This window comes from Thrips palmi, unplaced genomic scaffold (genome assembly GCF_012932325.1).
Source record: "Thrips palmi isolate BJ-2018 unplaced genomic scaffold, TpBJ-2018v1 HiC_scaffold_17, whole genome shotgun sequence".
NCBI lineage: Eukaryota > Metazoa > Arthropoda > Insecta > Thysanoptera > Thripidae > Thrips > Thrips palmi.
The window spans coordinates 7,442,853-7,557,096 of NW_023144626.1; the positions used below are offsets into that span (position 1 = coordinate 7,442,853).

At 58.2% G+C, this 114,244-nt stretch overlaps 15 protein-coding genes across 24 annotated transcripts; 10 read left to right on the forward strand and 5 right to left on the reverse strand.

Moving 5' to 3' along the window:
- The first annotated feature begins 17,561 nt into the window (after positions 1-17,561).
- LOC117643595 (thymidylate kinase) lies at positions 17,562-19,304 on the forward strand. 4 transcript variants are annotated; one of them, XM_034382565.1, is made up of 6 exons: positions 17,562-17,722; positions 17,962-18,099; positions 18,168-18,276; positions 18,395-18,485; positions 18,581-18,772; positions 18,848-19,304. In XM_034382565.1, the coding sequence occupies exons 1-6, from the start codon at positions 17,716-17,718 to the stop codon at positions 19,073-19,075; spliced, it is 765 nt and encodes a 254-aa protein (XP_034238456.1). In that variant the 5' UTR covers positions 17,562-17,715; the 3' UTR covers positions 19,076-19,304. The 4 variants fall into 4 exon arrangements, with proteins under 4 accessions (XP_034238456.1, XP_034238458.1, XP_034238457.1 ...); XM_034382567.1 differs by having other exon boundaries at positions 17,597-17,777; XM_034382566.1 differs by lacking the exon at positions 17,562-17,722 and adding an exon at positions 17,742-17,848.
- A 44-nt stretch (positions 19,305-19,348) lies between these two features.
- Positions 19,349-32,040, reverse strand: LOC117643596 (protein transport protein sec31-like). The gene is made up of 8 exons (XM_034382569.1): positions 31,810-32,040; positions 22,608-23,036; positions 22,343-22,525; positions 21,840-21,992; positions 21,333-21,578; positions 20,950-21,246; positions 20,653-20,822; positions 19,349-20,576 (listed from the first exon to the last, which is right to left on the reverse strand). The coding sequence occupies exons 1-8, from the start codon at positions 31,894-31,896 to the stop codon at positions 20,459-20,461; spliced, it is 1,683 nt and encodes a 560-aa protein (XP_034238460.1). The 5' UTR covers positions 31,897-32,040; the 3' UTR covers positions 19,349-20,458.
- A 5,518-nt stretch (positions 32,041-37,558) lies between these two features.
- On the forward strand, positions 37,559-39,157 carry LOC117643566 (rhomboid-related protein 4-like). The gene is made up of 4 exons (XM_034382518.1): positions 37,559-37,936; positions 38,044-38,371; positions 38,461-38,697; positions 38,784-39,157. The coding sequence occupies exons 1-4, from the start codon at positions 37,817-37,819 to the stop codon at positions 38,825-38,827; spliced, it is 729 nt and encodes a 242-aa protein (XP_034238409.1). The 5' UTR covers positions 37,559-37,816; the 3' UTR covers positions 38,828-39,157.
- A 147-nt stretch (positions 39,158-39,304) lies between these two features.
- Positions 39,305-42,810, forward strand: LOC117643564 (transcription initiation factor TFIID subunit 6). The gene is made up of 12 exons (XM_034382516.1): positions 39,305-39,687; positions 39,963-40,049; positions 40,172-40,325; positions 40,421-40,565; positions 40,647-40,782; positions 40,860-41,039; positions 41,136-41,370; positions 41,484-41,632; positions 41,728-41,965; positions 42,053-42,195; positions 42,281-42,355; positions 42,441-42,810. The coding sequence occupies exons 1-12, from the start codon at positions 39,541-39,543 to the stop codon at positions 42,615-42,617; spliced, it is 1,866 nt and encodes a 621-aa protein (XP_034238407.1). The 5' UTR covers positions 39,305-39,540; the 3' UTR covers positions 42,618-42,810.
- Positions 42,811-42,812: 2 nt separating this feature from the next.
- On the reverse strand, positions 42,813-44,712 carry LOC117643565 (electron transfer flavoprotein subunit beta). The gene is made up of 6 exons (XM_034382517.1): positions 44,533-44,712; positions 43,968-44,126; positions 43,722-43,880; positions 43,556-43,636; positions 43,328-43,468; positions 42,813-43,235 (listed from the first exon to the last, which is right to left on the reverse strand). The coding sequence occupies exons 1-6, from the start codon at positions 44,581-44,583 to the stop codon at positions 43,065-43,067; spliced, it is 762 nt and encodes a 253-aa protein (XP_034238408.1). The 5' UTR covers positions 44,584-44,712; the 3' UTR covers positions 42,813-43,064.
- Positions 44,713-45,497: 785 nt separating this feature from the next.
- Positions 45,498-46,890, forward strand: LOC117643585 (general odorant-binding protein 72-like). The gene is made up of 7 exons (XM_034382546.1): positions 45,498-45,639; positions 45,838-45,916; positions 46,007-46,059; positions 46,217-46,252; positions 46,417-46,528; positions 46,668-46,732; positions 46,821-46,890. The coding sequence occupies exons 1-7, from the start codon at positions 45,541-45,543 to the stop codon at positions 46,839-46,841; spliced, it is 465 nt and encodes a 154-aa protein (XP_034238437.1). The 5' UTR covers positions 45,498-45,540; the 3' UTR covers positions 46,842-46,890.
- Positions 46,891-47,494: 604 nt separating this feature from the next.
- Positions 47,495-48,949, forward strand: LOC117643478. 2 transcript variants are annotated; one of them, XM_034382405.1, is made up of 6 exons: positions 47,495-47,837; positions 48,132-48,184; positions 48,261-48,296; positions 48,397-48,517; positions 48,627-48,691; positions 48,761-48,899. In XM_034382405.1, the coding sequence occupies exons 1-6, from the start codon at positions 47,633-47,635 to the stop codon at positions 48,809-48,811; spliced, it is 531 nt and encodes a 176-aa protein (XP_034238296.1). In that variant the 5' UTR covers positions 47,495-47,632; the 3' UTR covers positions 48,812-48,899. The 2 variants fall into 2 exon arrangements, with proteins under 2 accessions (XP_034238296.1, XP_034238295.1); XM_034382404.1 differs by having other exon boundaries at positions 47,500-47,837; positions 48,818-48,949.
- Positions 48,950-50,310: 1,361 nt separating this feature from the next.
- Positions 50,311-53,319, forward strand: LOC117643463 (general odorant-binding protein 19d). 3 transcript variants are annotated; one of them, XM_034382383.1, is made up of 8 exons: positions 50,311-50,433; positions 50,796-50,868; positions 50,987-51,039; positions 51,130-51,165; positions 51,629-51,755; positions 52,016-52,089; positions 52,779-52,820; positions 53,191-53,318. In XM_034382383.1, exons 1-7 carry the CDS (start codon positions 50,380-50,382, stop codon positions 52,809-52,811), a joined length of 450 nt encoding a protein of 149 aa, XP_034238274.1. In that variant the 5' UTR covers positions 50,311-50,379; the 3' UTR covers positions 52,812-52,820; positions 53,191-53,318. The 3 variants fall into 3 exon arrangements, with proteins under 3 accessions (XP_034238274.1, XP_034238275.1, XP_034238273.1); XM_034382384.1 differs by lacking the exon at positions 52,779-52,820 and having other exon boundaries at positions 53,191-53,319; XM_034382382.1 differs by lacking the exons at positions 52,779-52,820; positions 53,191-53,318 and adding an exon at positions 52,404-52,698.
- Positions 53,320-54,347: 1,028 nt separating this feature from the next.
- Positions 54,348-57,661, forward strand: LOC117643767. The gene is made up of 8 exons (XM_034382841.1): positions 54,348-54,459; positions 54,994-55,066; positions 55,140-55,189; positions 55,277-55,312; positions 55,563-55,686; positions 55,975-56,054; positions 56,339-56,464; positions 57,252-57,661. Exons 1-7 carry the CDS (start codon positions 54,412-54,414, stop codon positions 56,393-56,395), a joined length of 468 nt encoding a protein of 155 aa, XP_034238732.1. The 5' UTR covers positions 54,348-54,411; the 3' UTR covers positions 56,396-56,464; positions 57,252-57,661.
- On the reverse strand, positions 56,060-57,959 carry LOC117643766. Its single transcript, XM_034382840.1, has 7 exons — positions 57,703-57,959; positions 57,534-57,600; positions 57,271-57,305; positions 57,059-57,091; positions 56,860-56,980; positions 56,665-56,732; positions 56,060-56,568 (listed from the first exon to the last, which is right to left on the reverse strand). Exons 1-7 carry the CDS (start codon positions 57,826-57,828, stop codon positions 56,524-56,526), a joined length of 495 nt encoding a protein of 164 aa, XP_034238731.1. The 5' UTR covers positions 57,829-57,959; the 3' UTR covers positions 56,060-56,523.
- A 1,072-nt stretch (positions 57,960-59,031) lies between these two features.
- LOC117643760 lies at positions 59,032-80,911 on the forward strand. The gene is made up of 17 exons (XM_034382834.1): positions 59,032-59,319; positions 70,542-70,670; positions 72,301-72,519; positions 73,507-73,656; positions 73,971-74,479; positions 74,553-74,943; positions 75,111-75,515; positions 75,610-75,794; positions 75,877-76,075; positions 76,180-76,358; positions 76,563-76,737; positions 77,085-77,249; positions 77,585-77,875; positions 78,502-78,718; positions 78,791-78,909; positions 78,983-79,242; positions 79,375-80,911. Exons 2-17 carry the CDS (start codon positions 70,562-70,564, stop codon positions 79,843-79,845), a joined length of 4,044 nt encoding a protein of 1,347 aa, XP_034238725.1. The 5' UTR covers positions 59,032-59,319; positions 70,542-70,561; the 3' UTR covers positions 79,846-80,911.
- A 3,711-nt stretch (positions 80,912-84,622) lies between these two features.
- Positions 84,623-99,928, reverse strand: LOC117643984. Its single transcript, XM_034383171.1, has 5 exons — positions 99,491-99,928; positions 93,354-93,446; positions 88,071-88,119; positions 85,030-85,333; positions 84,623-84,833 (listed from the first exon to the last, which is right to left on the reverse strand). Exons 1-5 carry the CDS (start codon positions 99,782-99,784, stop codon positions 84,623-84,625), a joined length of 951 nt encoding a protein of 316 aa, XP_034239062.1. The 5' UTR covers positions 99,785-99,928.
- Positions 99,929-100,074: 146 nt separating this feature from the next.
- On the forward strand, positions 100,075-104,164 carry LOC117644075 (kelch-like protein 12). 4 transcript variants are annotated; one of them, XM_034383262.1, is made up of 10 exons: positions 100,075-100,561; positions 101,067-101,235; positions 101,331-101,600; positions 101,695-101,816; positions 101,900-102,113; positions 102,203-102,701; positions 102,797-102,905; positions 102,983-103,104; positions 103,210-103,416; positions 103,504-104,164. In XM_034383262.1, the coding sequence occupies exons 1-10, from the start codon at positions 100,551-100,553 to the stop codon at positions 103,788-103,790; spliced, it is 2,010 nt and encodes a 669-aa protein (XP_034239153.1). In that variant the 5' UTR covers positions 100,075-100,550; the 3' UTR covers positions 103,791-104,164. The 4 variants fall into 4 exon arrangements, with proteins under 4 accessions (XP_034239153.1, XP_034239154.1, XP_034239152.1 ...); XM_034383263.1 differs by lacking the exon at positions 100,075-100,561 and adding an exon at positions 100,675-100,813; XM_034383261.1 differs by lacking the exon at positions 100,075-100,561 and adding an exon at positions 100,797-100,896.
- Positions 104,148-105,461, reverse strand: LOC117644076 (spindle and kinetochore-associated protein 1-like). The gene is made up of 5 exons (XM_034383265.1): positions 105,074-105,461; positions 104,888-104,995; positions 104,672-104,805; positions 104,428-104,597; positions 104,148-104,352 (listed from the first exon to the last, which is right to left on the reverse strand). The coding sequence occupies exons 1-5, from the start codon at positions 105,320-105,322 to the stop codon at positions 104,201-104,203; spliced, it is 813 nt and encodes a 270-aa protein (XP_034239156.1). The 5' UTR covers positions 105,323-105,461; the 3' UTR covers positions 104,148-104,200.
- A 155-nt stretch (positions 105,462-105,616) lies between these two features.
- LOC117644077 (serine palmitoyltransferase small subunit A) lies at positions 105,617-107,217 on the forward strand. The gene is made up of 2 exons (XM_034383266.1): positions 105,617-105,972; positions 106,105-107,217. Exons 1-2 carry the CDS (start codon positions 105,873-105,875, stop codon positions 106,248-106,250), a joined length of 246 nt encoding a protein of 81 aa, XP_034239157.1. The 5' UTR covers positions 105,617-105,872; the 3' UTR covers positions 106,251-107,217.
- Positions 107,218-114,244: the final 7,027 nt, after the last annotated feature.

The following is a 114,244-nucleotide window of genomic DNA, read 5'->3' on the forward strand; positions in this document are numbered from 1 at the left end:
CCATAGTTCCGCCGCTGAAGTGCGAGAGGAGGGCCCAGGCCGGCGAGGCCCACGCCTGGCCCTGGGATGGCCTTGGAATATCTGCGCCCTGGGCCCTCGAAGAGGTGCGGCGGGGCGGGGCGGGGCGTGCACACTAGAGCTTCCAACACGCCCCGCCGCCCCATCCCATCCTCCGAGCACCCCACGGAGCCCCCGGGGCCGCTCACCGCACCTCCCCGCCCCCTCCCCGCCACGCCCCCTCCCCTCCCCGCCCTCTCCCCGCCCCCTCCCCGCCCCCTCCTTCGGGGCACGCCGAGCTGCCGAGGCTGCCGAGGCCTCTGCTGCCACCGAATCGATATGAAAGAGGGTTGGGGTCCATGGTGGATCGGGAGGGTGGGGGAAGGGTTGGCCCTGCATTGGCTGTCGCTGTGGGCGGAGAGGGGCGTGGAGAGGGCCGGGGCTGGGGGCAGGGCAGAGGGAAGGAGAGGGGCGGGCAGGGCCGTGTCGCAGCCCCATAAGGTCGAGCGGCCTTCTCTGCTAGCGCGAGCAGTGCGAGCGTTCGTCACCCCAAGATGACAGAAAATGATCACACATCTCTCTTTCTTCTTCTTTTCTCCTCCTTCCTCTAATTCCAGGCAGTCGGCTACAAACCACGGTGTGTCCTCGTTGTCTGGAAAGTCCCTTGGTCCCCTTTGCGTGACTTGCCGGTAGAGGCCGCAGGAGCTGGAACTTCCGCAAACCCCGTTTGAAAACTGTCGAAGTGAGCAGAACACCCTTTCAACTTTCTCCTTATTTCTTCCACACGGCAGCGCAGGGCACCGCAGGGCACCGCCAGCCCGTTCCCGTTCGCTCCGCACCTTCCGGCTGGCCGTGCAACTTTCCACACAGTTCATACTGATTTCTGGCGCGCGCCCCGCCCCGCCCCGCCCCGCCCTGCTTCTAACGTCTCTCCAAAGTTTGGTGAGGAATGAGCGCGGCCAGTATGGCGCCTCGCTGTGCCGCTGTGCCCGCTGCAGTGCACGGCCGTCCCCGCGCCGCCCCGCGCCCCGGCGCCCTCGACCACCGCGTCTCCGTCGTGGACCAGCGCCCTGCGCTCGGAATCGCTCGGAAATCGCTCGGGCCCCACGCTCGGCCGCGCTGGATGCCAGACACGTCCCTTCATTCCAGGCCGTCACCAAGCCTGGGCTATGCCGGGGCGGGCCGGGGCGGGGTAGGGCGGGGCGTGCACCTCCGGATGCATCTCCAGGACGGGCTGGGGGCTGGGCACACACATACACTGCGACGTCGAACGTCGGTATGACACACTTTGTTGGACTTGTTGGACTACGAAAGATTGATCAGACTCCGCAGCAGCCGGGTATCGTGCGATGGGGGTCCACACCCCCACCCTACACCCTCGCCGGCCTCCCCCGACCGCAGGTCAAACCGCATTGCTGCTCCAGGTGCGCGAGAGTTCGAGAATCCCCCCACCCCCTCTGGAATCAGAAACACGCCGTGCAAAAGAAATGAAGTCGTGGTTGGCGATGAAGAAGGAGAACGTGCTTCTTCGAAGCTCTGTCGTCAAATGGATCGCTTTTCGCGCTGAAGGCAGCAAGTTCTTCTCGATGCAGTCAAGTGCGGGATGATTGAATGCGATGAAAACCCCAACGGCTCCGCAGCGCCGCGCCGCGCCAGCCTGGATCTTTTTACGGTGGCTGGAACTTATGTTACCTCCACCGCCCCATCCGCGGCCGCGGCCGCCTAGGCTCCACCTCGTCTCCGGCAATCCGAGGACTCCACCTCCACGCCGCTCCGCGCCCCGGCCGACTGATTCCGAAACGGTGCTTCCGTCGCTCCATCTCTCTCGCACTAACGGTGCGTGCCGTAGGGGTGCGAGCGAGAGACAGCGAAGGAAGCACCGTTCAGAATCAGACGCGCCTGCTCGGCGCGCCGCCGCTGTGCCCGCAGACGCCGCATCAGTTTTATTGCTCTATCTTGAGCAGTGAGGAAGCGAGGAAGGGAGGAAGCGAGGAAGCGAGGAAGCGAGGAAGCGAGGAAGCGAGGAAGCGAGGAAGAGCGAGGAAGCGAGGAAGCGAGGAAGGAGGAAGCGAGGAAGGGAGGAAGCGAGGAAGGGAGGAAGCGAGGAAGGGAGGAAGCGAGGAAGGGAGGAAGCGAGGAAGCGAGGAAGCGAGGAAGCGAGGAAGGGAGGAAGCGAGGAAGCGAGGAAGCGAGGAAGCGAGAAGCGAGGAAGGGAGGAAGCGAGGAAGCGAGGAAGCGAGGAAGCGAGGAAGCGAGGAAGCGAGGAGGCGAGGAAGCGAGGAAGCGAGGTTTGCTCTTGCTCGTTCCGCCGGCCGGCCCAAGGACGGTTCCGGCCAGGGTTCCGGCCGCTGTCCACTAAATTAAAAACCTCGGTGCTCGCTCCGTGACCATGTCGTGACCTTGCTCACGGGCGTGGCGTGGCTTGGCGGGCAGGCAGCGGACGGGGGGTGGGGGTGCTTACTTAGTACCCCACCGTGGCAGGGAAGCAATTGCGGCTCGTGTTCTCCAAACTTCTCTCCCTTCCTCGCCTTCAGCGAGACGGGGCTTGTACAACCCCAGCAGCTGCTCTGCCCCGCCCCACGGCCCCACGCTGCCCCACAGCCCTCGCACTGCCTCGCACTGCCTCGCACCCATGGTACCCGCGGCCGCCTCGAGCTGCTCGAGCAGCGCGGAGACACCCTACCCCTTCCTCCACCCGGTCCCGGTCCGGGTCCGCCCGGTCGGCGCGGTCCTGGTGGGCCGGTTCGTCCTTCACCCCTCCAAGGGGGAGGTCTCTGGGTCGATGCGTGGCGCGCGGTGGGCTGACTCCGAGCGGCGCTCCGTCGCTCTTTCTCTCTCGCGCCGCCACGGGGCGCCGCGTGAGCGCAAGCGAGACGGGGCGCAGGACGGAAGCAGCCTGGCTGGGGTGGCGGCGGCGAGGAGGCAGGGCTGGCAGGGCAGGCAGGGTGCCGTCCCGACCACCCCGACCACCCCGACCAAGCGGCAAAGGCCAGTGGCGCCGCCTGGAGGCGAGAACGCCAAGCTGGCCAAGCTGCGTGGCGCTGTCGCCATGGCAACCGGCCGGATCACCGAGCAGGCCCAGCAGGCCCGGCAGGCCCTCAATCGCACTGGATCGCACGCAGCTGCAATTCGTCCGGGAAACGAATCGGAAAAGTTCAGTCCAGAAAATCCACTGCAAAACTCGAAAATGGAATCGCGCCGGGAGCGCGCAGGAGCGCCTGCGAAGCTGCGGGTAGGCAACCCGCTCGCCAGGGATGCCTGGCTTTGCGCGCGAGGCCTACCTTCCAGGCGCTCGCCGCGGCCGGGGAACTTGAAGCCCCCCGCCACCGCCATCGCGCCGCCATGCCGCGGCACCCCAAAGACCATCGAAAACTTTTGCCGGCGGCGTGCAGCGAGCAAACATGCGCTGCGCTTCTGCCTTGGTGCCCGCTGCCCTGCAGGGGAGGGGAATTGGATTAGAAGTGGCGGGCTGCTCCAGAAAGGGCGGTACGTGCAGGCAGGCAGACAGACAGGCAGGCAGGCAGACGGGCAAACAGACAGGCAGGCAGACAGGCAGACTGGCAGGCAGACAGCGCTACCACGGCGGCCGTCTTCGACGTAGCGAAAACTTTTGAAAGGCGGGCGTGGAAAAAAAAGAAAGAAAGAATGAATTTGTTTGGGATTCGAACACCGGTCCCCCGGGTTTCAACGCGACGTAGCAACGCCTTCCCAACAGCGTCCCCCTGTCCGTCCCGGACGGGCGTTGCCGGCGTGAAGCTCTTTATAGACAAGGAGGCCGGACGGAGGGCGGGTGGGCGTCTCTCGTCGCAATATGACTAAACTTGTTTCGAATTGAGACCGTATAAATTGTGCGGAAACTTTTCCATCTTCTCATCGCTGGCGGGTGCTGGCAGGGCTGCCTGTTCGGCTGCCCATTTCCAGGCAGGGGAGGGGGCTGCCTTGCCGGCCTTGCCGGCCTTGCACAGTGGGCCAGAGGACCGGTGGAGGCGGCCAAAACTATAGACGCGTTTTGAGCTCCAGAGTCGCTAAAAGGCATGCGTACCGAAAGTGTGACCCCATCAATGGATTGCTCCTCGAACGAGGAATCCACACTTTCGGTACGCGTGCCTTTTAGCGACTCTGGAGCTCAAAACGCGTCAAGAGTTTTGGCCGCCTGCACCGTTCTTCTGGCCCACCGTGCCTTGCCTAGGCCCCCGAGCGGCCCTGAAAGACTCGGAAGGGAGGCCGCGGCGGCCCGGCCGAGAGTTTCGGCTTTCATCCGGGGCCGTCCGGGACCGTCCGGGGTGGCCCCGGGGCGAGGGCCACTGCCGTGCATCCATCGCACGCCTAGGCACACGCCAACAGACGTTTATTATTGGCACGCTTACAGTGGCGTGATTCGCTGCAGTGTTGCCAGATTGCCGTCCAGGCAGGCAGGCAGGCCGCACCGTGCGCGGGCTGGCACGCTGGCAGACACGTCCTTCTCTCCCCCTGCTTGCTGCTTGCGTGTCAACGGGCCAGGTCTTATCATCCTCCTACACGGGGCGCGGGGAAGTCCTCGGAGATAGGAAGGTGAAATACCTGCGAGTCTCGCTGCCGGTCCCGGGGCAATCTCGGCTTGTAGGGCGGTACTAATCAGCCCACATAGCACGGCGCGGTACCCATCTGAAAATCGAGCTCTCCGTGAGGCAAGGTCGTCGGTTGGGTTCGAGTTTGTCTCGGCCTAACGGCGCCAGGCGGACGTCGTGCTTCGCGCTTCGCCATCGCCGCGGTAAGCATCCCCAGCTAAATCCAGCCCCTCGTCCAGCCCTGCGCCGACCTTCGACCTTTGTGAAGGAGGAAGGACATGAGGCCCCTCGGGGGGCACGGCCAGGCGGCGGCTCTGGGGGTGGGGGCCCACAGCCCACAGGCCCCCCGGCCCCGACTGCAGCCGGAGCCTGAGTTGTGGCTTCTCCCTTTCACCTTCTCTGTCGTTACAGGCAGGAAGCAATCTCATCCCAAGAACCGAAGCGAGGGTAGGGGGAAGTGGTCCGGAACAACATCAAAGTTGGTGGTGTGACGCCGCGCCGTGTAGTTCTACTGAGCCTTGAACGTCTCGGGGGAAGGTACTGCTCCCTGCTCTGCTTCTGCTGGGCTAAATTTTCCGATTTCCTGCTGAATTGTTCGCCGTTTGGAAGGAACTTCTGATACGCGTGGGAGGGAATTGAAACTAGAATAGTTGGTTATGAGACACTCACTAAACTCAAGAGTCTTTCGCTCTATCCGGGGTGGGCTGTAAGCCGAGGGGAAAAATGCCACCGCCCGGCACGCGCAATGCAATGCTTTTACCCTGATGCGAGTGAGATGGGAGGGGCGTGGCGGGGTGGGGCGGGGCGTCAGTGCTGGAGTGGCCGGGCACTTCCTTCGACAACCCAACTCATATTTCGATTAAGTTTTTGGTGCAGGAGAAGTATCAAGAATCCTATGTCTATTCCATTTTTGGGGTATGCTGGACCGAATGACCACGACCATGTCCATAATCTCTGCCTAGGCTCAGCACCATTAAACTAACGCCTCACAAAAACTCCAGGAGGCCAGCCACTGGTCTCCGCAGAGTCCTTCAAACTGCACCAAATATCGGCCACTCGCCCGTTTTTTCCCGATTCCTGCCTTGGGCAGCATCCCCCTTCCCATGTATATGCAAAACCCGGCGTGCTCGCTGTGCTCGTCCCAGCGCCACACCTCTCCCGGCCACGCCCCGCCGCGCTGCGGGGCTGCGGGGGCCCCGGTGCTGCCAGGGGGGCGACAGCGAATTTAAGTGGGGGCAGCGGGGGAGGGGGCGCAGGGGCGCAGGGGCGGTCAGGGGTGGGGGGTACCCCTCCGACTGCACGGGCCCCCCGGTCGATAGCCGGTCCGGGCAGGCCAAGGTTGCAGCATCCCCTCCCCCGCTGCCGGCACCGCCTCCCATCTTCGGCCATCCCCGCCCCGCCCCGCCCGCCCCGCCCCGCCCCCTACCGACTCCAGCGCCCGGTCTGCATCTGTGCACGCCATGGCGGCCGTGGCGCTACCGCAATGCGAACCCGGCCGCTAGTGGTGCGCTGCTCCATCCATCCGAGCTGTAATTGGCGAGAGAGAGAGAGGCACTGAGGCACCGATGGGCACGGCTGCGGCGATTGGACGCACTGCTGGTCTCGTTTTGTCCAGTTCACTAGTTTTCCGTCTTTCTCTGAACACAACACGTTTCCCGTGCCGCGTGGTACGTAGCACAGTGGGCCAGAGGACCGGTTGACCCAGCCAAAACGCTGAACGCATTTCGAACTCCAGAGTCGCTAAAAGGGACTCGAACCGAACGTGTGACCCCACCAATGGATTCCTCGTTCGGAGAGCAATCCATTGCTGGGGTCACATGTTCGGTTCGAGTCCTATTTAGCGACTCTGGAGCTCAAAACACGTCGGGGATTTTGACCGCATCCACCGGTGTTCTGGTCCACTGTGACGTGGTCGCCGCGCACGTGCACCAAACTTTTCCGCTTCGCCGCGGACTAAGAATGTCGCGCCTGCTTCATGGACTGTGGCATGCGGCCACTGTGGGTTGGACCACGATCGAAATTCTTGTTCGGGTTTCTTTGTCTTGCTGCCTCGCTTTTAGTCTCGCAAATAAATCTTTCCGCCGACAGCGCAAAACCTCTAGAATGTTAAACTCGTTTTGGGCTGACCCTGGCGGCGCCTGGCCGCGCCTGGCGGTCCTCAGCAACAATGTATGGCCCCGCGTATAGCGCTGCCGCCGCGTAGCCGCGCCTCCCGAACTTTCCTTCGGTTCCAGGCAGGACGGCGTGGCTCTGATTCCGAACGGCGCTTTCGTCGCTCTGTCTCTCTCGCACCCATAGGGACGCCGTAGGAGACCGAGAGAGACAGAGCGACGAAGGCGCCGTTCGGCCTGCAAGCGCGGCCACACCACAACGACGTTCGGAAGGCGTTAAATTTCCCCTCCCCGTGTGGACGAGTTGCTAAGCCTCCACGCCGGAAGGAAAATTGCTATATTTCACGAGTGCCAACCGAGGTCGTAACGCTTTGTGGATGGAGCGGGGAGGGGGTGGGGGTGGTGGGGCGCCTCCCTGCGGGTTGGGGGGCATCCACGTGTAGCCAACTTTTCACCCCCTCCCCCTCTACTCTGACTCCAGCCTGCCCCTGCCCAGCCTGCTCCAGGCACAGTCGGCGGCAGGTCCGCGGGGGGTGGCCCTCTCCGATGGCGTTTGGTCGTTTTGCTGAACGCGTTATGATGCGAGTGAATTCCGCGACGACGTCGGTGAGGGAGATGATGGTGATGACGGTGGTGATCGTGGTGATGGTGGCGGTTTCCCCAGACACCTGCAGCGTTACCAAGTCGGCCCACGTGGAGCGCAGCAAACATTCGAGCTGAAATTCTTTCCATCGCACCGACTTCGCGACAGCCACATTGAGAACGCCTCAGTCCTGAGCCCGCCCTTCAGCACCAGGACCACGACGGCGCCGACGGCACCCCTCCACTGGCTGCGTTCGCTGATGTGACAGCCGGATGTAATGCCTGCCCGCGTCTGTCACTCAGCTCCACACTCCTCGGCGCGCAGTCGAGGCCAAACTCCCGGACGTACTCCCCGCTGTACTCCCCGCGGTGCTCCCCGCTGTACTCCCCGCGGTGCTCCCCGCTGTACTCCCCGCGGTGCTCCCCGCTGTACTCCTCGCTGTACACCCGCTGTACTGTACTCCCCGCGGTGCTCCCCGCTGTACTCCTCGCTGTACACCCGCTGTACTGTACTCCCCGCGGTGCTCCCCGCTGTACTCCTCGCTGTACACCCGCTGTACTGTACTCCCCGCGGTGCTCCCCGCTGTACTCCCCGCTGTCCTCCACGCTGTACTCCCCACTGAACTCCTCGCCGCAGTCCCTGCTGTGCTCCCCGCTGTACTCCCCGCCACAGTCCCCGCGGTACTCCCCGCTGTATTACTCCACGCCCCACACCCTCGACGTGCATGGTGGCCCGAATAAGCCGATTACCCTGGGGTTGCGGCCCACAGCCTGCTTGCGGTTGCGGAGCGGAGGGGGTGAGGGGGCACGGGGGGCACGCTGGCAGGTGGGGAGGGGAGGAGGGGAGGGGAAGGGTCGTGCTCGCAATCGCGGAACAAGAAAACCTGCACTCCGTGGCCTCACTGTGAAAATTTGTTGTCACTTTATGACAAAAACGTGAATGCCATTTTCATCACTTTGAAATGATGACAATCTCGTCACAAATTGATGACATTTTCATCAAAGCTCCTATACTTATTGCATGGGCGTGACAACAATGTCATAAATTGACTTGATGACATCCTTGTAAGGAAAATTAGCCTTGAAATTGTCATCAAGTGACGACTCAAATTTTTACAGTGCTCCCTTCCTCTCCTTCCTTCTCGCTCTAAAGGCAAAGCGGCTGTGATTGCGACCCGTTGTGACCGGCCTCTTCTCGGTGAAGCAGCAGACTGATTTCGAGAGTCGTTTTCGTCGCTCTGTCTCTCTCGCACTGCTGGGACGTCCCCTATAGGCGCGAGAGAGACAGAGCGACGAAAACGACTCACGGATTCAGTCTGCAACCGACGGCAGGCCGAGGCTAACACCGTGTCGCCGTCGCCGACGTCGCCCCGCCGCCCGGCGCTCAAAGGGCGCGCGCTTTCCTGGCTTGCCATGCCCCCTCCCCCTTCACCCCCGCGGGGCCGGCACCGGCGGGATTGGATGATTTGGCGCGAGGCTGCGGGCTGGCTCCGAACAGCGCCTGTCTCTCTCGCGGCCCCTGCGGCCCTGCCGGACGACACAGACACGCAGTGACGAAAGCGCCGTTCGGCCCGTCGCACTGCGCGATTGCGGCGCGATGTGACCGGGCCGTGCCGAGCCGCGCCGAGCCGTGTCAGTGATTCGGTTCAAAGCCGAATGGAGCAGGGCCCGGCCCGACCCGGCAGGCTGGAAGGACGAAGGCCACACCTGGCTTCCCGAGCAATCCCCCTCCCCGTCATCTAATTGTCCTTCACGCCGCGATGCCGCGCGCAAACGCGGAGGCAGAGCGTGGAGGCGGAGCGTGGGGAGTGAAGCGTCGAAGCGTGGAAGTAGTGAAACGCGAAAGGGAAGCGAGGGAAGTGAAACGTGGGAAGTGAAGCGTGGGAAGTGAAGCGTGGGAAGTGAAATGTGGGAGGTGAAACGTGGAAAGCGAAGCGTGGAAGCGTAACGTGGGAAGCGAAACGTTAAAGCGAAGCGTGGAGAGCGCTGAAATTACTTGTCAGATATTCCACCGGTGCGCTGTCGGCGGCGAACCAACCCCTGAATAAGTCAGGCTTATTAGGCGCCGGGTTTTCTTTGTTTGTTCTTTCATTCCTTTTTCTTCTCTCTCTCTCTCTCTCTCTCTCTCTCTCTCTCTCTCTCTCTCTTCTCTCTCTCTCTTTCCCTCCCTTTCTTCCTTACTCTCTCACTCACTCTCTTTCTTTCTTTCTTTCTCTGGTGCGAGGAATGCTGCTGGGGATCCCACGGCCCATGCTGAGGCCCATGCCGAGGCCCAGCGGCCCGGGCCGAGGTCGCTGGCAGGCTGCAGCTAGCGATCGATCCGCCCAGAGACACCTCTTGGCCCCTCGCCAGCCGCAGCCAGGCCAGCCCACCAGCCCACCAGCCCACCAGCCCACCAGCCCACCAGCCCACCAGCCCACCAGCCCACCAGCCCACCAGCCCACCAGCCCACCAGCCCACCAGCCCACCAGCCCCACCAGCCCACCAGCCCCACCAGCCCACCAGCCCACCAGCCCATCAGCCCACCAGCCCACCATCCCACCAGCCCACCAGCCAGCAGCTGCGGCGGGCGAGCGCCTGCGAGGTAGGCTGTCCCGTCACGCACCCATGCTCGGCCGGCCGGCGGATTGCCTACCTCGCAGGCGCCTCCAAAGCGGTGGGGAAGCCGAGGGACCGCCAGCCCGCCACGCCAGGTGCCTGCCTCCTGCCTCCCCTGCCTCCTCCATCCCCGGGGCCTTCTTGGCGCCCTGGGAGGCGTGCCCTCGATCCATCTTCCCTACAGGCCGTGCTTCGAGGAGCACCGCTTGGGAGCACCGGGCCGCCACTGTGTGTGTGTCTGTCTGTCTGTCTATCTGCCCGTCTGTGTCTGTGTGTGCACGAGGCGGAAACAGGACTGTGGAGTGCAAGGTACGCACGTCGGAAGGGAAAATGCACACACAACAAGCGCGCCTCCGCCCGCTCCGCCCGAGGGCGGAGGCAGAGAAGCGGCAGGGGGCGTTGTCAAAGGAAGTGCTGGACGTCGAGTGGAGCGGAGCGCGGCGCTCTCGCCGCCACACAGTGCGCCACACAGTGCACCAAGCCGATAGACAGACGAGGCGCGGCCCCCGTGGCTCCGCGCCATTCAAAAATATTCAAAGCTGGCGCGGAAAATTTTGGAAATAAAAAGTTGTGTTTTTTTTCCGCTGGCGTGGCGTTCTTTTCCACACTAACCTCTCGCTGCTCGGCGATTGCAGTGGCGTATTAGAGTCGGCCCGCCAACGCCTCGCCGGCTCCGTCGCGCTGTCTCTCTCGCACCCCTACGGGCCCTACGGGACGCCCCGCGAGTGCGAGAGAGACGGAGCGACGAAAGCGCCGTTCGGAGTCGGCCTGCAGCGTCCCCGGCGTCCTAATGGGAGTGAATGGGAGCGAAGGTGCGAAGACGAGGGGAGATTTCGCAGGGGACTTTCCGCACGCGCTGCACCGCAGTAAAAGAAGAGCTTTCGACGTTTGAAAGAAAAAGGATTCCACACGTGACTGGGCACCGTGCGATTGTGTTTCTAGAAATTTGTTTCACGTTTTGTCCCACGCTTTCCAGTGTATACCCGGAAAATAAAATAGTAGGTCCGAACTGTCGTGTAAGTGGATCCAAAGTTCGTCCAGTAAACTTTTAGTTGCCACAGCAGCATAAAGTTGGGGACGTGAGTGCCGAAAGAAAGGCAAAGATGATGAGGACGTCGTGGAGAGGCAAGAGCGGCGAGCGCCGCACAGTGTGCCAGAAGACTGGCGGAGGCGGCCCAGGGGTAACCAACTCAAGATTTTCATGTACACTGATTATATTTAGAGTATGATTACATGTGATTTATTTTGATTATTTTATTATTTATCACTGATTATAGGAGGTTATTATGTTGATTATTGGGAAATATTGGGGATTATTTGAGCACCGACCTCGGAAAGCTGTTAAAGTGTCGGAAATTCAATATTGGTGACTTTGGGCAGCCACTGCGTCAAATTTAGTTGCGGTCATAGGCCTTCCTCGACGCCTTTCTATTATGAAGACCCTACTCTTTCATGCCCCGCCTCGGGAAGGCTTTGACCGCTGATAGTTTGGGAGCAGTGGTCTCGCAAAAATGGTCAAAAAGTGAATGAATTTCAGAAAATTACCGTTTTGCTGACTTTGAGCGGTCACTGCATCCAATTTAGTTGCGGTCAAAGGCCTCCCTCGACGCCTTACTATTATGAAGGCCCTACTCTTTCATGCCCCGCCTCGGGAAGGCTTTGACCGCTGATAGTTTGGGAGCAGTGGTCTCGCAAAAATGGTCAAAAAATGAATGAATTTCAGAAAATTACCGTTTTTGCTGACTTTGAGCGGTCACTGCATCTAATTTATTTGCGGTCAAATGCCTCCCTCGACGCCTTACTATTATGAAGACCCTACTCTTTCATGACCCGCCTCGGGAAGGCTTTGACCGCTGATAGTTTTGGAGCAGTGGTCTCGCAAAAATGGTCAAAAAGCGAATGAGTTTCAGAAAATTACCGTTTTTGCTGACTTTGAGCGGTCACTGCATCCAATTTAGTTGCGGTCAAAGGCCTCCCTCGACGCCTTACTATTTTGAAGACCCTACTCTTTCATGCCCCACCTCGGGAAGGCTTTGACCGCTGATAGTTTGGGAGCAGAGGTCTCGCAAAAATGGTCAAAAGTGATTGAATCCCCGAAAGTATGATTGTCAGTTCATTGGATGATGTTGATTATTTCACTGATTACCAACTAGAGGTGCAATGATTATCTTGAGTTGGGTACCCCTTGGAGGCGGCCAAAACTCTAGACGCGTTTTGAGCTCCAGAGTCGCTAAATGGGACTCGAACCGAGCGTGTGACCCCACCAATGGATTCCTCGTTCGGAGAGCAATCCATTGGTGGGGTCACACGTTCGGTTCGAGTCCTGCTCAGCGACACTGGCGCTCAAAACGCGTCTCTAGAGTTTTGGCCGCCTCCACCGGTGTTCTGGCCCACTGTGCGGCGCCCGCCCTGCCCGTCCGCGCCTGTCGCGGCTTGACGCGGTTTCCTCCGACACAGAAACGGGCAGCCTGGCGCAGCCCTGCCAAGTGGAAGATTACCCTACGCCGTGGAAGCATCGGATGCGGGAGGAGGTGGGCGTGGCGGGCGTGGCCCCGCACGACGAGGCCGCCAGAGTGGGCCCTGTTTCGGGGCCAAGCCTCTCGTTTCCCTGGAAAGACGCGCGCAAAAAACGCAAACTAAGTGGTTGACTACTTACTCTGCAAACGCAAGTGTGTGCATGGCACACTGTTTTAAATGTGCGTCTGTCCCCAAGCAAACTGTTGGAAACAGTGCGCTTTGCAGGCACCGCTGAGACTCCTTGAGTTTCGTCTCCAAGTCTCAAATCGTTGAAAATCAAGAATGAAACGTGGGCGCGCCCGAAAAAAGGACCAAACCGCAGAAACACGAAGTGCCTCCCTTCTTCCCCCTCCGCTGTCCGTCTCAGATAAAACATAATATGGGAAATTGATTTAATGGTCTGAATAATTCATAACGGCGACACTGGCCCGATCGAAGCCCCCTGCTGGAGGGAGCTGCTACTGCAGCGCCGCCCCGGGGGGCCAGCGGGCTGATTCCGACAGCAGTGCGCCGTCGCTCTGTCTCTCTCGCACCCCTCCGACTCGCCCCAGGAGTGCGAGAGAGACAGAGCGACGGAAGCACCGTTCGTGCGGAATCAGTCTGCAGGAGGGCTGCCCTTTCGTTCCAAGTTTGGCCGGAACAAGACGCGGCGCGGACTTCGAGCAACGAGTGCAACCGAGTGGAGTGTCTCCGTGTGCGGATCTGTCTGGACGTTTTCGTGCACTGCAAGAAAAGCGTGGATAGTACAACAAAAGTACAATAAAAACTGTACAGTAAAAGTACAACAGGGGTTGTGGAAAGTACACCGAGAATTGTAAAAACCACAACGAGGCCTGGACTTCACAGCACTCGTCATGCCGGGTCCATTGTACTTTGTATTACGATTGCTGTACTTGAAAAGGACCGTCCTGATAAAAGATTTGCCAGAAATTTGTGTACTTTTGTTGTGGTTATTTCTTGCAGTGTGTGCCCATTAAAAGACTTTATTTTAAGAAAGTGTTGTCACGGTCCGATGGTATTCGCTCGATGCATGCGTTTGGCAGATTCGGCACGGCTTTTCTTATCCGCCTTTCGCAGCGCGACGACGGCAGCCTCCTTCAATTAGTGGCCGGCCCGCCGCATTCCGAGAGTCTCGCTCTGTCTCTCTCGCACCTGTACGAGACGCCCTGTGAGTGCGAGAGAGACAGAGCGACGACTCTCGCAATCAGTCTGCAGGCCGCAGCGAGTTTCTAAACGCGGAGCGCGGCCCGAAGGTCGGTTAACACGTCTCCGTCACACTGCCACCGCTACCACACTGCGTACGGCGAACGCTGCACAGTGGGCCAGAAGACCGGTGGAGGCAGCCAAAAGTTCGGACGCGTTTTCATGACTGCGCCCCCGGCTACGCCTCGCCACGTCTCGCTACGCCACCGGTTCGGTTCTATTCAATGGAGGGCAAGCCAAACCGAATCGGCCCCGGCCAGACTAATGGCATCGCGGATGCTCGGGGATGCTCGCGGATGCTCGGGGAGGCCCGGCCCGGCATTGATGGACGCCGACGGCGCCGCGCCAGTTCGGTTTGCGAGCGGAGCCGAAGCCGGAGCCGCGGTCCTCGGTCTCGAGAATGACCCCGGACGCCCCGGACCCGGAGGAGTTGGGCCGGCATCGTGCTCGGAGAACAGCGACCGCCACACTGCGACACTCTGTGCAAACAAAATCGCAAACGAAAACTGCAAATTTAATGTCGAAGTTGACGTTCCAGTCCGTGCGGGTTTTGTCATCCCTAGAACTCGTGCTTCATTCCAACTTATGTTGTTTTTTCCGCGCTCTGGAGGGCGACACGGCACGGCACGGCACGGAACGGCTCCGCACGGCCTTCCGCGCGTCTTTGCCAGTGCTCAATAATTCAACACGGACCCAATAATCGGATGCCACCCTGTACCCCCTTGCCCCCTTCCCCTTACCCCCGAGATTATTCCCACCCCCAAGGCGTGGACGCGCGGGGCTTTTATTCTGCAGCCGCACAGGCAGAACTAGAGCAAAAAATAACAACGCATAATACCCATAATAAGCTAGCCTTGCACAGAAGGATTTGAACCGAGTCTCTCAAAAAATAAAATATAGTTGAACGAAGGCTCTTAGTCAAGTTTCTTTTGATTAAAACATATCTTGTCAAAATTCAAGTTTGGTCAAAAGAACTACACGAATGAAATAAACGACAGCTCATTTTAAATGTCCTTTATTTTTGTGAGGGCGCAGCCGACAGAGACAAGAAGTTGTCCGGCATCCTGCTGCCGCCCGGTGCGCCCACGTGAAGCTCGCGTGATCTTAGTTGCGTCTTCGCACGACAGCGAGAGTGAGAGAGGGAGAGAGAGAGGGGGGAGGGGGGAGAGAGTCCCCTTCGCGATCTAATTAAGGTGCTTACAGGCCTGACGACTTTAAGCGGCCAGGAAAAGGAGAGGGGGTGGGGCAGTAGGGGGATCAGGGGATGGACCCTGCTGAGAAAAGGGGTACGTTCTGTTCCGCCGAAGCCGAAGCCCCCTAATAACTTCCGCCTGCTCCGCGTTCGCCCCGCCCCGCCACACCCCGCCCCGCCTTGGACCGGGAAGGGCCGCCTCGATCGCGGAAAGAGATTGGATTGGGAACAAACAGAGCTTTTATTGAATCTGGCGTAGGCTTGGCGTAGGCAACTCGCGCGGCCGGAGCGTTGGCCAAACACACGGCGTGGACCTTGCCCACCTCGCCCACCTCGCCAACTTCGCCCACTTCGCCAACCTCGCCCACCTCGCCCACGCGCTACCAGTAAGCACGGCGTCGCGGCGTCGCGGCCACGACGGCGACGTTATCGGCGTCCTCCAGGCGCGCCGCTCGCCACGCCCCGCCACCTCGCCGCCACTATACAACGCGGGCCTTCCGTCATGCGGCAGGGCCGGGCAGGACAGCGCAGCGGACTGATACACCGCGAATCGCCGTCTCTGTCGCACTGCAGGGGCGTCCCGTCCAGGTGCGAGAGAGACAGCGCGACAGAAGTGACTCTCGGAATCAGTCTGCAGCGGTGCTGGGACGCCCCCGATAGCCGGAACACACGCGAACAGCTGCACGAATTCGCCAGCTAAGCTCAATTTTTGTTTCCTTTTTCGTGCGGCGCGGGGACGGAGACAGGGACGGCGGCGTTCGATATTCTTGTCTTTGTTTCTCCGCGGCCGCGGCGCTGCGGCTGCTCTGTGGAGGCCGCCGATAACGACGTGCCTCCCGGCCGGCGCCGGCGTCGTTGTCGGCGTCGTTGTCGGCGTCGGCCGATTTTCGCGCCGCGTCTAACTTACGGTGGCGGCGGTCTCTCGAGTGTGCTCGAGTGTCGACGTCGCCGCTAACAACGCGATGCGCCATGCGCCGCGAAACCAGATCTTAATGTGGAGGGCCACGCCGCCACGCCCGACCACGCATCGGCTGCGCCGCTGCGCCCCATCCCCTGCTCCGGGGCTCGACATGAAAGCCGTGTGTAAGATAATCCCCTGCCGAGCTGCGCTAGCCGGCTGTGAAATTGAACGGAGCGAGGCCTGAAGCAGCGAGGCAGCCAAGCACAACGAGGCAGCTGCGGCTGGCTGCGGCCGTGCTGGTGGTTTCCGCGGTGCGTCCGCCAGTCCGCCGGCGCGCTGCGATGAGCCGGCCAAGTCAACACCAGCAGGCTCGCTCTGTCTCTCTCGCACCCCCGCGCCCCGTGGGCCCCGTTGGTGCGAGGGAGACAGAGGCGCACTACGCGGAATCAGCCAGCACTGCCCTATAGGTGCGAGAGAGACAGAGCGACGAAAACGACTCTCGGAATCAGTCTGCAGCCCCTGGGGTGCGCCGTGCGTCCGTAGCCTCGCCGCCGTCCAGCCGACACGCCGACACCATTGGGCTGGTAAATCGGCCACTTGGCGAGGCTGGGCGTCGCCTGGGCGTCGCCTCGACAGCCTTTCCCCCGAGAAAAATGAGAACCAATTACAATTACCATGCGGTTTTCAATTCTTGGTGCCTCCCATTTCCCCCATCCCCCATCGCCCAGCCGGTGCCACCCACCCCCTCTGGCCAGGGCCCGCGGCCGGGCTGGGACGGCGATGGCGCCTGGGGCCTGTTTGTCAGCGTGGCAGCCCCGACGCAGTAGATTACTGGGGACGGCCCGGTCTGCCTGGAGCTGCCTGGAGTCGCCGGCAGCTGCCTGGAGCTGCCTGGAGCTGCCTGGAGCTGCCTGGAGCTGCCTGGAGCTGCCTGGAGCTGCCCGGAGCTGCCTGAAGCTGCCCGCAGCTGCCCGCAGCTGCCCGGAGCTGCCTGGAGCTGCCTGGAGCGCCCAGCGCCCCCTCCCCTTTCGGATCGGGGAAGGGAAAAGGGGGCGTCCTGGTGCTCTGCAACCGGCAAGAATCGAGGAGCCAACCGGGGAGATAGCAACCGGAAGGAAGAACGGGGCGGCCAGGACGGGCATTATCGGCGGGGCGGGGCGGGGTGGGGCGAGGCGTGGTGGGGCGTGGTGGGGCGTGGTGGGGCGTGGTGGGGGCCAGCCTTGGATCGGGGCGTGGTGGGTCTCTGGATGAGACGGGATGAAGAGGGTGGGATGGTAGGCCCACCAGCGCCACCACCAGCGCTGCCAGCGCCAGCGGGACAAGGCGGCGGGGCCATGGCGGGGCGGGAGTGCAGGGCTAACAGGGACCGGGGAGTTGAAGGGCAAAGGTCCTCGGGGCCACGGCACGCCACGGCGCCGTGAGGACCGCGGGGAACGCTCTGTCTCTCTCCCTCTCGCTCTCCAGCGGAACGCCTCACGAGCGCGAGGGAGACAGAGCGACGAATGTTCGGAATGAGCCTGCAGTCCGTGGGCTCGTGCCGCTCGCGCTGTTATTTGGTCAATACGCCAACACGGACGGAGAGGGCCATTAAGGACTAAGGACCGTGGGTGGAGAGGGAAGGGAAGAACGTGCAGGGCGCAGCGGGCGCGAGGTTCGGGACCGCCCCGCCCCGCCGCAGACCAGACGACATAGCGGTAACGCGTCACGCCGTCGCGGAACAAAAGGCTCTTCGTTTAGTTTCCTTTAGATTTTTCAATCTACTAACTTCAAAAGACTGTCGGCTTGATTTTGAGCGCGCTGCAGCAGGCAGCAGCTGACTCCTTTGCCGACTCTGCCCGGCGCGTGCTCCCGCGTCCTCTAGCGGCCGGTTGGAGAACTAAGTGCAGCGTGGAGTATCGCTGGCCTGGCGGCGCCACTTGCTGTCGAGCAGCCATACACCACGCTCCCAGAGACACTATCTGGAGCTCACGGACGGAACGGAACACGACACGAACAACGCAGCGGAGGAAAAGCCAAAGCAAACAACAGAAGCCGAAAAGGCGGGAACACAACATCGCTGTTTGTTTCATGTCAGGTATCTGGTTTATTTGAGTACAGTTTCTTTTGAGTGCTGACACGTCTTCATTTCGGTGGGACCCTATTCCTCTTGTAGGCCTTTGGTGTCAACCTGTGTGACAGTATTACTTGCATGTCATATTGTGTAATGTAACCTTACCTCTCAGTATTCTACCAACCTCTGTTATTTTCTTACTTTTTGACATTTAGGTTTCAAAATTCTGGCACTCTCTTAAATTTCCTCTATCTTTGTTGCAGCTGTATTCAAAATGGTTCGTAGAGGAACTTTCATTGTGTTTGAAGGCTGTGATCGAGGCGGAAAAACCACGCAGTGCAAAAAGCTAGTCGAAGCGTTGAATAAGAAAAATATTCCTGCAGAATATATGAATTTTCCTGGTGAGTGTGTGTTTGTCAAGTACTGATCTGAGTTTTTCTCTTTTTGTGATTTCTGAATGCCTGTTTAGATCGCACGACAGCTGTTGGGAAAATCATCAACGACTATCTGAAAAAGAATATTGAACTTCCTGATCACGCTGTGCACCTATTATTCTCAGCGAATCGATGGGAACTTGAGTAAGCGGCATTAATTTATCTATTTGTCTCCATTCTATGTTTTGTACAGTTGGAAATGGGCCCCATTAATATTTGTAGTTTGCATTGTAAAATTTTGATTATATTGCTTTTTTTACAGACCTGTGATAAGGAAAAAATTGCATAGTGGTGTTTCCCTTGTGGTGGATAGATATTCCTACTCTGGTGTTGCCTTTTCTGCAGCTAAGGAGGTAAATTACTTTTTCTAAATTTTCATTTTTTTTTTGTTTTCTTTTCTTGCTTTTCATTGATGATATTTTAATTTTAGAATGTAATTTAATTTCAGAATATGGATTTACAATGGTGCTGGAATCAGGAGGAGGGCTTGCCTGCCCCAGATGCAGTCTTCATCCTAAACCTCAGTGAATCTGCTTCTTTGCAAAGGGGTGGCTTTGGGGAAGAAAGATACGAGCTAACAGACTTCCAAGCCAAAGTGCGAAGTAACTATAAACTATTGAAGGACCCTAAAATATGGAAGGTAAGATAGCTCATAACTTGCAAGTTGAGTTTTTGTGCAACAAAGGACTTTCATTATTTAAAATCTTTGTTTCAGGATATTGATGCCGATAGAGATGTTGAAAGTGTGCATAATGAAATATTGAAACTGTTTGAAGAGGTGCATTCACAGGCTGTAAGTCAACCCATAAAGACTTTAAAAAATTTGACGATAAGTCATCAAAATGGCTATTTTGCTAATGACCTTACCTCTAATGGCTCAATCCCTAATGGATCGATTTGTAATGGCTCAATTCCTAATGGCGCCATTTGTAACGGACGTTGAAATAAGATAGTTAACATGTGACCAGAGGTATGTCTTGTGTAAATGGCCCATGTCTTATTGGGCAGTTCTGTGTCAAAACGTGAGCATAATAAGATGTGATGTGGGGCACTAGTATTATAAAAAGCATAATGATGTTGTAACTTTATTTTTTTGTAATGTTTTCATGTATTTGTTTTTTCACAAGAAGATACCTGAATTAATAATGAAATATACTTTGTAGCTGAATTTATATTGTGTTGATGTGGAACAGTTTGTAATTGGTATACACGTACAAATTTTTCCGAGGCCACTTTATTTTATGAATCTTGCAAAGAATACATGCCATGGTTAATGTCTCTATCTGTCTAGGTGCTGTGTGCCTGATTCACAGCCTTTACATTTCAAGTTAATTTCTTGCATAGCATCACAGTTTTAACTTAATTTTACTCAGATTGTTTGTTCCTCATCACAGTTCCTCCAAACCATCTTATGATCGCTTCACTCATGTTTAATATTAGAGCTTAACTTTAAATCTAGTCCACTCAATAGAACACAGCACATTTAACTGCTGAAGATTTTTACAGAAATATCCTTATGCTCATAGTGCAACTCAAATTTTCTTCTTGAGGAATATTTGGAACCCATTGATGTTTGTTATACATATTTAATTATTTTTCTACAGTGTTGAAGTTCTTTTCTTTTCTTTTGTTAGCATTTGTGGTTTTGCCTTTGATGCAATAGCGCCTTTTCACCAGGAAGCATTATGTACTTAAGCTCTTTTGTTAAAGCGAGAATGAACGTCTTAAGCTACTATGTCTAGATTTTATGGTGTCAGTTGTTCTTCACTCATAATAGATTATCTTAGATACTTCTCATGTGCAAATATAATTTTACACTTAAGATATATTAGCTTAACACATTCTCTACTAAGAAATTTAACACCCGTGTTTAAACATATGGATGAACAAGGGTATGATTCTCTCTCAAGAGTGAACATGTTAAGTCCATCACATAATTCAAAATCACAATTGTCATCAGCCTGCTGCACTTTATTATTGTACAAAATTCAGTCAAATGCAAAATTTTTAGTTCAATTTGCATGCCCTTGCAGAGGTGTGTAATGCCATTACCGGTTGGCAAGAAACAATGATTGTCTTTGTACATATCAGATATAGTCTTTAATAAGTTAATTAACAGTAAAGGCATTAAAGACATGTCATTGAAATTCTTCCACTAATCATCTATTTTATTTTTGAGGAAAAGAAGTATTGTACCATGATAAAATGATATATATGAAAGTTGTTATCCATGAGTGTTTTTAATGTTTACACACTGTTTGGACCCATGTTATTTGATGCTAAAGTATCCATTGAGTTCTTCAGATGAGATCATGTCCTGAACAGTTCAGCGACGGCTTGCTGCACCTTTTCCTACAGTTGATTTAGACAGACCTGGCTTGGATTTATTGTGTAACATGGTGGCACATTTTGGTATGTGCCTATCAGCTGCTGTTTGGTTGAACCTAGTTTGAAAATAAACAATTTTAATGTGGGTATTCCATCAGAGCATTTACAAAGTTTCAATTGAGAAATACTCACTTTCTTCCACAATGAGGGCAAGGAACATAATCTGAGTAATCCGATGGAGGAGGGGGCGGCAAATCTGACAGCTTTCCTCCACTGGCAATGTGTGACTGGACTTGCTTCGCTGCACGAATAGTTTGTATGAAGTCCTCATGCTTACGCCTCCAGTTGCTATTTTTAAGTGCCTGCCAATCCGCGCCAAAAAAATTAATATGCATACTTTTTATCCTTAAAAAAATCCACTCCAAATAACAGACAAAAAATGTAACTAGAAATTGCTGAGTAGCAAGAATGCAGTTGGGCTGTCCTTACCTTGGGTTCTGGGGCGTTCTTTGCGCGGCGCACGTAGCTCTCGGCCTCCGTGCCCTTGACGCGCGCGGCCACGGGGTCGAAGACCTTCCTCTTCTTGTGCGTGGAGCGGTTGCAGATTTCCTGGTGCTTGGCTACGCGGTCGGGGAGGAAGCGGCGGCTGCACACCGGGCAGGACACCAGCCCGTCGTCCTTCTGGGGCGCCGCCACGCCGCCGCCCTGGGCCCCGCGGGGGGTGGACGCGCCCCCGGACGACGGCGCGGCGCGGGCGCCGGCCATCCTCTGGGGGGACGCGGGTACCTGCACGGGGGCACGGAAGCTTAGAGTCACAAACCGACACAAGTTTCGGCGTCGTTGACGGGGAGCTTGGTCGTCGGGGGGCTCACCCTGCTGGTCGCCGTGGTGGCTGGGGTGGCCCGCGCCACGCCGTTGCTGACGGCGTTGACGGCGGTGCTACCGTTCCGGGTGGCGGCCGCGCGGACGGGAGCGCGTGCAGGTGCGCGGGCCAGGCCGGTGGCGGGCTGCACGGCGGCGGGGGCGGCCGGCCCTGTGGGTGTGGGTGCGGACCGCTGGCCGGAGGACGGACGCAGTGGCGCCACGCGCGGGGCAGCCGCGCCTGCAACGCCACCACCCTGGGGGCGCGGTCACAACCCATCAGACATTTTCACAAGTTTTTCCATTTTTTGGTGGTTTTTGGAAGGTTTTCAGGGGGAGGGGGCAGGCAAGGATACGAGGACAATGAATGCGGCCATTGTTGGCAGGATGAAAGTGTCGAGTCCGGCCATCCGGGCACTCGGCCAGCCAGACTGAGTCGCTCTATCTCGGGGGAGACAGTGACGAAAATGACTCTCGGAATCAGTCTCGCCGGCCACGGCGTCGACCGCGCCACTCACCAGGGGTTTCCTTGCAGCGGGCCCGGGCAGTCTGGACGTGGCTCCGGGTCGCGGCGGGGGCGGCGCGTTCTCGTTAGACGCGGCGGGGCCCGGGGGGCGGCGGCCCGCGACGGTGCCGGGGGCGGAGAGCCGTCCGGGGGGCGCCATGGCAGGCTGTGGGCAGGGCACACAATGGCTGTTGTAGAACAACTCGGGCTTTGAATGGCGCCTGGCTCGGGCCGGCCAGGCCAAGTCGGAGGCTGCGCACAGTGGGCCAGAAGACCGGTGGAGGCGGTCAAAATTTAAGACGCGTTTTGCGCTCCAGAGTCGCTAGACGGGCCTAGATCCGAACGTGTGACCCCACCAATTGATTGCTCTCCGAACGAGGAATCGATTGGTGGGGTCACGCGCTTGCTTCGAGCCCTGTCTAGCGACTCTTGAGCTCAAAACGCTTCTAAAGTTTTGGCCGCCGGCGCCGATCTTCTGGCCCACTGTGCTGCGCCGCTGCGCGTTGAGCGGCGTACCTGAGACTGCGACAGGAGCGCGCCGCCTACGTTGGGCAGCCGGTTGAGGATGCGGAAGTCCTCGTGGTAGTGCGGGCCGTCTCGGCCGTCTCGGATGTCCCGGTCGTACGGGGGCGGAGACTCGCCGCCGTCGGAGGAGTCGCTGGCGTAGTCGCGCTGCCGGCCGCGCAGCGCCCAGTCGCCCTGCCGCACCAAAGCACACAGCCTAGCGAGACTAATTAAAATTGATTAATTAAAGCCCCGGACGGAATTGCGGGAACCGAACCTGTCGGTGGCGGAGGTCGCGGTCCAGGGAGTGGCCCCGCGGCGGGTAGCGGTGGTGCTGGCCGAAGTGGTAGGTCTGGCTGAGGTTGACGTTGGAGTTGCTCCTGGTGGCGAAGCCCAGGGCGGGCGCCCTGGTGCGGCCCTCTAGCGGGGCGAGGGGGGCGCCGCGGTCCCTGCCGGCGCCGTGCTGGCCGTTGCGCCGGCCCTCGAACAGCTGGCGCACCTTCCCGCAGGGCAGCGAGCTCTGCGAGGACTGGCTCGCGTTGGACGACGAGCTGCCCGCGCTGCCGTGGCTGTACGACAACGACCCGGCCGCGTTGCCGGCCTGGCTGACTCGCTGGAAGGCTCGCTCCTGCTGGGCGCGCTGCTCGGCGTACACCTGCAGCAGGCGCTTCTCCTTGTCGGCCAGCTGCTGCTGCTGGTAGCGCGCCTGCATCAGAAACCAGAGTCACACACGCACCGATGCACGCATACACAACAGGTCGCCACAAACGTCATGAAGGTCCCCGCCAACGACAGCGACCGGCGCGGCGTAGGCGTTGCGCTTCGCCCGCACTAGGTCGATACGCCGATGTGCACGCAAGCTTAATAATGTAGCGGGGGAAAGGGGAAGCGAACGGCGGTCCCCTTACGCCTCAAGCCGAACGGGGAAGTTGCCCCGACTAGCTGCCCGCAACCCCCAGCGCCTCCAGCGCGGCGCCGCCAGCCGCAAAGCGCAAAGCCGCAAGCCGTCAACAAGGCCTTCGTGTCGCCCGGAAGCCCGCAGACTGATTCCGAGACTCGTTTTCGTCGCTCAGTCTCCCTCGCACCTGCGCAGCACGCCCCACGAGTGCGAGAGAGGAGAGGCAGCGACGAAAACGACTCTCGGCAATCAGCTGCAGAGACTCCAGTCGATGGACCTGAGTGTGTAATGCGGCCGGCTGCAGTGCTCGGGGACCACGGCGGCGGCCTGGAGCAGGGCCCAGCAGGACGGTTCCGAGAGGAAGGCGTCCATCTCTCTCGCACTCACGGGGCGTCATAGTCAGAACGACATGACGTTCCGCTCGGAACCGCTCCGCTGGGCCCGGACGACTCTGCGCTGCTCGGCGCTGCTCGGCGCAGTCAGCGGGCAGGGCACGGCCCGGCGCGGCGCGGCGCGGCGTGGTGGCACCGCCATATAAGTCGACTTTACGGACTGCTTCCCCGTCCGCGCCGCGCCGCGCGCCAGGACACTGACTTTGTACTTGCGTACGTCCGGCATGCCCGTCAGCGCGCGCCCAGCACGCCCACCAAAGCATCAAGGCTGATCCTAGCAACGACGTAAACTATTTGGATAGGCGGAACTGACTTCCTGCCTGCAATGTCGCCCAGGGGCTACTCGGAACGAACCGTGAGTCGTGGTCTTTTTTAAAGGTTCAGAGAGGAACTTCGACTCGGACTGTACGAGACTTAAAATTTCACGCTGCTGCGGTGATTTAGATGATATTAGAGGCCGAGAGGTTAGCGCTGCAGCGCTAGCGCTCCAGCGTCCTGGAGACATATGCCACTATCTTGACGAACACACACACACAAACACACACTCCACGCGCACACTCACACTTACGCGTCAATTCTGCCGGAGAACTTTGCACTCAGTTTTCACTTTTCCTCCTCAAGCGTAATGTCCATCGCTGAGAGCGTACGCACCACACTGACGAGTGTATCACGACCACTTTGTTCTTTCGTCACGCGCGGCGTCACACTGGACCGGTCACGTTTGTCACAAACGCCTCTCCTGCGCGCCACGACACGAGATTCGAGAGCGGTGGGCTCGGCGCCTTCGACAAACGCACTGAGCCGGACGAGTGCAGACCAGAGGAGCCCGGCCGGCAGAGGTGGCTCCAAAGGCCCCCGTCGCGCCCCGCCGCGCCCCGCCGCGCCCCGCCGCGCCGTGCCAGCGAGGGCGTCTCGCGGTGAAGGGGGCAGGGGGGAGGGGGGGGGGTCGCGAGCTGCAGCAGACAGTGGGCGCTGCGCCGCACCGCGCTGCCTTCCCTCCCGACCCACGGGCCCCGGCCTTATAAAGGTGCCGCTGATTCAACGCCGATGTCTGCCTGTCTGTCCGCCTGTCCGCCTGTCTGGCTGCCAGCCCGGACTGACGGCCAGCCTGCCGATAAGCCGGTGCGCGCAGTGTGAATGGTCTCTCAGCGTGATCCAAAAACGGTGCCAATAATAATGCATGTTAAAAATGCGGCTCGTCCGGTGAGCATGGCCACGATGGCCATCACGGCCCTTCCCCTGCCGTGTTCGGGTATCCTCCAAACGACGGACACGGCCTGACGGCCCGCACCTAGCCACGCACAGTGGGCCAGAAGGCCGACGCCGGCGGCCGAAACTCTAGACGCGTCTTGAGCCCCTGAGTCGCTAAATAGTACTCGAGCCCAACGCGTGACCCCACCAATGGAATCCTCGTTCAGAGAGCAATCCATTGGTGGGGTCACACGTTCGGTTCGAATCCTGTTTCACGACTCTGGAGCTCAAAACGCGTCCAGGATTTTGACCACCTCTACCGGTCTTCTGGCCCACTGTGCGGCAGCGCCGCGGTGTGCTTGGAGCTGAAACGGTATCCCAATCGACAGCCACGGGCTCTGCTTGCTCTCGCGCCACGGCGATGATGCTGATGGCGATGAGGCCGATCGCCTTCAAGCCTGCCTATCGAGCCGATCTAAGTGGATTGATTTCCCACGGCGGGAGCATGATGAGCGCGATGGTCGGGCCGACGGCGCCGACGGCCCAGGGCGATGCGCAGTGGGCCAGAAGACCGGTGGAGGCGGACAAAATTCAAGGCGCGGTTTGAGCTCTAGAGTCGGTAAACAGGACTCGAATCAGTGAAAAAGTTCGAAGAAGTGCGTTGCCGCTGTGTGTTCGCTTCCAGTTGGCGCGCTGGTCTCTTGCAGCAGACTGATTCCGAGAGTCGTTTTCGTCGCTCTGTCTCTCTCGCACCTACAGGGGACGACCCGTGAGTGCGAGAGAGACAGAGGGACGAAAACGACTCTCGGAATCAGTCTGCAGGGACCAGGAAGGTAAACGACACGCTGGCGGTAACCGACTCCGCCAACAACTCGGTGTCCGCGGAAAGTGTCGGCGAAACTCTTGGCAGCGCCTGTAAGTGACGCGGCCAGGCTGACGGGGGTGTTGGCCTGCTGTGAGTCACGCTGCCAGAGGAGAGGGGGGGGGGCAGAGTGCAGGAACACGGGCTGGTGGCACACCAGCTGCCCACTCTGCGACCATAACAGGTTCCCACTCATGACCTGGCTGGCGCCCCCTGCCCCCTCCCCGCCCCGCCTGCCCGGCCACCGCGTCGTCGCCGTGCTCGCCGTGCTCGCGGCCGGGACAATGTCACATTTCGACCACGTCTCGCTGAGACGGTCCGACGGCTTGCAAAGCAGTCGATATTTCAAACTACTCGCGCTCTCTCGACATGGCACACTGGAAAACTTGTTGCGGCCGCGACGCGCAGCTCCACAGCGCGCCGTGCTCCTCCACTGAAAGCCTCTGTTTTCGGTTGGGCCGGACGAACAGGCGGCGACAGGCGGGTCGCAGGCCAAGCCGACAACGCCGAGCCGGGGATAATTAATTTAGAGGAAGTCGGGGGAATTGGAAGGGGCGAGCGTCCGCGTCGCGTCGCGTCGCTTCGGACACCGCGGCCGGCATTGACCGTGGCCGCGGTCATCTCCGTCGAGGGGACTTACCGACTGTACACTGTACGCGGCTACGCGGCTACGCGGCTGGCGGGGGAGTCTCGCGCGGAACGTGCAACGATGGATGGATGGATGGATGGAGAGACCGGGCACTGTAGCCGTAGCCAGCGAGTCGTGTCTCGTCTGGCGGCGCGCCCCGATTTGGCCGGCAGAGCGGCAGAGCGGCAGTGGGAGTGGGATGGCGTGCGGCGACGCCGTGTCTCCCATTCAATTGTGCCGAAGTGTCGCGCGAGGCACTTCGTGGCAGCTCCACCCACGCCCCGAGGCGTGAGGCGTGAGGCTCGAGGCGAGAGGTGCGAGAGAGACAGACTCACGCGCAGGCTGCCTTCCCCGGGCGCGCGCGAGCGCTCGGAGCGCCTGTGAGGCAGGCCGCTCTGTCGAGCCGGCGCGTGTTGCGGGCCGGTCTACCCCGAGAGTCGCAGGCGCTCGCCGGCCGGGCGGCCAAAACTCTACACGCGTTTTGGGCTCCTGAGTCGCTAAATGGGACTCGAACTGAACACGTAACCCCACCAATGGATTGCTCTCCAAACGAGGAATCCTTGGATGGGGTCACACGTTCGGTTCGAGTCCTCTTTGGCGACTCCAAAGCTCAAAACGCGTCTAGAGTTTTGGCCGCCGGCGCCGGTCTCCTGGCCCACAGTGCGCCGAGTCCGGCGCGTCGCATTGCGCGTACGGCGTTGCGCGTACGGTGTTGCGGATCCGTCCGAGCCGTCCGGGGACGCATAAAGCAGCATCCAGGGCGACGACGTGACGCGCCCCGACGCGGCGACGCCCAGCAGGCTGCCACTCTGTCTCTCTCGCACCCCGACGGCACGCCGGCACGCCGCGTGAGTGCGACAGAGGGACAACGACGAAGCGACCCTCGGAGTCGGCCTGCCGGCGACCACGCTGCGCGGCGCGCAGTAATGTGTGTCTGTGACTATCAGACAGGCCGCGCGCGGGCCGTCGCGACGCCGTCCAGTGCTAGGCCGTGGAGTTGCGGACTAGACGGCCGCGGAGCGAGGCGGAGCGAGGCGGAGCGACGCGGGGCAGCACCGTGGGAAGCCGAGGGGGCGAGGCGCGGCAGCGCGACAACGCGACATCCCGAACGACCTTCGGCAAATCGGAGCAACGCCCATATAGTGACGGCCGCCGCGAAATAAAAGTCAAGCGACATTTAAAACAAAATAAAAATAAACACACACAAAAAAGTTTTGTGGTTCGAAACGGCTTGCCAAATTTGTGGCGAGCAAACTTACCGCTAGCATTGCCGCGGGCTTTGCAGTGCTGGATCGCTAGCAGGCCACGTCACAGGGGATCATCGGAACATCCGTTTAACGGCACGCGCTCCGACGCACACACACACACACACTCACACACACACTCACACACTACAAACACACGGGCACTCGGGGGCACACGTGATAGGTCAGTCCGCGCGGTCGATTTTTTTCGGGTCGCGAGAGTGGCGTGCCCGTACAAAAGAACGAAATGAAGCCCGAAAAAGAAAGAGGAGGGTAGAAAGCAGCGCACGGCGCGGCACGGCACGGCACGGCACGGCACGGCACGGCACGGCACGGCACGGCACGGCACGGCACGGCCAGCACGCTGACAGCGGCGTGCCTTTTCGGCGGCGCATCCATCCCTGCCTTCCCTGCCCCAACACGGGCCGACGGCCGGCCTGCAGACCGATTCCGAAAGTCGTCTTCGTCGCTCTGTCTCTCTCGCACCTATACGGGACGCCCCATGAGTGCGAGAGAGGCAGAGCGACGAGTCCGGAATCGAGTCCACAGCCACGCGATCGTTTGCGCTGTTTATTGGCTGTGCTTTCCCAGGCGTGGGCGGCGCCACGGGCGCCTTGCCAAAACTTAACGCCACCATAAAAAAATATTTTTTAAAAAATATAACCGGAACGTTAATAAATGAATATAATCAGTGTACAGTCACATCCACAAGCTCCCGTTTGACCTCACTTTAAATGCACCTGACTGTACCTGTACCTGACTGCGACCTATAAAAAAGTAGAGGGGGTTCCATTTCCGTTATCTGTCCATCTCGCGTGGCACCCTGTCCCTAATCACTGGGAATGAGGTTGGGGGGGGGGATAGGGACTGAAGGGGTGCCAGGGGTAGCCGCGAGCCATACCGTTGCTGCCATCATTACGGACGTAGGCAGTGTCCCAGAGTGACGCACGCGCTGGAATGTGCTTATTGATCATCGTCAACTTATTTTGTTTCGTCGCAGTGGCTGCCTAAAGTCAGGCCAAACCACAATTTCTACAAATATGGAAAAAAAACTTTTTTTTTTAAGATTTTATTAGGAAATAAAATAAACAAATGCAATTATTTTTTATGGACGAAGAGAAATATTGGAGAGGGAAAAAAAGACAAGATGGGCTGTGATTTCCAGCAGAGATTGGAGGCACGGCAGACCTCCCGAGTCGGCCGTCCATACTTGATGAGGGGGGAGGGCCAGGGCGGCCATAGGGCGGCCAGGGCGGCGCCACCGGCGAGGGCGTCGGGTCGTCGCGAGGACGCCACCAAGTGCTTATTGGTCGTGCATGTCAAAGCAGGCCGCCACAGCACCCAGCGCCAGCGGCGCCATTGGCAGAATGATTTGGCTCATTAGGGGCCGAGGTCGTGCCGAGCTGTTCCACATTTCAGAAAGGGAAAGGGCGCAAAAGAATTGACCCCTACGCGCAATGCGTGACTCCAAATTCAAATATTCCGACATTTTCCCCCCTACTTGAGTTTTTCTATTCTTTTCCGTGCCATGTCACGCTGCGGCGCCGGGCTGCCGTCCGTGCTGTCGGGGCTGTCCGGCCGAAAAGCAGCAAGGCAGCAAGCAGCCGCCCTTATTCGGAAGTGGGCCGCCGGCTGCCGCTGCCTTGGCTTGGCTTGCCTTGGCTTGGCTTGCCTTGGCTTGGCCCCGGCGGCGCCTGGCCTGGCCTGGCCGCACGCACCGACGCTCAATTGTTTCCCCGGGCCTGCTGAACGGGGGCGGGGCCGCCGGGGCCGCGCAGGGCCGCGCAGGGCCGCGTAGGGCCGCGTAGGGCCGCGCAGGGCCGCGTAGGGCCGCGTAGGGCCGCGTAGGGCCGCGCAGGGCCGCGTAGGGCCGCGTAGGGCCGCGTAGGGCCGCGCAGGGCCGCGTAGGGCCGCGTAGGGCCGCGCAGGGCCGCGTAGGGCCGCGTAGGGCCGCGTAGGGCCGCGCAGGGCCGCGTAGGGCCGCGTAGGGCCGCGTAGGGCCGCGCAGGGCCGCGTAGGGCCGCGTAGGGCCGCGTAGGGCCGCGCAGGGCCGCGTAGGGCCGCGTAGGGCCGCGTAGGGCCGCGTAGGGCCGCGTAGGGCCGCGCAGGGCCGCGTAGGGCCGCGCAGGGCCGCGTAGGGCCGCGCAGGGCCGCGTAGGGCCGCGTAGGGCCGCGCAGGGCCGCGTAGGGCCGCGTAGGGCCGCGTAGGGCCGCGCAGGGCCGCGTAGGGCCGCGTAGGGCCGCGTAGGGCCGCGCAGGGCCGCGTAGGGCCGCGTAGGGCCGCGTAGGGCCGCGCAGGGCCGCGTAGGGCCGCGTAGGGCCGCGTAGGGCCGCGTAGGGCCGCGTAGGGCCGCGCAGGGCCGCGTAGGGCCGCGCAGGGCCGCGTAGGGCCGCGTAGGGCCGCGCAGGGCCGCGTAGGGCCGCGTAGGGCCGCGTAGGGCCGCGCAGGGCCGCGTAGGGCCGCGTAGGGCCGCGTAGGGCCGCGCAGGGCCGCGTAGGGCCGCGTAGGGCCGCGTAGGGCCGCGCAGGGCCGCGTAGGGCCGCGTAGGGCCGCGTAGGGCCGCGTAGGGCCGCGCAGGGCCGCGTAGGGCCGCGTAGGGCCGCGTAGGGCCGCGTAGGGCCGCGTAGGGCCGCGCAGGGCCGCGTAGGGCCGCGCAGGGCCGCGTAGGGCCGCGCAGGGCCGCGTAGGGCCGCGTAGGGCCGCGTAGGGCCGCCTAGGCGTGGCGGATCGGGGCCACTTCCCCGTTAGGCAAAGGGTTTTGCCTATATCGACCGGGCCAGCCTGGCCGAAGGGCCGAAGGCCCGAACTCTACAAACTCAAGTGTGTACATAGTACACTCCACCTGGAGTGTACATGCACGTACACTTCAACCTGGAGTGTACATGCATGTACACTTCACCCTGGAGTGTACTTGGCATGTACACTTCACCCTGCAGTGTACTTGGCGTGTACACTCCAGGTTGGCGTGCCAGGTGGCTCATACCAGCAGCAGAGAGCCAGCAACAGTGTACCTGAAGGTACACGCCAACCTGAAGTGTACATGCCAAGTACACTCCAGGTTGAAGTGTACATGCTAAGTACACTCCAGGCTGAAGTGTACATGCATGTACACTTCAGGTGGAGTGTACTATGTACACACTTGAGTTTGTAGAGAAGGGTACGTACCCGCGGCCCCTGACCCCGCGCCTCGCTCCCTCCACCCCCTCGGCGCCCGCCGCCACCGCCTTCGCCGAGGCCTCCCCACAGTGGGCCAGAATACCGGAGGAAGCGGGCAAAATTCTAGACAGGTTTTGAGCTCCAGAGTCGCTAAGCAGAACTCGAACCGAACGCGTGACCCCACCAATGGATTGCTCTCCGAACGAGGAATCCATTGGTGGGGTCACACGTTTGGTTCGAGTCCTGTTAAGCGACTCTGGAGCTCAAAACGCGTTTAGAATTTTGGCCGCCTCCACCGGTCTTCTGGCCCACCGTCGCTGTGCGCTCTCCCCAGGGGCCGAGGCCGGCCGGGGCTGCCCGTCGCGTGTGCCCTCGCTCCGACTGGACGCGAAACGGTCGGGAAAGTCCGTCGGCTGGGAAATCCGATGCGAAACCGCTAGCACTAACTGACCTCAACCCCCGCTGCCACCCCCATCTCGCACGCTTCTAGGAAAAATGATCGTTAATGAGGAAAAATCCTTGGTCATTTGGTCACTGACTGCAGATATACCTACTGACCACAGAAATTTGTTCTCTAATAGCCGAAATCCGCGATGAAACTCATACTTTTTTTTTGACACCAGAACAAAAACGGTTTCAACTTTGTGACTACGATTTTGTAGAGTTGTAAATAAATTTTTTAACAAACAAAACTCGCGCTATGCGGTGCGACGGGGTGCATCCAAGTGCAACAGTCTGCAACAGGGAGCAATAACCAACCGCCCGTCGAGTCCAGCCACTGCCTTTTCCGGGCACGACGCTCGAGTTGATGCACGGATCGAGTCTCTTCCAATCACTTGGCATTTTACAACTCAAAAAATAATTATTTTCTTTAATGTAACTTCAAAAACAAGCAAGGTCTCGGTGAATACCATCACCGTTTGTTAGGCCCCAGCAGACCCCTAGCGTTCGAAAAGCAACTACAACAAACACAGGACTCAGAATGCAAACCTCAAATGCAGTCCGTGTCTTGCTTGAGGCAGTCACCCTCTACTTGGGGTGTACGGGGCAACCTCCGTGGAAGTATCCCAGTTTGATGAAGGTGAGGTTCGTCGCCTTTTGACTCACCAGATCATCGTGTTGGTACGAGGGCACGGGCACGGCTCCCCAGCTGCGCTCCGCCCAGGACACCGTGGCCCCGGAGCCCCAGGACATGCTGGGGGCATCCGTCGAGGACGCGGACGAGGGCGGCAGAAGCGATCGGAGTGGGCCCCGCCCCGAGTCCGAAGGGCTGAGGGCGCGGCGTGGGAGCGCGGGGGAATGTCCACAACAAACGGAGCTCGCCGAGTCCGGCGGCGTGTCCAGCGGTCTGTCCGGGCAGCGCGGCGACGGCGTGACTGACCGACCGGCCCTCGCCGAGGCTAGGCCGAGGGTTGGAGGCCGCGGGGGTCGGCGTTGTGGGGCCGCAGGGCTGCCACAACACTGGCCGCAAAGCAAGCGTGCGTGTCGCGGAGCCATGCCGGCGGTGCCAACCCCGACAAACCCCAACGGCCGAACGGGCGGCAGTCACCGCCACCCTCGCCAGGCACTTGGCACTCCTCGGCCGCTAAACGTGCCGGACACGACCTACCGCCACACTGGCGGCACGCCGGCCTGCCCGAGCGATCCCGATGACTCTCGCCCGCAGGACACCCCGTGAGTGCGAGAGAGACAGAGCGACGAGACGACTCTCAGTGTGCTGGTCGATGGGTCCGAGACGGTGGACACGCGCGGAGCGGCCATGGCCTTTAATTGGGCGATCGTTCGGCTTCAGCCGCCCCCGCCTCGACGGCCTGCCGCGGCCTGCAGACTCATTCCGAGAGTTGTTTTCGTCGCCCTGTTTCTCTCGCACTCGTGGGGCGTCACGTAGAGGTGCGAGAGAGACAGGCCGACAGGGCCGGTGCTGCGGGGGCGAGTCCAGTCTATCCCCCAGCTCCCAGGGCAATTAGATATATTTACGCGTTTTTGTTTTTTTGCTTCGCCGTCGTTGTTCGGCGGGCCGCGAGCCGTCGGGCCGCGGGGTCACGGGGCACTGCGGGAAGGGGGCACCACGGCCTCGATGTGGGCGGCCAAGGCGGCCTCTCTTTATGGACGCCGTCGCCGTGGTCGTCGTGCTCGCCTCCAAATCGGCCAATCTCGCGCAGTTCGTACTGCATGACCATCGCGAGGACCGCACAGTGGGCCAGAACACCGTTGCAAGCGGCTTGAGCTCCAGAGTTGTTGAGCATAACTCGAACCAAACGTGTGACCCCACCATTGGATTCCTCGTGCGGAGAGCTATCCATTGGTGGGGTCACACGATCGTTTCGAGTCCCATTTAGCGCCTCTGCAGCTCAAAACGCGTCGAGAAGTTTAGCCGCCTCCACCGATCTTCTGGCCCACTGTGGACCGCCACGCCACACACTTACCCGCAGCTGGCACAGCCTGGAGGGCTCGCTCTGCGAGTGGGGCAGGTGCGGCAGCTGCATGTGCACCTGCGGCCCGCTCAGCGCCATCTGTGGGGAGAGCAAAATGATTAGTGCGCGAAACTCTGAACCACTCCAGCGGGGTTCGAAACTAGCTCCCTGCGGTTAAACGTTAAACCGACGGCGTGGGCGTGGGCCTCGCCGTTCGCCGGAGTCGCTGGCGAAGCTTCGGGGCGGCCCGACTGGCTGATTCCGAACAGAGCCTCGTCGTTCCGTCTCTCTCGCTCCGCAACGGAACGATCCATGAGTGCGAGAGAGACAGAGCGACGGTCCTGCAAGTCATTAGTGTCCCCGTGCGCGCCACAAATCTTGCGCTGGAGAGAACGGGGAACGGAACGGAGGCAAGGAACGGCGCCGAGGAGGACCAGGCCGAAACAGCGAACCGCGCGGGGCAACGCGGAGCTGCTGGACCGTGCTGGACGTGGACCAGCGAGTCAGAGGGTCGCATTGCTACACCGTCACGCAACACAGTGGGCCAGAAGATCGGTGGAGGCGGACAAAATTCTGGAGGCGTTTTGAGCTCCAGAGTCGCTAAAAAGGACTCGAACAGAACGTGTCACCCCACCAATGGATAGCTCTCCGACATCTCCGAACGAGGAATCCATTGGAGGGGTCACACGTTCGGTTCGAGTTCTGTTTAGCGACTCTGGAGCCGTTTGCAGCAGTCTTCGGGCCCGTTCTGGCCCATTGTGCGCAAGGAGGCGGATTTCACCGAAATCCTTGAGATCAGTCAACGCTCGACGTCAATATTTTCGAAACTCATCCAAGACTTTTGAGACGTTCCCCCTGGCCTCACTACGACGCGCACTTGATGGCAGTGCCGGGCGTGGCCCCCGGGTGTCGGCCTGTCGGCCTGTCGGCCGCGGGCGTCGCGCTGCCCGAGCTGGATGACGGGCGCCTCTTGGGCGTCGTGCCGTCGGCGGCTGGGCGCGTCACCGTGGGGCGTCGTCGCCGTCAGGCCTTCATAGGCGGGGCTTTGTTTCTCACGGCCAAAAGAAAAACGCCGCCGCCCTTGGTGGGGATTCGAACCCGCCAACTCGAAAACAGCGCGTCTTACCTGGGCCGCGGCGGCGCCCGCGGGAAAGGAGCCGGCGGCCGAGTTACCCATGGTCGGCCCGCCTGCTCGGAGCACTGCTTGTCCACAGCCAGCGAGGCGGCCGCCCTACCGCCTCTGGGCCTGGGGAACGCACACACGCCACCACGCCGCCGGGCCCACGCCGACGCACCGGCACAGGGTGGCACCAGGGCGGCCAGGCCCCGGGCCAGGCCCCACGGGGGCAGGGGCTGAGGTCGGGGGCATGCCGGCGCGTTCCTTTAGAATCCGCCAAGGAGGTCCGGGGGCGGGGGGGAGGGGGCGATGGCCCCACCCCGCCCCTCTATCGGGTGGCGGCGTCGATAGCGGGAGAATGGCCATGGCCGGAAGTACCGCCAAGAGCCCCGGAAGAGTCTGGAACGGACGAACGCGGACAAACGTCGTTGTCGCTCGAGCTTGGGGGAAGGACCGGCATGTCTGCAGACTGACACCGAGAGTCGTTTTCGTCACTGTCCTTTTCGCACGCCAGCAGCGGGACACCCCAGCGACAGACACAGCGACGAAAACCACTCTTGGAATCGGTCTACTGGTCTCGTAGGGGGAGAGAGGGAGAGGGACGGAGAGAAAGAGAGAGAGCGAGAGCACGCAACCAGGGCGTCAAGTCTGCGAGCTCGATGCAGCACAACGCATGCAACACCAGCGCGCGGCGCACGGCGCGTGGCAGGAACATGGAATGCGCAACATGCATCGCAGCCCGCGTGCCTCGGTCTCGGTGCGTCTGCCTCGCGCCCCGCGCCCGCCCAGCAGACTGATTCCGAGAGTCGTTTTCGTCGCTCCGTCTCTCTCGCACCGGTACGAAACGCCCCATGAGTGCGAGAGAGACAGAGCGACGAAAACGACGCTCGAGAAGAGTCTGCTGAGCCCAGACGGCGGGGGCGGCGGCGGCACGCCACGACGGAGCAAACATGGAAAAAGCGGATCGGCTTGTTGGGTAACTAATTAGCCGAAATCCGAAGCTCGCTCGCCGAGGGTGGTCGTTGAAGCCGAAGTGGAGGCGAACCTTGCGAGACAGTCCCCGGACGACGCGTTTGGCGCGCGCTTCGGGGGTTCGGGCGGAAGCTCCAGGCTGGTCGAGAAGTCGAGAACAACGGCGATGTGCAATTACTGGCAGCGGCACCGCCCTGGCCGCCCCGGCCGCCCCGGCCGCCACTCGACACTTACCGCGCGACGCGCCATTGGGCGCTAATCGCAGCCAATCGACGACAAGGAGTGCCTCCGCCAGCCCGACCCCTGGCGGCGAAAAAAAAGGTCTCCACCGCACAGTGGGCTGGAAGACTAGTGGAGGCGGCCGAAGCTCTAGACGTGTTTTGAGCTCCAGAGTCGCTAAACAGGACTCGAACTAAACGTGCGACCCCACCAATGGATTCCTCGTTCGGAGAGCAATCCATTGGTGGGGTCACACGGCCGGTTCGAGTCCCATTTAGCGACTCTGTAGCTCATAACGCGTCTAGGGTTTTGGCGGGACGGGCGCTCCATCGACGGGTGCATGCGCTGGCTTCGACGGCCACCCCAGGGCTCCACCTGCCACCCTATCTGGCCTATCAGTGACAGAGCCGTCCAGCGGGGGCCGCGCAGGACGGGACCACCGCGTCGGCCCGGGGTTGTACACACCACGCACGCCCGTGCACGCCGCATCGAACCATGATACAGATATTGGAGCGCAACGCCCTGTCCACTGTCCGCCCACGCCGCCGGGGTGCGGCCCGTACAAGTGCCCCGCCCCCGCTCGCGTGTCCCGGGTCCCCCGCACTTCCTTCCCCTCCCCAGGGCGTCAGGGCGGCAGGGCGGCAGGGCGCAACGCGAGCCGCGAGGGGTAGTTGCTATCTACCCGGAAATGCCCGCAGCCGGGCCAGCGCCGGCGCGGGCCGCGCTGCCGTGCCACTGACCTACTCTCCGCTTGACCAGCAGTCGATATACCAGGCGACGGGGTGCATCGAGCAGCTCAGCGCACAGCACCGGCCCGGCCTACGGCGGCAAGGTACCGCATGTGGTACTCCGCCAGACTACCAGACTGATTCCCAGGCGCGTTTTCGTCGCTCTGTCTCTCTCGCACTCATGGGGCGCCCCTTATAGGTGCGAGAGAGACAGAGCGACGAAGCCGAGTCTCGGAATGAGGGTGCAGGCCGGGGCGAGGCCGAGGCCCACCCCTTGCCGGCCGGAAGTCCGGCAGCGCCCGCATTGCCCGCAATTTCAGGGAAAGCGGCGCGTTTCCACGGCGGCATGGAACGAGGCGAGCGTGTACAGCTATTTCTTAAAATTAAAAAGGGAAATTTGGAGTCTCGCGGGTCCTTTATATCGTTGCCTCACGCACACCCTTGCTTGAGGTTGATTTTCAGTATTTTCCTTTCAAAGTCGAAACGCTGCCGACGGCGGTGGGAGTTCCCCGACGCTTAGCGAGTGGGCTTACCTTCGGTGGTCTTCGACGCCTTCGGCGTGGAGCTCAACAGGCGGCGGCCCCGGCCGGCAGGAGCATGGCCGCGTTGGGGTGCTGGTCGCCGTGGCGCGGCCCGGTGCACTGTGCAGGGAGTGATGGGGTCGGTCGGCCCTGCGCTGGCGGTGCCCTGGCGCCCTGGCGTGCGGAGGCGTGGGTGGCAGACACAGACTGACGGGACGCCGCCGGTAGGACTGCACCGCTCCCCGTGGGGCCTGCCCGGCCTGCCCGGCCTGCCCGGGCCCGGCCTGGGGCGTCGCGACGCCGGCGTGGCCATGGCGTGGCTCAGCGCGGTGTTGTTCTCCGCCACGCCCCGTGAGCCCCGTGGCCAGGCCGCCGCCGCCGGGTTCGCGGACCGTGACAGCTGCCCTGTCTCGTTCACGCACTCCAGTTTTCTGGGAAAATAAAATAAACCAGTCAAATGAAAAGAAATAAACTTCATTGACGTTTTTGTTTTTCTCCAAATTACACTAACTTGTACACTAAATATTTGAACTTAACGATTTTGGTTATTTCTGAAATAATCGTTTACGTCGCTCTGTCTCCCTCGCACTCAGGGGGCGTGCCCTGTAGGTGCGAGAGCGACAGAGTCACTAAAACGACTCTCGGAATCAGACTACTGCCCCCTCAGTCATGAAGTACGGCAGCAAGCAGCAGCCAGCAATGCAGTACCCTTTCGCGCTGCGTTTGAGTTTGGCGCGCGGTGGCGCGCGGACAGGGCAGGCAACTGTAGAAATGGAGTAGCAGTGGACAGTCGTTGTTGACAGTCGCCAGTGCGCAGCGCGCACAGCTTCCAAGACCGGCACGATCCCTTCTACTCACACCCCTCTGAATTTAAATTTCGAATGTCTCTACCCCAATCCCGCTATCGATCAATGCTTCAGGACTTGCCAATAGCGATTTTCATCCCACAGTGCTATTCGCAGGCATAGCAGACGTTTGTTTTGTTGTTCTGTTGCTGGGCCTAGGAGCCTAGGACAACAAATTCTGATGTAAGCGTAAAATCCTGTCCACTCGCACGAATACACGTCAGAGAAGTCGCTGCGGTGGTCGAGGCAGGACGGCAGGACGCGCGTTCGCGTTTCTGGGTGAATATTGCAAGCAGTCATGAGGAACAACCGGAGAGGCAGAGGCTTGGGGCTGGGTGTGATCATGTTGCTCAGTGAAATCATGAGCACCGGCTACACTGTTATTCCCCCGGTCACTCTCGGGACCATCATTGGACAGGTACGTTAGCACTGGCAGTGTCTGTGTTCTTCATAAGATAGCTTTGAGCGAGTTAATTTTGGAATGTTGTAAGCGTGAGAACTGACGATAAATTTTCTGTTTTGCAGTCTCTTCTGTACATGGGCATCATTGATGTGCCATGGGACCAATGGGGAGCTTGCCTCAGTGCACACAATATTTGGAAGGGTCGTGAATGGCACAGACTTTTCCTGTCGGCTGTGGAACATGCAGATGACCGCCACCTCTTCTACAACATGGTCTCTTTCTTGGCAAAAGCGAAAACCTTGGAACCTTGGTATGGAAGTGCCAATTTCGCTCTGCTGCTTGTATTTTTGACTGCTTTCACCAATGTATGTTACGTGATTACGGCAATGGTCGTTGCCGAATTGTTTTCCAACAATGCCCATCTCCACACTTGCGTCATCGGTTTCTCTGGTAGGATATTATTCACTGTCTTAATCAAAATATTTTTTACAATATGCTCATAGGAGAGCTGCATTTCTTGATTTCTGATTGTGTTTTAGGTGTTCTTTTTGCTTTGAAAGTGATTGCAACAATGGAGACAAATCCCAATGCTCAAACAAAAATTGCTGGTATTCCAATGCCTTCCAAGTATGCTCCCTGGGCGGAGTTAATACTCATCCACGTCATGGTCCCAAATACTTCCTTTATGGGACACCTAGCTGGGATCATAGCGGGTCTTGCTTACACCAGCACCCCAGTTGGAGTCGTAGTTGATTCAATCATCAAAAGCATCACAGGTGGGTTATTACTAATACCCACCAACTGTTATCCAACCATGAGTCATAGAGTATCCATTCGTTTCATTGTTTCTTTTCTTTGACAGGTTGTGCAATGTGGCATCGGTGGAATCTAAGATATTACCGCTAGTGATACCTTTTATTTTGTACTTAAAGCACTCAAGTCGTCAAGTTTTATCTCTAAGCTGCCAATGTACCTTAACTCTTACTTTAATTTAAAATACCTGACAAAGAATTTAGAACCCTTAAGTACCTTATGTTTTGCTGTGATGTATGTCTGATATTATTGATTCTAGTCTAAGTTACTAAAAACTTTAGAATCTTTTATTGTGATTTAATTATAGTTTGAACAAGGGTTCTTTCTCATATCTCATATTTTTAATTTGTAATTAACAACAGTTCCTTAAGTTTTCTCAGTAATTATATGACTTAATACAAGTTTTCATATACTTTGACTAAATATTTTCTTTGACTCCAATGAAATAACCTCGCTCCAACTTTCCCAGCAATTCTTTTTTTTTTTCCCCCCTTCCCAGTTTTTCTTCTTTTCAGTTTTGAAAGTAACTTCCCTAGTCCCCGTCGCCAAGATCAGCTGATGCTGACAGCTGACACTGACAGTCCGTCCAGTATTCACACCACCGTCTCGGCGGCTACGTCCGAAGGCTCGGCGGCCGGGACTTTTGCAACGCAGCCTCGTTTTGCGTTAGTCAACAAACGCCATCCGTCGAGGCAGTTGGTGTGGCACTTGTGTCCGTAGATTTCTTCAATTACTCACCCTGGAAGACCGTTAAAGATGATGTTGTATTTGTATTATTGCCATTAGCTTGTGTCAGATCAGCTAAAATGAGCGAAAGTGACATGTACGGGACGACTCTGTCCCAAGAATCCATAAAAGTGATTGCGGAGACGATCGGCGTTCCAAATCTACCGGACGAAGCCGCTAAAGAACTAGCAGAAGATGTATCATATAGACTAAAAATCATTATCCAGGTATATACTTTTAAGTATAGTTAATTAAACTACTTCCATACGCTCCTAAATAAATCCTAGAATCAGTGTGACATACAACCATGTAGTCCGCCATAACCTCAAAATTCTTGATTGACTCAAAATTATGGAGACCACTTTCTAAATAATTCACACAGTACTTACAAATAAATACAATTTTCATTTTATCCCTTTAAAAACACATTTTACACACTCAATTCTTTTTGCATTCTCGTTTTGAGTCTTCCGATAAATATCTCTTTCTGTTGCTCTTTCAGGATGCTGCAAAATTTATGTTTCATGCCAAAAGACAAAAGTTGAGTACAACAGATATTGACGCTGCCCTGAAAGCTAAAGGAGTTGAGGTGAGCACCCTATGCTGCTTGAAACTAATTTATAATAATTTTACTTACCTTGGTAAGCACTTGAGTTCATTTGATCAAACAGTTAAACAAATCTATAACAAAATTATTTTTTATCCTGCTAGCCTCTGTATGGCTTCCACACAGCGGACCACATACCTTTCCGATTTGCATCTGGTGGCGGCCGTGAACTTCATTTTATTGAAGAAAAAGAATTGGATCTGAATGAGCTGATCAACGGTCAATTACCTAAACTTCCTCTGGATGTAACTACAAGAGGTACGGCTTGACTTTTAAGTTGTCTGCAAACTAATATTATTTTTCAATAAAATTCATCATTCTTTCCTTTCAATTTTTCCCCCATATCAACACAGCGCACTGGCTAGCAATTGAGGGAATACAACCAACAATTCCTGAAAATCCTCCTCCTGTATCAAAGGATGTCCAGAAATTGGAGAGTGTTGACCCAGCGTCCAAGCTTGCAGCGAATGCCAAAGATCCATCAAAATCAGCAGCTGCGTAAGTAACTGTACATCCATTCGGAAGATATTCATTACATCGAATGAAGTTAAAACAATAAATTTTTGACGTCTTGTACAGGAAAGTACAAAAACCACGGAACGTTGAAACGGTCCACATAAAGCAGCTTGCAACTCATGAGTTGTCTGTTGAACAACAACTTTATTACAAAGAAATCACTGAAGCTTGTGTTGGATCTGATGAAGCAAGAAGAACAGTATGTTTTTGCCATATTTCTGCAAAAATAGTAGTTTCTTCAATCAATATTTTTATGCAATTTTTTTTTGTCTTCAGGAAGCACTTCAAAGCTTGGCTGTTGACCCTGGATTACATGAAATGCTACCAAGAATGTGTACTTTCATTGCTGAGGGAGTCAAAGTCAATGTTGTTCAAAATAATTTGGCCTTTCTTATTTATTTAATGAGAATGGTAAAAGCTCTTCTGGACAACTCTACCCTCTTCCTTGAAAAATACGTAAGTTTTTTGTTTGTTTTTAGTTTTATAGGCAGCATTTTACTGGCCCTGTTGATTGGTCAACTGTAGTATGATATTATTTCTTTTCTTTTCCAGCTTCATGAGTTGTTACCTTCAGTTGTAACATGCATTGTAAGCAAACAGCTTTGCCAGCGGCCTGACTCGGATAACCATTGGGCTCTGAGGGACTTTGCAAGCCGACTTCTTGCTCAAATTTGCAGAAATTTCAATACGTCAACCAACAACATTCAAACAAGAGTAACTCGAATGTTTAGTACAGCTCTTCAGGATGAAAAAGCACCACTTTCATCCCTGTATGGAGCAATTGAAGGTACTGCTTCTTGTTCGTTAACTTTTTTTTTGCAAAAAAAAAAAACGTTAAAAAGTTGAAATTTTATATCATTACAAATGATCTTGTCTAATAAATTTATTTCTCGTTTGTAGGCTTATCTGAAATAGGAGCAGAAGTAGTGAAAGTCTTTGTCATACCAAGAATAAAACATCTTGGTGAAAGAATTGAGCCTGCACTTGACAGCCCAACTTTCAGTTCTGTAGACAGAATTGCTGCAGGACACATAAAGCATCTTCTTTTGGTATGTCACATGTCCCTTGGCCTTGCATTGCTTCACTTCATCCCAACTTCAGTTCAAGACATTTTTTTGACATGGACCTTTCATTTTCTCTCTAGAAAATACTGCCTCCCATAATAAAGTCCATGAGATCTGTACCAGACATTATGGAAGAATACAAAGCAGAGTATGGGTATATGGGAATACCTCTCCATTCAGCAGTTCTCAAGGTGAGGGCTACACCACAAAGTCCAGCCACAGGTTCTGGGAGTAGCTCCACAAACAGCACAAACATTGCTGCAGCTGTGCCGTCTGGAGTTATTACTGCGGCTGCAAGACCAGTAGGTCAACTAACAGGTGAGAGTCTAATATAGCTTACCTTGCTCTTGTCTGCTTCTTGAAATGTTCAGTATTTAAGCTAATGACCATGATGTGGGCTTCCAGGTGTCACTCCAACAGGAGTAAATAGATCAATTGTGGTAGCGGGAACTAGTCCTTCAGGCGCAGCCAGACAGATAGTTACTACTCCTACCAACTCACAACAGAAGTATGTCATTGTTACTTCACGCTCAAACCCTGTTACTCCGGTAAGATTTTCTATGTCCTTATGAGCTCCAGTTTAACTACTGCTTTTTATAATAAGATTAATAATTTCAAATTTTCAAAAAACAGAATCAATCACCAGTAGTAAAACTGGGTTCTAACCAAATTGTAATGGTGGCCGGAGGAAACGCTACTGCATCCCAGGTGAGATTTAGGGCCAGTCTATTGTATTAGACTATTAGTTTTGCCAGTATAAATGATGGAATTGCCATATCATTTTCTTTTGCAGTCTACAGCCATGGGGGTAAAGTCTGTTTTTGTGCAGCAGTCACAACCTACTACTATCAAGATTGAATCAAGCCCAAGCATTAAGGTTGAAGCTCCGGTATCTCCATCACAAAATGTATCTTCCCCAGGGGCTCTACCACAAGCCTTTACTGATGATGATGTTTTGCCACTAGGTTAAGTAATTTTTGAAGAAAAAATAAGAAAAGCAATTGTTGTTTAGAATAAATGTATATTGTGAGCGTTTGTAAAAAGTTTAGTCTAATTTGTATCTTTTGGTGTTTTTTAATTACCATTTTTAAAGTGAGAAAGTTATATTGTAGATGGGATCCTGTGTTATGACATTATTGATTAAATTGAAATCAGTTAAATGATATTGGTATTATTTTTCCTAATATTTATTCTGTACATTCATATAATTGAGACAAATTTCAACATACACATTGCTTTTTGGATTTCATGTACAATGGGATAAAAGAGCAGTAAAAAATATTTATCTATGAATACATATTAACACTTAAAAGAATATGACCAAAATGTCTTTGTTTCACCTCAGATGGCACTAGAGCAGTGATCGCAAATACATGATGTGGATACAGATACAACAAAAAGCAATACAACAGATCAATTATACATGGCCAGATTCTTTCAGTTTAGATACAAGAGTGTCAACATCCCCAACAATGGAGCCAGCTTGCCTTACTGGAGGCTCTTCAACACTGATGATCTGGATTCTGGGGGCAAGGTCCACTCCCAGATCCTTTGCTGTCACTTTCTTCAGAGGCTTCTTCTTAGCTTTCTGCAGGAATAGAAGACAAAGGAGTGAATTGAGTTAAAACCAAATTTTCATTTTAACTATCTCTCTTCCAACCCAATTGCTGAGATACTTGCCATGATATTGGGCAATGTGGCATAACGGGGCTCGTTCAAACGCAGGTCAGCGCTGAGTACAGCAGGCAACTTTACTTTGATATTCTCAAGACCGCCATCAATCTCTCGGGTCACATGCAGTTCACCATCTTTTTTCTCAACCTTGATACACAAAGACAAAACAAATTATTATAGGGAGACAGAGGAGGAAGGAGCCACCGAAATGAGTGAACAATGTGAATACTAGACCTTGGAGGCATAGGTAGCTTGAGGCCAGTCCAAAACACCAGCGACCATTTGAGCAGTTTGGTTTGAGTCATCATCAATTGCCTGAAAATTAAGAAAAAATTTAAATGAAAAAAAGGGAATAACAATGCAATTTTGTATAAAATTGTATCTACAGCACATAACATGCCTGCTTTCCAAGAATGACAATATCTGCTTTCTCATCTTGAGCCAGTTTTGCTAGAATTTTGGAAACATGAATTGGCTGCAAGGTTTCATACTCTGCTCCTGAAACTTCAACATGAATTGCTCGGTCTGCACCCATGGCAAGCGCTGTTCTCAGAGTTTCCTGGATAAAAACAAAACAAAAAAGGGGGTTAGGGACATGCAAATTGCAGCTACACTTAAGGGCAAGTACAACCCTAATATTACTAACCTGTGCTTGTGATGGACCGCATGAAACAGCAACTACCTCGGCAGCCAACTTCTTCTCCTTCATCTTGACTGCTTCTTCAACTGCGATTTCATCGAATGGGTTCATGGAGTGCTTGACACCTTCAGTGACAACACCCGACTTGTCAGGCTTCACTCGGATCTGAGAACATCGACGAAGTTCAGATTACGTAGTTTGAAAAATGGTCATTTTTAAGTGGTATTAACGTCTCATTTATACAGAGTAAGAAATGATGGGACTACCAGTTGAGGAAGAGCCCATTGATTTTGGTTAATAATAGGTAGATAAAAATAAATTCATTTTGATTCATAAATGTCATTCATTTTCCACAAGCCATTAACATGGCAACATGCAGAATCCGAAATGAGCAATGAAATGACTGTCACATATTTGCTGCAATCCTAACCCTGGGTATCTGACTAATCTCCCCATGAGGGAAAGAACAACAAGGTTCAAGGTTGAACTACTGAACCCGAAAAAAACAGATCAGCTGGGATTCCTAAAATCAAACATCGAAAGTGCACTTTCGGGGGCTGATCCGTATTACCTTGACAGCATAGTCGATGACTCTCTTAACTCCGACAAGAACGCGAGCCATGGCAGCGAAGCGAGAATCCTTTACGGCTGCTCGAGAAAGGAGAAAAATACGGAGCGGAGCTCGGTGACAAGTCGCCGGGAAAGTACTGTGCGCGCTGGCAGGCAGGCAAAGTCCGTCCGTCCACAGGTTCACGAGCGGCAACCCGCAACACACCCCTTCCCCCTCCCCTTCCGTTTTGTATGAGAAATTGAAAGCAGCGTTATGAGAACATTGATTGCACGCTAGGAAGTACGAGGGGATGCCTATCCTGGAAGGCGCTCCAACGGGTAAGACCATTTGACTGCGTTTAGATTCCGCGCGCGTGAGCTAGACATAGACAGTGAACTAGTAGCATGTGTGGACGGAAATGCTGTTCAGCGCGGTGTGTTGCCACACGTGATGGAAGCTTTGTTTTGGCTCTCGTCGCTATTTTTGACGCCGCTATAGAAAACATTCCCCAAACGTAGAGCGTAGCAGGACGGTCGCTACGGAAGCTGAAGAGTTAAATTAACGGGATCCGAAGTCACCAATCACTCAAGGAAAGGGAGCGGTGGTTCAGAGAAACAAGCGGAGAAGGATTGTCTCGCGTCCGCAGTGTACACGCACACACACACACACTCATACAACTCCCGGGTCTCATCACGGAATTTCCCTGCGTTTTCGAGAAAACAAACATGTAAGCGTGAGCACGACCACCGGGCACCAATTGCTGGGATGGGCGTGCCCTAAGCGTGCGGTCGGCGTGCCCGGTGCGCATTGCCAAGACAATTGGTGGGAAGGCTGGGCCCTCCCCTCGTCGTCGGTGATTCGGTCTTCGGCCATTCGGTGATCTGCAGGCGCCCAGTGCTCGGTCACAGTTGGCCATCGTCGGTCATTGTTGGTTATTGTCCACACGCGAGTCCATTGCGGGGGAGGGTCCTTCCTGAGTCCTCCGGCATTTAAAAGAACGGGTGCGACCCGGCCCCTGCATTCGACGACATGGAGGCATCACGACGAGACCGACGAGACGGCGTGTCGCTGCTGCTCGCCGCGACGGCGATCTTGGCCCTGACTTGGCATGCGGCGTCTGCATCGCCGGTGAGTCTTTAACTCTTCCGCCTCGAACAGCCCGAAGGCTCGGCAACACTCCTCGCGCGCGGGCGTGCTGCGTTGCATAAGGACGCAGGCGGAGGCCCCAACCAGCGCCAACGCGTTGCAACACCTCTCCGCCTGTCTAAACCGCCGAGCTGGTCTCGCACGTGGACGTCCAGTAAAGTCAACTCATGTGCCCGACAGGTGGTGACGGACGAGCAGCTGGCCAAGGCGGCCAAGATGGTGAGAGGGGTCTGCCAGCCGAAAACGGGTGCCACGGACGGTGAGTAGCCACCTAACTTAAGGCGGGGTCACCGCGACATAGTCCTTCGCCCCCTTGTAAGATGCTCTAAAATTTTGTGTTTTGTTGCAGCCCAACTCGACGCACTTGCCAGTGGGATCCTCGGCGAAGAGATGGAAGTTAAGGTAAGAAACTCGCTGCGCACTCACAGTAAAAGCTGGGAAAATTCGTTAAAAGTGGCTCCGAAGAAGCTCTCAGAGTAAACGATGTCGGCGCCGCTCTGTTTTCTGCTGCAAAATTATGGTTGGTTTCGATTTTTATGCACTTTTTCTGTTGCTACAGTGCTACATGGGCTGCCTGATGGCCACAACCCGCACGGTGAGTGTCTTTGTCTTTGTGTTTTTTGTGTTGTCGAACGATTTCAGAAGAGTCGTTACGTCGCTCTGTCTCTCTCGCACTCATGGCGCTCTCTGAAAGGGTGCGAGAGAGACAGAGCGACGGATCGCTCGGCCGGTCTGCCTAAACACGCGCTCTGTTGGCAGATCAAGAACGGCAAGATCGACGCCAAGATGATGAAGATGCAGGCCGAGAAGATGATGCCGCCCCACCGCAGGGACGCCACCATCGAGTCGCTGGCCGCCTGCAAAGACGAGAGTGCGTGTATCACTTTTACCGCGGGCTCAAAGGGCTCAAAATGCGTCTAGAATTTTGGCTGCTTCCGCCGGTCTGCTGGTGGCCAAGGAAAAGGCCAATGAGGGAAATCATTTCGTAATCACGTGTCCTCTCTGTGCAGCTGGTGCCGATAACTGCGAACTGGCCTTCAACTACCTCACGTGCGCCAAAAAGTTCAACCCAGAGGTAAGACGAAGTTCATCAATATGGTTCTTTCCGCACCCTACAAAAAGGGGATGCTTTTATTGATTTGCTTCGATTCTCTTTCCCGCAGAAATTCTTCTTCCCCGCTTGAAGAGAGAGTGTCCACAGCAAATGTACAAAAAATAAAATTTCTAATGCGATTTCTTGGTTTCCGAGTTTGTTTCCTTGATTGTCCATTGTGTCCCAGTCCTTACACTGTCCCGCACCAACACAGAAATCGGAAAACCTTGAACGCCAAGGAAGCCCAATCTCAGTACCTGTAGACATTTTTTTGGGAGTGAGATAAAGGCGCGATGCCTACCGCTCTAGGCGGCGCAGTGTTTTGCTCTTCGCGGCGGGTTTGGAGTGCCCTGGAGTGACAGAGACAGAGTGCTCGCGGCGCGGGCGTGAGAGCGAGAGCGCGCATCTTCCGGGCTCGCCCGGCTCGCAGCTCGCTGGGCACACAGAAGGCCGAAACGGTTTTCGTCGGCGGCGGTCCGCGGCGGGATGCACCGAGAGTCCGTGCGCCCCGGCCCGTGTCGGCCGACCGTCTCTCTCGCACTCAAAGGGAAGCCCCGTGGGTGCGACAGAGACAGAGCCACGCCGCTCGGAGGCAGCCTGCTTGCTGGAGGAGCCCCAATTACGCATCGGCACGGCCGCGGCACGGCGGGGACGGCGGGGCAGATGATCTCGTCCGGCACTTCTGCACTCGGCACGGACGGCCGTTTAGCGTGTCACCTTTGTGTCACCACTCTGTCGGCGCGAGCTGGCAGTCAAATTTGGGGCTAGGCTCCGCATGGCTTGGCCACGTCGGGGATTTCGGGACGACAGTGTGGCATTGGAGGCAGTCGGAGTCAGGCACAGCGCACCGCGCAGCAGCAACAGCAGAAGCTTCCCGCCGCCATGAAGGTCCACGTCACCACGAAGGCCCTCGCGACCGCCGTCCTGGTGGTGCTCGCGCTGCTGGACGGGGTGAGTCCCGCCCCGCAGGCCGAGGACTCCGAGGAGGCCGACGACGCCGACGACGACACCTCGGGCATGAACAAGGACATGAAGGCCATCCAGACCATGTTCCGGACTTGCCTGGAGGAGACAGGCGTCAAGATAAGTAAGGATGGGAGCGTGTCGGGGCACCACACCACAGCGAGCCAGAAGACCGGTGGAGGCGACCGAAATTCTAGACGCATTTTGAGCTCCAGAGTAGCCAAATAGGACTCGAACCGAACGTGTGACCCCACCAATGGACTCCTCTCCGAACGAGAAGTCCATTGGCGGGGTCAGTTCGGTTCGAGTCCTGTTAAGCGACTCAGGAGCTCAAAACGCGTCCAGAGTTTTGTCCGCCTCCACCGAAAGGTCTTCTGGCCCACTGTGCACACGGAGTAATGCATGTCGTTTTGTTCAGAACTGTTTATCAGCATGATGAACGAGTCGGAACCGATCTCGGATAAAGGGGCGGTGAGTAGCGCGTGCTGGCACACTGTACCTCGGACAAAATTCGAAACTTGCTCGTTCCATTTTGCTTTACTTTCAGGAAATGGCTCTCTGCTTGTTCCGAGCATTTGACTTCGTAAGTACACAGCAGAAAATTCCTTAGATGATCGAATTTTTGTTGTTGGTTTTAAAAGAAACTCTTGCGTGTAAACCAAATAAATTCTTGCCTCGTGCAGTTGGACGAGAACAACCAGTACTCCAAGGAGGCCGTCCTCGAGCTCGCGTTTCGCATCAACAAGGACTCGCCGAGGCGCCGGAAACTCATCGAACACATCGCCGGTGTCTGCGAGAGAGACGGTGCGTTACTACTTGGTCTCCAGCCGTGGGGATAGACCTACCCCCTTGGCGCCTGGGAGGTAGGCCAGCAATCGACTAATCACTAAAACGCTCCGATTTCTCTGCTCAGCCCGCGGCGACTCGGCCGAAGAAGTGGCCAAGAACCTGTTCGAGTGCTTCCGGACACAGATACACGTAAGGACAGCTGCGGAGGGCGACTCTGAAGGAAAAACGCGCTAATTTCGGCTTGCTTGCCCATTCCAGTGCGCTGCGAGCCTAGACTTAGTGGATGAGGATGAAGATGAGCAATCGTGATTTCAGAAAGCCGTTTGGCGCGCGTTTGGGCGGAAGGCGGAGCGACGGGACCCGAACGCCACCAAGCCTGCGAAGCGGGACCAGTACTAACAACAACCCTGCTGAAGACGAATAAAGCCCTGCGGCTGAACCAACTGACTTTTGTCGTTGTTCTCTATTTTTACTGAACATGTCCCTCCCCCGGGCGCAGGCCGCGCTTCCAGACGCGGTGCAGGCAGCCCTCCCCTTCCCCTTCCTGCAGGCAGCCGCCGTACTGCATCCGACGGGCCGGCGCCCACACTGTACACGCACTCGACGCGAGGCGCGAGGTCGCGGAGCGGACTTTTCATTAAAAATGCGCCTCTCTGATTAATAATGAATTCGTTTTCACTCGCACACTCTGCTTTGCAGCAAAGCGATAAACACGGCCTGTACAACATGCACAGCCTTCGCGGTGAAGTCCCTCGGGCGGAACAAAAGGTGCCGGAAATAAATTTGACGTCGTGACCGTCAGAGGCACTGTTTGGCGCCAAAGTTTGTGACTCGATGTCACTGTGGCACCGGGGAAGTCCAGCCAGGACGGCGACGACGGGCGGGGGAAGTCCTCGCCAGCGCGGCGTGTTGCCTCCGAGTTGCTCGGGTCCGCCGTCGGCGTGCACACGGACTCCGAGAGTCGTTTTCGTCGCCCTGTCTCTCTCGCACCCATAAAGGAGGTCCCATTAGTGCTAGAGAGACAGAGCGACGAGAACGACTCTCGGACTCAGTCTGCTGTGACGGACGGCTCGTGGATGTGACGGTGCGACGATGTGACGGGTTGCGGACGGCCTGGGGCCCGGCCCGACCTTGCCCGTCAATGCAGGCCACCCATTGTGCCCACCGGACGCAACGCGACGAATTCGCGCCTCCAGACTGCGGGCTGATTCCGAACAACCATTGCTCTGTCTCTCTCGCACTCGTTGAGTGAGCCCGAGAGGTGCAAGAGAGAGACAAAGACAGAGAGACGGCGCTCTGCTCGGAATCAGACGGGGACACGCCGGCAGGTTTAGTCACTGTCGCCCATGTGTCGTCGCCCCTGTGGCCGTCCTCCTGGACGGGCTGATTTCGAACAGTACTTTCGTCACTCTGTCTCTCTCGCACTCATCGGGCGTCCCGTGGTGGTGCGAGAGAGACAGAGCGACGAAAGCACTGTTCAGCGGACAGGACTTGGAGTATACTCCAAGGACAGGACAGGCAGCAGCGCCGGAAAAAAAGAGAAGTTTCGCGCAAGGACCAAAACCGATCGGATCATGTCTTCACTGTGTCCTTGTGTGTCGGCCTGTCCGAGGGCCTGTCGGGTCGGCGCCGCAGCAAGAACAAGGAGGGCAAGGGGCTGCTGCTGGACCAGGCGCTGCAGGCCGGCAGCGCGCCCAATCGTGACAGCGCGGAGGGGGAGGGGGAGGGGCTGCGCGGTGCGGCGCGGTGCGGCGCGGTGTCCGAAGTATAAAGGCTAGGCCCGCGTGCCGGCGGCCCCACTGGCACACTGCTCGCTCCAGCCGCGCCGACAAGCAGTGCAAGCCGCACACCAACGCCACTCCGGCACCACGCACACCATGAAGGTCCTCGTCGTGCTCGCCGCCTGCGTCCTCGTCTGCAGCGCTGCCGCCGTGAGTGTCGCCGCGGGACGCACAGTGGGCCAGCGGACCGGTGGAGGCGGCCGAAACTCTAGACGCGTTTTGAGCTCCAGAGTCGCTGAACAGGATTCGAACCGAGCGTGTGACCCCACCAATGGATTCCTCGTTCGGAGAGCAATCCATTGGTGGGGTCACACGTTCAGTCCCATTCAGCGACTCTAGAGCTCAAAACGTGTCTAGAGTTTTGGCCGCCTCCACCGGTCCGCTGGCCCACTGTGCAACGAAAACCGCGCGCGGAACCAGCCTGCTGCTGTTCATCGTCGTTGATTAACAATTAAAGCAAACTGGTGAATGTGGGGTGGAGTGACAATTTTGTCATCTTTCGATAATTTCAGGTGGACGACGCGGAGCGCGAGAAGGCCAAGCAGATCAAGCAGCAGTGCAAGCAGGAGGCCGGCGCCACAGACGGTAGGGAAGTCCGCGGCTGGCTTCGTCGCGCTGCCATGCGGTGCACCACTCGGATATAGACTACAGTTTGAATCGCGGTTTTTTTTTTCGGGATCCTGATCCGTTTTTGTGATTGCAGCGGACGTCAGCGAGCTGAAAGATAAGGACGAGCTCACCTCTCCAGCGGCCAAGGTGACTTACAGTGGATTAACAGACATTGAAGACACTCTTAAGTTTGTGTAAGAATAAGTTTGTAAACGTGTTTTTTTTTCTGAATTTCAGAAAATGATGGCTTGTGTCTTCACTAAGAACAAAATTGTGAGTACTTCAAAATCCCAAATTTTTCTTTCCCTTCCCTCAAAAACCAAAGTCTCCTCAGGGATACACGCCGCTTTGGCGGTCGACGAATCCATCGTTCGAAAGTGACCCACTCTCTCTCTATTAAACAATGCTCAAAATGAAAAAAAAAAATGTGCCGGGACCTTGGTGGATATGACCCGATCTGATACCTCGGTGCACGTGGCACGCTACAGCGCACTACTACAGGCCACACCGCGCTGGAAGCATCCTCTGCCAAAACACGCAGACCTGTCCGCATGCTCTGCCTGCAGCAGGCTAACACCCATCCGAACAATGTTTCCGTCGCTCTGTCTCTCTCGCACTCGCGGGGCGTCCCGCGTCGGTGCGAGAGAGACAGAGTGGCGGAGCGGCCCGCCGACGTCCGACCGGAACTGGGGATGCTCTTGGCGCGACTCGCCTGGCATATCCGATGCGATTGCAGATGCAGAACAACAAGTTCTCCAAGGAGGGCTCCATGGAGGTGGCGCGGAAGCTGATGGCCGGCAGGCCGGGCAGCGAGGCCAAGCTCAAGATCGCCGAGCAGATCGCCGAAAACTGCAACAAAGAGAGTGAGTACACTGCGAGCACCGCGACAGCGGCGACGTGGGGGAGGCCGCGTACGCCTCGGCCGCGGCCACGCCGGCCACGCCGGCCACGCCCTCGCAACCGCTTATCTCGGCCAACTCAACTCCAGCGCGGCGTTTCGACATTTCTCCGATTAGCGACCTCGCGGCCCAAGTTCCATGACCGGCAGCCCTCCGATAAGGCAGTGGCGTGCGCAGAAATTTTGAAAGTAAAAGTAATAAACCTTTTCTTTGTGGTTTTTCAGTCGGCAGTGTGGAGGCCTCCGGCGACGAGATGGCCAAACTCATCTTCGACTGCCTGAAGAAGCAAGCGAAGGAGGTAAGTTGTTCTCGGGACGGCGGTCTGATTCCGAAGGATGCGTTTCGTTGCTCTGTCTCTCTCGCACTCGCGGCGCGTCCCGTAGGGGTGCGAGAGAGACGGAGTGACTCGGCACAAGACGTCCAGACTGCCACGCAGACAGGCAGCGAGGGGGCGACCACTCGAGAAATCTTGAGTCCCTTTCGGCGCCCAAAATCTCTCGGAATCTGAATTCTCCAAAAAGGAGCAAATCTTGTGTCCCCAAACATCAAAAGTGGTTGCCCCCTCGGCAGGCAGCCCCACTCGGACTAACCCTTCTATCTGCGTTATTCTAGTACCTGACCGCCATGAACTTTGTTCCGCGAGAGAAAGTCTGACCCGCACGGCCGTTGCGGTTGCCACGCCAATCGAAGTAAATGTCTCATCCGTGAGCAAAAGTCAGGTGTAGGAGTCCGGCCGTGCCCGCATCGCCGGAGACTGGGGTATCTCCGCGTGGACCGTACCGTCAGCCTGGGACGACTCGAAGGACTCGAACTCGTCTAGTGCGTCGCTGGTGCAGCGCGGTAGATACTCCGGTTTCTGAGGGCTTTTGTCGGCGACTCTACCCCCACGCGCCCCGCCCACTGTCAGACCCACCACACTGTGTACTGACAATCATGGCAATAAAGAAATGGCGACGGAAGTGCTCTCATGTCGCGTTTGTTTGGCAGAAAATCGCTGCCGTGAAAAAGGCTTCCTCCTGAAGATGTAAGGTAATCCAGCAGCGGTGTGAGTGTGAGAGTGTGGACGGCGCACCAGTAGTGTACAGTGTGCATGAATCCAAGTATCGTTGATAACCGGCAGCTCACCCTACTTCGTACTTTGTCCACCGTTGTGCGTGTAGCAGCACCCAGGCCAGAAGACCGAAGTCTTCTGGCCCAATGTGCACAGTATTCCAACCCCAGGTGTTTTGGCATGGAAAGTGTTTGCCGACGGCTCCGGGCGTTTACAACGGCACCCTCCGACACACCACCGATTTGTTTTCGATTGTTTTGGTTTCTGGTTTCTGCACCGTAGAGTGGTTTTGTCACGTGCTCGCAGGGACTGCCCCTTGACGCTAGCTATGTTCGATTCTGCTTCCAGAACGGGTTCACGTCCCCGCACGTCTAACGCCCGGCGCCACCGACGCGGCTGCAACACTATTCACCCCTCCATCCTCTTCCTCTCGCCACATCATTTTTATTAACCTTACAATAAACGAATACAAACAACCTCGTGCCTTTGTCATTTCCGCTCCCGTCCTCCAAGTGCGAATAAACGGCTCGGTAAATCCACGTCCTGGAGATCCTAGGAATGTCGGTAGTTCATCCCCAAGAGGTGGTGTCATCGTGGAGTTGAGAGACGGCCACTCATGTAGCAGACTTGGGCGTTAACAGCAATAGCAATGGCAATAGCAACAGCAATAGCAATAGCAATAGCAATAGCATAGCAATAGCAATAGCAATAGCAATAGCAATAGCAACAGCAACAGCAATAGCAATAGCAACAGCAATAGCAATAGCCTCCAGGCTTCCACTCTGACGCCGCAAGGACGGCCGCGTCTCGTTTCGCAGTGCAGGCGAGCTTGTGCCGGGCCCGAAACGGCATACGATCATGTATGGTCTAGCCCTTAATGGTAATGGCAATGTCGAGGTAGGCAATCCGCGTGGACGCGAGGCTGCGGCGTGCGGTGGGTTGCCTACCCGCCGCTCCGCAGGCGTCCGCAGGCGGCCCACGCCGCTGCAGCCCGACCGCGCGGCAGCGCTGCGTAGAAAGGCAAAAGGCAATCCCCGTGTGGCTAAACGGAACGGAGGGGTAAAAACGCGGAGTATCGCCGGCAGGCTCGTCGCAAAACAGCAAGCAGAGCAAAAAAGTCCGGTGGGCTCGGCAAATCGATTCCAGGGACACGCGCCTGGCTAGCGGGCTGGTTGCGAACAGTGCTTTTCGTCGCTCCGCGTCGCGCTCGCGGTGCGTCCCGCGAGGGTGCGAGTGAGACAGAGAGCGGTTGGGAGTCGGCCTGCAGGCAGGCAGCAGACTGATTCCGAGAGTCGGTCTGTCTCTCTCGCACTCGTGGGGCGTCCCGCGCGGGCGCGAGAGAGACAGCGCGACGAACACGACTCTCGGAATCAGTCTGCACTGCAGGGGGAAAGGAAGGGCAGCGGCGCTGGGTGTTGTTGGCGTTGTTGGCGTTGTTGGCGTTGACGGACGCGGATCTGTGGCAATTTAAAAGCGACGCGGCGGTCCGCGGCGCCGCAGTGCGCGGCCAGCGCGTCGGCTCGCATCAGCCACATCGCACCGCGTCAACGGCACCGCGTCGTCCACGACATGAAGGCCACCGCGCTCGTGCCCTTGCTGCTGGCCATCGCAGTCGGGGTAAGCAAGCCTCCGCCAACACCGAGGCGCGCCGAGGGCTCCTCCACTCAGCTCAGGAGTGTGCAGACGATTACTAATTACCAGTGGCTACCCAGGAAAATTCTAAAAAGGAAACTTTGAAATTTTGTCTGGTTAGGAGCAAATTTTGCCAATTTTGCAAATTTTTCACAAGAAAAAAGCCTCAAACATCGATTTAAAAAACAGCGAAAGTATCCAGTTTTGGCAGTGATTACTGGACGAAGTGTTTACACGACCTTTATAAAGGTGCGAGAGAGACAGAGTGATGCTACGAGTCTCCCAGGTCTGTCAGAGAGCATTTTGTTCGGTTTTGTCGTTGGTCTGGTTGACGAGCAGCAAGTAATTATATGATCACTAGGATGAAGCGGCGCCAGTGTGCTACATGCGCAGTGCAGTTGAACTCGCGCCGTTTCCGAGTTCATGTTTGCGACATGAAGGCCCGGCGCTCGGACCTGCAGTGGCGCGTCCTCTGCAAAACACAACAAAACCCGGCCGTGTTTTGTTTTCCCTTTCCAGACGCAGGTGGAGGAGGAGGAGGCCGTCCTGACTGCGCTGAAGGTGTGCAGCGAAGGCATCACTCCGTCGGAAGGTGAATCAAGTCATGCATCTCGCTGTTTAAAATTCGACCACGTGCTTTATTCTCTCTTTGTTTCGGCTTCCAGACGATCTCGAAGAAATCTCAAAAGGGGAACTAAAATCAGAAACTGCCAAAGTGAGTGCTACTGGATGAATTCCAAATAAAAAGCGTACACTCCTTTCTGAAAAAGGTTATTTTAATGTAATTTCTTTTTTTTCCCAGGCTGTCATAGCATGCTGGTTCAAGGGAGCGGAAGTGGTATGTATCAGCAATTGGCCTTTGAATGAAAACTTTGGGCGCACTGCTGTTCAGTGTCCCAACCTCGCGGAAGGCTCAGTGACCGTCAGTGACTTCCTGTCATCATTCCGCCCACTCACGTCCACCGGCGCTCTGCCGGTGAGGCCGCGAACTCATTAATTCAGTCCCCCGAGCGAATTCTCTTTTTTGTTGTTGTGCCATCTCGCTGAAGCGGCACACGTTGCGTCACATAAGCGCCGCCTGTTTTCAGATGAAGGATAAAATGCTCCACAAGGAAAAGACGGTGACGTTCCTGCGCGCCCTCACACCCGGGGACCCCAAGAACGACAACGTCCCGCTGATGCAGAAGCTCGCCGAGAAGTGCCACTCTCTGGGTAATTTATTTTTCTTCGTTTGACTCGATTGTGCACTGTTAAAACTAAAGTGTAACTCTATGCTTGAGTCAATCGTAAAGTTACGCTTGAAGACGTTACGCTTTAAATGAAGCATATGCTCTGGAAATCCCCCCCCCCCATGCATTTTGATAGGGGGAATCTTGGCGGGGATGAGCCTGCTATGCTTGATTGATTACGCTTGAAAACAGAGGGTAATACCACGCTTTAGTTTTACCAGTGTGTCTGTTGAATGAAATCCATTTGTCCCTCTGTGTGCTTGCTTTGCAGTGGGCCAACCCAAAGACGACGCGTCCGAGGTGGAGGCAGCCACCATCATCTACGACTGCCTGGTGCGAGAGGGACGAGCGGTGAGTAGTAAAGAGGCTGTCTCTATTTCACATGCGGGTCTTTGTAATTTACACGCTTAAATCCTTACGAAGTATTTTGAGCATACATAGTACAAACTAATTTCCTTTGTTACACGAAGAAAAAGTTCGTAAATTACGAAGTATTTCCCTTGTAAGCTTCTGTATGCTTAACATACTTTTTGTTATAACGCAAGCTAGTACTTTTTTTTACAATGGCTAAAATAGTTTGTAAGGTTTTCAGAGAGTACATTTTACACAACATGTTACGTCTCTCTCCCTTGCAGATGCGACTGACGCTGCAGGAGGGCAACGGTGCCGCCAACGCGACCCAGCCGAGCTAGTCGACCTCGCCACGTTGGTGGAGTGGAGGTGTCCACTCCGGTCCAGCGGAGCCGAGCGGAGCCTTTGCGGTAGGATGGGTTGCCCGCACGCCGGGCGCAGGAACCCGTCTGATTCACTCCTCCTGCTGTCACATGGCGGGGGCGGGGGTCGTGGGGGGCCCCCTTCCGGACACCTATTCGCAGGGAAGGCGCGCACAGAACCCTTTCAAAAAAACAGGAAAATGGCGGGAAGAAAGAGGAAATCAAAAGTTGTTGAAAAGATGGCTTACGTCGTTTTTCGAGAAGCAATCCATAATCTTCTTCGCCAGTGCCTCCCCCATGGCTGTCTCAGCTTCGACTGTCGAGGGAAGTGCAAAGAGAGGTATACAGCTCTGTGCCGAATGCTTCATTTTCAAGAGGCATTTACCCCAAAACCGGGAAGCGTCACACTTTTAAAATTCAGTGTGTGAATTGGTGTGACTTACGTTCAGCGCGGCACGCAGCAACAACCCTTGTGGCGTTGGCCACCCGATCCGGTTGAGATTTCCAAAAACTCTCTATTTGCGCCAAGGCTCCCTCAGCCGAAAACTTTCCGTCTGGTCCGACCTGCAAAGCGTGTCAGAGGTTAGAAAATGGGATGAACGAAGTCTTGCTTCAACGCAGGATAGGAAAGATGGTCCTTACCGTGCCGTCTTTTGTCATCAAGCAGTACTGTACCTGCAACAAAGAACACACAACAGAGAGTCGAATACACTATGCTGTGGGTGTGCGAGACTGAATTTGGCGATTTCAGTATCCTGGCATCTCTATAGGGGCAGTCTGGACCTCTGTCTTGTGCCTCTCACTGATTTTTGTCTCTTTTATGTGTTCACTCCAGGCTGCTTCACACACCGTACCTTCAACGTTGGGTCCCCACTCTTCCTGAACTCGTCTGCTGGGCGTCGCAGGCCGCAAGGACCCGGACAGGGCGCGTGCAACAAGACAGACAAGACCGTGAACGCCTAGGCGACTTCCAAACAGCTTCGTCGCTTCGTCTTTCTCGCACCTCGGAAGTAAGAGAGAGAGAGACAGAGCGACGAAGTCAGCGTCCAGGCCGCCTGCACCGAATCCGCCGCCATCCGCCGCCACGCCACTGTCGGGGACACCACCGGACACTCACCCTTGGTCATCCCCAGCTCGCTGATGCACTCGTCGAGGTTGTTGGCGTAGGCCAGCTCGGATGCGGACTGCGGCAGCGAAAGTTCAAAACAAAAACAACAACAACAAATACGACAATAGCAAAAGGGACACTGTTTCTCGTTATTCCGCGAAGTGCGGGAGACACTTGCCTGGGCGCCGGCCCAGTGGACCACGGCGGCGACTACCACCACGACGACGTAGGGGACGTGCATGTTGGCCGGAGGTCCAGGAGCGTGTGTGCGCACTGGTCCGCTCTGCAGCCGCTTTATAACCATCGTGGCCGTGGAGCGACTGGAGTGACAGCCCTCACGCCGCAATTAAGCCCGCCACTGACTGTGACCTGTCGCGCGGGAGGACGTCCCGACGTCCCCGCGCAATTTGAGTCCTTTTTCCAACAAAGCCGCGCAATGCCACAATGCTCGAGTGGCGACCATTAGACGGATTCCGTCCGAGAGTCGTGTTCGTCGCTCTGTCTCTCTCGCACCCACACGGGACGCCCCATGAGTGCGAGGGAGACAGGTCGGCGAAAACGACTCTCGGAATCAGACTACTGAACGCCCGGCTTGCGTCATCACTCCGTCCGCTCCGACACATTTACGCGGTAATCCAGCAAAGGGAAAACCTCGCGCTCAGTGGGGGGAATGAATGAGGAAGGGGTCCACTTTACCGCAGCGTGGCGCAGCGTGGCGCTGCGTGCGTACATTGTTGGTGACTGCGACGCACGGACGCACGCCCCATGCAACATACAGCATACATATATTCCGAGATCGTCTTCGTCGCTGTCTCCCTCGCACTCATGGGGCGTTCCTTGTAGGTGCGAGAGAGATAGAGTGACGAAAATGACTCTCGGAATCAGTCGTCTACAGGTGGACAACCGAGCCCGAGCCCACGCCTCCTTGCCACCCTGCCTTCCACCCATTCATGAATCTGACTTTCATATTAGCCCCGAAACGTGGACAATGTGTGGGGCTTTCACGCCCACAATTGAACCAATTTGACAGGGAGGCCGAACGCGACCCGACGGCCCCGCCGCCCCGCCCCGCCCCGCCCCGTCAGGCAGCCGAAGGCTCCGGCTCGCCACGGCCCGGCAGCGCGGCTCCGGCAAGAAAGTCGGTCAGTGTGTTTCTAGTGAGCTGGCTCGGCTCGGCTCGGCCCGGCCCGGCTCGGCCCGGCCCGGCTCGCGGGGCCAGCAGGGAAGGACCAGGCAGGCGTTTCCCGCGCACATCCACCTCGGCTTTGGCAAAGTCCCGGCGCCCCGAGCAACAAAATCACCTTCATTGAGTGCGAGAGAATGGGCCGGTCACCCTTTGGCGCGCAAAGCGCTCACGAAGGGCTTCTGGGCGCTGCTGGGCCACACCGGGCACCTCCCTCCCCCTCGCCGCCCTGGCCGCCCTGGCCTCCCCTCCCGGTCCCCAGCAGCCGCCGCGCCGGCCCCCACCGCGCCATCCGCCCCGCCCCGCCCCGCCCCGCCTCGCCGCGCCCCGACTTGGCGTACGGCACGGCGCGGCCCGCCAGTCAGTCAGCCCGGTCCCCACACCGCAACCGCACCTCGACGAGGGAGACGCGACAGAACCCGACACAAGCAGCGCGACGCCTGCATCGCTCTCTCTTTCTCCGCAGCACGTGTGTGGCGCGTGCAAGCCGTGCAAGCCGTGCAAGCCGTGCGACAGTGACAGTCAGTGTGTGTAGTGTAGTGCCCCGCCGATCTCACTGGATTACCTTTCGGATACCACACTCAACAAGCAGACCGACTGATCTTGCTTCAGGTGAGACCCGCGTGGCGTGGCGTCTCTTCCCAGAGCTCACGCGGGGGCGGAAGGGTTTGTGACCGGGGATGACGGGTTGAGTTGGTCGCCCGTTCAGGCATTCACTAGCGTGGAATCGTTAAAAAAATTACTATGTTCTTAAAAAGTTTTGTTGTTTTGACTTAATTGGACACTGATGAAAATATAATAATTATTCCCCATTTTCTGTCGTCGATTTCTTGCGCGAGGTCCGCTCGCTCGTGTGGCGTGCACCCGATCCCGATGCACGCAATGCCCCCGAAGCGGCCTGCCTTCGGCGGACTCGCTAAGTGATGCACTTTTTCTCGGCGCAGGCGGTGCACCAGTTCGTGCACCAAGCCGCCGTAAAAGTGCGAAGTGAAACGCGTGCCGCACTCATCGGCGGCGTGGCGCGGCGCGGCGTGCGTGCGGCATGCACGCGCCTCGTGTTTTATTAAACAATGCACTCTCGTTGCACCGGTACACTGTTGGCGGCGCAGGACCGCGCTTCTCCCCGCTCATCGAAGACCCTCGTGGAGCACGACGGCGATGAATCACCCCGGAGGACGGGTTCCGGAATTCTCGGCGGACGGCCGGACGGGTCCCGGCCGGAGGACCTGCTGGAGGACCTGCTGGAGGACCTGCTGGAGGTCCTCCGGGGACGTGAGGCCGCGCCTTAGGCCCTGGAGGACCGTGGGTCGGGGCCGCTGCAATGCGACCCCAGACGTCCCGCCTTCCCCCCACTTTTGGTCCCTTACCCGTCCACCTGGGCCCCCCCCCTCCCCTCCCTCGCCCCCTCGGCGCGCCAAAGCCTCGCCAGCAGGCCGCTCATTCCGAGGGGACGGTCTCTCTCGCACACATGCGGCGCCCCGTGTGGGTGTGCGAGAGAGACAGCCGGCAGGACCTCCGTCTCGGAATCGGCCCGTGTTGGCGCGTTGTGGCCGCATAACTGCATGCGAGACCGTGGGAGAGCCAGGCCAGGCGGCCAGGCTCTAGGCCAGGCCAGCCAGCACCGCACGCGTCCACTCCACTCGAAAATGGCAAACGGCCGGGGCGCCTGGGTGGCGCCACACCTGCCAATAACAATACAGTGTAGCGTGCCTGCCGATAGTGTCAGGCAGGCCAAACAAAACAAGCGCGAATCAAAAGCGCGCGCGCGTGGCCTCTGTTCGTTAGGGCCTTTCAGCAGGAGGAGCCGGCCTTCTGTCCGTCTGTCCCTCTCGCACGCGAAGGGCGCTCCGCCAGGGTGCGAGGGAGACGGAGCGACGAAGCATTGCTCTGAATCAGGCTGCTGGCGCAGCCCGGCTCAGCCCCCCAGTCAGTCACCCCGGCCCGCTGCGCCCCACGCCATGGTGTCGATAGGCGACGCTAGACGCCGTGGCCGTGCCGTCCCGTCACTCCGAAAAGCAGCACGGCAGCCGTTGGTTCCCGACGAGCTATCGCCAGCATCGTCAAACATTTCCAGGCCATTGTCTCCGGACGGGTGGTGGGGCGCGGCGGCTGCGGCGGCAGGGCGCGCGGAGCGGGGCGGGCAGGGCCCCGTGCTTGCTTTGGTACCCGACAGGAATAGTCGATGGCCGGACGGGGCGAGGCGTGGCGGGGCGAGGTGGTCCTGCCGGCGGTGGAGTGGGTCAGGTGGATTTAAAACAAGAAAGTCGGGTTCCCCCGGCGAGGCCGCTTAATGAGAGTTTCGCGTAACATTTATTCGGCCGCAAACGTGTCATCTGTGAGGAGTGGCTGCCCGGACCGGGCTGCGGGCTCTATTTCGGGTGCGCGGCGGGGGGTCCTTGTCGAAGATCTCGACGTGGTGTCCTTCATGGGGGTCCTCCTCGGGATCCTTCGGGATCCACCTCGGGGTTTTTGTCGGGGTCGTGAACCTCGTTGTGGACTTCGTCGCGTCCTCGTCGGGCGTCCCCGTCGGCGTCCCCGTCGGCATCCTCGTCGGCCTCCTCGTCGGGGGCGGCGATTAAAGGGGCCGGCAATGTGTGCCGCACTTTCCTTTTTGCCCGTCACGCGTAGTAAGTGTCTCCGCCGCCGTGCCGCGCGGGGCCGGCCTGCCTTGCTCGGCGTGCACGGCCTCCTCCCTCGTGCGTCGCGGCGTCGCGGCGTCGCGGCCGAAAACGCGCGCACCGCACCGCACGTCCGCCACTTGTCGCTTTCAAGGCCTGCCGGCGATACCCACGACGGCGGTCCTGCGGGCTGATTCCGAGCAGTGCTTTCGTTGCGCTTGTCTCTCTCGCACTGACGGGGCGCCCCGTTCGGGTGCGAGAGAGACAGAGCGACGAATCGCTAGTCGGAGTCAGCCTGCTGTGGGAGCGCGCCGCTCGGCCGATAATGAACCCTTTTCCTATTCACCCTTTGGAGTGCTGGGGCTGCCCGTGGGGCTATTGTCTCTCCCGCCTGGACGCGTCTGGCGTCAAGGACACGCCGCGGGGCGCCGGCGTCCATGGAGCCCGGCGGCCTATGGCGGCCTGGCGCGCGTCGTCACGGCCCGGCCGCGTCCCGCGTGCATCCTGCACCAAAGGTCGCGCCGCGCATCACAATGGAGCCCGTCCTGCCCGTCGGGCTGCCCGTCCTGCTGCTGGTGTTGGGTGCGGAGGAAGTCCCGGCAAGCGGCGATGAGCGGCCACGTGCGCAACGCGCTTGTTGTGGCAGACAAAAGACGCGCCGTATTTGCATCTGGTTGCGCAGGGCCGGGGCGGCGCTGCTGGGCGACGAGAGCGCCGTAGTGGTGGGCTGTCCCGTGGCGCTGGCCTGTAGTGCGGGACTGCCTACCCGGCCGGCCATTACCATTACCATTAAGGGCTAGACCACACATGATCGTATGCCGCAAGGCGCCGTGGCGGCGAGGCGGTGTGCGCGACCGCGGCATCCACCGCGGAACGCGAGCTTCGGCTTTTGATTGGTAAACGGCGACGGCGGTCGATGAGTGGCCTTTCGTCCGGACTGCTCGTCGGCCTGCTCGTCGGCCCGTCTGCCGGCGCGTCATTTTCGAGCCCCGCCGAGGGGGCAAAAACTCGGGATTTTCGTGTACACATGATTCGGAAAACGCAATGATTGCGCATGGTTTTAATTGATTTCATGGCTGATTTTGCCTTATTTCGCGACGCACCCAGGGTGATGTTGAGGTGATTGCGTGTGATTGTGTTCGGAACGAAATGATTTCAGACTGATTTGGCCTGGTTCGTGTGATTCTGCCTAATTTCGGTCGATTTAGTGATTTTGGCTGATTTCGGATTGCTTGATTTCGCGTGATTCTCAATGATTCGCGTGTGATTTCGGGGGCCGTGTACACATGATTGCGCGAGTTTTTGCCCCCTCGAGCCCCGCGGGCGATGGGCCTGGCGGCCCGGCCCGCCTGGAGGGCCGGCCCGCGGCGCCGCGGCGTGCCGTTGCCGACGGCGGCGGTGATTGACGTCGCCGAGCTTGCGGTGCCCGGCCTGCAGGCCTATCCCGAACCGTGCTTTCGTCGCTCTGCCTCTCTCGCACCCCCGGCGCGCCCCGCAGGGCTGCGAGAGAGACCGGCGACGAAAGCACGGTTCGGACTCCGCCTTCCGCGCGTTGAGGTTGGCGGGCACGTCGGCGAGAGGCCGGCGGATGATTGGACACGCTGCGGCGCCCCGCGAGCCCCTCCCCGCTGCGGTGTCAAAAGGCCCCGACAATTTGGCCGTCTGGAAGGCTGGAGGGGCTGGGCTGGGCAGAGCTGCAGGCCGATGCCGCTACTGACCTGGCTGACGGGGCATTCCTGGGGGTAGCCCTGGTACGCCCTGCCGGGCCCGCGCCGCCGGGTGCGGTCCGTTGCGTCCTTCCTTATCAGGACGACGACGAGGCCCGGCCCTCCAGAACGCCCTCAGCAGCCTGATTCCGAACAGAGGCTCCGTCGCTGAGTCTCTGTCGCACTAACGGAGCCCCCCACGTAGAAGTGCGACAGAGACACACTCAGCGATTGCGCGCGGAATCAGACCACGGCATTCCGATAGAGTCGAGTTACTTTGCCGTCGGCGACAAAGCCGGGCGTTTTGCAAATGTGTCGCAATGCGGCCGCTGCAGCGTGCTGGCCGCGCTGGCCGCCTGCATGCCGCGGTCGGAGCGGCCGAGCCTCGGCACTGTAAGGGTTTAAGGTGTGGCTAACCAAGTGCCGACGCGGACCGCGGAGCCGCGGACAGACACCGTTTACTGTTTTTCTTCCGCCACTGCTGGTTTCTTTTTCCTCCGCGCGCGGCCATCTGCCCTCTCGCTCGCTCTCCTCGACTTTTCATTGGCGGCGATAAAATCTCGGCGAAATCCTGCGGCGCCTCGCTTATCGCGGCGAGCTGCGCGCGGCCAACGGACTCGGCCGACAGTGACGGAGTGGACGCCACAACGCGGACGCGGCGCCGCAGGAACCTGGAGGGGCTCGCCGCCACCGCCTTGGCCACTGCCCTGCACATTGATTCCGAGAGTCTCTCTCGCACTCGTGGGGCGTCCCGTGTAGGTGCGAGAGAGACTCTCGGAATCAGTGTGCTGCTGCCTCCCAAACGGACGGAGAAAGGCGGCGATGGCCCGAGGCCCGGGCCGCGCGGTCCCCCGGGCGGGCGCCGCCTGCAGGCCGAAGCTGGCCGAAGCCCGACAGCGCCCCGTCTCTCTCGCACCCCTCCGGGACGCCCCGCGAGTGCGAGAGAGAACAGTGTGTCTGCTGCGACATGCCCCGAGGCCCCGAGGGGTTTGCGATGCGAGTCGAGTCGCCCGGACCAGTTCGAAGGAGCCGAGCCGGCGCGCGCGCCGAGCGACGAGCGGGCACGTAGTTGAAAGTTCGTCATCATCGCGATGCCTTCACCGCGAGAGCAGCCCGTCCACTCCACTGGCGGCGTGGCGGCGCGCTGCGGGATCAGGAGCTCATCGTCCACGTCGAACTCGCACTTCAAATCGTGCGAAGAATGGCCTTGGCGGACCCTCGGAGGAAGGGCGCCCAGTGCCGCGCTGCGCCGCCCTGCTCTAATCTCCGGCCGATACCCGCGGCAAACAAGCCGCCCCCCGCGCTGCACACCCACTACACTGCCAAACAGGCCCTGCACGCACAGGGACAGGCCGGCGAGCGGCCAATGCAACAATGGCCGGCCGGGTGCTGTTGTGGGTCGGCGGGCAGTCGGCACCGTTTTCTCGGTTTTCTCGGTTTTCTCTTGCAGCGCCCGCCTCGCCATGCTCGCCATACAGGCTCTTCGTGTCCGTCCACACAAAGCGGCCGGCGCGCAGTCAGAGACAGCCGCACCCGGCCACCGCCGCCGCCCGGGAAGTTCCAGTTCTCTGGAAGGTTCTTTTGAGAAGGCGTAGCGCGGACTCGCGTTGTCGGCGGCGTGCGTGGCGAACTGCTATGACAGCGTGGATCATCACCACGCCGGGCTTTCTCCCCGCCCCCCTCCTCGCCCGGCACGCGCTGCACCCCAAGGTCATCCCCACGCCCTAGGGCCCCAGGGCAGGGCCCCAGGGCAGCCAGCCGTCACGGCGAGGGAGACCGAGGGAGTGGCGGAGGAAAGGAAGTCGTCCAGGGGGGCGGGGAGGAGAGGCAGGGCGCCGGTGTTGTCGTCGGCGTGCTTTGCGCTCGGTTCGCGGCCACCGGGGCACCGCCACTGTATTGGGCGCTATAAAGCGCGGGATGCGGCGTCCCGTTACCGCCAGTCTTCGCAGCGATGTCTGTCTCTCTCGCACTCGTGGGGGCGTACCGCCGCGTTCCGCAGGGGTGCGAGAGAGACAGCGCGACGACGCCCCGTTTCGGAGTCTGCCTCGGCCTGCATGCCGCTGGGGCGACGGGCGGCGGCGTTGCTCGGGGCGCCGCGACGCCGACGCTAACGCCGCCGTCGGCGCCCTGGCCGTGTTCGACCCGCTTCCAGTGAAGGAAAGGAATACGCGCTCGGTGCTAGGCGTGCTCGGTTCACCACGCCGCCAAGGTCGGCTCGACACAGCGCGCCGCGAGCCCCTCTTTTTTTCCGCCGCGCTCTACCCGTGCGTTCAGGTCTCCTGGCTTGTGCCCGCGCCTCCCGCTCGCTCCGCGCTCAGACTTTCAATGAGGCTGCCGCCCGACACACCTGAGCACCGCGCCGCGCCACGACCGCGCCTTGTGGTGGGGCGGGGCGGTGCCCACCTGCACGACGGTGACAGTCCTGTGGAGCGGCCCGCAAGCCATACCTGGGCAAAAAATATTTTTGAGAGCATATATTAATTTTTATTAGAATTTTTTCTCTTTTTGGGAGGACTTTTCCCCGGCCTCATGCCACCTCAGGCCGGCCCTCTGCACGGGGTGCTCGTCGGCCTTCGGCGCGGTGCTGCCGCGGTGATATTTCACGGGGCGTGGCCTTCGGCGCGGCCGCCGGCGTGGCGCTGTGCCGGAGCGGTCTCTCTCTTTCTCTGTCTCTCTCTGTCTCTCTCTCTCTCTCTCTCTGTCTCTCCTTCTCGCGGGAATGCCTCGAGGATCCGTGAACGTCAGATTAGCAGCGCATGCACCGCCTCGGCTATCGAGGGGCGCTAATGGCTTTCCAAACGCCTTCTAATACGAGATTAATGGCCGCTGTGTCCGTCTCCCTCGCACTCGAGGGGCGCCCCGTCGGGGTGCGAGAGAGACAGAGCGACGAAAGCTCTGGTCCAAACCACACGGGGGCAGCGCACCGACAGAGAAAGGTGGGCGTCGTAAAAGAACAGCAACTTTTAGCAGCGCGGGACACTGAAACGAAATACACGTACGACGTCCGCCGCTCGAATCATATAATCACCGTTTCCGCCTGTGCGTGGCACTACACTCAAGTCGCATTTTTTGTTGTCGTGCCGGGGCCACCGCGGAAATCGTGCGACACAAACCAGTCCACTTACCATGATGCCCCTGGACGAGCCAGCGCTGCTTGCGCTCTGTGTCCGCAGCGCTAGACTGAGCCGTTATTACCGTGAGCACTACCACTACCAGTGTAGCGTGCCGCCGTTGCCGTTTTCGACACACATACAAGGCTCGCCTTGCTGGCTTGCCGGGCTTGCCCCACTTTTCATTTCCGAATGGCGTGCGATTGTCTAGCGGCACAAAAATCATCATCATCCTCGTCACTAAGCCGCTGCAAGGCTGCCGCGTCCGCGAGGCGGCGGCACGGCGGCACGGCGGCACGGCGTCGGACGGGAAAAAATACACACGCTTTGGTGTAATCCGGTGGCGAAACGCGGCGCCGCCAGCTGCAACAGCGGCGTCTCGACGCCTCGTAAGGACGAAGCGACGAAATTAATTATTCGCCGTTCGACACGCGGAGCGCGGCGCCCTGCCGATTTCGTCGCTCTGTCTCTCTCGCACTCGTGGGGCGTCGCGCAGCGCGCGTAGGTGTGCGAGAGAGACAGCCTGCAGGGCGTTGACGGCGACGACGGCGGCGTGCCGCGGGTAATGCAGTGGCGCGTGGTTGCGTCACCAGGCCGGCCCGCATCACTGCGCCGCCGCGCCCGGCCCGGCCGTCACCGCGGTGGTCATCGAGGGCCTGCGCCTCTCGGGGCTCAATCAAGGCACATCATCCTCGACATCATCCAGCACGGCCAGCCCGGCCGCATCCCGCGCGCTGCATAGCCTGCCGCGCCGCCGGCACGGGCGTGGCCGCGAGCCTGTTACGTGGACGACGTATCCTTGCCGCGCCGTGCCTTGCAGTGCCGTGCCTTGCAGTGCCGTGCCATGCCGTGGCTGCCACAGGACGCCGCGGCCCACCTAAAACACAACCGCACGCGGCCGCACGCTGCGCCATGGGTGTGTCCATCTCTCCCTCTCTGTCTGACCCATGCGAGCGAGCGGCCGAGCACTGAAGGAAGAAAATAAAAATTGCCCGGCAACGTACCGACGACTTGGACGGTGTACCAGCGGAGTGTTGCATCAACGGGTGGAGGCGCGAATTCTTCATAATCCCCTAGACCGCAAGACACAGCAGGAAGCCCCGGCCTACCCCCACGCACACCGGTCGGCCGGTGGCGCGAACGTCAAACTGGATCGGCCGGGAGTCGAACCCGGACCCGCTCGACTCGCTCTGCCGCCCGTTTCTCTGAGTGGCGCGCCGCTGCTGCCGCTGCAGCGACGGGACGGACCGGCGGACGGGCGCTTTACCGGGACAGCGCCCCGACAACCGTGCCCTCTCTCTCGCACCCCCATGGACCGCCCCACGAGTGCGAGAGACAGAGCGACAGAGCGACGACAGGGCGGTCGGCCGCGGGAACAGCTGTCTTCATAGCGCGACGTGGGGCCGGGCTGCCCGCGACGAGGGCCACTCTCACTCTCCCTGCACGGCGCTGCACGCCGGCACGCTGTAAGGAGCATCGCGCTGGTGCACTGCTCGGGCTGCATCCAGCCGCCCGGGGCGGCGCGAAACCAAGCGGCCGGAGCAACGGGCCGAGCGGCACGCCGCTTACCCGCTACCCGTTACCCCGGCGTGGTGCGCGGTGCGCCCCACCGGAGGCTCCGGGCTGGAGGAACAAACAGCTGCCTAGCCGACTTACTGTGTCATCGACACGGCCGGGATGCCTTCCGGGAGAGGGGCGGGGCGGGGCGGGGAGGACGAGGACGGCATGGCAGCGAAATTGCTTCCGAGATGGGGAAAGAGGGGCATGGACGGGACGGGCATGGAGGAGGGGAGCACCTCGCCGTGCCTCGCAGCAGCGGTGTCCGGTCGGCCGTCCGGCCGGCCCGTGTGGCTGCATGCCGGGGCCCGGGGCCCGGGTGAGGTGCGCTCTGCCGCTGCGCCACTGCGAGCCGCTGCCCGCCACGCTCGGCCACACTCCACCACGCCCCGCCCTGCGGTGGGCCTGCAGGCCGACGCCATGCAACCGATCTGTTTCCGGTCATCCTGGGCCCGGGGCCCACCGTGCGCCCACCGTGGGCCCACCGTGGGCCGTGCTGGCCCCACCAGCGGGACGAGCCCCCACCACGGCCCCGGCGCGGCCCCGCAGGGACTGATGGGCCCATTGTGAAGTGGGTCCCTTCTTAACACCTCCCTGGCGTTTGTCGCGTCCTCCTGGCCTCGTCAACTTCGTCATTTTTTTCTTGCGGTCTTTTCTTTTCTTTCTCCCTCGTCCGTCTTTTCTCCGGCTCACCGTGCTCCGCCGTGCTTCGGGGCAGTGGAGTGGGTCAGCACGCCTACGCCACTGCTACGCCACTGCGGGCACCGATTGGATTAGCCGCGCCCAATGGGGCTCCCTCCGCCCTCGGCCCCAGAGCGCCAAGTGTCGCCAGCGGCCCCCGCCTGCAGCCGCATTCCCAGCAGTGTCGCTCTGTCTCTCTCGCACCCACACAGGTCGCCACACGTTCGGTTCGAGTCCTGTTTAGCGGCTCTGGAGCTCAAAACGCGTCTAGAGTTTTGGCCGCCTCCACCGGTCTTCTGACCCACTGTGCACTGTGCGGCGTCCTGGGGACGTCCTGGGGGAGCAGCAGGGCTTCCTGAAGGCGCCCCCGCCGTCGTGCCCGGTGGAGGCGTCCGAGGCCCTCTCGATGCACCGTTAGCGACGCCCTTTGCTTCGGGCTCTGCCTCCACACCACTGGTTTATCTGTTGCGCTACTCCGCTACGCTGCGAGTCTGGAGGGGAGGGGGGGGGCGCGGCGCGGCGGCCCGCGCCGCTTTGCAAAATGTCACCGGTCAATGCCGTCTTGTCCAAGAAGGAGCGCCTGGAAACCTGCCGCGGAGCCGTGGCGAGCCGTGGGGGAAAATCGTGCCCGAGCCGCGGTTCCCTAACCTTTTCAACTATTCAGCCCGGAAAAATGCGAGTCCGGGTAGGCAGACGCTCCACAGTGGGCCAGAAGACCGTTGGAGGAGGTCAAAATCCCAGACGCGGTTTGAGCTCCAGAGTCGCTAAACAGGACTCGAACCGAACGTATGATCCCACCAATGGATTGCTCTCCGAACGAGGAATTCATTGGTGGGGTCACTCGCCCGGTTCGAGTCTTGTTTAGCGACTCTAAAGCTGAAAATGCGTCTAGGGTTTTGGCCGCCGGCGCCGGTCTTCTAGAGTATTGACTGAGAAATTTGAAAGAGAAAAGAAAAAAATTTGAACTCTACACCCCCTCCCCAGTCTTAATGGGGAGGCCTCCTGCTTTACTTCGGTGTTCGGGATGGGAACCGGTGCTATCAGGTACCTGGGGTTAATCCCGTCAGCGACCCAAGCGTTCGCCGGGGGACCCAGTAGGACCCCAAAGCTCAGGCAGCTGGGTGAGAGCACCCAGTACGAAGCTCTTTGAGGGGCGGGACGTAGAGTGAGACGACAGAGAGACAGAGAGAGACTCAGACAGAGAAGAGGTTTGGTGGGAGCTTCTTGTTTTCGTAGGGTTGGTTGTGTACCCCATGGTACCCCCACTGTCCGGCGCTCCCGTACCGAACATACAGCGTTTTAGGCCAGCTTCAAAGGACTTATCATCGCCTCCCCGACGGATCGAGGAGGCACCACCCGCAACCACACACCGGGTGGTCTGGATTGATGGATCAAATACGCCATCGCTCCAGTGCCGAGGCCAACCCGCCGAAGCGGATTGCTTTTTAGACACCCACAGCGGAGTGGCCAGGTGAATGTGACTCTGACCACTACGCTATCACGCTTGTACGTCTGGCAGCGTGTTGGACGACGGGTTTGAGTTGCAGTGGGAGGAAGGCAGTCGAAAAATGTAACGAAATGATGAGATTCGATCCCCGGACCCCGCCACCGGGATCACACGACTATACGCTCTCGGCCACCACGGCCCATGATGAGGGGACCGGCGTGAGGTGGGTTCTTGACGCAACAGGACTCGACTGACCCGGTCAAAATTTCGCAAGAAGTTGGGGGAGTCGAACCGCCGACCCTAGTATTGGGAACCGAAGCCTCTACTCCCTGGACCACCACATCCCATGCTCGGAGTGGGCTCACGTTCACGGGTTTCAACCGCACTGGGTGAGGCAGTAAAATTAAATGGAAATATTTGTTAGGAGTCGAACCTCCGGCATGTGAGTCTGTTGCACACGGCTCCGCTCGGATGGCCTCGAACCACCACCCTTAGGATAGTAAGTCGAAAAAACGTATGTGACGCTGGTATTCGAACGCCCGCCTGCGGTAACTCGATCCGACGTCTCTAACCTCTCGGCTATCACAGCAGTTGTGAAACGCGACGGATCATCTGCTTTCATTAACGTTCGTTGAATGAGATTTTTTTGTACGTTTTGCTTTTCTCTTCGGCCGTGTCGCTGTGTGACTTGACGCTTTGCTTGTTTTGTTCCCAGGACGTTGATGTGGCCGGGGGATGGAGTCCGGTCGCGGTAGATGGTGGCGGGGCTGGGTCGTCGGCGTCCGGGTGCTGCTGGCACTCGCGACCCTCTCGGCCTGCTCCAGGACGGCGCTGGCGCTACCAGGTACAGTCCTATCAGCAATCGCCGGCCGCGTTGCGCGTTGCGTTACTCGTTAGTCTTCCTAACCTAACCTGAAAAAGGTCGCGACTGCAATGAAAAACCGTTGTTATTCTGGTCGACATCAGGCTTCACACCCAGCGGGATGAAAACGGTTCGCGGACTCGGAAAGAGGAGAAAAAAGAGCGCGCAAAAAAGGCGCGCAGCGTGCACCGCTCTGTAGTCCGCGGCCCGCGGGAGGAGCGGGGAGGGGCGGGGAGATGATGAAGCCCTGATAGGGGGCGAGAACTTGTAAGCGGTGCGTTCCCCAGTGTGCTGCTCTCGCGGTCACAGGGAAAGCGAAACGCAGCGCATACACTCACACACTGGCAGGGAGATGAAGGAGGTTTTTCGAAGGCCGCTGCCCGCTGCCTGCAGGGGCAGTCCACCAATAAAAACGGAGCCACTCTTATGCAGTGGTCACCGACTTGTCACACGACTCTTTCTCTCCTTAATTGATTTATCGCTGACAAGAAAGCGGTTCCATCGGCGAGTCGCCCGGAGACAAGGACGAGACAGGCCGACTGAGAGTCGTTTTCGTCGCTCTGTCTCTCTCGCACTCAGGGGGCGGTCCCTGTAGGGGCGACAGAGACAGAGCGACGAGAACGACTCTCAGTCTGCAGGAAAGCAGTGGCGCGGCAGGGGCAGTTGCAGCGGCGACTGCGTCGCGTCGGAGAGCTCTGGGATTGCATATGCCGAGCGTGACGCGTTTGTCGTCAGTGACGCGTATATGGGAGTCGCGGGGCCGAGGTCGCGAGGGCTCGGCGAGGACGCCCGTTGCGTTAATACGCCGGGCTGGGCTGGCCCGGGCTGGCTGGCCGGCAGAAGCGCGAACGGCCGTGGCGCGCCGTCGACGTGCCCGCCGTGCCGTGCCGCGCCGTGCCGCGCCACGTCATGGGGCCGGTGAAAGCAGCCGGAACAACGACACACAGGATCTCTCCGTTGAACCGAACTCGAGCCAAAGCGAAAAGCACCTCGCCAAAGAGGAGTGTGTCTTGGCGGGGCGCGGCGCGGAGGGGCGCGCGACCCGGCGCCGGGGCCGGGGCCGGGCGGGCGCCAGGGACGCCCGAGTGCGTCACCGCCACCACACAGTTTCGCCGTCGCCCGCTCGGTCCAGTCGAATACAATGGGGACGGTGGCAAAAACGGAGTACTCCAAACCTGAGTCACCGCGAAGCCGGAAGTGAGGAGCGCATGCCTTCGGCCATTCGGCGGCAGTGGCGGCGGCAGTGGCGGCGCATCCGCAGAACGACGGCCTGCACCTGCCGACAGCCTCCGAGCACACTCCCTTGCAGGGCTTGCAGGCGACAAAAGCGAGAGGACATAACCACTCGAGAAATACCGTGCCCCCTGGAGCGCTCCAAATCTCCGAAAATCCGAAATCTTTTCCGAAAAAGGCAATGCTCCGCTGTGGCGATGCGCTTTCGGTGTGGCGACGACCAAAAAGGCTGGGCTCACACTGTGAACCCATCGCCAGAGTGACATGTGCCGTGGGGGGTTCACAGCTGTTGTGAACCCATCGCATTCAACGTGTTAAGACCATCCCGACGCGTCTGTGCGGACACGTCGCCACTTCCTTGACGCCCTCCTTGACGCAGGCGGCGATGACGGCGCCGACGTGGCCCCCTCGGCGGAGGCCTGCTCCGGGCACACCTGCCGCATGCTGTGCGCGTACGGTTTCGCCACGGACGAGAAGGGCTGCCCGCTGTGCCGCTGCTACGACCCATGCTCCGAGATCAAGTGCTCTGGGTCGCTGACGTGCCAGCTGGAGGAGGCGGCCTCCTGCAGCCGGCCGCCCTGCCTGCCCGTGCCCACCTGTAAGTACGACGCCGAGGCACAGTGCGATAATCCGGCTTAGTTTGGAAGCAGTATTGTCTCAAAGTTGATCAAAACGGTCACAAATGTCTGTGAGAAATCGTGTTTTGGGCCGACTTTAAGCATCTACTGCGTCTGATCCAAGGCGGTATATCGTCCTCCTTCAACGGGCAATTGGTCTTTGGACCTTCCTTTTGCATGCCTTTGTTACGGAAAGCGATTATCTGCCTTAGTTTGGGAGCAGTATTGCCGCAAAGTTGATCAAAACACGATTTTTCAGACATTTGTGACCGTTTTGATCAACTTTGCGGCAATACTGCTCCCAAACTAAGGCAGATAATCGCTTTCCGTAACAAAGGCATGAAAAAGGAAGGTCCAAAGACTAATTGCCCGTTGACGGAGCACGATTTCCCGCCTCGGATCAGACGCAGTAGATGCTTAAAGTCGGCCCAAAACACGATTTTTCACAGACATTTGTGACCGTTGTGATCAACTTTGCGGCAGTACTGCTCCCAAACTAAGGCAGATAATCGCACTCCGTAACAAAGGCATGAAAAAAGAAGGTCCAAAGACCAATTGCCCGTTGACGGAGGACGATTTCCCGCCTCGGATCAGACGCAGTAGATGCTTAAAGTCGGCCCAAAACACGATTTTTCACAGACATTTGTGACCGTTGTGATCAACTTTGCGGCAGTACTGCTCCCAAACTAAGGCAGATAATCGCACTCCGTAACAAAGGCATGAAAAAAGAAGGTCCAAAGACCAATTGCCCGTTGACGGAGGACGATTTCCCGCCTCGGATCAGACGCAGTAGATGCTTAAAGTCGGCCCAAAACACGATTTTTCAGACATTTGTAACCGTTGTGATCAACTTTGCGGCAGTACTGCTCCCAAACTAAGGCAGATAATCGCTTTCCGTAACAAAGGCACGCAAAAGGAAGGTCCTCCGCCAATTGTTCCTCGCCTCACGCTCGCCGCTCTGCCCGCAGGCAAGAAGGGTCGCAGCCTGGACAACGTGTGCCCCGCGGGCGCCCCCCTCACCATGCCCGGCAGCGGCGTGCCCCCGAGGCCGTTTCTGTGCGGTCTGAGCCCCGGCCAGCCCCGCTGCCCGCCGCTGTTCGAGTGCTCCGTGCAGCCAGGTGAGCGAGTGGGTCGGTGACGCACAGTGGGCCAGAAGACCGGTGGAGGCGGACAAAACTCTAGACGCGTTTTGAGCTCCAGAGTCGCTGAATGGGACTTGAACTGAACGTGTGACCCCACCAATGGATTCCTCGTTCGGAGAGCAATCCATTGGTGGGGACACACGTTCGGTTCGAGTCCTGTTTAGTGACTCTGGAAGCTCAAAACGCGTCCGGGGTTTTGACCGCCTTGTCCCACTGTGTGACGTCGGCGAGGCCGCGGAGCCACGCCGTGGAGGTAGGCTTCCCCTCTGACGGCGCTGCGCGTGTTGCAGGCAACGACTACGGCGTGTGCTGCCCGGGCGCGGCGCGGCTGGACAAACCCGGCGCGTGCCCCGCGCGCGGCGAGGCGCTGTGGTCCGACCCCGCGGAGGACGCGTGCGGCCCCGGCTGCCGCGGGGACCAGGACTGCCCCGGGCCCCTCAAGTGCTGCGACAGCGCCGAGTGTGGCGGCAGCGCCTGCACGCCGCCCGCCAACCTGACCGAGTGCCGCCAGCTGCGGCAGCTCGCCGTGCAGCTCTCCGTGTCCGAGCGCGAGGGCCGCGGCTACGTGCCGCAGTGCGACCCGGTGACGGGGGCCTTCCGGCCGCGCCAGTGCAGCCGCAACGGGCGCGTGTGCTGGTGCGTGGACCGCGCGGGCAACAAGAGGCCCAACTCCATGGCGACCAGCGCGTCCGTGCACTGCCTGCCGCACGCCCTGGAGGAGGCCCGCGCCGCCACCGGCCGCGCCATCGGGGGCTCCCCGCCCGAGCAGCGCTGCACCACCTCCGGACGGTGTGCTCAGGTACGTCGTCGTTCATGGCGGTCACGCTGAAGTGCGTGCTCCAGGTGAACACAAGCTCCTTGTGGTGCCGCAGGTGTGCGAGCTGGGCTTCCGCGTCGGCGCCGACGGCTGCCCGACGTGCGAGTGCGACGACCCGTGCGCGGGGGCGGTGTGCGGCGCGGGCGAGGAGTGCGTCGCGGAGCGGGCGCCAGACTGCGACGGCCCCCTCTGCAGCGCCACCCCCATCTGCAGGCCTGTCCGCGCCCAGCCCGCGCGCCCCGCCAGCAACCTCCCCGCCAACAACCTCCTCGCCAAGGACATCCCCGCCAAGGACATCCCCGCCGACAGCGTCCCCACCGACGCCGTGGTGGTGAACGCCGCCCCGACCGAGAAGAGCGTCACCGCGGACTCTTCCGCCGAAGTCTTCGTCAAGGAGATGGAGGACGACGCCATGATGGACGAGGAGGAGGACCGCCCCGCATCCAGTAAGTGTTTCAGTTGCCAATTTTGAGTGCGATATGCGGCGATTTGCATCAAGCGCCGTCCAGGTCAAGACAAAATACAATTTTACGGCATCATCTACTCTTTGAGCGGTTTTTAAGTCTATCATGCCTATGTCACCCGTTGCTCACCCTCACCCTTCCCTTGACAGTGTGCGAGTACCTGCGCGACTTCCGCGACAAGATGGAGGGCACCCGGGACGGCATGTCGCTGGCGCTGCCGCCGCCGTCCTGCCGGCCCGACGGCTCCTTCAACGACACTCAGTGCGAGGCCGGCGCCTGCTGGTGCGTGGACAGCTTCGGCTCGGAGATCCCCCAGACGCGCACCAAGGGCGCGGCGCCGTCGCCGGCCTGCCTCGAGGTGCGCGAGTCGCTCACCTGCCTGGACCTGACGTGCCGCCTGGGCTGCGAGTTCGGCTTCACGCTGTCCCCGGACACGCGCTGCCCGCTGTGCGAGTGCCGCGACCCCTGCGCCGAGGCCAAGTGCGGCGCGGACGCCGAGTGCCACGTCGTGGACGTGGCCTGTGACGCCGAGTACTGCCCGCCCGTGCCCGCCTGTGAGTACATACCCACTGTGCCACTGCGGCTTTGCGGCGACCACCTCGCCGACGACGCCTCGACCTCGACTCACACGCTCTTGTCGTCCTGCAGGCCTCCCGAAGAAGCCCGGCCAGTGCCCGTACCTGGTGCCCGTGAGCGCCGGGTCGTGCGACTACCAGTGCCGCTCCGACTACAACTGCAACGAGACCGCCAAGTGCTGCTCCAACGGCTGCGGCACCCAGTGCATGCTGCCCGTCGTCATGACCGAGTGCCAGCACCGGCGCGCCATCCTGCAGGTGCGTGACGCGGCCACCAATGTTTCGAGGGACTTTTAAATGTGCTCGCTATATTGATTGACGTACCGTTCCCCGCTTCCAGCACGAGTCGCACGAGTCCGGCATCCCGGCCAGCAAGCTGTGGGTGCCGCGGTGCAGGGAGTCGGACGGCGCCTACGAGGAGGCGCAGTGCCACCCGGGCACCGGGCAGTGCTGGTGCGTGGACGACCACGGCCAGGAGGTCCCCGGCACGCGCACGGAGAACGCCCAGCAGCCCGACTGCCAGGCCGGCGCCCGCAATGGTGAGTTGTTGTTGTTGCTGCTGCTGCTGCTGCTATTGCTGTTGCTGTCCGTGGATCTTGCGAGTGCTCACTGTCCTTTCCCTCACGCGGCGCCTGTCCCGCAGGCATGGCAGCGTGCCCCGACCTGCGCTGCGACCAGGCCTGCCCCCACGGCTACCAGCTGGACGGCCGCGGCTGCCCGACGTGTCGCTGCAGGGACCCCTGCCAGGACTTGCAGTGCCGCGGTGAGGGCGAGGCCTGCCGCATGGTGCGCGTGCAGTGCGCCGACCCTCCCTGCCACGCGGTCAGTCTTCTTCTTCTTCTTGGCGGCGACGCCAATGTCGTTCACTGCAGACTGATTCCGAGAGTCGGTTTTGTCGCTCTGTCTCTGTCGCGCCCCTGCGGGAGGCCCCACAGGTGGGAGGGAGACGGTGACGAAACCGACTCTCGGAATCAGTCTGCTGGCGTTTGTCTGACGCGAGTTGCTGAACGTGTCTGGTCCCCGCAGGTGCCGATGTGCCTCCCCCGCAGGGAGAACCCTTGCCTCGCGGGCCAGCCGCTGCAGCAGCCGGGCTCCGCCAACGGGCTGTTCTTGTGCGGCCCGAGCGGCGAGGCGTGCCCCGCCAGCCACAAGTGCGAGCTGAGCCCCCTGGGGGAGTACGCCGTCTGCTGCCCCAAGCCACGTGAGTACTGAGTAGCACACTGCAGGCTTGTTCCGAGCACTGCTTGTCGCTCTGTCTCTCTCTTTCAATCTTGCGGGACGCCTTATGAGTGCGGGAGAGACAGAGCGACGAAAGCAGTGCTCGGAATGAGCCTACTGTCTCTCTCGCACTCGTGGGGCGTCGCGTGTTAGCGCCAGCGCGAGAGAGACGGGAGCCGCAGTAGGAATAAGCCTGCTGACTAGCGCCGGCCGCGCCGCGAGCGGTAGGCAACTCATTCGACAGCGACGTCGGCGAGGCGGTGGCCGCCAGGGCGCTCTGCGGGTCCCAACTCGGACGCGTCTCTGAACCGATTGAATTTCCTTCTCCAGGCGACGTGTGCTTCGAGCCCGTGCTGAAGGGCCCCTGCGAGCCCGGCGTGGAGCGCTGGCGGTTCAACCCCGAGCGCAACGCGTGCGAGCTGCTGCAGGCCGGCCAGTGCGGCGCGGCGCACAACGCCTTCCCCGACAAGGACATGTGCAACAAGGTTTGCCCAGGTGAGTGCCCCGGTCGACGACGAGGACGACAACGCACAGTGGGCCAGAAGACCGGTAAAGGTGGCCGAAATTCTAGACGCATTTTGAGCTCCAGAGTCGCTTATCAGAATTCGGACCGAACGTGTGACCCCACCAATGGATTGCTCTCTGAACGCGGAATCCGTTGGTGGGGTCACACGTCCGGTTCGAGTCCTATTTAGCGACTCTGGAGCTCAAAACGCGTCTAGAATTGCGGCCGCTTCCACTGGTCTTCTGGCCCACTGTGAGTCGACGATGAGGACGACGACGTCAACGAATCTGAGGCGTGTCTCAACGGTTCCTTGCCCCGCGTACAGTGCTGAGCCAGTGCGAGCGACTCCGCGAGAAGAACCAGAAGGCGGCCGACAAGTACAAGAAGTGGACCTTCATCCCGCGCTGCTCGGCCGAGACGGGCGCCTGGCTGCCGCTGCAGTGCCTCACGCAGGTGGGCGTGTGCTGGTGCGTGGCGCCGGACGGGCAGCCCATCAAGGGCACGCTGACGCGCGACGCCAACCCCACGTGTCCCGCGTCGTCGTCGCGCTCCTCCAACCGCCAGGCGCGTCGCCGCCACGACCCCCACTGGGCGGACGAGAAGGACCCCGAGCTAGGTGAGTTGAACGCCGGGCAGTGGAATTGCCAGAGGACCGAAGAGGCGGCCAAAGACGCGTTTTGAGCTTCAGAGTCGCTAAAGGGAACTCGGACCGAACGTGTGACCCCACCAATGGATTCCTCGTTCGGAGAGCAATCCATTGGTGGGGTCACACGTTCGGTCCAAGTCCTGTTAAGCGACTCTGGAGCTCAAAACGCGTCTAGAATCCGCCTCCACTGCCTTCTAGCCCCTTGTGCGCCGGGCCGGCCGACCGGCCACCCCAAGCGTGGCGGGACGCGACCGGGCGAACGGGTTTGCTGGACGGATTGGTGCTCATTAGGACTTGATGCGAGGGTATTAGCGACGTCGACGGCGATCGTGTGATAATCGGCCCAAGCCGAGATGGGAACCGGAAGGAATGCCGGAAACGAGATCCGGTGAGGCAGCGCTGTCGGCGCGCTTCAATCTCGCTCGCGCTTGATGTGGTTCAAGGCCGTTCGACGACTCGTCGATACCCGAAGCTCACTTCAGGTTTTTATTGGGGCAGCGCGGTGTCGGCGATGCTGGGACGATATTTCGCCGGCCAGACCGGGCCACGGCCTTTCCTTCCCGCTTTACGGTGTCATGTTTATGCTCGTGCCACAGCCATCGCCAAGCTGCTGCGCGGCCTGGACCCCGCCGTGGCCGAGCTCCTGCAGCAGCACATGGCCCCCGACGTGGAGGCCCCCGTCGTGGAGGCGCTCGCCGGGCCGCCACTGCCCGTGTCGCTGCCCATCCCACCGGAGCGCCGCACCCGGTGCCACGCGCTCCGAGACCGCGCCGTCGACGAGGCCTCCGCGCTGCAGTGTGACCACAACGGAGGGTGAGTACGGCTGGGTGCTCACGGTGTGCTGCCCGAGGCGCTTCTCGTTGCTGACTGGCGCGTTGTGCTCAGGTTCGCGGCCACGCAGTGCCTCCCCAAGGACGACCCCGACGCCGAGTGCTGGTGCGTTGACGAGGCCGGCAACCAGCTCGCCGACACCACCACGTTCAAACGCGGCGCCCAGATCTGCCGTGAGTACCTGCAACGCCGCGTGAAACCTTTCAAACGCGTGCTGTGTTTTGTATCGAGAAAAACGCCTTGCAGTGCCAACGCCCATCGAGGCCGTGGAGGTGTCCTTGGGCTTCCTGGGCGAGCCCGGCGTGGTGGACTCCGCCGCCGAGCCGCGCGTCCTGGACGCCGTGAGGGCCTTGCTGGCCAGCCTGAGCCAGGCCACCGCCAGCGCCACCAAGGCCGCCACCAGGCACGAAGGGCTGCGCGTCACCTTGAGTCCGGGCAGGGCGGTGGCGTCCTTCACCCTGCACGGCCCCGGCAAGGTGGACACCGCGTTCCACCTGGAGGAGATGGTGAGTCCCGCACACGAAGAACACGTCTTATAAATTAATGTCTAGGACTCTCACAGTCATAAACCAATAATTAATTAAAACTTAGCCTTGACTGGTGGACCGGTGGTTTAATCGAGTCTTCCGTGTGACCAGGTCAAGTCCGGCGCGCTGAGCGTGGGCCACGAGTCCGGCGCCGCGCTGGTGGCCGACATCACCCAGTCCCGCTTCAGCCACAGCGCGGCCGCCCCCAGCCTGGCGGGCGAGGACGCCTCTGCGCACCTGGGCGCCGTGGCGCTGCAGCACCGCGAGATCGTGTCCGAGTCCACCGTGCCCGAGTCGTACCACACCGCCATCCTGGTGCTGAGCGCCGCGTCCGCCTTCGTGATCGTGATCCTGGCCGTGCTGGCGGCGCTGTACCGCCGCCGCATGCTCCTGTCGGCCAAGCAGCAGGCCGCCATGGACGTGGACGACGATCGGTTCGGCCTCGGCCCCGGGGCCGGCGCCGGCGAGCCCGTGTACGTCGTGAGGCTGCCGTCGCCGCCGCCGCTGGACCGCCACGGCAGGGTGCTGGGCGTCAACCTCGGGGTGCCGCTCGCGCAGGAGGACATCCCCATCAAGAGCTGAGCGGGCCGCGAGGCCCCGCGCCGTCACACTACGCTGGCCGTGTTGGTGTCGCCGTCGTTCGCTCTTCACACGAGTGTGGCATGACGTCGACACCAGCACGTGCCCGCCGTGGCCGCGTCCGCCAAAGTCGAAGCGCGAAGCGCGGTGCGCCGCTTTGGCGAGCCCGCCCCGCTCTGGCCAGCAATGGGGTGCGGACACGAAATCGACGCCTTTTCCACGAAAGCCACGTCGAATCTGCGTCGAACCCGCGTAGTTTCCACTCCCCGTTTCTCCGAGTTTCCTTCCAACAAACGCGGCCACAGGCCTCGGCGGATGCATGCAATTTCGTTTCAAAGTCAAGATAAAAGCGAGTCGGCTTGTCCGTACTGCCGCACTCCGTACGGCCGCACTCCGTACTGCCGCACTCCGTTCTGCTCGTCACGGAAAGCGGATCCAAACACCTGATTCGGCGTGCGTCAAGACCTCGAGGGGTTGTAGCGCTTCACATTTCGAGTGCCGATGCCCGCGCACGCCGTGTCGGCAACACAGGGCGAGAAGAAATAGCAGCAGTCCAAATTTGTATTGTAAAATTAGATATCGCTACTTAATGTCATTGTAAAATACCCGAAACATTGTAAAATGGTCACCTGTGTATAAAGAACAGTAGTGATTAAGTGAGTCATTACAGTGAATGGACGTAGGTGTGTGATGCGTGAATGAGTGTGCGTGTGTGAGTGACTGTGGGTGTGTGGGTGGATTTGGCATGCTTAAAAGGTACAGACAATGTGGCAGTAATCAACTATAAATAACTGCCTTTGTCTTAGAAAGTTCAAAATTTCCCCCGGTATCCCAAAAAAAAGGCATCAAAATTTAACTTATTTGCACCTGTGGCAACCCCCACAGAAGGTTTTACTTGTTAAAATATTTGGCAACAATGGTCGATAATAAGGGGACCTCTTAGTTATTTATTTTTGTAGTGTACCACTTCTTCATGTCATTCCTTGCCTCGTACCAGATACTGCAATGTAAACAAAACATTGCGAAATAAAGACTTGATAGTACTCTTTATTAGACGTACGCGTGTACACAAGTTTGTTTTCCTTTCTCCACCTCCAATCCCAAACAGGGTCCCCAAACTCTGGTTTGTTCTCACTGACACACCGGGCGGTCCGGCAAGTGGTTACGTGATGACCGGCAGAGTCATCCTCGCCAGGACTGGATAAAGATCAACAGATCTCTCACGGCGACACGACAAGGGGGCTGGCTCGGGGGCTTTCCGAACCGAGCGAACGGAGTGCTTTTGGTCCCCGAATGGCACTGCGGAGTCTCGGTAACTCATCGTGGTTAAGGGGCTGATAAGCGAGCGCGTCGTCTGCAGGTTCGGAGGAACGGAGACGTCTGGCCGTCATTCATGCCTATTAACAGGGAAGGGGCTGACGGCTTCAAGTCACGTCAGGTGACAGGCTGAGAGTCGTCCCCTCGCTCCGTCTCTCTCGCACCCGCACGGGACGCCCCGTGAGTGCGAGAGAGACAGAGCGACGAAAACGACGCTCGGAATCGGTCCGCTGACGAGGGGGCGGCAGACTGTACGCGACCACGGACAAAGGAGGCACTTTCAGGGCGGACTGTAGGCGCAGGACAATGCAGAGGGCCGGACACGGAGCTGCAAAAAATGCTTTCATGATGGACTGTACTGTACACGCGCGCACCGCGGTACACGCGGTCGAAAATGGCGCCCGTAGTTTCCTAATTTCGGGTTTCGGCCAATGAGTAATGACACTGCTGTGCACTGCGAGCCACACTGGCAAAAACACGCACCAACTGCCAAACTACCAAACTACCTCTGCGAGGTTCGGACCGCGTCGCCCATCGATCGAAGAATCGAGAGTCGAGTTCGATTCGAGTCTCGTTTGAGAAACATAAAGTCGAAAAGGTGTGTTCCGAGTGGCTGCGTCCGCCTGCACTGGTCTTCTGGCCCACTGTGATTTACTGTGTCGGGTAAATCTCCGGCCTGACACACGCTGTCTCCAGCAGACTGATTCCGAGAGTCGTTCTCGTCGCTCTGTTTCCCTAGCACCTATTCAGGACGCCCCATGAGTGCGAGAGAGACAGAGCGACGAAAACGACGCTCGGAATCACAGTCAGCTGAGGAAGACACACCGACCACGCATTGGCCGCTGGCCGGAGTAACTGCTCCAATTTTCCAGGAATACCCCGCGAGACCTTTGGAGCCGCGGTCGGCAACATCGATTACACCGCGGTACTCTTGCGAACTCCGTACCGCAGAGACGGGCCAGGATCATTTCATCGCTCTGTCTCTGTCCCACTCACGGAGCGTCGCGTAGGGGAGCGAGAGAGACAGAGCGATCCCAGGCAGGACGGGACGAGCCCACGCGGGAACAAAGTTACAGGTTTGCTAGGCAAGTTCAAGCTCAAGGTCGGGCGAACTTCCCAGCGCTGTGTCGGAGGTGGGGGAGGGAGCGCGCCGCGGCGCTTGTGTGTGTGTGTGTGTGTGTGTGTGTGTGTGTGTGTGTGTGTGTGTGTGTGTGTGTGTGTGTGTGTGGCGCGCGTTCCTGCGTCGGTGTGAGTGTGTGCGTCATACCCGCAGGTAATACACACCGCACTCCAGTACCACTCCACTGGAGCCCGCGGTCCTGCAGGCGAGTCCGGGTGATTCGAAGAAACGCCTCCGCGGCATCGGCGCCTCGCCGCCTCGCCGAGTGGTGGGTGCTGCCGGTCAACAAGTCAATCTCCCTGCTCGCTCGGATTCGACTTTGCACCTCGCCATCCCATCCCGGTGGGCTTGGTCCTTTGCTCGTCATTTTCGGGAAACAGGGCCTGGGCGAAGTTTTCGGCGAAAGTGTAGCGCCCGGCCCAAAAGTGCCGTCATTCCCTTTTCCGGCCCGTGCGGCCCGAGGCACGCCCCGGCACGCCGCGGCACCTGGCCCTAGATAACGATCAGACAATCGGCTAGAGCCGCGATTTCGCCGCTCTGTCAAGGACGTCATTGTCGAGCCATTTTGATAAGATAACCGCTATCGGCGGGCCGGGCCGACTCGGAAGTGAAGAGGTGACCCAGCTACCGGCAGCCCTCGGAGGGCCAGCCCCAGCCAGCCCGACGACACGCCGCCGCCTCCCCGACCGAACCGCGAGAATTAATTATTTTATTTTGGTGCCTCGCGTTCGGATCGGCCGCTCCGCCATTAGCGTCCCAAAGGTGCCGCGGGCCGCGCGTTAACATGCTCCATCCTTTTAGCGCGGTCTCTTCAAAATGTCACGAGGGCCCGCTCCGCCACTGCAAAGGAGACTCGAGCGCGGCGAGGCGAGGCAGAGCGCGACCGGCTCCGGGCTTTATAAAACCTGTCGGGGATAAACGCGAAACGGACTGCGAACTGCGAGGCCGCATCTTCTCACGCGGCGGGCGCAAGCCGGCACTGCTTTCGCTCTGTCTCGCTCGCACCCTCCCGCGACGGAGACAGAGCGACGGGAGCAGTGGGAGGAATCGGCCTGGGAGAGCTGAACGCCTGCAGCGTCTCGTTTTGCAGTGCAGGCGGGCATGTGTCGGGCCCGAAATGGCATACGATCATGTGTGGTCTAGCCCTTAATGGTAATGGTAATGCAGCGTGGGCCAGCCCGCAATGCAGCCAGGGTGCGCGGCATTGCCTACCCCGCGATCCACAGGCGCTCAGGACGCCCGCCGGGTAGGCAGTCCCGTAACACTCCCGCGTCCTGCAGTGTTGCCGGCTCGGCAGGCGGTCCAGGGCGAAGACACGTCGAAAAAAACTGTCCGGTTTGGGAATTTCCAAATAAAAGGCGCACGTGCCTTGCGGCTGGGCGGCTGGGCGTGCTCTGGTGCACTGTGCGACGCCGCGACGCCGGGCCGGCTGGGTGAATGACTCGGTGACACGGCGTATCGGTGTGCCTGCCGCGGCCCGCCGCCCCGCCGCCCGGGCGAAGGTGGAGTCTCGGCACACAGCGACGCCAAAAATAGCGATGCGCTGGATTTTATGGCCCCAAATAAAAAAAAAATCCTTTCTTTGGGTTTACTGCAAAATTAGCAGAGAGATGTGCCCCCAGTTTCCGTTTTTTGAAAGTCATGTATCGCAAGTACCTTGGCTTGGGAGTGAGGAACGAAACAAAGGAGCGAACCAAAACCAGGCTTCAATTTATACTAAAATGTTTATTATTTACAACAACATCACAGCAGCATCACAACAAAAGACGCGCCTTGGCGCGCTCCGCACTCACGGTGCTCTCTCCCGCCCAATCTTACTCAATAAAGTTGTACGCCTCGACAGAACTAAACTATCATATTTAAAGGGCTAAAATAAATACAACGCGTCAAGAAGTCTGCCACGACGGGATGCTCGGAACAACAACGACATCATCGTGAACAAAAATGAAGCATCGCTAAAATTGATGGCACATGGTGGGTGTCGTCATGTAGCCACGCCGGCCGCGCGCCCAGGTCGGCGCCATCACAATCTTGCATTCAGGTACAATTAACTACAGTGTCGATCGCAGGCGGAGCGACAATAAATTAGAGTATGTAGTATGTACAATAGGCTCCGGCCAGACGTGGCGGACGGCCAAGTCCTTGCCGTTTGACTGGTCGCTAAAGGCCGTCCGGGCCTCCGCCTGCCGCCCTCCGAACGAGGTCCGTCCCGTCGGTGGGCCTGGGGCCCGGTCGCGTCTGGGGCGCCGGGCTGGGGCTGGCCCGGCCAGGGGCGGTCCGCCCCTGCCCGCTGGCCCCGGAGTCTGGTCGCCCGCTCGTCGGCGAGACGGCGAGACGCCCCCGCTACACGGGGCACCGCTGCTTGGCCTGGGGGCCCCCGGCGGCCCCGGCGGTCAGCTGGCCCGTATTGGTGCCGCCCGGGGGCCGCGGGCCTGGCCGCTCCTTGTCCTGGACCCCAGGGCCAGGGCGGGGGCCCCCCCCGGCCCTTTTGTCCGAGGAGTGGTCCGAGTCCTCCACGTCGCCGAGGACGCCCTGGTCCTCCCTCTGGTCGAGCCTGCGGAACGGAGGGGCGAGGGTTAGGGGGACAGCGAGGGACAGGGAGCTACCAGGAACCACGTCGGGGGTCGCGGCGTGGATAACGACGGCCTTCACTGCGGCGCCAGATAGCGGCAAATGAACTCTGCCCGCAGTCGCGGGTTCAACACCCCCTCCCCCTGCGGTTTCCCGCCTTCATTGTTTTGGCCACTCACATGTCTCGGCTGCCGAGGCCGGCGATGTTCAGGCTGCACTCCGACAGGTGCGCCCTGAACTGCTGGCAGGCCGCGATGCGCGCCATCTTGGGGCTGTTGCTGCGCAGCCAGGACGTCAGCGGGAAGCGGTCCCGGTCGCTGACGAACTGCTGCAGGTCCGGGTGCCGGCCCAGCGGGCCCTGGTGCAGGCCCTCGGCCTGCTCCTCCTCGGGCGTGTTGGGCGGCGTGGGCGGCCGCTGCTCGAACACCATGAGCACGTACAGGCGCGGCTGCTGGGCGTCGGGCACGCGGGGCGGCTCGAAGTCTGCAACAGGGAGGACGCCGACGGTCAGGACGGCCTGCAGGCGGCGGTGCACCGCGGAGGCGGGGCGGCCGGCGCAAATCGTTAACTGTCCCTGTCTCTCTCGCACCCCGTCGGAACGCCCCGCGAGTGCGAGAGAGACGGAGCGACCAAGCCGCTGTTCGGAATGGAGCTACTGCGGTCGGTCAGGTCGCAGAGTGCACGCCCTCCACACCAGGAAGACACGCAAGGGCAGGCTGCGGGGCGGCGGTCAGCACCCACACTCGCACACACGCTCACACTCACACACACACACACACACGCTGCTGGATTACGCCGCGCCGGTGGCCGGGTCATGACGGCTGCCTTCGGGGCGAGTGGGTTATTTGTCCGGCAGACGGAAATGCATGGCCGGCGGACAGACAGACATCCGGAGTAGTACGTGTGTGTCTGTGCGTCTGTGTGTTGCCGAGGGACGGGGTCGCGGCACGGCCGGGGCACGGCCGGGGCACACGCAGAGGGGGCTTAAATGCAATTCATGTCGCAAACACCACGCACTTCCGAGACACCAAGGGCGCATCGGGCCAACGGGCGTGCCTGTGTGCGTGAGAGAGTGTGTCTGTGTGAGCGCGCGCGCCAACGCCCCCCTCCACTCGCTGAGCTGCGACCACTCTGCGGCGGATTACTTTTGAATCAGGCGACGCGAGATTAAGCCAGGCTGAGGCGGGGCGCGGCGGGGCGCGGCGGGGCGGGGGGTCGCGAGTAATCCTATGCACGCTCCGGCCAGGGCAGACCAGGGTGGCGGCCGCCGCGTGGCCGCGTGCGTTGGCACTGCCACCAGGCTGATTCCGGATAGTGTTTTCGTCGCTCTAGTGTCACGCTCGCACTCATGGGACGTGCCGCGAGGGGTGCGAGAGAGACAGGGCCACGAAGCGCCGCTCGGAGTGAGCCTGCGTCAGGCGGAGCGGTAAACTCCGTAAGGAAACGAGAAGGTGGCGCGTGGTCGCGGCGAGCGCCGCCAGTGTACCGCCAGTGCACCGCCAGTGCACCGCCAGCGCCGCGGAGCGACAGAGAGAGAGAGAGAGAGAGAGAGAGAGAGAGAGAGAGAGGGAGAGAGAGCACCCCGTCCAGTCCCATCCGCCTGCCGTATGTCATTCCCCGCGGAAACCTCCCGTGACACTCTGTCTCTCTTTCTCAGCCGCTCCCCTGCGGTCCCCTGCGGTGATTGATATTATTCCCGAGTCCCAGTACGACACGACGAATGCAGGCGCGTGTTTTCGGTGCGCCGCGCGCGCACTTCCTGTTGCCGGCCGCGCTGCGTCGCCACGTCGCGCCGTCGGCGTTCTCGTTTTGGGGCAGGGACGCTGGGCCGGCCGGCCGGGACTTGGCCGGGACTGCATTAGGTCATCTGCCGAGCCTCGCCTTGCCTTTTTGCCTCGCTTGCTTCTTGGCGACGTCAAGCGGAAGCACCCCGTCCGACTGGGCCGACTCGGCCACGCCACTGTCGGGTCGGGCGGGGCCCGGCGGCCCGGTGGCACGCCGTCGGCACACGGCCCGCTGGACGTGTTCCTCCCGCCGATGGTCATAAAGACGGAGAGATACAGTGCAGCACTGCGAAAGGGCTGACAGGGCGGCCTTGCTGGTGTGGTGGACGACGACGACGTGCTCCAGGACCCCGCCAGCAACCGCCAGGGCGACGAACCGCGAGCCGCCAACAGCAAACTCAGCAGACTCTGATTCCGAGAGTCTGTCTCTCTCGCACCTGTACGGGACGCCCCATGAGTGCAAGTAAGACAGAGCGACGAAAACGACTCTCGGAACCAGACCGCTGGATGAAAGGGGCAATGAAATCGCGGATCGCGGCACGCTTTGAAAGCGAATGAGAGCCGCCGCGCTCTGACCTCCGCGAGGTCGCCGCCGAGACTGACTTTTTAGTTTTTATCGGCGCGCCAGGTTCCCTCAAAGTTGTATATAGTACCTGAAGAAGTGCGTCGCGGCGGCCGGCGCTCGGCAAAAGGAACGCGGCGACGACGACGAGGATGAGCCAGACCGACCGGGCGCTGGTCCACGTCAACAAGAACCACAAGAGGTACGTGGACGGCGCCGTGACGTCAGGCAACAACAACAACTTCGAATGGAGGATGGGAAACCCGCGGGGCGGTGCTGCTGGCACGGTGCTGGACGCGGCGGGGCGGGGCGCGGCGGGGCGGGGCGGGGCGCGGCGGGGCGCGGCGCGGCGGCCCCCCTGCGCAGCCTGGATGGACCACCGAAGTGCGTGCGGGCACGGCGTGGCACGGCGCGGCACGGCAAGGCTTCCGGGAACTGACCTGCGCGCACATCGCCCCGATCGCAGATCGCGGAGACTACACTATATACCGCGGGTTACTATGCTGCTGCTGCTTTTGTTTGGCCCCGTGTTTACCGACGGCCCGGCCGAGATCTGGATTGAGGCGGGAGGCGGAGTCCCCCGAGACGATGGCGGTCTGTTTGGCCGACACGCCACACTGTTTTCACCCAAACAAAGCGAGACTGGTCCCGGCCAAGTGGAAAATATCGAGTGTTTTCGTACGTCTGGTTACGACTAGTTAAGACTTCGCTGTAAGTCTGACACGCTGCGCAGAAAAAGTGTTGACTGCTTTTGATTTGGCAGAGGTTGCCGGTCCATGTAAACACTCTGTTTGTACCGGAGTGGTCATTCACATACACACACTCACTCACACACAGACCAAGCACACACACACACAGCCGTGCACCTACTCACCAGCTAGTACGATTCCACGGCTCAAGTCACCCGATGCGAAATGCTGGCCCTGTAACACACAACACAGACGAGGTTAGATTAATGGGTGCTCTAGTTGATGTATGCCGGAGGTTCCCCGCCGTCCACACACCCCTTTTCTTTCCGGCTCTTGCCCCCTGCAAGGACCCCGGGGGAGCGCCGCGTACACTGCTAATCCACCTCCGACGCGGATTAACAGTGGATTAGCCGGCACGCCGCCACGCAGTCGAGGTGAGGTTAATCCGCGCGGCGCCCTGGATTGCGTCGGCCGTCCGCCCCGCGTCGTGCGTTTCGTCGCTTCATTATCTCTGCAGACTGATTCCGAGAGTCGTTTTCGTCGCTCCGTCTCTCTCGCACTCATGGGGCTCCCCGTCTAGGTGCGAGAGAGACAGAGCGACGAAAACGACTCTCATAATCAGTCTACAGCCCGCGAAATTATCTCTTTCCGCAAATCCGCCGCGCATCAGGCATTAGGTGTGCTAATCGTCTGGCCGGGGTTGGAGTGGCGTGGAGTGGCGTGGAGTGGAGGGTTTGAGGGGCGCCGCAGATTTGCCCAAGGATTAGCGGGGTCGCGTTCCGTCAGGCCGTCAGCTCGCTCGTTCCGAACGGTGCTCTCCTCGTCGCTCCGTCTCTCTCGCACTCCTGCAGCGCCCCGCAAGGGCGCGAGAGAGACGGAGCGAGCAAGCTGCAGGGGGCCCAGCCCCCAGCCCCGCCCCGCCGCGGGCGTGCCTGGCGAACCGACTAGCGGTGCCGGCCGGGTCGCCGAGTCCGTGCTCTAGTTCCAGATGATGAATGGCTCGGGGAAAATCACCACCGCGGGCCGCGAGCACCGGCATGGTGAGTCACCTCAGGGGTCACCACGGACCGCAAAGCGTTCACCGGGTCCTCTGGGTGTAATCACCATGGGTCCCACGGACAGCCCGCCATGGAGTTAGCCCACCATGGAGCGTGGTGCCTGGCCAGGACTTGGTCGCGTGTACACACACTCACACACACAACCACAGGCCGTCATTTCGCGCATCACGCCAATCACGCGCTGTCCGGGATAATCTGGCCGTGAGTGGCCGAAGCCGAATCGCGGCGGTGACGGCGATGGCGGCGCCCTGTCCTCGGCGTGTCCTTGCCTCGCCGGTCCGCCGGTAGAGTCCGCGGGGTGCCGGCAGGCCGGTAGGGTCCGCGGGGTCGTCCTTGGCGCGCAGCGCGGAGCGCGCGACGGCTCGGCGGTAGAGTCCCGGTCACGATCCATTCCGGTCCCGACCGTCCCGACGCCCTGCCGGCCTGCCGCCTGCCGGCCTGGAGGCGTGAGGATCAGGCCGACTCGACGGCGACATGAGGAAACGCGGCACACTGGCACGGCGCCACGCCTCATGTCTCGTAGCGGCCGAATAGTGGAGCCGCCCGTCAAACAAGATAGCACCGCGATGGCGTCGCGCCCAAGGCACCGAGCAAGGACCGCGTTTTGCTACAAAGGATGTCGAGGGCGCGAGCGCGGGGCGGAGGCAATAGACAGGCTCGGATTATGTTTTTACCCTTCATGACCAACTTTGTGAGGCTACCGCTCCCAAACTAGTTGCGGTCAATAGCCTTCCCGATACAGGGCATGAAAGACTAGGGTCTTAAGAATACTAGGGCGTCGAGGGAAGCCTTTTACGGCTACTAGATTGGACACAATGGCCGCCCAAAGTCAGCAAAATCAGCAAATTTCCGAGATTCGACCACTTTTTGACCAACTTAGTCGGAAAGTCGTTGCGGTCAAAGCCAAAATCGTTGTGGTCAACGTCTTCCCGATACAGGGCATGAAAGAGTAGGGTCTTAAGAATACTATGACGTCGAGGGAGGCCTTTTACGGCGACTAGATTGGACACAGTGGCCATCCAAAGTGAGCAAAATCAGCAAATTTCCGAGATTCGACCACTTTTTGACCAACTTAGTCGGAAAATCGTTGCGGTCAAAGCCAAAATCGTTGTGGTCAACGTCTTCCCGATGCAGGGCATGAAAGAGTAGGGTCTTAAGAATACTATGACGTCGAGGGAGGCCTTTTACGGCGACTAGATTGGACACAGTGGCCATCCAAAGTCAGCAAAATCAGCAAATTTCCGAGATTCGACCACTTTTTGACCAACTTAGTCGGAAAATCGTTGCGGTCAAAGCCAAAATCGTTGTGGTCAACGTCTTCCGATGTAGGGCATGAAAGAGTAGGGTCTTAAGAATACTATGACGTCGAGGGAGGCCTTTTACGGCGACTAGATTGGACACAGTGGCCATCCAAAGTCAGCAAAATCAGCAAATTTCCGAGATTCGACCACTTTTTGACCAACTTAGTCGGAAAATCGTTGCGGTCAAAGCCAAAATCGTTGTGGTCAACGTCTTCCCGATGCAGGGCATGAAAGAGTAGGGTCTTAAGAATACTAGGGCGTTGAGGGAGGCCGTTGACCGCAATTAGATCGGACGCAGCGGCCGCCCAAAATCAGCGAAAACGGCTACTTTCGTCCTATATATACTAGGACTCTTTGACCGACCAACTTTGTGACGTTACTGGTCCCAAACCCCAAAGGCCCCGGCAGATTTTTCTGCCTGGCTGCCCTGGCCAGTCCGAGCCTGGAAATAGACTGATTCAGAGAGCCCTTTTCGTCGCTCTGTCTCTCCCGCACCTACAAGACGCCCCATGTGTGCGAGAGAGACAGAGCGACGAAAACGGCTCGCTGAATGAGTCGCTGCAGTCGGGCAGGGCGGCGAGGCCGACAAAACGATATCGACGCGCCGCTTGTGGCCGCCAGGGCCGAGGACTACAACGAGTACACGAGAAAGCTCTCCGGCCGGCTGTAATTAACCGACTTTTATTTCTTAATTTTGCCGCCCGACGCACCGATCGATCATGCAGGAAACACTCACACACGCGCGCGCGCTTTTGTTGCCAATTTGTTGTTTAAGTGCCTCGGTCGTTCCAGCGCGTTCCAGCAGGTGCCGGCCGCCGCACAGTGGGCCAGAAGACCGGTGGAGGCGTGGAGGGTGGAGCTCAAAACGCGTCTGGAGTCCGCGTCCGCCTCCACCGGCCTTCCGGCCCACTGTGCGCCGCCGGGCCGCCGGGCCGCAAACCGGCCGGACTGTCCGTCTGACAGATGAGGAACGTCATTGGACTTTCGGTGACACGTGTTTTGGCTGCGGCCCGTCCTCGCGTCGTCGCGCCGTCGCGCCGCGCAGACAGGCCGTCTCCGCGAGCAGCAGGGGCGAGGCGGCGGCAGGCGGGGTATTGGCTGCAGGTCCAGGATGGCCCGTCCGCACCACGCCGTGTGCGTGTGTGTGCATGTGTGTGCGTGTGTGTGTGTGGGTGGGGGGGGGGGGCGCGTCCGATTCGAACGTTTCCTGGTTGCCATTGTAACGTCGCGCCGCGTGTCCTTTGCTTCCCCTGCCGCGGCACTGCCATGGCCCTGCTGCCCCTCCCCCTGCCCTTGCGCGCCGAGAAGGGCACCGTACTGCACCGCACTGCACCGCACTGCACCGCACGCGGCCTGCAGACTGATTCCGAGAGCCGTTTTCGTCGCTCCGTCTCTCCCGCACTCATGGGGCGTCCACTGTGGGTGCGAGAGAGACAGAGCGACGAAAACGACGACTCTCGGAATCAGTCTGGCCGTAGGACAAAAAGGCGTGCCGAGTCGTCGTCGCGTCGCGCCTCGAGTGCTTCGCTTCCTTTTTGCAAAAGGACGCCCGGCCGGATGCGCAAACATGGGCACCGGCTGAGCGAGAGAGATGACGCGGCCCGACGCGGCCTGCACTCCACACGCGCTAAGTTACGCGGGGCGATAACGTGTCATTTCGGTCCTCGGCTCGGTCCTCCGTGGACCTGGCGGCCGGAAGTCGCTCGCGCCAGTGAATCCGCGAGCCACATCATGCTGCGGCACTGCCCAAAAAAAACGGGCGCGCTGTTTTGGCTTCGATTTTCGCTAAAAACGTGCATTTGTTGTTTGGCTGCCGAACCACAGCCACCGCGACACTCGAGACCGGCCGCCGCCGACCGCAGCGCGCCAACCAACGCCGCCATCCGCGACCCGCGCTGCCGGCGCGCCCGTGGCGCACCCGTGCGTGGACGGACTGGGAAACGTGAACGGAAAAAGGACGCCCCGTTTCCGGATTACTCGGCGACAGCTCGCCGTTTTTTGGACCCCCCCACCACCACCACCCGGCCCCTTTCCAGCGCCCTTCTCCCTTCCCTTTGGCTGCCGGTGACCCCCCCCCCCCCCGGGCGTTCGCGGCGACTCACGGCGCGCGAACTCGTTCTGGTGTTCTGGTAGGAGGGGCCGGGCCAAAGCGGCCACAGCCAAACCGTTTGGGACATTGACCGCAGGCGGCTTCATCTCTGGAGCAGGCAGGCACGGCAGCCGGCCCGGGCGTGGTTTGGCAAGGCGCAGCAAGGCGAGGCAGCCCTGGCGCTCGCCGTCCGCCTCACCGGAGCGCTGCGGAGCGCCCCGCACGCCCAGCAGCAAGCCTCGGACAGGCACTTCCTCACCTGCTCGAGACGCGAGCCGAATGGCCAATAAACGCTGCGGGCCGCGGCAGACCGATTCCGAGAGTCGTTTTCGTCGCTCTGTCTCTCGCGCACCTATCCGGGACGCCCCGTGAGTGCGAGAGAGACAGAGCGACGAAAGCGACCCTCGGAAGCGGTCTGCAGTTAAAGCGGCGTGCCGAGTGGCTGCACGTCGGTAGCGCCGCCCCGAGACGACCACTCCGATTTAGGGGGCCATTGTGCTGCCGCCCAGTGGGACTTCCCCGACCGAAAGCGGGCGAGGGGCGGCGGGGATTCGAACCCGGGACGGACGCGGCACTACCCGCAGTCGCGGTTACGTATCGTATCGTGTGCCATCGTGGAGGCCTTCGCCGCGGAGGAAGCCCCCCGCCCCCGCCGCCGCACTGAGTCATCGTGCCGCAGGTCATGTCATGTCGAAAAGGCCGCAGTTCGAACCTCTTTTTTTCGTCGAGCACGGGCACGTCACGTGGACGGTGGCCTTCGTGATGTTGTTGGCGGAGTGCAGCACGGCAGCACGGCATCCGCGGCTTTGCAAGCCCAGGCGCATCGCGGCGTGGCAGCAGCCATAGCATGCCTCCCTTCCCCAATCAGCGAAACTGCAGACTGAGAGTCGTTCTCGTCGCTGTGTCCCTCTCGCACTCACGGGGCGGCCCGTGGAGGCGCAAGAGAGACACAGTAACGACTCTAGGAATGAGTCTGCCGTCCGAACGGCGTGGCGGTGGCCGCGGTATGGCGATACTCACGGGGATGTCTGTGATGAGCCAATGCAGGCGGTGGTGGGGGGCGCTGCCCTCGTCCTTGTGGTAGTCCAGGAGCAGCAGCGTGTAGTGCATCCCCTGCGAAGGAAAACAACGGCGACGTCAGACCACCACAAAACAAAAACAACAACAAATGGAGCGCGAAACACTTTCCGCGCCGCGCCTCTTTAGATCGCGATAAAGGTTGTGCCCACCTGCAGACTGATTCCGAGCGTCGTTTTCGTCGCTCTGTCTCTCTCGCACCTGCACGGGACGCGCCACGAGTGCGAGAGAGAGACAGAGCGACGAAAACGACTCCCGGTTTGAGGCTGCTGCCGGCCCATCCCGCCCCGACGCGCGGCCGGTGCGTTTGGCCTTCGCGCCAAAACAAAAGGAGGACAGAGCGCGCAGCCCGGCGTAGCCACGCATCGTGCGCGCAGCGCCGCGGACCACGCCTGCGCGGCCTGCGCCCAAACACCTTCCCGGCGACCACGCCTCGCCGCCGTACGCCGAGCGCGGTGCGAGCGCGGTGCGAGCGCGGTGCGAGCGGCATACGGAACGCATTTGACTCTCGTCGCTCGTTTTGTCGTTTTGGCCGGCGCACGCTGCCGCTGCCCCCATCACGAACGTTGTAGAGACTGACAGGTTGTATATATCCACGCGCGCTGCCGCCTCCACCGCAGCCGAAACCCCTTAACCTGCCTCAACAACAAAAGTCACCTAGAATATAAACACTGAAAAAAAAACATGACGGTCGTGTTCTTTTTTCTCGGTGTTAATTTGTTTTTCCCCGGCGGGATGGCGAAAAAAACTGCACTCGTCGGTCCGCCGCGTCAGGGAAAATTTACGAAAAGTAGTGCAAATTTTGTCGCCAAAGGTCGCGCGCGATAGCGACCGCGTGGAGGCCGCCGGGCGAGTCGGCAATCCGCCGTGAAATTGGGAGTCCGGAAGGTCGTCGCGTCAGTGACATTCCATTTTTACTGACGTGTTCCTCTCTCTCTCTCTCTCTCTCTCTCTCTCTCTCTCTCTCTCTCTCTCTCTCTCTCCTCTCTCTCTCTCTCTCTCTCTCTCTCTCTCTCTCTCTCTCTCTTCCAGCATTGTTGTCTGTCGCCCCTTATCAAATCGCGGGTAAAACTAATCTGGATTGACAAGTCGGGAGTCCTTCCTGCTTCTTTTGTTTTTGCGTGCCTCTCGGAGAGAGAGAGAGAGAGAGAGAGAGAGAGAGAGAGAGAGAGAGAGAGAGAGAGATAAGCGCGCGCCTCACCCACGCCGCCATGCGTGCGTGCGCTTGGTACCCACGCCGCGTGCGCTGCAGCAGTAGCTCTATTCCGAACAGAGCGCTCTCTCTCTCTCTCTCTCTTACGCCTTCGGAACGCCCCCGTGTGAGTGCGAGAGAGACAGAGCGACGAGGGCGCGGTTCGGAACGAGCCCGCTGCGTGCAGCACCTCTCGGCTGCATCGTCCTGCCAGGCCTATCAATGTGTCTTAATCCGCCCCGCCTCTCTCGCTGTCTCTCTCTTTCTCGCAGAGCGACGCAGAGCGACGCGGAGGGAAAGCAAACAAAGACTGGCTCGCACCGCAATCTGTTCCGTGAGTTATGCCACCGGGAAAGAAGTGACCCGACGCGACTCCCTGCGATTGGAGGTCCTCTGCGTGCACGCCCAACGCCAGCAACGCCCTGCAGACTGATTCCGAGAGTCGTTTTCGTCGCTCTGTCTCTCTCGCACTCATGGGGCACCCCGCATGGGTGCGAGAGAGACAGAGCGACGAAAACGACTCTCGGAATCAATGTGCATCGAGTCGTCCGGGACGACCGGCTTCCCCGTCGGGCAGCCTGAGGGGGAGAACGCCTGCCGGGTAGGCAGTCCCGTTGCGCACCTCTGTCCGCGGGACTGCATAGCAGCAGGGGTTCAACACGCCACACTCTGCATCTCTCTGCTTCTCTCTTTTTCACGCATTCTCATCGATTTGGTCCACGCTCCTCGGCGGCGGCGAGCACGCCGTTCAAAAGGGGCGGGCTTTTCGGCGCGAGCGCGTCACGCCGCGGAAGCGCCGCGCATGTTGCTTGAGCGCTTGTCGCGTCGACGGGTTGTGAAAACGTTCGTCAACTGCAGAGTGATTCCGAGCGTCCTTTTCGTCGCTCTGTCTCTCTCGCACTCACGGGGCGTCCCGCAGAGGAGAGAGAGAGACAGAGCGACGACTCGGCTGGACGACGGCGTCCAGGACGATGAGGCGGCGCCAGGCCGGCACGTGCCGCATTCCTCGCGAGGCAGAAGCGCCGGCAGGATCGCTCCGTCTCCGTCGCACTCGTGGGCCTCCCCGTAGGCCCGTAGGGGTGCGAGAGAGACAGAGCGACGCGAAAGCACTGCTGGACCGCTTCGCGGGACAATGAAGGCAAAGCAGTCCGCTTCCCCGCTTCCGTCCTGTTTTCTGTCGGCCGCGGCGACGGACTGGGCGTTTGTTATTTTCCCACGCGCCGCCCGCTCCTCTTCGAGTGTTTTGTTTGCGGAAAAATGTCGCACTTGGACTTGCGCGCCGCGCGTGCGGACAAACGATGACTATGCGAAGCGCGGATCGCGTGGGTAAGAAGGATAACGTCTAGGAGGGAGAGAGGGGAGTTTTTGTTGTCCTCCAGTCATTGTTGTATCAGAGAGCGCTTGCAGGCTCTGGGACGCTAGGATCCGTCGCCACTCTATCGTGGTGGAAATGCCATCGCGCAGGTGCGGCCACATGAGATACTGCCCTGTCGAAACGATAGCAAACAGACGTCACTCCCGTCCTCCAATTGTTCTTCGAGTTGAAATCCCTCCGTTTTTGAAACAAAAGTCAGTGCGTTTAATTGCACGTCCGGGGAAAGTCCAAATCGAATGAATGATGTAAAAGTTTTTCATCGCGAGTGATGCAACGTCTGGATGCCGCGTGCTGAAAGCATGCAACGAGCCTGTAAGTGCTTTATCGCACAAGCCGAGCCATTCCCGACAGGCAGAGGGCCTCTGTCTCCCTCGCACCCCTGCGGGCCCTGCGCGCCGCCCCGCGAGTGCGACAGAGACAGAGCGACGAAACGACTCGGGTCTGGCATCACGCATTTCAATTTCCCCGATAGCGCGCCGCGCCCGACCAAGTCGGACGGAGTCGGACGAAGTTCACCGATTCGCTATTTCACGCCGCCAGAGAGGCAATTTCACACACGTTACGGCGAGACAAAATGCGGTGTGTACACGTATCAGCCCCGCCGCGATAAGTTCGCGTTGCCGTATCATCCTACAGCCGAAAAGGAACAAACACTCTCTCACACACTCTAGCGCCAGCGCACACAAACACGCACACATACACACAACCTGACGAGTGAGAATGAGTAGTAGTAGTTCTCTCGCGTTTCGTCGTTTTATTTTACACTTTGGCGCTCCTCCTTTCGCAGTGACGACACCGCGAGGCAGGCAAGGCACGGCGAGGCCTTCCCCGCCGACACGGCCGGCGCGGTGGTCGCGAAGTCGCGAGCGGTAAATAATGGAACAATACTTCGTCAATGAGCGCACACTCACGCGTGCACGCGAGCTCGCACACACACGCACGCGTTACACGCACACGCACGCACGCGGGCCGGCGTACATGTTCGTCGCTCGTGGAACTTTCCGACGCGGCGAGCCTCCACGGAACCAATCAGAAATTGGCCGTCTCCAGTGACTCGGGCTGACGGGAAGGAACGGTCCAGCCCACCTCAGGCCGGGCGTGGCGGCTCGGCGCGGCTGCAGACTCAATCCGAACGGCGCTTTCGTCGCTCTGTCTCTCTCTCTCACTCACGGGGCGTTCGGGACAGCGGCGAGAGAGGCAGCGACAGACGGAGACCCACATGCAGCCCGACTCGGCGTGTCTTTTGTCGGGCAACATCGCCGGAGGGCGGAGTCCCGGGTGGCGAGGCTCAGCGCCTTGGCCCCGACGCCCCGATCTGCGGCCCCGTCGAGGACGCCGTCGAGGACGCCGTCGAGGGTAGTTCGGGCCGGGCCACCCTGCGGGACCACCGGACGCGCCCCAGACTTGCCCGAAACAAGGCGAGCAACACGATAAGACGGTGTACACTAGTCGATGACACACACCGACACGAGGCACGCGGCACGCAACGCCTGCCACGCCACGGCGTGCCCCGCTCGCACCGCTTGCAACACCGGCCGCACCAGCGCCATCCAGACACTACACTACGACCAAGCCCAAGCCCGGGAGGGAACCTCGACCCCTCGATGTGCGGCACTGGAACCGGCTCCGACATAAGTGTCGCTCGCGGTTTGGCCCGCTGTTGCTGTCGCCAGCACGACGGGGGCCTTGGCGAGCACGCGTCGCGCGCGCCACGCGCCTAGCCTGCCGCCAGCGCTCTCTCGTCGCTCTGTCTCTCTCGCACTCCCACGAGACGGCCCGCTGGTGCGAGAGAGACAGAGCGACGAAAGCGCATTGTTCGGAATCAGCCCGCTACTCCAGCGCGGTGACCGCGGCCCCGCCTCCCGCGACACACCCACTACACTGCAGCCGCCGGTTCGGTTGGACGTTCGGACGCTAGACGCGGCGCATCTGCAAGTCAAAGCGACGCCGAGACAAGGCACCCCGCCTCACCCCGCCTCGCCACCCGCTGCCGTATTGCCGGCAGCGAATCATTTTCCTGGTCAATCGCGCCTTTACGACGAGAACGCCGCGCGGCAGCATGGCTGCATGGCGGCAGCGCAACGAGGCTATCACCGGCCGGCACTGCACCCAGAGATTACGGCCTGCAGGCCGCTCGTCACTCCGTCTCTCTCGCGCACCTACGGGACGCCCCACGAGTGCGAGAGAGACGGAACGGCGGAATCAGTCGCCAGAGAAAAGTTCTTTTGTCTTCAAGTGCATCAGTGCAGCGGTGGCGGCACGGTCTGGCATAGCGCACCGCGTTATCGAACGACCCGCGAAGAGGTTAAAAGCGGGTCGGCCAGTCGTCGGGAAAGTGGGCCGCGTGGGAACAACGAGCAAGGCGCTGGAGTCAACGGTCCGTCGCAGTCACAGTGGAGGAGTCAAAGGTCCGGGCGAGCGGACTATTATTCCACGCGCCGGCAGCACCGCTAATGCGCCGCGCGTGTCCTGATGCGTCGTCTCTCTCGCACCCACGCGGGACGCGCCCAGAGCGCGAGAGAGACGGAGCGACGACAGTGATGTGCGGAATCCAGAGCGTTAATTTGATTAGGAGCGCGGAGCGGGATTCTGGCAGGGCGGCGAGGACTGGGATGGCGAGGAGCCCGCCAGGACGGACCAGGACGGCGCCGAGGTCTTTGTCCCGGCGAACGCGACCGCCAGAGGGCGCCGCTGACGGGTCGACCCAAACACGAAGATGAGTCACTTGGGCGGCAGGGTGGGCAACCTGCCTCACCGGCACCGGGCAGGGCAGGCCGGCCCCTTCTCCCCGCTCCGCGTAATCCCAGCTGTGTCTGTCTCTCTCGCACCCCAGCGGAACGCCCCATGGGTGCGAGAGAGACAGGGCAACGCCACTGGCCCGGGGCTGCTGACGTCACCGTTGATCGGTCCATTTAGTTGTCCGTGCAAACAAGAAGAAGGGTGCCTGCCGCCCTGCCGTTCCCTGCAGAGTGCAGCGCCCTCGGCGCCCGGCGCCAAGGAGGAGACTGACTGTGGTTTTCCACTGCTCTGGAAGGGGGAGCAAAAATGCACGCTGACGTCCAAGAGTCCGCCGAAAATTCGGCTTAATTTGGGGACACTAGTGACACTGCCCTGCGGCACGTCATACAATATGGAACAAGAAACCGAGTTGAAGTTCGTGTCGTGAACTTCGAAGAGTCCTGGACTTCTCGTACAGCTTCACGTGCTGTCGAGGCCAAGCACCCCGATGGCAAAGATGCCGGGCAAAACGTGCTGGCAGAGATTGCCGGTGTGGGGCCGTGGCGTGGCGGTCAGTGCCGTGGTCGTGGTCAGTGCTGCACCGGCAGCTCATCCAAAGTCAAGGGCACTGCCGCACCATGGCCGCACTGGCGTGTTGCAGAGTAGAGCCCTGCGGAACCTGTCCGGGGCCGAGCCGCCAAGCCGGGGCCGCCGGCGCCGCCCACCCCAACACGGCAACACGCCGCCCGCCGCCACGCCGCCGTCCAGGCCGTCCGGCAGCTCCACCGGGCCTACCTTCTTGCCCCGAGTGAAGATGACGGCCGGCTGCTTCACGAAGGCGGTCTCGTCCACGACGGCCTCCTCGGAGCCGACCTCGGCGGACACGTCCCGGCCGTCCGCGGAGAACACGTTGAGGGTCTGCCGCTTGCCGACCTCCCCGAGCGCGGGGGCGCGCGTCTTGGGGGGCTTGTTGAGGGCCTTCAGGTCCTTCAGGGAGCGCCGGTTCGTGTTCTCCGGCGGGGTGGTGGACACGATGGGGGTGGGGCCGGGCCGCCGGTCCTTGAGGGGCAGGGTGGACTCGAGGTGCATCTTGGTGGCGGTGTGGATGTGTTGAGGCGGCGAGCGAGCGCCAATGCGAATCCTGGCTTGGGCCGAGTCGAGTCGCGGTGCGAGCGCCGTGCTGCCGTGCCGTCGGGATGGGAACTGAGACTGGGCACTGAGCCCCGGTCGAGCCGAGTCGAGATTAGAGTCCACGGTTGGGGCGTTGCGGTGGGGCTTGCGGCGCGGCGGGGAGTGGCGGGGTGGGGCGGGGCGGGGAGCGCGCAAACCTCCGGCTGGCCATTCGCGGATTGGCGTGTGCTGGCCGTCGGCTGGCCGTCGGCTGGCCGTGCTTCACGTGCTTCGCGAGGCGGCCGGCCGGCCCCATGGTCCGCAGGCACGTCCTTGCCCTTGCCCTCCGCCGTTACGGGGGAAGCACACGTCAAAAGGGCACATTTCGGATTTACTCCATTCCGGCCTCGCGGGCGACCAGCCATAATCTCACCGTGTTGCACAACATTGTGCCCACTTGGTTCGCCTTTCGTTTGCGCCCGCCCATCTTTTCGCGAGTACTGAGTTCCTTCGCCCTCCAGGCACGGGATAACGCCAGGCCAGGGTGAACCACAGCACCGCGGCGGCCATGCAGCCCTCGTGCACCTTCACGACGCCCTCGAGCGCGGGGTCCCGCCGATCACGTAATTTTCCCATCGGCAACCAGAGACTCAGATCAGCACTGTGCAGGTTGCGAGCTGGTGCCACTGGAATTTGAAACCCGCAAAGTTTCCCGCTTCTAGTTGCCTCCCTTCAGGACGGCAACATGGTCAACAGGTGGGTTTGAATCGATGGACACCCGCGATACAAAATCGCATTGAGACGGATATTTAATGGTGAGGTGGGTTCTGTCCGGGTTTTCTTGTTAGGCTACAACCTATGAAAGGGACGCCTCGGTTACTGTACGCCACGACACGGCGTGGGGTTGGCTATGCTTAACTGTTAATAAGGGGAAAATGATTATTCACCCTCCCGGGCTGAAAAGCGTCTGCTAGCTGTTGTCGGTTGTCACAGATCACAACTGATCAGGTAAACAGAGTGAATACTGCCAAATAGAATGTTATGCCAACTTTTATCGTCATTGCTGTCGGTGCAGTGTTTCCTCTCACAATGTGCGAAATATTTTATTGTCGAGGAATGCCTTGGTAGATTGAGTGTCTCTCATTCCTGTCGAGCGTGTGAGCATTTGACAGACATGTCGGCGTTTTGTGTTTTGTTTGGTTACATTGTTTGAATCGAACTCACCTTTTCGGCGCACATTTGTATGAATTTCGTGTTGCAGAGCAATGGCAACTACAGATAAAGAACTCACCCCAGCTGATGTCACACTGGAAGTTGATGGCACCTTGTTTAGTTGTGTGAGAAGTGCATTAGCCATTGAAAGTCCATATTTTGAAGCTATGTTCAGTAACAATTTTGCTGAAAGGAACAAAACTGTTATTGAAATCCAGGTGAGATATGTTCACATATTACAGGATTCTTATTTACCAAACCATATGGTGTGTATAATAATTCCAATGTTTTTTTGCTCTCCAACAAAATTCAGGGATTGGATGCAGCAACCATGAAATTCATTTTACAATGGCTTGATGATTCTACAGCAATTTTCAAACTTCAGTGTGTAGAAGTTTTAGCTGTTTTGCAAGCTGCAGCGATGCTGCAATTTCAAAGATTGCAGCAAATGTGTGAAGACGTCATGGTTCAGCGATGGTTGTCACCCGAGAGCTGTCTGATGACAGCTGCCACTGCAGACCGTTTATCGCTGGCCAAATTGTATAACAAAGCTTCTGCCCTTGCACTTTGGCAATTTTGTGAAGTAAGCTTTGAGATTTTTTTGTCCTTTGAGTATAGCTTTAGTTCAGTTGTTACTTTTGAGATTATAAAATTAATTATACTTGTAATCATCATAGGTAAGGAATACTCAAGAATTTTTGGATCTCCCACTTTCTAGACTGGAACAGTACCTCAAACAAGATGCCTTATCTTTAGGATCAAGTGAAGATGAATTCCAAGTATTTGAAGCCATATGTTGGTTGGTACATGTTTATCAGAAATTACCATTTACTATTAACCAACATTTCCTTCATCCATAAATTATCTTTTGCTTTTTATCAGGTGGCTGGAGCATAAAATGGTAGAAAGGAAGTCAGATACTTTGAAGGCACTTTCCTGTGTCCGTATGAATTTCATTTCAGTTAGTGACATTCAAACTATGTTTAATTATGCTTGCATAGAAAATAGGGAAGATGCACAAGACTTGCTGAGGTGCATCCTTTGCATCAAAGAAGAAAGACAGTTTGCAATACTTCACCAAAGTCCTGAACAGGATGTAAGTGGTCAAACTCTCTTTCCAGAAAACATGATTTTCTCTTTCATAGGTGCGAACAGAGGTTTTAACTGTTGGATTGTTATTTTCAGATGGAACCATTTAAGAGTCTGGTGGGCGAAAAGACGATATCATGTAGTTCAAAAGCACCACCTGCAGTTGACTCCATTGACAAGGCTTCAATTAAACATAAACTTGAAGTACTGCCTGAAGCAGAACCAGTTAAAGTGTGCGTTATGGATACTGCTTCAGTTCAGATAGAATCAGAGGCAGAAAAATTAATAGAAGAGTTTAGTGAGGCTACTGTAAAAATGTCACGAGATATTCTTGCTCAGCCAAGCCGTCAAGTTGCTACTGTTCCATGTGTAATTGGACATTACAAGGTAGAAAATAATTCTGGGCCTGATGAGGAGAATAGTTCACCATCACATGATCATGCAAAGAAAAATAAAAAGGAAAAGGCAAGAAATATGCTGCCCTATGTCTTCTACTGGAATCCTAACAGAAGCGAAAAGCTTCTTCCATTGATGCCTTTAGATAAGCTTGATCAAGGACCGACAGAGCCAATAGGCTATGCTGTTTTAAGCAAAGGTTTGTTCTCATCATTGCTGGGTACTGTGCGATTGCAACTATGGTTTTTCGTTAAATATCATCTTACACTCCTCGTTTCAACTCAATCATTGCAGGTCAGGAACTATATGTTGTCGGTGGAGAATATTTAATAGGATATGGGGATTGGAATAGGTCTGTCTTAAAATATAACGCATGGAGTGAGTCCTGGACTTTTGAGACTAGGTAAAGTATTTTTTCCCTTTCTAATGAATTTATGGCATTAAAAAATTTTGAATCTTACATTAGATGTTCGTTATTAGTCTGGCTGTTCCTAGAAGACATCACTCTGTTGTCTGCATTGACGATGACATGTATGTCGTTGGTGGCAGTGGCAAGTTTAGAGTCATTCTGGATTCAGTGGACCGGTACAACTTCACTTCAAGTGAGTACCAGCATTATTTCTAAAAATATCAACACAATTTTGCAATATCCAATAAAGATTTCTGGACTGTCTTTAGTTGCTAAATAATTCTTTTCTTTTCTTCAGGAACATGGTACAAATGTGCCCCATTACCTAGTGCTTTATACTCAGCTGCAGCATGTGTCCACAATAATTTAGTGTATGTGATCTCTTGTCGTGTGTTTTGCTACAACCCGAAGACTGATAATTGGGTTACTCTTAATGATGTGCAACTTCCATCTGGCACCAGCTACAACACAGCTTTGACCCATGGAAACTTTATATATCTTACAGGTACAGTAATAGTATTTTTCCCTTTTCTAGTTATTTTTAAAACCTTAAAATTATACACATGAACTAAAATAAACCCCAATTTGACAGGCCTCTATTCTGAAGATCTGGTGCGCTTTGATCCAGAGAAGGATAAATGCGTAAAACTTGTTGGGCGTTTCCAGTATACAGCAGGAAATGTGTGCTTAGTGGGAGACAAAATTTACTCTTTCCCAGAACACAATGAGTGCCCTTGTGTAGAAGTGTATAACATTAGAAAGAATACATTTGAAGTTCTGTTTACTGGATCGCCAAGCAGTGCAAGGATATCTTTTAAGAAATTGGCAAGGCACTGTTTTCCTCTTGTGTTGTATGAAACCTTATGGCGTGGTCCCTAACTGAATCATTCCTTTTCAATTGAGGTGAAAGTTGATGTTTTTAATTTATTATTTTGTGACTTTAGAACTTTTCTATGATTATTCATGTGTTAAAAAATTAATTTTTCACTATATCCTTGCTGTATGAATATACTTGTATACATGCTGCCCAAGAGAGAAAATGAAGGGCACAATCGTGTCGACACAATTTTAATGTGATGGGCCCATGTCACTCCATGGGACAGAATGGATGTTTTCTGGCCAAATATGCTTATCAGTGGTATGAATACCACTGTTAAACTCTTCATTTACCTTACTTTTGTGCTCAAGCATTTTCTCCTTTCAATCAATGAGTGGGTAAGATTAAGAAATAAGATCTTAATGAGACAATAGAATTTTATTTGTATAATTCATTAAGATACTTCACTAATTTAGAACATAGCAACATACCGCAGAATCCCACCAGTGCGAAGTTCACGTAATCTCCCACAATGCCTCAATATTGTTATCATGTTCAGAGACATTTTGTCCAAAGAAAATCCATTAAAAGTTTTGAAGTCATTTCCAACACAGAAATACAAACCTAGTTCAGGAATAAGAGATTGAGTTACAAAGATCAAATATCAGGTCTAAATGCTATCTAAGATAAAGATTTTACCTTTTGTTTCTTTCAGTTCCTGTTTATTGAACTCATTCCATAAATCTGCATCGCGCTTCTTGAGTGTTGACTTCTTTTTCTTAAAAATAGTGTATTTTTGCAGCAGTACTTTGTTGAAAACTTCAATGAATGCGTTTAATTTTTCATAAGTTACTCGTCCTTTCATATACCTGGAAGGGGCAAAAATGGGAAATAATTACAAAATTTGAAATAATTTAGATATAGCTGTGGGATTGATACTTACTTTGGCACTTTCTCAAACTCATCCACAGTAAGAAATAGGATATCAGGGATCTTGATAGTTGATTTTTCCTTGATGGTAGTCTGACTTGGTTCCATCTGTGTCTCCTCGACAGGCAACTGATCAGTCTTTTCCACCTGCAATAGTAAAATGTTTTCGCATGCTGTCATTTTAGACACTATGTTGTGAGGGCTTAGGATCAATGGACTCTCATCTGACCTCAGAGTTTAACTGAGCTATATTGGATGGACAGTTGAACCGATCAGGAATGTTGTTGAGTATAAACTGCATTTTGTGCTTGAGACGTCGTAAATCATTTTGTTTGGCCTGAAAAACAACAACAAAAAAACAAGTAGCTATCAAAGCACTAGTAACGAATAATATAGAACGCATAGTAGAACTTACGCTAGAAGCTTCAAATTGCGGTTCCAAAGCTTTCCCGTATTTTTTCATTTCTTCGATACCCCTCCTGCAATTTGACAATGCTGAAATAGTAGCTGATTTCAGTTCATTTATTTCAGAGTCCCAACCTCTGAATAGACATGCAGCTTGTTCTAGAATTTGAATGCGTTCTGCCAAATTTAACAAAAAAGATGGCACTTCATCAAAAGACACCCAGTTGGCATCATCCTTGGTACTGTCCGCACTCATCATGACTGTTTCTTTATTCAAAGCAGCAAAATGAGTGAAAAACTTGCTCCACAACTCAGTAACCGACAGAGTGTTAAGTTTGAAAGTTGAAGTGTTCGTTCAATTGTTGATAGCAGACATCACTGGTATTCCGAAGGGGTCTCAAGGCTAGGATGAAAAATTTAAGGGTTATATTTTCCACTATTGTTAATTCATTTTACCAACTTAAGAAAGTGTAGTTTATAGGACGAAAAGGTTAATTGCATCTTCAAGCATCTTTTGAACCCAAATCGTTTTCAAAGTCTTTGTTCTTGTGCATGACATGACAAGCTGCAAAAGAATGCACTTGCTAAATTTCTCATATAATCTAGTCTCATATTGCGGTCCAAACCTAGAACAAGCGTCAATATTGATATGAATGGCTCATCCTCAACGCGTTTGGTTTTCTTCTTGTTTCGTTCAGTTTTCTTTCTGCTGTCAAAGGAGTGATTGTTGACAATTGTTCTTTCTGTGCGCTCCAAGACCAGCTCTACATTTTGCTCCTCCAAGTCTAAAATCAATCATTACGAGGACAATGCTGGACTTTTTCAGAAAGAAGATTGCATGGCTTGTGCTGCAGTACGAGCTTATTACCTGCTTGAACATGTTTGAACCTTGGGAACAAGCCTGTCTCAGTATCCTTTAATTGCCATGCACCACAATACTTGCTCACCCCTGCCAAATGCTGAGCCTTACTAATTGCTCCCACTTAAATTGATCATTATGAGTGATTTCCTTGTGCTTTTTCCTTAATGATCTTTTTACAGATGCAACTATGCTCCTCGTTGCCTCCCTAGTCTCTTATTCTTCATATGTCTACCTACCACATTATATGATGTCTCTATTGAACAGTATTTGGTCTGTTGTCTCGACAGGTGAAGAACGTTTAGAATACCGCTATGAATCAGGGTAAACTGCTGTTTTTCATTTCATCAAAGTTTCGCTGACTGCTATGAATCCTGATACTCTTGTTCTATCAATCGTCTATTTTATTTGTTGATTTTTTAAAACTTGTGGGTTGGTTTTTCTGGTATTTTGTTTATGTGTGGGTGGTGTGAGTCTTGTAAGTTCATGGGATGATATCTCAAATTGTTTAGTTGAAGCTTGAGACATGCTCGTCGTATTTAACTATCCAATGTATACGAGTAACAGCTCGGTTAAATTTGTCACATTCTTTTTTTTGTGTGTAGTTCTTGCTGTGCCATTGGTTTGAATTTGCGACTCCATTTTATTTTACCTAAGCCAACATTGAAACCCTCAGTTTACATTCACATAAAATTCGTAGTTCTTCCTATTTGTTTTGACTGTCACGCAAGGAAAGCTCTATCCAATGATAAGGATGTCATACTGGATAGTTTTGTTGATGCACATCACACTTAAAGGCTGTGGGTTTGTTTTGTGATTGATATTTTACATGTTGTTTATTTAGTAATTAGTAATAGATCATATGATGAAATAAATACCAACTACCATTTTCTCCTTTAGACATATTCCATTTGATTGTGCATTCCATTCTTGTGAAGATGGTCTCCATATTAAATATTATTTTTTATGCCTGTAGCTCAGTCTGAATTGCTAGCCAAAAGTCCATATCACGCTAGATTGTTATTAATAAATACTTAACTGTAAACTGAACCACTAAATTCTATTTTTTGACATGATCTCTAGGATAAATATGAAATCAGTTTCTCCTACATAATTTTCTTTCGGCTAAAAGTGATGGCTATTTTCATCACTCCAGATTTCAAGAGCCCATGAAAGTGAAAAGAAAAATTGTGAACAATGTGATTGTACCACACTTATTATTCCACGCACTGAATCTGTTTGTCACAAATCTGTTATTTCTAAGATGCCCAATAAAATGATCGCTCAAGAATGAATCTCTTCTTTAACTGTCAAAACTAATCCCTCAGAACGTGAGCATAGAAGCAGAAATGATTGCACGACCAAGAAATACGGTGCGCTGAATCGCGTCGTGACCGAGGCTGCTGGAGGCAAGGGGTATCGCTGCATGCCGCCTGGCCACGACTGGCCCGCCGAGCGCCACCGTCGGATGGGTTGCCAACCTAACGGCGCCTCGCAGGACGAGGCTCAGGTGCACCGCGCACCGCGGAACAACATGGACACGACAGGCCAGGCGAGGAATGACGATCCTCTGCCGAACCAGGCCCGTCCAAGTCACGCCAACTTTGCGATTCGGAATCAAACGCCGCGACAAAGACGAAACTAGACAAGCGACACTGAATTTGTTTCAAGGGCCAGATCCATTTTGGTCATTGTTCACCTTCTTTCTACTTAGATGTTGAGATACGCGTTTTCTGCTCCACGGGATCTCGAAGGCGCTCACTCAAAGCACGCCGAAAAATGAGAAGAGGCGACCACCTCCATTAGCATAGCGCGCACTGAAAACAACACGAGAAAACTTTCGGTCGGCGGCGCACAGCGGACAGCGGCACCGGAACAGTCTTCGGCTGTATATCTGTCAGACCTCCGTGAATGGGATGCAAAAGCTGCGCCGCCGCGCGCCGGCAACACAAAGGACGAAAGGACTCGACAGCCGACACGACTCGTCACTTGGTAGTCACTCAACGGCCAATTTCACAGTATAACGGCAGAAGCGCCCACCAAGCACGCCGCGGCCCAGATTTTCCTACATTGCGAAAATTGAATGAAAATTTAGAATCATCATTCGTGGTCGGCACGCAAGAGATTGGTACCTCAAACTCACGGGGGGAGGGGTGGGGAGAGTTGTGAGGTCCGGCGGTCCGGCCCCGTCCCTTTAGGCCCCTCTAGCTTTTCTGCGTATATACAGTAGCGCGAGTGCAGAAGCGCCCTCTTCCTCTGTTGACGGCTGACTACCCCCGTATCCGCTTAGCCCTTAGTGGATAGTGGATAGTGGACGTTTCAGGAGAGTCTGTTCCCGGTTATAAGGCGCTGGTTCAGTGCGACGTTGCCGCTCACCAATAACAATATCATCAGAACTTATTGCGTTCTTTCCTGAAGCTGCTCCCCAGCTGCAATTTCCTTGCATAGTGAGTTGAAATGGCTAAAACACGAATCACCATTTGTGGTGGGCGCAAGAGAGGAAGTAAATAAACAAAAGCAGGCTGGCAACGTCGCACCCTGAAATGTCCACTGTCCACTATCCACCATCGCCCAAGCGGATATAAGGTACGGATGACGCCCGCCGCCCGCGGAAGAGAGATGAATGCAAGTTGGCAATCGCGCCGCGCTTCCCGGCAAGTCCTCGCGCTTGTTTGCGATCAAAGCCACCGCGTTTTGCCTCAGTGCCACTGTGCTGTGATGTGTCTCCGAGTTTGGGGGACGAACCGACGCTTTCGAGATTGATTGAGAGAGGTGAGCGTCATTCCTGTGTCGCCTGACACCCGAATGCGAGCGAGCTTGAGCCGGCCTAACCTCCTCCGAGTTCAGCGCCGAGGGAAGATAACTGAGTTTGAGTGTGTGTTTCGAAATTAAAGCATACCTGGCGGTTAGCGGGAACGCTCGACGAAACGGGTCATGTTTACTGAACGAAGTTTTGCTGTCATTTCGATAGCAGCGTGCACTCGGCCGTTGTCGCCTGGCCCTCCAACGCCGTGCCACTGAGCCGGTTCGGTTCGTTGAGTTTGGAACTCGCTGACTGTTTCGGCTGTGCTTTTTCGAGTATATTCCGATTCTGCTGAGCCGACAGTCTGGATTTTGGCACGAAAATAAAAAGGTTTCGGGGACGCGTGACACTTTTTGGCGGGTCTAGGCGGCGCGTGCTCTTTCACTGCGTAGGTACTAGCAGACGGATTCCACGAAGGAGCGTTTCGTCGCTCTGTCTCTCTCGCACTCACGGCTTTGTCCCCTGTTGCAGGTGCGAGAGAGGCAGAGCGACGAAAGCAGTGCTCGGAACCAGTCTGCAGGTTAGTTTGATGACGATACCGTACTGACAGGTCGTGCGCAGGAGCGCGTCGCAAATGGGGGAAAGGGGGGGGGGTGCGGATTGGTTCAAATTTTGTCCCAGGGCCGTGCGGCCGTGCTACCGGCCGCCGCGAGAGGCTATCTCGCCAGTTTTATAAAAGGCGAAAGGCGTCATTTTTTTTGCGTCTCCGTGGTCGGTCGCCGTGCCGCTGCAGCCGCGGCGCACTCGCCGTCGCGGTCCTCGAAGCGGTCTTCCCACAGTGTACTGCCGCGACGGCCGCCATGACGGCGTGCGTTGGGTGGTGTTGGCGTCGTTCGCTCGCTTGCCCTGCTTGCCCGGTGGTGGCGGCGGCGCCTTTGCGTGCGGCGCTTCGACGAATCGCTCTTCCTTTCTTCTGTCGGCAGAGTGGAGTCAGTCAGTCAGTCTCTCGAGTCTTGGCGGCGGTGTTGCGCCACCCCGCGCAGGTTCAAATCATTCGCGGGCGCGGCCGCTGCATCCGCCGCCGCCGCCGCGACCCATATCCCTTGTGTCAGCAAAATGACCCGCCGGGCGCGTCGCGAAGGGCCGAGGCCTGGAGCGACGCGGCCGTCGACGGGCAGTCGCAGCCCAGCCAGGATTCAGACTAGGTGAGCCAAGCGCTTGTAGGGAGTGACCGGGGGTGAGCACGTGTTAGGCCCATTGTAATAGCTAGGAATCAATCCGTCAATAAACCATGGTCTCTTATCATCGATGCGTGGTCAGTTGAAGTCAGTCGGTCCGTGAGTTCACTATCAAAACAGCGGATTGTGTGAGCTGTGTGAGGGACTGGCCGGGATCCAGGATTTTCCTAAGGAGGCAGGCGCGGGCAAAAAGGGGGGGGCAAAAACCCCATTGCCTGTATCTGCGGGGAGGGGGGAGGGGGCGGTCGCACTCGTGTGGGGCGCACTGCAAGGGAGACGGCGTGATAACGGCAGGCCTGCCGTCTGGGACACTCTCGGCGCCGAGGTCACGCCCATGCCAACGTTCCGAGAAATGCAGACGACGCGACGTCATGTCCGGTGTCCGGTTGAGGCGCTCCCAGGCCTCCCGCGCTCGACGGCCGCGGGCCGGTACGTAGCGTTCCCTCCGCGGTTCCCTCTCTGGAGACGAATCTGCAGGCAGCAGTGTGAGAGTCTTTTTTCCGCTGTCTCGCTCAGCCGGGCGCGGGCAGCCGAGCCGCGCTGGGCGCGCTGGAGCTACCCGCCCAGTGCCGCACTTGCGGGGCGCTCCGAATGCGCGTGAGAGAGACAGACGACGACAGGCCTCCCTCTGAATCATCAACCTGCATAGCAGCAGATGTCTTCAAATCTCCGAACACTGTCGCTGTCTCTCTCGCCCCACTGAGGCGTGAGAAACTGCGACGGAAGTGACACCCCTCGGAATGGCTGGGCTGAAAATGATCTCCGTCGATTTGATTGGTTTACGACCCTCTCCTAATGGCCCGTGCCTTGCAGTGCCGTGCTTGCTGTGCCCTTGGCCCGCCCTTTAAAACTGCCTAATACAACAGCCCTTTGAGGAGACCGTTGCCCCTATTTCTCAACCTTTCTTTTTATTTTCTCTTTAATATTTTTTACGGTGGCCAGGGCTGACTTTTTGCTCCTGACACGCATCGTCCCTCTTGCCTCTCGGACGTGTTTCACACGCGCACGCACACACACGCGCACACACGCCCACGCACACACACACACACACACCGTGCGCGGGTGAGTCACCAAAACAACTTCATTTTTTTTTGGACCAAGAGGAACCGTAAACCGAAAACTGATTTTTGTTTTCGTTTTGTTTCCGTCTAGTTGGCCCAATCGACATCGAACCAACCAGAGTCCGAAGTGGGCAATTCGGTGCGAGAGCCAAACCACTCTACAGTTGCAAGGCATTCCGAAAGCACGGGCAGGGCGCGGAGGTACTCTGTTTTTTGAGGGGGTGGGGGAGGTCGCGTGGAGACAGGAAACGTCGAGTCGAGGCGATGTGCATGCAGTGCGTGGCCCTCGCACACCGTCGCGGTGGGCGGTGCTTGAAGAACACGCGAAGCCCCGAATGCGACTCGCAGTGCTTATGTTGTCTATGGCGTGTGGCGTGGCCATGGCGCGGCGTTCTGGATGCTTCTTGCTGCGTCGGCCGAATCCCTGCCAAGGGCGTTTGGCGGGCACGGCCTCACACCTCGCGGTTTGCCCCGGCGCCGTGCGTTCAAGTTTCTGACCCTAGACCAACGTGCACCTGTCGTTGGCTCTCTCACACCCATACGGCACGCCCCATGAGTGCGAGAGAGACAGCGCGGCGAAAACGACTCTTGGAATCAGTCTGCAGGGCGCCCCTTTTCTCTGGGATTGTTATTCTCTTCTTTTCTTCCCTCCTTTTATTTTGTTTAGTTTCCGCACCGGAGAGGATGCAGGCCGCAGCGGCGCATTGCCGCTCAAGTGACGCAAACAACAGAACATGGTTGATGCGGGGCGCTCAAAACACACTCGTTTCGCTTTTCAAGTTTTCTCGGAGAAGGCGCGGGGCAGTGTATCCAGTCGGGTAAAGTTTGGCTAGTTTACATGCACACATTTTGGCCCCACGCGGCACACGTGCAGCGAAGCGACCCTTCGCACTGACTCGACTGAATCGTTTACATCGTCGCTCCGTCTCTCTCTCTCTCTCTCTCTCTCTCTCTCTCTCTCTCGGCGTTGAGGCGTTCTGGGTGCGAGAGAGAGAGAGAGAGAACGCCCTCGTTGGCTTTTTGGTTTCCCGGAAACGGCGTGAGGTCGGTCCCGTCGGTCGTCCGCAGACACATGTCGCGTCCACCCATACCAAACACCCTTGTGTATGTAGAATGGCCTCGGCCTAGATGCCACCAGGTGGCGATGGAAGTGCGCTTGTGGACTGATTCCGTTCTGTCTCTCTCGCACTGGTGCAAGTCATGGACAACGCAGGGTTGTTGTCTATGCACCGCCCTCAGGCTATTCACAGACAGCGACGAAAACGACTCTCGTAAAATCAGTCTGCTGGCGCAAGTCCGACAGAAAGTGCACGGGTACAGCAATGCAGATTTTCTGGTCGAACCACTGTAATGAAGAGAGAGAGAGAGAGAGAGAGAGAGAGAGAGAGAGAGAGTTAAAGAGAGAGAGAGAGAGAGAGTTAAAGAGAGAGGGAGAGAGAAGGACTCCGTCTGGAGCCACGACGGCAGCCCCGACGAGCCGACGAGCCCCTTTTAGCAGTGTCGAAAGCAGTCGCAGGCTCGTTTAGTCGCTCCGTGTCTCCGTCGCTCTGGCAGGGCGTTCCGCAGGGGTGCGAGGGAGACAGCCGAGGACAGCGACACGATCGACTGTATTTATGAATTTGTCTAGTGGGTAGATGTGAACTCCAAGGAGCCCCCACCCCCTGGGCTTCATTACGCAGCTGTCACCACGCATCTGTCACACTGTTGCCCAGGACGGCCCCCGTAAAGCCTGGAGTTGACGCTGCGACGCGGGCGGGACGGCGACGGCGACATTGTCCAGATCAGCCGAGCGATGCCGAAGATAGGTTCGTCGCTCTGTCTCCCTCGCACCCTCACGGAGAGCCCCGTGAGTGCGACAGAGACAGAGCGACGAATGAATCGCTCGGCCCGCTGCGTACGTTTTCTATTAGGGTGAAAAGTCGTAAAAGAGGCGGTGGCTCCCGCAGCGCTGTCCCGCTATCAAACCTGTGGGCACCTGAGTGGGCCCGGCGGCCTTGTCCATCGCCGTGAGCACCGCCTCTTGTAATCCGGTCTCGAGACTGATTTTTGTCACCGTGTCTCTTTCACTCACACCCTTACGAGACGCTCCACGAGTGCGAGAGAACCAGAACGACGAAAGAGACTTTTGGTTATTTTTGGTCTGCGGGGCGGGAAGGCCCAGCGCGGGTGGATGGATGCCGTGCGAATGCCGTGCTTGTCACGGCGCGGTGTCCGCAGCGTCTCGCGGGGCTGCAGGTTGATTCCGCGCCACTGCTTGTCGCTCTGTCTCTCTCGCACCCACACGGGCGGGTTGCACGGGCGGGACGCCCCACGAGTGCGAGAGGGACAGAGCGACGGAAGCAGAGATGGGAATCAGTCCGCCGCGTGCGGGCGGAATTGGCGGAATCGCGTGGCGGGCGACATGATGCACTTGGCGGGGGCGCGGGGAGCGTGCGTGTTGTCTCTGGGGCGGTCCCTCCTGGCCGTGGTCCTGGCGGTCCTGGGAGGCAGGCAAGGCAGGGGCGGGACGAGGCGCTGGCCCAGCCAATAGTGTAGCCCGGCCTGGCCGCCGTGGCCGAGCGGCGTGGAGGGGCGGGCGGACTGGCCCGCTGCCACCGCTGCGCAGCGCGAAGGCAAGGCGCTCCGCCTCCGCCCGCGTCAGTCAGTCAGTCAGTGCGCGAAGCCCAGCCAGTGCAGTGCGCAGTTCCAAGCCGCGGGTCGGAAGCCCCTCCGCGGCACCTCGCCCGGCTCGTGTGTGTGCCTGTGTGTCTGTGTGTCTGTCTGCAAGACCGTGGATCTGTGTGCGCGTGCCCACGGCGTGCCCACGGCGTGCCCCAGCCTTCAGCACTCGTTCAAGTGCCGGCGGTTTCAGCGAGCAAGCCGCCGCCTACGCTACGCCCCCCGCGGCCGTGTGCATGCTCGGCAAGGACCTGCGTGTATGTGTGTGTGTGTCACCCCAGTGACAATGCGCCCAGGTGAGAGGGCATAGGGCAGCTTCGCTTGCCAAAGCGCGCCGAAGCGAGGCGTCGAACCTGGAGCCTGTTGCGCGCGTCTTGGACGTGCGGTGTTTCGTGGCCGTCATCAACAACCAACAAGCATCACTCACGGTGTAGTAGCCGGTAAGTGTCCTGCCAGGTGTGCGGGTGTGGGTGTGTGTGTGTGTGTGTGCGCGCGCGTGTGTGTGTGTGTGTGTGTGTGTGAGTGAGTGAGTAGGGGTGTGTGTGTGTGTGTGTGTGAGGTCACTGCCGCACTGCCCCCAGCCCGCAGCTGATACGATCGGTGTCGCGGGGCCTTGCCCGCA

What these genes read in the sequence shown, in the direction of transcription:
- LOC117643463 (XM_034382382.1), top strand. Translation starts at nt 50,380, where the DNA reads ATGAAGGTCCTCGTCGTGCTCGCCGCCTGCGTCCTCGTCTGCAGCGCT. An exon ending in GGAGGCCGGCGCCACAGACG is followed by an intron (nt 50,869 to 50,986) that starts GTAGGGAAGTCC and finishes TTGTGATTGCAG; the next exon opens with CGGACGTCAGCGAGCTGAAA. An exon ending in CGAAAACTGCAACAAAGAGA is followed by an intron (nt 51,756 to 52,015) that starts GTGAGTACACTG and finishes GTGGTTTTTCAG; the next exon opens with TCGGCAGTGTGGAGGCCTCC.
- LOC117644076 (XM_034383265.1), bottom strand. Translation starts at nt 105,322, where the DNA reads ATGATGAGTGCGGACAGTACCAAGGATGATGCCAACTGGGTGTCTTTT. An exon ending in TAGCTCAGTTAAACTCTGAG is followed by an intron (nt 104,806 to 104,887) that starts GTCAGATGAGAG and finishes TTACTATTGCAG; the next exon opens with GTGGAAAAGACTGATCAGTT. An exon ending in GAGTTTGAGAAAGTGCCAAA is followed by an intron (nt 104,598 to 104,671) that starts GTAAGTATCAAT and finishes TGCCCCTTCCAG; the next exon opens with GTATATGAAAGGACGAGTAA.
- LOC117643984 (XM_034383171.1), bottom strand. Translation starts at nt 99,784, where the DNA reads ATGCACCTCGAGTCCACCCTGCCCCTCAAGGACCGGCGGCCCGGCCCC. An exon ending in TCTTCACTCGGGGCAAGAAG is followed by an intron (nt 93,447 to 99,490) that starts GTAGGCCCGGTG and finishes TTTCCTTCGCAG; the next exon opens with GGGATGCACTACACGCTGCT. An exon ending in GGCCTCGGCAGCCGAGACAT is followed by an intron (nt 84,834 to 85,029) that starts GTGAGTGGCCAA and finishes TCCGTTCCGCAG; the next exon opens with GCTCGACCAGAGGGAGGACC.
- LOC117643565 (XM_034382517.1), bottom strand. Translation starts at nt 44,583, where the DNA reads ATGGCTCGCGTTCTTGTCGGAGTTAAGAGAGTCATCGACTATGCTGTC. An exon ending in TCATCGACTATGCTGTCAAG is followed by an intron (nt 44,127 to 44,532) that starts GTAATACGGATC and finishes CGATGTTCTCAG; the next exon opens with ATCCGAGTGAAGCCTGACAA. An exon ending in GCGGTCCATCACAAGCACAG is followed by an intron (nt 43,881 to 43,967) that starts GTTAGTAATATT and finishes GTTTTTATCCAG; the next exon opens with GAAACTCTGAGAACAGCGCT.
- LOC117643566 (XM_034382518.1), top strand. Translation starts at nt 37,817, where the DNA reads ATGAGGAACAACCGGAGAGGCAGAGGCTTGGGGCTGGGTGTGATCATG. An exon ending in TTGCGTCATCGGTTTCTCTG is followed by an intron (nt 38,372 to 38,460) that starts GTAGGATATTAT and finishes ATTGTGTTTTAG; the next exon opens with GTGTTCTTTTTGCTTTGAAA. An exon ending in AATCATCAAAAGCATCACAG is followed by an intron (nt 38,698 to 38,783) that starts GTGGGTTATTAC and finishes TTTCTTTGACAG; the next exon opens with GTTGTGCAATGTGGCATCGG.
- LOC117643596 (XM_034382569.1), bottom strand. Translation starts at nt 31,896, where the DNA reads ATGTCCTGGGGCTCCGGGGCCACGGTGTCCTGGGCGGAGCGCAGCTGG. An exon ending in CGCTCCTGTCGCAGTCTCAG is followed by an intron (nt 21,993 to 22,342) that starts GTACGCCGCTCA and finishes CCCTGCCCACAG; the next exon opens with CCTGCCATGGCGCCCCCCGG. An exon ending in CCGCTGCAAGGAAACCCCTG is followed by an intron (nt 21,579 to 21,839) that starts GTGAGTGGCGCG and finishes CCGCGCCCCCAG; the next exon opens with GGTGGTGGCGTTGCAGGCGC.
- LOC117644077 (XM_034383266.1), top strand. Translation starts at nt 105,873, where the DNA reads ATGCTGGACTTTTTCAGAAAGAAGATTGCATGGCTTGTGCTGCAGTAC. An exon ending in TTGGGAACAAGCCTGTCTCA is followed by an intron (nt 105,973 to 106,104) that starts GTATCCTTTAAT and finishes ATCTTTTTACAG; the next exon opens with ATGCAACTATGCTCCTCGTT.
- LOC117643767 (XM_034382841.1), top strand. Translation starts at nt 54,412, where the DNA reads ATGAAGGCCACCGCGCTCGTGCCCTTGCTGCTGGCCATCGCAGTCGGG. An exon ending in TAAAATCAGAAACTGCCAAA is followed by an intron (nt 55,190 to 55,276) that starts GTGAGTGCTACT and finishes TTTTTTTCCCAG; the next exon opens with GCTGTCATAGCATGCTGGTT. An exon ending in TGGTGCGAGAGGGACGAGCG is followed by an intron (nt 56,055 to 56,338) that starts GTGAGTAGTAAA and finishes TCTCCCTTGCAG; the next exon opens with ATGCGACTGACGCTGCAGGA.
- LOC117643595 (XM_034382565.1), top strand. An exon ending in GCGAATCGATGGGAACTTGA is followed by an intron (nt 18,277 to 18,394) that starts GTAAGCGGCATT and finishes CTTTTTTTACAG; the next exon opens with ACCTGTGATAAGGAAAAAAT. An exon ending in AGGACCCTAAAATATGGAAG is followed by an intron (nt 18,773 to 18,847) that starts GTAAGATAGCTC and finishes TCTTTGTTTCAG; the next exon opens with GATATTGATGCCGATAGAGA.
- LOC117643760 (XM_034382834.1), top strand. Translation starts at nt 70,562, where the DNA reads ATGGAGTCCGGTCGCGGTAGATGGTGGCGGGGCTGGGTCGTCGGCGTC. An exon ending in CTGCCTGCCCGTGCCCACCT is followed by an intron (nt 72,520 to 73,506) that starts GTAAGTACGACG and finishes CTCTGCCCGCAG; the next exon opens with GCAAGAAGGGTCGCAGCCTG. An exon ending in CCAGGCCGGCGCCCGCAATG is followed by an intron (nt 76,076 to 76,179) that starts GTGAGTTGTTGT and finishes CCTGTCCCGCAG; the next exon opens with GCATGGCAGCGTGCCCCGAC.
- LOC117643478 (XM_034382404.1), top strand. Translation starts at nt 47,633, where the DNA reads ATGAAGGTCCACGTCACCACGAAGGCCCTCGCGACCGCCGTCCTGGTG. An exon ending in CGATCTCGGATAAAGGGGCG is followed by an intron (nt 48,185 to 48,260) that starts GTGAGTAGCGCG and finishes CTTTACTTTCAG; the next exon opens with GAAATGGCTCTCTGCTTGTT. An exon ending in CGGTGTCTGCGAGAGAGACG is followed by an intron (nt 48,518 to 48,626) that starts GTGCGTTACTAC and finishes TTCTCTGCTCAG; the next exon opens with CCCGCGGCGACTCGGCCGAA.
- LOC117643766 (XM_034382840.1), bottom strand. Translation starts at nt 57,828, where the DNA reads ATGGTTATAAAGCGGCTGCAGAGCGGACCAGTGCGCACACACGCTCCT. An exon ending in TCCACTGGGCCGGCGCCCAG is followed by an intron (nt 57,601 to 57,702) that starts GCAAGTGTCTCC and finishes TCGCTGCCGCAG; the next exon opens with TCCGCATCCGAGCTGGCCTA. An exon ending in ATTGCTTCTCGAAAAACGAC is followed by an intron (nt 56,569 to 56,664) that starts GTAAGCCATCTT and finishes CCCTGCGAATAG; the next exon opens with GTGTCCGGAAGGGGGCCCCC.
- LOC117644075 (XM_034383261.1), top strand. Translation starts at nt 100,847, where the DNA reads ATGCCAACTTTTATCGTCATTGCTGTCGGTGCAGTGTTTCCTCTCACA. An exon ending in GTATTTGAAGCCATATGTTG is followed by an intron (nt 101,817 to 101,899) that starts GTTGGTACATGT and finishes GCTTTTTATCAG; the next exon opens with GTGGCTGGAGCATAAAATGG. An exon ending in CTATGCTGTTTTAAGCAAAG is followed by an intron (nt 102,702 to 102,796) that starts GTTTGTTCTCAT and finishes CAATCATTGCAG; the next exon opens with GTCAGGAACTATATGTTGTC.
- LOC117643585 (XM_034382546.1), top strand. Translation starts at nt 45,541, where the DNA reads ATGGAGGCATCACGACGAGACCGACGAGACGGCGTGTCGCTGCTGCTC. An exon ending in TGATGGCCACAACCCGCACG is followed by an intron (nt 46,253 to 46,416) that starts GTGAGTGTCTTT and finishes CTCTGTTGGCAG; the next exon opens with ATCAAGAACGGCAAGATCGA. An exon ending in GGCCGCCTGCAAAGACGAGA is followed by an intron (nt 46,529 to 46,667) that starts GTGCGTGTATCA and finishes CTCTCTGTGCAG; the next exon opens with CTGGTGCCGATAACTGCGAA.
- LOC117643564 (XM_034382516.1), top strand. Translation starts at nt 39,541, where the DNA reads ATGAGCGAAAGTGACATGTACGGGACGACTCTGTCCCAAGAATCCATA. An exon ending in CTGATGAAGCAAGAAGAACA is followed by an intron (nt 40,783 to 40,859) that starts GTATGTTTTTGC and finishes TTTTGTCTTCAG; the next exon opens with GAAGCACTTCAAAGCTTGGC. An exon ending in GCTCAAACCCTGTTACTCCG is followed by an intron (nt 42,196 to 42,280) that starts GTAAGATTTTCT and finishes TTCAAAAAACAG; the next exon opens with AATCAATCACCAGTAGTAAA.